This window comes from Aphidius gifuensis, linkage group LG6 (assembly GCF_014905175.1).
Source record: "Aphidius gifuensis isolate YNYX2018 linkage group LG6, ASM1490517v1, whole genome shotgun sequence".
NCBI lineage: Eukaryota > Metazoa > Arthropoda > Insecta > Hymenoptera > Braconidae > Aphidius > Aphidius gifuensis.
This window is the reverse complement of record NC_057793.1, coordinates 8,691,056-8,818,031: the sequence shown is the minus strand read 5'-3', so window position 1 is coordinate 8,818,031 and position 126,976 is coordinate 8,691,056. Positions and strand designations below refer to the sequence as shown.

General features: G+C 26.1%; 6 protein-coding genes across 11 annotated transcripts; 2 read left to right on the top strand and 4 right to left on the bottom strand.

Moving 5' to 3' along the window:
• The first annotated feature begins 50,515 nt into the window (after positions 1-50,515).
• LOC122859355 (transcription factor collier) lies at positions 50,516-103,077 on the top strand. 6 transcript variants are annotated; one of them, XR_006374341.1, is made up of 14 exons: positions 50,516-51,451; positions 57,146-57,299; positions 58,334-58,397; positions 60,491-60,546; positions 64,615-64,688; positions 65,896-65,964; positions 94,613-94,694; positions 96,240-96,372; positions 99,326-99,480; positions 99,558-99,684; positions 99,761-100,063; positions 100,398-100,634; positions 101,047-101,243; positions 102,035-102,140. XR_006374341.1 is itself a non-coding variant. In XM_044162847.1 (13 exons), the coding sequence occupies exons 1-13, from the start codon at positions 51,381-51,383 to the stop codon at positions 102,145-102,147; spliced, it is 1,638 nt and encodes a 545-aa protein (XP_044018782.1). In that variant the 5' UTR covers positions 50,531-51,380; the 3' UTR covers positions 102,148-103,077. The 6 variants fall into 6 exon arrangements, 4 of the variants coding, with proteins under 4 accessions (XP_044018782.1, XP_044018783.1, XP_044018784.1 ...); XR_006374340.1 differs by having other exon boundaries at positions 50,531-51,451; positions 102,021-102,111; XM_044162847.1 differs by lacking the exon at positions 101,047-101,243 and having other exon boundaries at positions 50,531-51,451; positions 102,035-103,077.
• Positions 103,078-107,060: 3,983 nt separating this feature from the next.
• Positions 107,061-109,204, bottom strand: LOC122859350 (ferrochelatase, mitochondrial). Its single transcript, XM_044162841.1, has 7 exons — positions 108,946-109,204; positions 108,595-108,799; positions 108,296-108,517; positions 108,119-108,220; positions 107,767-108,040; positions 107,482-107,646; positions 107,061-107,363 (listed from the first exon to the last, which is right to left on the bottom strand). The coding sequence occupies exons 1-7, from the start codon at positions 108,977-108,979 to the stop codon at positions 107,166-107,168; spliced, it is 1,200 nt and encodes a 399-aa protein (XP_044018776.1). The 5' UTR covers positions 108,980-109,204; the 3' UTR covers positions 107,061-107,165.
• Positions 109,205-109,307: 103 nt separating this feature from the next.
• LOC122859352 (EEF1A lysine methyltransferase 2) lies at positions 109,308-112,250 on the top strand. Its single transcript, XM_044162843.1, has 3 exons — positions 109,308-109,423; positions 109,494-109,592; positions 110,351-112,250. The coding sequence occupies exons 1-3, from the start codon at positions 109,362-109,364 to the stop codon at positions 110,871-110,873; spliced, it is 684 nt and encodes a 227-aa protein (XP_044018778.1). The 5' UTR covers positions 109,308-109,361; the 3' UTR covers positions 110,874-112,250.
• LOC122859353 lies at positions 110,913-114,804 on the bottom strand. The gene is made up of 4 exons (XM_044162844.1): positions 114,322-114,804; positions 113,019-113,168; positions 111,739-111,870; positions 110,913-111,564 (listed from the first exon to the last, which is right to left on the bottom strand). Exons 1-4 carry the CDS (start codon positions 114,455-114,457, stop codon positions 111,482-111,484), a joined length of 501 nt encoding a protein of 166 aa, XP_044018779.1. The 5' UTR covers positions 114,458-114,804; the 3' UTR covers positions 110,913-111,481.
• Positions 114,805-115,642: 838 nt separating this feature from the next.
• Positions 115,643-117,720, bottom strand: LOC122859354. Its single transcript, XM_044162845.1, has 3 exons — positions 117,645-117,720; positions 117,057-117,571; positions 115,643-116,998 (listed from the first exon to the last, which is right to left on the bottom strand). The coding sequence occupies exons 2-3, from the start codon at positions 117,088-117,090 to the stop codon at positions 116,691-116,693; spliced, it is 342 nt and encodes a 113-aa protein (XP_044018780.1). The 5' UTR covers positions 117,091-117,571; positions 117,645-117,720; the 3' UTR covers positions 115,643-116,690.
• Positions 117,721-121,014: 3,294 nt separating this feature from the next.
• Positions 121,015-122,349, bottom strand: LOC122859351. Its single transcript, XM_044162842.1, has 2 exons — positions 122,171-122,349; positions 121,015-122,112 (listed from the first exon to the last, which is right to left on the bottom strand). The coding sequence occupies exons 1-2, from the start codon at positions 122,202-122,204 to the stop codon at positions 121,187-121,189; spliced, it is 960 nt and encodes a 319-aa protein (XP_044018777.1). The 5' UTR covers positions 122,205-122,349; the 3' UTR covers positions 121,015-121,186.
• Positions 122,350-126,976: the final 4,627 nt, after the last annotated feature.

Sequence of the window (126,976 nt, the reverse complement as noted above, 5' to 3'; positions counted from 1 at the left end):
ATAAGTAAAAAATTTAATTTACTTTTGCTTGATCGAAAAATGTCTTGCAACAATATAATGGAATTTATTAAATTACACTTTGGTAATTATTTATTATTATTATACATCAACTTGGTTTTCAACATATTAAATATCGATCGAAAATCGATACTAAATATAATCATAATGATGAATTTTTATAAATAAATTTATCAATTATTTTTGTTCAAAGTAATCATGATTTATTACGAAAACGAAATAATTATTAATTTAATTTTTATTTCTATAATGCAAATTATTATAACGATGATTATATATTTTACATGTGTATAATTTTTTTTACTTAACTATCAAGAATCATTATATCATAAATTATGATGATGAAGAAAAAAAAATACAAACAAGTGTTTGATTTTTTTTAAAAGAAAATATGTAGGTATATATAAATAATTTACTGGAGAAATATCAACGTTGATTTGTAATTAGTTGCATTGCTTGGGTATTTTTAATAACGGAAGTGCTTTTGTCACCGTTTATGGGAGAAATTTACGGAAAGTGCAGAGAACATTATACGTAGGTTAAGAAAAAACTGACGGAGAAAATTCGATGGTTTTATAGCTACCATAGTGTATGTAAAATCCAAAAGTTTCTCCGTATTTTCTGTAAATTTCTCCGTATCAGTATATCTAATAACAATTTCATAAAGTTTATTGTTTATTTTTTAATTTCGTTATTCACAAATTCTGCATTTAATTTCTTTTAATTCTTTAAAATTACCATCTTTTTATTTTAAAGTTCATTAATTATTAACAAATTTTAATTTTTTTAAATGCAACATCTTTTTACTTTAAAGCAACTTTTATAAAAGTAGGGTGCTTTAATGAATGATGAATTTGGATTTGAAAAAGATGTAATATACACGTTGTTTGGCTCATATTGTTAATTTTTTAGATACATTTGAACAGTGATGATTTCATATTGTTACTCAAAGAAGTATTTAACTTATTTCTTATTAGATATGATAAATTGTTCTTTTATTGTATTTGAAATTTTTCAAGTATAATAAAATAATGTTTTAATTAAAAAAAATTATATTTCTGTCTCAATTATAAATTTCTAAATAAAAAAAAAGTTAATTGAAACAAAGAAATAATTTTTTTCAATTAAAAAATTATTTTATTATTTTAAAAAAGTATTTTTATATACAGCAAATCTTTTTTACTCAAGCAAATATGTTCAGAAAAAAAAAAAAATTTTTTTTCAGTAATTCATTTGAAGTTAAACTTTTTTTTATTTCCGTTGAATATTTTCTAAAATTTTCTACGGAAAAGCTCTATGCCTTAGAACGTCTAAATTCTACAAAAATGTATCTACCAATTCTAATAATAAAAAAATAACAATTTATTAATAATTAATAATAATAAATTAATAATAAATTATTAATTAAATTAAATTAATTTATTATTAAATTTCTTCTTTTCTTTTTCTTAAAAAAAACATATAATCAAATTGATTTTAATTATTTTCATAAAAATAAAAAAAAAAAATCATAAATAAATTTTTTCCCCAATGATTCACAATAAAATTATCTTTGCAATTTTAATTTGACATTTAAGCTATTGTTTATTAGTATCGCAGTGATTTTAACTTAACAAATCATTCACATTTAAATTCAAGAAATCTGGATAATTTAGGTTTTGTAAATATACATAATATACCAACTAAATTCAGAGCACTCTCATCAACAAGACCGACTGAAATTAAACATTTGGTTGATTAATGTCTATATGTTGGTTTCTGTATTTCAAACATCTCTCAAGGGATTTTTCTTCTACTAGACGTACAAATCGTTTAAATTCTCATGCTCATACTGAAGACATGACATTGACAGGACTTGCATTTACGATTAGTACATATATTGTAGATGCCAAGTATGCATTTAGTTGCATATATGTTGGTTTGTACAGGAAGGACGAATGAAGGAAGTAATAGTACGTATATATTCAACAAACATAAGTGACACATTGACAGGGGCTGACCACTGCTTGGCAGTACTGACCATTTCCCTGGGGTTACTAGTTACCGCATGATTGGCTCTCCATTACCATACTGTATCTATCCATGAAAAGCTTTACTCTCTCTCCCTCTCTGTCCTCTTCAGCTTCATTTTAATTTACCATGTTCCAAGTTTACCATATTCAGACGTGATAAAGACCGATCAAGAGATAGACAGAGAAAGAAAATCTTCATGTTCACCTGTATAGATAAATGCATATAGCGAACTTCACTCTGCGAAAGATGCTCAGGAGGGTCCATTCCCAAGAGAATGTCCAACTACACTGTCTCTCCATATCTTATAACATTTTAAACTAACTTTGTCGATAATCTTAAAATAATTTATCGATAAACACATGTAGATATTTATACGTAAACAAATAACAAAGTGTATTTTTTTTTTTTAAGTAAAAAATAAGGCACAATAGTTTTTATGTATAGTCGCTGTGAGCTTATCTTAGCCTCGAGGCAAACATTTATATATACACAAACCTGCCACGGTTAGATGGATAGACACCATACGAGTTTATGTAGACATGTGAGGGTGCAATCGCTTAATTACAACGTTAACCTCTTGGGAGATTTCCAGCGACCTTACCCCACCTTATATATTTTTTCTGTCTCTTTTTATATCTTTTCACTATCACCATTAACTTTTTTGACTATGCAACATAATAATAGCTATACAAGGTTTTTGGTAATCATCAATATACGCGAGCTTTTTTCCTTTGTTATATTTAAGCTCATGAATTTTTTCTTTCACTCATTATTAGTCATTTTTTAATGTTCAAAGTGGTACCGTCTGGCTTGAGACATATTCAATTTTATTTTTAAGATTTTGTTCAATATGTAAGGTATGTAGGATCCATTGGTTCCTCTGCAACTCTGTATGTCCCAATGGGAAAACATAGTGGTCCAAAGAATGCAACCAGAGAAGCCCTCTGCATCTCAGAAATCCTGGATAAAATGGACGAAGAGTATTGTATAATGGCAGCTCAAGTTTTATTTTTTATTTTTTTTCTACCTAAAGTACGTGATACGAAATTTAAACCAACTACTTGGATATCCAATCCAATGAATCGTATATATCGTAAAAAAAAAAATACGACAAATTATCGATTTTCATGGTTCAAATATGGTGGAGAAAATTGGAAATGACTTGGGTTTTTTTTTTTTCCTTATCAATATTTATATAATGTGACGAAATAAAGGTGTGAATTTATTATTAAAAAATTTTTTGATGTACTGAAAATTTAATTGGTAGTTATTGCAAATAAAAAATATATAAAAATCAAAATTTGTTGGTTCAAAAATTGACCTGAATGTTTGTTGATTATCTATTTTTTCTGTGGGGGGATGAGAGAGAGGGAAGTGAGAGTAGAGAGAGGAGAGAAAGGGGCATATCATGTTGTTGACGTGATCAATTAACATATGTTTTTTTTAATTTTTGTTTATACTGATGTATTTGATAAACATCTGTTTAAAAATATAGTTTTAATTCCATCTGTTTTTATGATAATATAAAAATAGTACTTATATATAAGTTAATTAATTTAAATAATTAAATGTAAACGTTTGGGTTGATCTTAAGGTCACGTAAGTTATTTACAAGTTATTTTTGTCATTGAACATTTGTCACAACGACGCCTGTTAACGCAACGTATCACCTACTAATCGCGTGCCTATAAATATAAGATAACAATTTTTCATCCTCAACAGCCCTCTTGAAAATAAATGAGAAAGAAAAAAAAAAATATACGATGGTTAGATGAAGGGTATGAAATGTTGGGGTGAGTACTCTGGTTAAGTTTGCAACCCTAGTTACGTTTTCGTATCGAATTCCAATTAGATGACGATCGCGTTTCCAGTGGTTAAAGCCAACGACTACTTCGACAACTTGCACAAGCATTTTTTTTATTTTTTTTATTTTTCTATTTATTTGAAATGTTCATACCTAAGGAAAATAAAAATGAATCCCAAGAGCCAATCAAATAAAAACTGATTCGCATTCATTTGGGATTTTATGTATCATTTCACGTGATTTTTCAACGATTATTTTTTTTTGTCATTTAAAATTATGCTGATTTATCATGATTTATTTATTAATTTAAAAATAAATTTCATGAGTTTTAGTGACAATGTAGTAATTAGTAATAAAACAACACTGATTTAAAAATAAATAGGGTGAAAAAAAAAGGTTTAAATTTGTCACGCAGGTCACGTTTGTACCTGTGGCTGCTGTTGTAGCTTCGGGGTATCAAGTCAATTGCCGAGGCGTAAAAGATAACCATCAAAAGCAGACTGCTTTTTTTTTCTTTTATACTTTACATTAATAAAAATAAACCCTTTGACTTTTGCTAGTAACTATTTCAAAAATAAACATGAAAAAGTTTGAAAAAAAACAAAAGAAAATTTATTTATAAAAATTGAAAATGCATCAAACTATGAGATGCATTTGAAAATTGTTTGACACTCAGTGAACTAGTATAACTCCATACAAAAATATGAAATTCAACAGAATTCTCATGAGACTGTAAGAGAGCTAGAAAAAAAATAAATAAAAAAAAAAAAAAGTGTACAGACAGTATTTCCAAAAGTCACGCTAGCATATTGTTGTATATATGCAACTCTGGGTATTGCTATAAAATACAACTTGCCTTCTTGAATTCTCAAAGTGTGCAGGATAAGATGTAACACATACAGAGTGTACAGAGTACATATACATTTGTATTTTTTTTTATGGATTATGTGGTATGGATGCACTTCAATAGGTCTCGCGACGACAAAGAGCTAAGATCAGTGTGACTCTCAGCTTTCCCTTGGGTTCAACACACTATACACCTACAACCTATGGATAATTCTTACCTTCTACTACTTCAAAGACAACCCAGCTTTCACGTGATATCCTTGAAAAATAACTGATAATGTGTAAAATTTTTATTTAAATTTTTTTCTCATTTTTTTATGTAAAAATTATACAAAATATGGTAATTAATTGAAAAAAAAGCTTTAAATTTTACTGTAATTTGTTTAATTAAATTGATAAATAAAAGCATCATTAAAAAAATTTAATTAATTGACAAAATAATGAGGAAAAAAAAATGTTAATTGAATTTTTAAAGAATTTATTTAAACAAATAAAATTTTTGTAGATATGAGTGTCAAATTTATAGTGACTAGTTTTGTTGTGGTGGATATGGTTTTTGAAAGCTGCACAAGTAAGTGCCTCTTGGCTTTTGACTTTAGCTAACACTGGTAACAAGAAGGGGGAGTGGAATATGGGCTGTGAGAGTTTACGTCGACAGCGCATAGTAAACCCCCGGAATTGTAGCTGCCCCTTGTGCCTCAAGAGAGTTGGGTATTGAAAATTACATCTTATTTCATGGTTATACTGTCTGTGTACAAGTTCTACTCATGATATTTTTTTCTTTCTAATATATTTTATTTTTATATTTTCTTTTGTCTTGCTGGGTATATGGTTGATCAAGAATTTCAAAGCTCAATCGATAAATCACAAAATTCACTGGTATAAAATTTTGAATAATTAAATTTGAAAATAAAAAAAAGTCAATGCTTCCGGATGGCACTTTTACAACTGACCAACTGTTTAAAAATCAATGCTATATTCAGCAGCCAACCGGATGCTGTTAGAACATCAATTAAATTAAGCTCTACTGTTTTTCTCTTTTAATAAAAGCAGGCTCAATTATTTTTGCAAAGCTTTTCTATCCCAAACATCAACAAAATCGTCCATAAGATTTAATTAAACATCTCTAAGATCATTTGAAAATCTGCCAAGAATTTTTACCTATGCCAATTAAAGCTCCATCAAATTTTTAACAATGAAAATTGTCAAATATAAAACCACTGCATCAAAAAAAAAAAAATATATATTTTCTATAAATTTTTATGGTAGTAATAACAAATAAATGTTAAAAAAAAAAAACAGCAATACAAAAATAAAATATAAAGCCAACAACAATAAAAAAATAAATAAAAATTAATTTTTGACAAAAAAGTTTAAAAGTTAAAACTTTCTTCCAACATTTTCTATACGACTACTTTGATATTTGTTAAATTCAACCCCTCGATATATATTTGATCGTTTTTTATTTTACTTTTTTTTTTTTTCATTTATTTATGTATTTATATATTTGTTTTTTTATTTTTTATTTTTTTACTTCCTTCAACATCACTTGAAAGTCGTCATCTCCTTTTATATTTTTATTTTTATACAGCATAAAGTCTTGACTATACGTGACACATTTATTTTATATGTGATTGCAAAATGGTATATGACAGCTTTCCAATAGTCCTAAGTGATTTTCGTGATCACATGTATCATACTTTTTATACTGTAAAATACGACACTCTACTTGAAAAACTAAAAATGAATTTTTTAATATAAAAAAACTATTTAAAAATATACTGATAAATTAAATGATAAAATTATATAAAATAAAATTAATTTAATTTGTTGAATATCCATGTCAACATCACACTCCCATTTATCAGGGCAAGGTTTTTTAGGTGTGTCATATAATTTTGCCTTAATCAAGTAATTTAGATTTGTAATGAAAATTTTATATTTAATTGTTATTAACCAAATATCATGATAACCTAAATATATAAATTCTGAATAAATATATAAAACAATGGTCAAGAATATGAAACTGGAGCAGCAGATTGAAGATAATATACAAGTTTTCAATAAAATAATAATCCCAAGTTATAACTCGAAGTCAGAAGGATGTAGAGTTAGTAATTGGCAATATGAGTGACTCGATTCTGCAGTTGGATGTCGGGTCAGTCGCGTACTCTTGGGAATATTTTCAAGCTTTCTCTCTCTCTCTCTCTGTATTTTTGTCTCTTACATTTCACCCTTTCCTGCTGTTTTAGCTACACAGCCCTTTCTCTGTCTCTTTCATTTCTATGGTGGTACAGTGTGGCTTCTACTGTTCAAGAATCAAATTAAGTTTCATATATACTTGCAAGCTTCAACCATCCCTCTAGCCACATGTTCATTTTGACTTTTACCAGTATTGTGACTCGATATAATTAAACCACATAGAAACTATATAAAATATAAAAATTTTGATTTAAAATATACATTTTTTATTATAAAAAAATTTTATAATCAAGTATACAATTAATAATTAAAATTCATTGAAGTTTATTTATAAGTTACTATATATATTTTAAGTTACTTATAGTTTAGTGAATATAGAAAGAGGGTTTGTATATATATGTGGGGTCTAGACCACAGATAATAGCAAGGCTAGCTTGGGTATCTCTGCTAATCACGTTAAGTCCAGCAGACCGCTTTGTGCTTTCGCGAACACAGTACCAACCACCATCCAAATGAATTTACCCAAGTCCTTCGGTATTCAAAATATATATCTATATTACATTGCAATACCCAATTTTAGTTGTGTGTATCGTTGAAACCATCATCGTATTACAAAACCTCTCATTGTCATGTTTATCATGTCTGGACCTTAATTTTTAAAATTTTATAATAAATTTAAAATTGATTTTAAATAATATTAGAAAATTTATATTTAATTTTCATGTTAATTTTATTAAATAATATATTTAAATTTTTTAAAATAAGTACATGTAGATTTTTCATAACGCCAGGGGAAATTTCATGAAATTTGAATTGGTGAATCTCATTAAAATCATTGGTGCGTAGATTTTCGCTTTATAGAGATATTCTTGTCATTACTTGCAACCGACATGAGTCCATTAAGATGACCACAACTCCGTGATATTGCTTAGACATTTCTCGTGTTCATGTAATCTTAGATTATGGTCCACTGAGACACTCTATATTCACCTTTTTTTTTCTTTTTATAATAATATCGTTGTTACCTCAAAAAAAAAAATATATATAAATATAAAAAATGTAAATTATTTTTCCTTTCTTTTTTCTCGTTCATTTCTTGGGTTTGTTTTTTTTTTTTTTTTTGAAAATGCAAAGCACTTTGACCAATGTGAGAAGAGAAAAGGCACTCAGTTCTCATCCACTTTGTTCACCTCGTTTATACATATAGAAGATTTTTTTTTTTTTATACGTGGCAAAGAAATTTGAATAATGTCTTTTATCGGGCTGTTTTTGAAACTCCCTTTTTTTTGTATTTTTTTTCTTACAAAAAGTTATATTCATGTGTCTTTCAATGTATGCACAGGTTCTCATATAAAAATGTATTCTATATATGTATAAACTCGTTGAGGCACACTCCTCAGGGAACTCGCGTATCGTCAACGTAGAAAACGTCGTTTCGAAGGGCGCATTTGGATTATCACAGACTCACTCTCTTATATACAAGTAACTTTTTTTTTTTTTTTTCATGAGAGTTATCAACATCATGATTATGAGTTACCAGAGAAAGTTAAATTTTATTTTATTTATTTATTTTATATATTTTTTAAAAACGATAGAAAAATATATAAAAAAAGTTTAGCGATATACGTAAGATAATAGATACTTGAATTTGTTGATAAAACAAATTTTAAGTATATAAAAAAAAAAGACTTTTTTTTATTTTTTAAATCTGCTATATAAGTGTATGAGTTAGTAAGTTTTATATTTATAAAAGTTGGTCCGATTAAACTCTTTTCTGGACGTTGAATTTTTATTTATTTTTTTTTTCGGATAAAATTTGTGTGAAAGGGGTAATTTGTAGAAGAAAAACCGACAAAAAGGGTTTTTCTATGGATAAAAAAATGTGGGATATAATGCGACCCTTGAGATGTTGCCGACCACCGAGTGATCTACGGTACATACTGTTCGCCAACCACTGTGTACTTATCCTGGACTCAATTCAAGAATAAAAAAATATATGAAAATAATGTTAAAATAAAAAAATAAATACAAAAAAATATATATTAAAGAACAAAAAATAAATAAATGATTTTAAATTAGTTTGTGGGTGTGTGTAAGCTCATGGTAAATTAATCCATCGTGAAAAATATGGTAATTCTTTAAGGGGTAGTGAGAGGACATTGGTACAAACAAGTGACCTTCACTAGACCGAAAACTCATTAACGAATGCAAACGAGCTAACGTTGTGGACAAATTTAATAAAATCATCCACACGCAATTACTTCTGTCAACTGTAAACAACAAATAAATTTGCGAATGATATGTGAATTTATATTTATTCAAATTTTTGTTATTTTTTTTTATTCAAATTTATTGGAAAACTTTTTTTTTTTTTTGTTCATTTATGTATTTATTTATTCATATTATTTATTCTTTGTATATATACTAAAAATATTCTTTTTTTATTTCAAAAAATAATAATAATAATGATAAAATATTGAAATATATTTTCAACGAATAAAATATTTTATTTGACGTTGATTTGGACAAAATTGTAAATCAAATTTTTGGATTGTGGTCAGTAGATTTGAATATTGTATTTGAATATCTTAGATTTTCTTTTGATAAAAAAAAACTAGATGACATATGATTTGTTGGAAAATTTAAATTTAAAAAAAAATGAAAGAAAATTGTCATCTTTCAAAAGAATGAAAATTTTTTGATGGACAAAATAAATAAAAATAAAAATTGGAAAGATTCATTTAATTATTAAAATTTAAATAATAACATTTAAAAAAGAAAAATTATTAAATTATATTTATACTTATTTTAGTTTATCAATTATTATTATTTTCCATTATTTTAAATTACAATTTTTCTATTAGGAAAGTTTGAAATGTTGAAAATATAATTCATAAATTTTTGAGACAAAAAAGGAAAATATAATATACGTTTTTCTCGACCACTTGTTCCATTGACTCTATGACCCTCACCTGATAATATAGAAACGTCTTTCCTAAATTGAATCTCCTTCGGCAACCCAGTACTTGATTATTTAGAGACTATGTTTTTCTTTCTCTAGTGGTTTTGCAAAATTATTGTTAGGGGATTGCGACCACGACAGCGCTTGGGAGCGCCGAATAAAAGAAACATCATTTATTCTCCCTTTTTTTTTTTTTTTCTTCAGCTATATACAAATCTACATCAAGAAAAAGCAAAAGAAACACAACAACCTACATATCGAATTGAAAAAATTAAAATAAACAAAGAAATAAAATTTTAATTTTTTATTGTTATAATAAATTAAATATTAAAACAGGAGGGTAAAAAGTTATTGATAAAGCAACAAAGTGATAATAAGTCCAGTTGATATATATCATACTGGATAGAGAAAAAAAAAAAATAGATATAATATATATCCTTTGTGATTGGCATCGTTGATCATGTATAAGAATAAAACATTGCTGGGTTGGCCCCACGAGACATTGGTGGATGATTTGTGAGTAGAAACAATAAACGGCCCTTGCAATATTCATCACAAGGTCCAACATGTAACCAGGCACATCTTGGCACGTTCCTGTTGATAAAAGGGGACAAAAAATAAGAGCCAAAAACTCAAAGCATGACCAAGAACAAGATGAAATTTCACCGAGCTTTATTTGAAAAATATGAAAGTCTCCAGTTGAAATTCTACGAAAGAAAAAAAAATATATATACAGAGGGGATAAAATATATAAAAGAAAAAAGTTGAATAAAAAATATTATAGAAAAATAGTAGTGGTTGTCCAGCTAAAAGTTTGATGGGTTACCAGATGCCCATGGGAGATGATGGTGTTGGTGTGTTGGCTTTGAAAATTGCTAGGCATCTCGCGTGTCCAATGTCTTGCTAAACCTGAAGGATTTCAGGATTCTATCAGACTGGACAATGTAATAATATATAGTTTCAAATTTTTTTTTTTTTTAATACAAAAAAATAAAAATAATATATAAAAAATTCAGCATGATTGAATAAGAAAACTGAGAATACACATGTGAAAAAAATTGGTAGCAATATGATTATTAGACTTCCCTGGAGACAACACTGGACTCCTGTCTTGGTTTTTAAAAAAATAAATAATATTAACGCATAATGCTTCTACTTTTTTCAAAAAAAAAAATAGATATATATATATTTTTTTTTTTTCATTGAATGATGGGATGGAAAAAGCTCGAGCTTTTTATTTCAGATTGAATCGATAATCACCACAAATGATTGAGGGAGAAAATGTGAAGATTCGTGTCATTATAAAAATAAGGAAAAAAATATATAAAAAGTAAAATGAGATAAGAATAAAATCAGGATCATGTAACCCATGGGGTTTTCTATATACTCGTTACACTTTTTGTTCTTCAATGTCATTTCAATTTTTTTTTTTATTCATCCTTCTATGTTAGCCTGAGCATACATGACTTTGTCTCTAAGATATATACCAAGACCATTTTAAATTGGCCATTATACTATTTAACTTAAGGGACTAAAGGTTTGAGAGTAAGCTTTTTTCTTCTCATGGTATTTCATACGTATATATACATCAGACACACGAGGGACAAAACGTAGAAACAGGATGAAATTTAACATGTGTGCTGGATGAATCTTGTACTCCATTCAAACAAGTGCAAATAGAGTTAACTGTATTTGACTATGATCCTTGCGGTGATCTAATGTCCATGATTCTTCAACTGGAAAATATATAAACCAACTTTCTAGATCTGATTGAAATACATATATAAATAAATTTCAACGAAATGAGAATTTTATATCAATGTGCAAATATCATCACTTGATTTCATTGCAATTTTATGCATGTATCCTTTTTCTATTTTTTCTCATATATTTTTATATTTATATATGAATATTGCAATATCTATATTGTATTTTGATTCCTGGTATTTTATTTTAAATCATACACTGATTGCTTATCGTCATATACATGCACACATATTTTTTTTTTCACGTTAAAGTGTAATATATTTGATGGAAAATAAATTTATTTATATAACTATTTGAATGTACAGACACACAAACAATAACTATTTGTTATCAGATGTATTTTTTATTGTTTTATTTTTTTATTTATTGGTATAGTTGTATTTATTTGTTTAACTATTTATTGTTTCATTCATTTGAGTGGATTATAATTATTTTTGTGACGTTTTGTTTTTTGGAATTATCGCATGCTTTGAAAATTAAGTACTTGTTTAAATCATCTCTTGGAATAATGAAAAATAAAAAAAATAAAACAATGAGTTAAATCAAACACACAATACCTTGTCTTCTCTGCAACAGAATTAATTTAAATTTTGCTGCACAGAAATAGCAGGTCTGTGATTTAAAATTAATGTGATTCTTGACAATGTTTCACCATTGTTACTCACATTTTGAATGTCTCTTGTACTTAGCCATGAGCATACACTGCAAATAAAAAAAAAAAATATATATAATAAAATAATTCTACAGAAGAAAAACAAAGAGTTCAATTTTTTTTTTTTTAATATATATGTGGCTAAAGAACTTTTGAAGTCAAGAAAGAGTTTGATTCCCTTGGCTCGTAAAAAAATTATACTTCATTCCCAAGTGATATTCACCAAGATTACAAAAAAATTAGTCAAAAGAAAAATTATATTTATTTTAATTTATAAACTATAGTTTAAAAAAAACTGGACGACAAACAAAAAAAAAAAAAAAAAAAAACAGTAATAAATTAAAAGACAAAAGAGCTGGAATTTATTTAATTTTTTTTTTTTGCCTCAAACATAAGTGGAAATAATAAAAAAGTAAAAAAAAAAAATGATTTTATTTTTTCAACCCCTGTATGAAGAACAGACAGACAATCATGTCCAGAATATACCCCATGTCAATATTCTGCACTTTAATTTTTACTCATGCAGTAGGGTAAAAACGACGTAGTTAAATAATCCATTGGATCACGTTGCAGCATTGCCCTTATACCTTTCATTCTATTACACATGAGGATCCTGCAGATAAACAAATTAGGCTGCAGTAAAAAAATAAAAAAAAAAAAACCCTCCATCTCTCTAGTGTGTGGTCCAAAGCACCGCGGGACATTTAAGCTCAAATATATATACACATAAAAAGCTCAACAATCGGACGCATTGACGTATGAACACCATTCTTGACCAATCGATTTGAGCTTCTACTGGCACTGAGAATAATGTTACTTTTCACGATTTATTTAAAGGACAATTTGATAAGTGTCTATTACATCAAAAAAATATTTGTCAATGACTGTTAAATATATTGTTGATGTTGTTGGAAAAATTTAAAAATATAATCCAGATAATTTTTAATTTTAAAATAGTTTATGTAGGCGTTACCGGAAGGTTTGTGTGTTAAACACAATTGAACTATTGATAGTAAAAAAAAAAAAAAATAGTCAGCACGAAATAGAAAAAAAGAAACCACTAGTATTCGCCTTTTCCGTGGTCCTCTTTTCCCGCGGGATGGGCCAGAACGATTAATCAGCTGTTGGCAAGACGTAGGAACCTGTCCCAAGGGTCATTCGTGCACAATGCCTTCAACTCCACCTTCAATTCGTATAGATCTTGTATATGTAAACAGAACCAAGAGGGGTAAGACGATATTTTTGGATCACGATGCGCGAAAATTTTCGATTATATTTATTTTTATTTTTTCATAGAAATATATACATAGAAAATAAATAAGAATATTTTTTTTCAAAGTTATATTTGCGTGTGGTGAGAATGACGATGCACGATATGTCCAAATATTGCATCCCAGCTTGCATTCCCAAGTGTATAACGGATTCGTTAGTTGATAGTTTAAATTTCAGGTACACATCAGTCTTCTTGAATATACTATTGATACTTTTTTTTTTTTATTAAAATTTAAATTTCCCACCCATCAACCACAATAATAGATGCGTATTCCTTTTTTTTGTAATTCTTTTTTCTTTTGCATTTATTTTTATTTATGTTTTTCAGGCCACATGTCTAAATATTATAAAGTTTTGTCGACTGATATAATACATATTTACAAACTAAAAAAATATATATTCAATAATAGAAAACTTTTTTTTTTTTTTATTATGTGTATGTGAAAAAAACAAGGCAACATTGGAGAAAGTATACAACTTTGAAGGTCCAATTTGAATATATGTTTTACTGTAAAAAAGTATATACATGATATTTTGAGTTGAGATTTACGTGGGTTTTTACGTAAAAGCGCATGTGAAAATACGATCCATCATTTAACCCTCATGTCCAACTCGGAAGTATCATTCCCAGTTGGAAATAATCCTATGGTGATTTTTGGGGCAACTAAAGTTTTGGACAAAACAACAGATTTGTTTTACTTTAATGTAAAAAAGCTTTTTTAATTTTTTTTTTTAAAAACTTTTACGATTTCTTATAGATTTTGTGTATGCTTAATTTTTTTTTCTATTTTTATATATTCATATTTTATTCTATCATGTTGGAGCTTGAATAAATTCTTCAATCTTCACTAAAAAAAAATTTAATTTGTATGTTTTTTATAGATCTTGTGATTGATTAATTTTATTTAATTTTTATATCTGATAATTATGTCGAATAAATGATGTTAAAATTGAAAAAAAAAATCTTGATTTACTGAATTTTTTAAAATAAAAAAAAAAGCCACATTTCAAGTACATCTATTTCTTTTCATTTTTGGTTAAAAAAAAAGCCACAAAATGAAAATAAAATGTGTCTAGAAAAAAAGTAAAATATTTCTCTGGTCCACGGATTATCATAGTAAATGAGATTGCTCTTGCATAATTGATAAGTTGTAACGCTTAGTCGACGCTAGCATATTCCTTTGGCAAGAATATAGTGTAGGTGATATAACAGCCAAAGAAAAAAATAAAAACACCCAATTTTTCATTTGTATATACTGTGAGAAAATTTTACAAGCATTTTTGTTTATTCTTAAAAAAATAAAGCCTGCCAAGTCCAGATATCATCAACAATTGTTCAAGCTACATAAATGTAAATGTATTTTTAAAATAAAAAAAACGCCTATCAATTTACAAATAGATTAATTACAATTAACATGTATGCATTGGTACTTGTACAAATACACATGCTAGATGGAATAAATTCAAGTTGATGTGATTAACAGTACGAGACATGCAATCTCGTTAAAAGCATTCAATTCAATATGATATTGATTACAAATACAAAGCTGATTTTTGATTATTGTCAATTGTACAAATATAACCATTGAGACTATACGAAAATCCATGACATTTAACCAACAAATCAAATTGCACATATATGATGTATGTTTATATACACGCCTCAATATTTTACCCCCATCAATTTGTTATTTATTTTTATTATTTTTCTCGATTTCATATTATGCATTTATATATTCTTGCATATATGTACTCACACGAGAACATACACCCTAAAATAATTGCGCGACGGGTCGACTTTTCTCAACCCCAACCGATTTCAGTCGAACAAATTGCAGTCAAATTCTCTTGGGATATTCGCCCAAGTTATGACCGGGACCAACAACTTTCCTGCTTCATAGTGTAATTATCTTTCTCTGGAATACTGCGCTCCAATGAAAACCACTGTAAACGAAAACGTCTTTCATATATGTAACCCCCCTCATTGATTTGATATATGAGATATTTGTCCCTATTTTTTTTTCCTTCTTTTTTTTTTTCATTTCCCCTTCAATAATTAATCTGAGAATTAAATTTTGTTAATTACAAACTGAATTTTAGCTTGGAAAATTTGTTGTTAGTACAGTTGAGATAAGTTGAGATATTTGTAATTCAAGGATTGGTCGATTTATAAGAAAAGAAAAAAAAACAAACAAAAAAGCTGCAGAAAAAAAAAATCGAGACCTGTGTGGTACCGTGTCTTTTCTACTAGACATAGGTGAATCTCGATGTAGAAAGACGCACAGTGGTTGCGCGGACAGCCACCAGGGGCGTGTCCGGTGCCGCCTTCATGAGAAAATCAACCCCCCTTAATAGCAAATGCCAAACCAACCACCAGTCCCTTACAGTGATACCACCACCATCAAATCCACTATAAAACCCCCTTCTTGGTCCCCTCTCCCCTTCCATATCAATCTCTCTCCCCCTGTCGATCCCCCCGTCTGTTATATCGTTCACCTGTGCTGCACCTTAACTCTTAATTTGTTGAGAAGCTGCCCTGGATGTTTAATTGAACATATCAACATTCAACTCCCACACATTTTCATTACTACTGTACAAACTTTATACTGTTAAAATTTTTCAATCGATTTATATATTTTATTGTTATTTAATTTTTAAACAAAATATTTATTTATCTTATTAGTGGTTTAATTACGTTAATTTTATTGTCAATATTTTTTTTAAAAAGTTTATTCAAGATTCGCTGGGCTAAGATAAAAAAATAAATAAAAAAAGTTAAATTTAAACTTGAGAGATTTATAATTTCTTTATAACTAATCAAGTCGTAATTCATACTCCTGTCTTCATGAGTCAAGTTTAAATTATAGACTATGGTTATTTTATTTTATTTTTTTTTCTTCACAAGATAATTCATATCTTCATATTATTTTGATATTGTTTAAATGAAGTTTTTAGCTTTTTATTTTTTTTTTATTTTTGCATCAAACTTTTAACTTTATGAAGAAAATTTTATATCAATTTTTTTTTTTTTTTTTTATTCTGCTTCTTATATGATAAAATTAATTAAAAATATGTATTGTACACTTGAGAATAAACAAAACCTGCAGTATAATATTTGAATATTTTTTTTATCAAATTTTTTTTTTTTTCAGTGACAATTTTTTATTCTATTGCTGTGAAAAGATGTTTTGTTTATTTATCAACGATAGAAAAATATAGCTCGTATATTATTTAAAGTTTCTTCTTGCTTTTTTCGATGTTGAATGTGTTGGTTTATCTTGCTCGCGGGCATTGGCATCACACATGCAGATCGTCTCAAGAGACATACCCCTAACGCGCGTCACTGACGCCTTCTTTCCATCTATCTATCTGCATATTTTTTGCAATATATATTCCAAGAATATATATTTTTTTTACAATTTTAAAATATAGAAAAAAGAGCACTCTGTCAACCAATCGAAACCATTTCAAAATCTCCATCATAAAATTGAGTGAAAAAAATAAAAATTTCACAAGAAAAATACATCGTTACAAATTTCCAATGAAAAAATAAAAAAAAAAAAAAACAATTGAAATTAATTTGTTTAATTAACTAATAAAAAAAAAAAGATAAAAAAAAATTCATAGAAAATAAATTTGTCCTTTTTTTATATATCTTCAATGATTTATTTTTTTTTTTTATATAGAATAAAGTTTGAAAGACTATGAGAAACTTGAGGACATTGTGAAAGTGGTTTGGTGTCTAGAATTAATAGGATTTCCAGACCAATCAAAGTCTGCCGGAAGTGCGAAGGTAAAGCGGTTAACCTCGCGTAATGGAGGTCAGCTCCTTCGGGGGCTTCTGGTCTCTTGGACTTGAAGAAAACACTGAGAGAGAACCACAGCCATCCCCCATGGCACTTCAGACTGTCTTTACTTGTTATCTGATATTTTTCTCATCCTCTATTTCATATATACACTTTATTTTCTCATTGTACCTTTAAGTCAATTGTTGTTTTGATTTTATAAACTATATTAAAAACAAAATTTCAAAAGTCAATCATCGAAATTCTTCAAAATAAAATATAAAAAAAAAAAGTTTTGTATATAAGCTAAGAAAAAAAATTATATATAAAAAGAAATTGACTTTTTCCCTTTTGTCTGGATGATGGTTTTTGGTAGTTGTTGTAGTCACTGCTGCCAACTCTATTTATCAAATGTACGTTTAATTTTTTTTCTGGTAGTATCATACATCATCCAGTTGAGGCGCGTGATCCAAGATCAGATAGGGTCGGTGTATACGTGGCAGGATTACTATCCAGGAAATTCACTGTTTGAAAATATGAAAACCCGAGTGTGCGGTGAATACATGTTGTTATTATTGTTTTTTATATTTTTTTTAACCAAAAACTGACAGAATGAAATTTTTACCTGATATATTGGCTATGGCAAAAATTCATCAGCATTTAGTATATTTTTTATTTTTATATTTCATTCATGACAGGTTAAATATATCCAATTTTACAGTGAAAGGAAAAATGATTTCTATTTTATAATAAATATTTTTTCTTTTTATTATCTTCAATGTATATCGAAGATTTAATAAAGTGATGGTGAAAATATGAAAGTATTGTGTATAAAATTTTATAGAAAATAACACTGGTGACGGTATTCAGCTACGAAAAATTATAGCTCTTGTCACGGTTGTTCATTTGTAGATGGAGTTTTTACTCCCTGAGGAGGCTGCCCCAATCACGAGCCGCGGAAATTGCAGCCCCGTCCATTCTCCGCATCGTACGTTTCCGCTTACCACCTTTTTTTTTTTCTTCATCATTTCTAGAAAAAACCTTTGTATCTTCAGCTATACTCCCTACCACCTTTCAATTTTTTTATTTTTCTCGAACAAAAATACTCAATTTTTTTAATGCACAATAATAAATTGATAAATATTTTTTCCAATTACATGATTAACATAAATTTAAAAATTAATTAATAATAATTTGTACATACATTATCAATAATTAATTTTTAAATAATTAAATACTTTTTTTTTTTTTTACTTATAAGTAGAAAAATAATTATAAAAAATTAATTTCAATAAGTGGTGTTTATTGAAATATTATTAATTCAAGCGAATGATATTTTTACATAAAAGTTTTCGAGGTAATAAGACAAAAAAGAAATGAAAAAAAAAAATTTACATATGAGTAAAAATTTGTAAAGATATATAATGAGTAAAAAAAAAAAGGCATGCAATGATGACATATTTTAATATCTTAAAACAAGCTGCCAGAGACACCTTATTCTCATTTTAAAATTTTTTTGTCATTTAGTTTTTTGTTTTTTCTGTCTATACTTTGTCATTTTTGCATGAAAAAAATAAAAACAAAGAATGCATCATGTATTATCTCACTGGTTTTTGTTACTTATTTGATCCAATCCTACTAAGAAAAATAATCATAAAAAAAGGATAAAAACAACGAGGGTAAAAATAACAGTATAGGTATGTTATGAACCACACATAGCTACTGGTAGATTCCCCAGGTGATGGCAGTGCGATGATTAAGCCAGCATTTTAATCAAAGCACTGAAGTGGAAAGTCTTGTAGCATCAACCAAGATGATAGGATTTACCCACTTGATAAATCAAATCGGCTCTTCACTATATGCCCAAGTAATATTACATTTTTTTTTTTTATATGAAACTTTTTTTCATTTACACACCCTATATTCAATCGTTCTCTAACTCGTTTTTTCCGGTACAGATTATTTTTTTTTTTTCCACCGAAAAATATAAGGGATAAAAAATTTTTTTTAACCTCTTAAATTTTCCATCATATTCGCAAAGACAACGACAAATCACTTGTAAAAAAAAAAAAACTTCAAAGATTTATTTTATAAATATACACAACTTGTCATTTTATTTTTACATGGTTTTTTTTTTGTCGTTATCACCTGTCGAAGACGTTTGAGTAAACTTGACAAATGAATTTATTGAGAATAATAATTTCTGATAGAGAGTTAGTTATTATTTTTTTTTTTTTGTTGAAATCCCACCGGACATCTTGAAGCAGAAGGATGAGCATTGAATGTAAGAAAGAAAAAATACAGTATAAGAAATTTCATAAGCTAAATTATTATAACGCGAGAGACATTGGAGCATAGAAGTGCGAGCTTTACGAGTCCCAGCCTCCTCGTATATACATTTTGCTGTTGACGAGGGTGGGATAAAATAAAAATACTTGACTTTTTTTTTTTTTTTTATTTATCTAAAGAGTATGTGTATCTTCTTCACCATAAAGTGAAAAAAAAAAAAGCGACCTCTGCACCATTTCTTCTTTGTATTATATGCATTATGTACCAACTAATGCTATTTTTATTCAACCTACTCACCCTTGTTTATTCTGTTTACAGCTCTAAAAAAATATAACCGACATTCTACACCCTCTGTTCAAAAGTATATTGCCAGTTTTATAGCGATATAATTTAATTTTTCAGATTTAAGGAGACATTCTCGTTGGTGTATTTTTGATATTCTGAATGTTAAGATTTACAAAAGGTCATGCAATATATTGTCCAGTTTATTGTTTAACTTTTAAATATATTCTTAGAATGTTTATTGTTATTGAAAATTAATTATTCATATTTGATATATTCTTGATGAAAAAAAAATAAAAAGTTTAAGAAAATTGTCTGACTAAAAACGACTTGTTCTACTTGTCAATTTATCATAACTTCATAATTAATAAACAATTAATTTTTATCAACAAATATTTAGTCAAATTGATTATATATTTTAATTATTTAATAATTTTTAATAAATTCCATATAAACTTTTAATTATTAACAACAATAAATAGTTAAAATAAAATTTATTCTAAATAATTTTTTTCTAAAATAAAAATATGTAACTATAAATATTATTATTTAGTTTCTATGATATTGTTATTGTTATTGAATATTTTTTTTGCTCAATCTAGGTCCATTATACGACTGGGACCGCTTTTATATCATTCTGTGTATATACCATCTTGTCGTGGTATTGACTTCATTTTCTTGTGGTAAGTAGTACCAGTAACATATGCCTTCTTCGAATACCTTGTTCTTTTTTTTTTTATATTTTTTTATTTTCCTCACCAGAGCTGATGGATTTCATGACTCCACTGGGTGCCTTCAATTCACATTCATCTCATCACCCTCACTATCTGCGGATAGCATCACCAAGTTGTTTGTCTATGGCCATCCAATGTGTTCCTAACATTTTTCTCTCCTCCCTTTCATTTATTCCGCAGACTATCTTCTTCTTCAAGCATTCTTTCATTAAGACAAGTTAAAAAAAAATACACTTATTTTTTACGTTTTCTCGGCAATGAAAGAAAAAGAAAAAAAATATATAAAACCCAGTGTGAATATGGTGAAATTATTTGAGATGAAAAATCAAAATCAAGTTGTGTGAAAGCTATCGAGAATGTCTTGAACGTGCAAAGTGGATAAGAATGGATGTTAAGAAAACTATGAGAGATAAAAAAAAAAAAAGATCGTGAATTCACTGACAACATAAAACCATCTTAGGTGACAAATCCATTGGTCGTAGACCTTCGTTGAATTTTCAATTATCTTACTAAATAAAATATGCTTGTATTACACCCTGGTGAATATGCTGAAAGTGTTAGATGTGAATATGACGTAAAGTCAAGGATCTTATAGCCTTTCTAACTGAATTGTAAATGTCTCAATGGGGCATCCTGACCTTTTCTCTCTGTTTTATTTTCTTTCAAGAATCATAAAATTACATAAACAACTTGCAAAAAAAAAAAACGAAACAAAAAAAATTTATATATACCATTAAATTCAACGTCTGCTGATTATTCTGCATTGTGTTTTTTTATTTTTTTTTTTTCTACTAAAAAAACTAACGTTGTTTCTGGAGTTAAAAGTTTTCAATATTTGTCGTAAACATCTGGTGAGAGACCTTTGGGACAAAGTTTGAATTAGCGGAGACATATTCATACGAGGAGTTTGCATCGAGGGTTTGTTCCTATGAGGGCACTCTGTCATCTCACTGCCTTCACCTCACAAGCCTGGTTTTGTTGGACACCCTCAGGGATCAGCTATGGTCATTAATTAAGTCTTTTTTACAAACTGACCCCTTACAAGTGGCTTGAAAACTGTCGTTTTACACACCTAGACCATCAACATCATCAAGAATAAACTTACAGTATAAAATTATTAAAAATTACTTCAAAATAAATTCAAATTTATCATATTTAAAATTTTAACATTATGAGTTATTAATAAAACATGAAATATCATTTAGTATTAATGATTTTTATCATATGGTAATTTTAAGACAAAATTAAATTACTCATATGTAGTCAGAGATATATTTTATAAGTTGATTTTCATAGTACATATATGTTCTGTCGAAAATAGGATCTCTTGAAATTTGCTACTTGTTCAACTTCTATGCATGTTAGTTGTAAATTGTTAAGGGACATGGGATACCTTGTTGCAACACACGTACATACACGATACAAGTACAAATTTTACCCAAGTGGAATTTTGGATACGTATGTGCTGATGTTTTTTCTTCATATATACACATATAGATTAGATATATATATGCGAATTGGCCTATGCAAATAAGTTTCTCGTAGTCGGTCAAGCGCGACATTCGAGAAATACTGTAGACGTCTCATGAGACATTCAAGATATATCCAGGGTAACATTTGAAATTAAAAATTAATCGTATTCACGAACAGACTTATTGCAAACATTTTAAATCCATTAAATCTTAAAGATAAATACAACAAAACTTAACTGACAAAGAGATTTTCTTATTATATCAATTGTTTTTTTTTTTGTTTGTGATGAAGTAGAACAAATATTATTGATCTACTTTGTTATTTTTTTTTTTTCAACAATAATAGATGTTGTTTTTTGTTGTCAGCATATATATATTTTCAACATGATGCTTGGAGTCCAGTTATTGCAAAGCCTTGCGAACGAAACAAACAATATGTTAGCAGCCCTCGACGATATTTCGAATTTGAATTTAAATAACTTGGCAGGATCGGCTCAGGGACTCTGGGATTACCATCACAAATATACTATCTACACAAATACATTCTAGTACTCTGTATATATTGAACCCTATCTCACTTCAACTCTCACACTTTTACTCCTAACCACACTACCAAAAAATATAAAAAATAAAAAATACCTTCCACTAACCAACCAACCAACCAACCAACACTATCACCAAGCTTCTCGCACGACTTGTAAAGTCATTTACTATGTTCACTTCACTCAAGTACAGCTCATAAAAAAACAGCTTTCTAGGTCTATTATATTTCTCTGAAAATTGAGGAAAAAATTGCATACAAATAAAATCATTTTTTGTAATTTTTAATTAATGTAATATTTATTTTGAAAAAAAAAAATTTCTTACAATAAAGCAAGTACAATCTCGGATACATAGATTTCCCATGGTGACCAAAGTCCTCCAACGAGCTGATGCAATATTATTGAAAAATATTGAGTCTACAGAGAAAAATGTTTGCACTTATTTTTTTTTTAACTCAATTTTTTTCTTCTTTCTATTCGTGATTCTACCTCAATTCACTATTCTTTTTGTTTTTTTTTTGTTCTCCTTTATTATTTTGTGCCCTGGTGACTGGAAGCTTGATTAAAGTTTGCTTCTCCATCCATTGACAAATACCCATTTCTACCTGAAAAGTATAATTCCATTTATTCACTAAAAAAAAAAAAGCTATTTTAATAAATTTATAAAAAATACAATTTAACAATCATATTTATTTATTTTTCACTTTCATTATTCTTATATTTAATTTACAAGACAACGAAGTTTGTCTGTTTTGCTGTATTTCGTTTCTTTTTTCTATGAGTAATTATTTATAGATTGATAATAATTTAATTAACATTCATCAATATTCTTTGATTTTGTTATTGAAGGTCAACGTATACAACATTTTTACTAAATATTTAAAAATATAATAAATATTTTTTACAATAGTTATTCATTAATGCAAAATTTTGTACATTTATTGACCTTATTAATTTTAATTTATTAATGCAACAAAAAATTGTTACTTAGCAACGGGTAAACAACATTAATAAGAAAATTAATTAATTAAACAAAAACAAATGAAACATCATCAATCATTGTTTAATGTGAGAACCAATCAAATGTCTCGAAGAGAGGCTTCATTTTCCTTTTTATTAGTAGGAGAAAGAATATATAAATCAAATGTAAAAAGCTCTGTATTTGACTGATTTTTTAATGCAAAAAATAGGATTTGTTTGTTGGTAAATATATTAATATGTATATGTGTTGACTTAAATATTTTAAAATCTAGTGATCGTATGTTTAATATGCAAGGGTTAATATGAAAAACCACCCCTAAGGTGTCGTTTAAGGTGGTGAACTCACGTACGGCTTTTAGTACTATATACAAACTGAGTAAATGTATTTTCAACACTCTCTTAACATAGTAGATATATATACAATGGTGAGATAAAACCCTTTAAAATTCAACCACCCACCTCATATGTGTTTTGGGTAACCTTCTACATTGTACAAAACATACACACTGCATATTTCATATTTATATTAACCTGATTAGTACCTATGTCGACCTGCTTAATTCAGATATGTGGAGTTTGTTTCTCAACTGGTATTCATTTTAATGGAATTTGTAATTAAATGAACTATGTCTCTAGAATTTTATTTTTCAACAAATTCTTTTATCGTTAAAACAAACGACAAACTTAAAAAACCAAATTTTTTTTTTTATTTATAATGGTTTTTTTGTATTTTTATTTTTTATATTTTTTAAATATATTTTTATTCTTATTTGAATTTTTAATTTAAAACTTTAGGGTTAAAAGTATACAGTTGTTTCGACGAGATTTAAATGAGTGTAATTTTTTAATGAAATCCAGAATAATATACAACCAGGTAATTTCATGAATATTGCATAACACACTGGGTTCAATGAGATACATAGTATATGATAGAATGGTTGAATGGGTAGTATTATTCGGTTACGAGGTGTGATTAGCGTCTCCGTCAACTCGCATCAAACTTTAGCGATTAATCAAGCGTCGTTACGCCCTACGATAGTCATTGCCAGTGCACGTTTTCACCCCGTTTTTGAGGGACTTTGGTGGTGGTGGTGACGATGCCACCGTAATGTAAACTAATTAAACTCGAGACCAAGCACTAATGTGTCCATTATGCTCAACCCTTTCGGACTTGTGACCCTATATATACTTGGATATCTTTAATAAAACAAAACCTCAAACTTCAAGAAATTATATTGTAAATGCATGTTTTATTATTGATATTAAATATTATTATTTTATATTTATTTTAAACATAATTTAATAATTATTTAAATTATTAATAGTATTGATTATTTTATCAACTAAATTATCATTTATTTTATTTTTTAAATATTTAAAATAAATTCAAATTCATTCAACAAAATAATTATTATAAAGTTCATTAAATTGTTCAAAAATTAACGATAAAATTATTGTTAATTGGAAATTTTTTCTTATGATTATTATAATTATTAAGATTAATTTATCATTAATTTTTTTTACCAGGATATTTTGTTTTTTTTAATTTTTTAAGTAGAAAAAACTATGTGTAGTCAGACATTATTCAAATTTAAACTAAAAATTTATTTTTCAAATGATATTTAATCAGTCCAACTGTTGTCGCAATTTTTTGTATTTTAAAACTCAAATTCAATAGACTTTTGAGTTGGAATTTAAATTTTTTACCATCATTTAAACGGTTCTTCAACAAATACACTGTTTCCCAAATTTTTTTGATATATATTTATAATTTTTCATCATACATCTGCACTTTATTCCCTACGTGTTATAATACAATTTTTTTTTTTCAAATAAAATCGTAAATACAATTCAATAAATTTATAGATAAATGGATACAGCAAATTTTGCTAGACAATGAATTGATGACTACGGTCTCTAGCTAGAAACAGCATCTCCATATATATCCACTTTGTCAGAAAGAAGATACATAAAAAAAAAAAAAAAAACTAAAGAGAAAAAAAAAAAAAGTGCAAGAGGGTCGGGGTCATATATACCCTAACCCTCAACCTCCCCATCGTCCAAGCCATCGACGATCGGGGGGCGCGACTATCAATTATTAACACTTCCATCTGTTGGTGTATACGTCTCTCTAGTTCCCTTCATTTGTATTGCACATGTATGTTATAAAATACAATCACACATTGAACATGTACAATATTTTACTACATCAAATTACACGCTGCACTGAGCCTTATGGCAATAGTAATCTTGTACCAACGAAAATCAACTCGATTGTCCAAAAAATTTTACTAGTTAAAGGGTGAATACTCAATTCATTTTCAAAACTATCAAGTGCACAATTGTTTTTTTTTTTTTTTATTCTTAGTAAAAGATACATTAAATTTATTAAAAACAAAAAAATATATATTTCTTTTTTTTATTGAAAAATATTTTATTATAATTGTCCAGCTGCATTTTACCTTCGAGGCATTAATAGGGTGTCTTTTAACAAATTGACACCCTTAAAATTTCCCTTTAGAAATAAAAAAAATCAATGGGATATGTTGTGCCACTTTAAATTATACCTATTGCTGATGGGACATTTGATATTTCAAAATAATAAATGGTGTGGTATTCAGTAAGCTAATTGTCTACTTGAGAAGTTATATAACAATCAGTTTTTTTTTATAAAATTAATTTGAATGAATATAAAAGTTCATAGATAATTGTTATAGATGAGTTATCATTAACATCATTGATTGTTGTTGTGTATTAAATCAAAGAAGACAATTACAAAAAAATAACTTTTATATATTTTTTTTTATAATAATGTAAAAAGGGGTTGTAAAAAAAAAAAATAGAAAAATAGATCATTAAGATTTTACGAGGCCAACTGTTCACAGCAGGTTGTGTGTTTATAGGCGTAAAACAATTTTCAGCATAGAAAATCACGTGTGTTATAGTTATGTATTATATGAGCACATAACGGTCGAGCTATTCACTTCGGGGTCTAGTGTGTGTTGTGCTGGGACATTCGTTACGCGCGTATTCATAAACCATCATAACTTTTCCAACCCACAATTTGACCTGTTATATTTATTTTTATATATACATACTATATCATGCAACTGAAAAAAGTAAATATCTATTTTTTTTTTTTATGGCTTTTATACACACTCAAAATCTATATTTCTGTTTATCAAATTAAATTTATTATTATTGCATATCTCATGGTTTCATTTGAAATTTAAATTACTACATAAAATAATTTTGGATAATTAATTGTTGATAGATATAAATAACCATTTAATTTAAACAATAATTTAAAGTTTATTTATTGTTAATTTATTTAAAAAGTGTAATCAAAAAATACAATGTTAATTTTAAGATTTTCTATTTAAAAATTATTTATAAATTTAATAAGTTTGACAATACATTTTATTTATTTTTCATAAATATTTTGTTTAAAAAATTTAACAGATTGTTAGTTAAAAAATAAAAAAAGTTTAATTAATAATTATTAATTAAAAAAAAAAAACTAAAAATGAAATTTAAATATAATTTTTCATTTTTTTTTTACAATTTTTAATTCAATTTTGAAAATTATCTCTATTCCTAAAAAAAATTTATATTTCTTTTTTTTTTATACATTTTTTAATGCTTTAAAAATATTAATTATTTTATAATAATTAATTTTATTATTTTCAATTTATAAATTTTATAAACTTGTTAAAAAATTTATATTAATTTATGAAATCCATTCATTTCAACAATCTATTTATTTTTTCAAGGTATTTTTTCATCTGTAATTTGATAATGACAATGAAAAAAATAAATAAGGTTCTTCATGATTCATGATCCCTAAAGGGCCAAATGAAATCCTTTTGACCTGATGGGATAACCCTCGAATATTTAACAAGTTTCACTGTTTTTATATTTTTATTATTTTTCATTCTTTGAATCCCTTGATGCTGGAAAACCTTTTGCAAAATATAATTCATAATCATCAGAGTTGTAATTTGATAAGTCAATTAATGGAATTTTAAGAGAGTTTATTCATTTGAATGTACTGGTTTCATATATTTAATTCTATAATTATTCAAAAAAACTTTACAGATCAATATATGTTTTACAATTTAATTTCAAATAAACAAATAAAAAGTTGAAAGTTTTATTAAAAAATAAAAAACACAATATACAATTTTTGTATATTTTTAAAACTTTCAAAAAATAAATTTATATGTTTATCTATAAATTTAAATATTTCAACTAGGATGTATGTAGACGTAGAGAGAAAATATATATTTATATTTATTGGCGTGTATGTATATGCATTTATATATAGCAAAGTTTTCAGTGAATTTTCAACAGATAGTTTGCCAGAGATACAGACGACTCCTGAAGGACTCGCAAACTGTACGGACTACCTTTCGGCACACCCCGGGGACACAACCATGGCACGGTCAACACCAAACTCTCTTCACTTTTCAGTGCAACGGTCAAAGCCAAACTACTATCAACAAAATTTCAACTGCAGTTATTGTGATAAGGATATTAATAAACTTTACTAAAATATACTTTGGTTTATTATTTCAAAATTAACACGTTAATATTTTCATTATTATTTACTTTTTTTATTAATCCCAAGTGAAAAAAATATACATTATTTTACATTTAAAAGTTTCATAAATTTTTCTAAATTTATTTATAAAAATATAGATTTTTTTATCGATTATTTATTTGTTTATATTAAAAAATAAAATATTAAAAATTCAAATAAATTATTTATAAACATTAACTTGTTGTAATAATAAAAACAAAAATAAAAAAAGATTTAAAAAATTATTTAAAAACTTTGTAAAGATTGGAAAGTTATAACAATGAAAAAATAAAAAAAATACATGTAACAAAAAAAATAAAAAATAGATAAAATAAAAAAAAAAAAAAATATTGAAAGAAAGTTTAAAGTTGAATATGTCATTGAGTTTGTATGGGTAAAATGGCGATGAGCTGGTTAAAGGTGTAGATGAAGAGAAGATGAAGATGGTCGACATGTCTTGGCAATTGAGATATACCAGTGTAAAACTACAATTTTCAGCAGACTTGACAACAGGAGTTTCTAAAGTGGCAAGAGCAGAAAGCAGATAGTTGCCCCCGAAGGAGCTGTGCATTGACTTTTGCCCTTATCTACCCTTAAGTCACACAGCATACAGTTATATATACCCACATCTGATGTACCATTTCAGACTACAGTATTAAATAATTTTGTTTTTAGATAAATTATTAATTTTCATTATTTTATTTATTAGCTATGTATATAAAATTGTCTTTGCTTTATTATTTATCCAGGTGTAGACAGTACTTTATTTCAAGTAGAAAAAATGTTTATTCAAATTTTATTTGAAATTAATATAAATTGTTTTTATATATGAATAAGAATAAATGTCGTGTTTGATCGATTTTTATGATCCACCTTTCTCTTGATTATATCTAGTTATTAATTTTTATTTTTTAGTTATTTTTGAGGTTTTAATTTGAAGTTACTTATGAGTATCCAATTATATTTTTTGCATATCTCGATTAATAGAATTGAAAGTTTTATTTTATTCTTCAAAAGTTAATAACTTTTGAAATTAAAAATATGATAAAAATTTCAATTCTATCAATCACGATGTACAAAATAAGGCCGTTCAATCTTTGTTCAACTCATGTATTCGTAATGAATACAATGGAACATTTCGCCGTAATAAATCAAAAAAAAATTAAATTCAAGATATAAAATTTCTAAATCTTGCACGTGGTACCATCTAAGAAGTGCAATGAAAGTTATCATGCCAAACAAAATTCTCTGTCACTTTTGTAAAACAGTTTTTATTAATATGAAGGATGTCCCTTTTTTATTGTCAGAAGATTTAAAAATTTTCACAAATCAAACAAAACAATTATATTTTTCTAGAAAGATTTCAAGGGGCTTTAATTTAATTCCATGTAAATTAAAATTACTAACATTAATTATAAATTGAAACATGATCAATTGCTTATCTTTAAACTTTTTTTTACGGTGGTGCTATTAACACCGTATATCAGAGAAAATTCACAGGAAGTACGGAGACATTTACAGACGTTACGGGAAAACTTATAGTAAACATGTGTTATACCCACATCTGATGTACCATTTCAGACTACAGTATTAAATAATTTTTGTTTTTAGATAAATTATTAATTTTCATTATTTTATTTATAAAATTGTATTTGCTTTATTATTTATCCAGTTGTAGACAGTACTTTATTTCAAGTCGAAAAAATGTTTATTCAAATTTTATTTGAAATTAATATAAATTGTTTTTATACATTGTACATATGAATAAGAATAAATGTCGTGTTTGATCGATTTTTATGATCCACATTTCTCTTAAATTATATATAGTTATATTAATTTTTATTTTTCAGTTATTTTTGGGGTTTTAATTTAAAATTACTTGAGTATCCAATTATTTTACATTTCTATTGATAAAATTGAAAGTTTTATTTTATTTCTTTTAAAAGTTATTAATTTTTGAAATTGAAAATTAGATAAAAATTTCAATTCTATCGATCGAGTCGCAAAATAATTCACAAAAAAAACTCACATAATTACTCATAATTTTCAAAAAAAATATATCAGAGAGAATTATTTCAAGCAAAACATGAATCTCATAGAATGGAGACTTTTTTGCTTCCATTAGATATCAATGACGTGCTGCACTTTTGTTAAACAGTTTTTAATATGCCCTTTTTTATTGCAAGAAGATTTAAAAATTTTCATAAATCAAGCAAAACATTGATATTTTTCTAGAAAGATTTCAAGGGGCTTTAATATAATTTCACGTAAAATAATATTGCTGACATTAATTATAAATTGAAAAATGATCAATTGCATATCTTTAAACTTTTTTTTACGGTGGTGCTATTAACACCGTATACCAGAGAAAATTCACAGGAAGTACGGAGACATTTACAAACGTTACGGAAAAACTTACGGTTAATATGCTTTATGAAGGACCAATTACGTTGTATTCCCCGTAAATTTTCCGATATCGTTGCAAATAACGATTTCGTATTTTTAAATCTCGAGTTATTTTTTTATCAACTCAATGTCCACGTCTTACTTCATTTTGAAATTTTATATACACTCAGTACGTTTACATCAAACTACACTTTTCTTTCTTCTTTACATTATCGTGAAAAAGTTTGTTTTATTGTTAAAAAAAAACAATCTCAAGGGAATAAACTGGAATCTGATATTGTCTCTTCCTTTTTTTCTTTTCTTTTCTTGAACTTTTCAAGTTTTTTAATTGCTCGAATATGCTAAACTCAAATAGTACTGAAGCTATACTTTATGTGAATGATTTTAATTGCAGAAATATGCTAAAGTCAGTAAAGAAAGAATGAAAAAAAAAATAAAAAAAAATTTGAATTAACAGAATATGAAATATAAAAAAAAAAGAAATAGACAAGAAACATGGATTACGTTTTAAAATTTATTGTATTTTTGTTGACAGTGTAATTCTTCCGTGAAAAATTAGTAGAGATGAAGGCGATTATCTTTTTAGTAAAAAATAGTTTTCTTGTTTTTCTTTTTTTTCTTTTTTTTTTGACGGTCAGTTTCACAAAGGCGGTGTATATATTTTGTAACCAGTGACCACAATATATACGCATATAACCAGATTGTCCTCGTAAAATTTACCACTGTTTCTACTATTATTTGAATTGGTAAAAGCGGCAGCTTACTTGGATGTTGATTTCGGCAAGCAAGCATTTTGCAAATGTCCTTTGGTGAGAGTCGTAAAGGTATTAGTCGTAGAGAAATGAAAATGCATTGTTCGTCCAACGTGACATTATAGGAATTTTAAAATGGGATAGACGTGATTTGATTTATGAACAATTCTAAAAACTCTCTAGAAGTCAAAAATAGTTAAAATATTTTTTTTTTTTCAAATCTTTTTATTATTATCAATTTTTTTCTTTGAAAATTTCTTGATAGTTTCTTGTATTAAAAATAAATTAAATTTCAAGAAAATAAAAGGCTAGTAATAAATTAGTTTAAATGAAAAAAAAAAATTAAAAATATCTGTAAATTATTAATTTTTAAAATTTATTTTAAATGAAAAATTTTATATTTAATTTTTGGAGTTTTTGGAGAATTGATAAGAATTGATTTAAAAATATAAAAAGCTGAATTGAAAAATAAATTTATCAAAGTATATGGATGATTGTAAAATGATTAAATTTATTTATTTGTTTATATTTATTTTTTAATTTTTATATTTTGATTTATTGATTCATAAATACCGTAGGAAAAATTATGTTGATGATTTTTTTAGTTGGTGAAGGATATGGTCAAAGGTAGCGACTGTTTTCGATGACTATATTTATGTTATTGAAATTCAAGCGAAATATTGATGCCTTAATCCACATTGAAAACTATGAATGTATATTTTTCAGTCACTTATTTAACACAAAATACTACAAACGTTATGCATAGTCATGATGGAATTAACCCCCGACAAGAAAAAAAGAAAAAAGAAAACTCTATTTGACTTTTAAAGAATAAACTCCATTTTCTTAGTATTTTATATACATATTGTATATGTTAGTCCATTTTTAAAAAAGGCGGTTCAAAGCGACAAGTATTTTTTTTTAAAACTCCCACTGTTTTTTAAACATTTCCGACACGGTCTATTCATTCGTAATTTTTTTCTTTGTCGAATAACCGAATTGAGTTGGCAAACAGTAACAAAGGGTAGATTTTTTTTTACATTAAAATTAATCCAATTATAAAAAAAAAAAAAAAAAAAAAAAAATTATAATTAAATATTAAACTTAATCATCTACAACTACCTGAAAATATTTTAATCTTGAAGAAATTTTTGAAGCTATATTTAAAAGTTGAAAAAAAAATCTGTATAGCAACCCTCGCGGGATATTAAACAGATCAGTAATAAAATTGCACATATGACCAGTTTCGTTATGGGTCGTTGGTTTATTTTATATATATTGTTATACAAGTAAAAGTATAAAATATCATGATGTATATATAATGGAGAAAGTATGCACTTGTCTAATCTGTGGTTGAAAATCGGAGCGTCATTTCACCCCACACAAAGTGGCTATAGAAAATGTATATATATATTTTTATCAAGTGAATTTGGAGGATACATATATCCATGTCTATCACATCTGTCAGTAAATACAAGTGGATCTTCATTTTTATATTCTTAAAATCAAAATTTATACCTACACAGATTTAGTAATTTTTTTTTCATTCGTTAAACTGTTTTAACATTTTCAAGTTTTTCTTTATGTCGAATTTTTATTTCAGTAATATGAAATTTTGGCAATCTATGTAATTTTTATTTTAATCTAGATAATTAGCTTTATTAATTTTATTTTTGTAATATTTTTTTAGCTGACAATTTTTTATTTTTTCATCAAATAAAATTATTAAAATGAGCTGGAAAAAAAATTCATATTTACTATAAAATTTTTTTAAATTTGTTTATTCAATTATGAGCTTTTTTGTCATTTAAAAATTATAAAAAAATCAATAAATAATTTAAATACACTTTTTCAATAATGTCTTAAGTGTAGATGAAAAAAAAAAAAAATTATTATTAGATTTATCTATTTTTAAATATAAAATATTTATTCTATTTTTACACAAAATTCAATTTAAAGATGGTTGATGTTCTGGGCTCCAGTATAAATACGATCTTAATAAAAAAAAATTCACGATAGTGTCAGAGAAATATTTATAATTTTTTAAAGAAAATTATTAAAATATTTATTGATTTATATTTATTAATAATGTAAATATAAAAAATATATGTTTAAAGTTTTTTGCAAATCCGAGAATATTCTATATTTAAAATAATGTTTTTTTCCATTTATTAAACTGTTCTATTCACATTATACTTTTTAAAATATATATTCCTAGTTTTGATAAGAAATTTTGAGTTTTAAATACTATCAAGTACGTCATTTGTAAATGGGGTGTTGGAAAATACAATAGCCTCAATTGTCATTGTCCACAAAATTACATAAACTGAAATAAACATTAGACTTTATGGATAAATACACATAGCGTTTCAATATAATTTCGCCAAAAAAACAAACAACTGTTATCATACTCTAAGGTGTATTTTGGGATCAAAACCTATTGTTATTTTCATATCTGAACGACCTTATCCAACAATGAATCTCATTGTTTCACGACAATTTCTTAATACCTGATGCCATTCTCAATTCTACTGGGATATAACATCAAGTTTTACGTAATTGAAAAAAATATGAATAACAAAAATAATAATAATAAAAAGAATGTTTTATACAGAGTTGGAATATAATATGGATGCTTTCTTTTGTGTCATAAAAAAAAAAAAAAAAAAAAAAAAAACAGGCGGGACAGTAGGATTGCGACGCCTCGTTGGTCACCAAAGGACAATGTCTATATTCTTCTCTTCAATCTTCTCCACCAATCTGTCATAGCGGTCGTGAGCGGTTGATGGCTCTTTCGCATCCCCTATATACATAATATTTTATTATATACACAGCATCCTCACTTGTTTATAGACAACCAAGTATTCCAAAGTCCATAATCTAAACAGAGGGTGCATTATACACCATACGCACTTACCGTAACCATTCACCATGTGTTCTTACTTGCATTATCTTCCATTATTTAAAAAAAAAAAAAAAAAGCTCTATTATTATTGTTATTATATAATTATAATAAACTTGCGGAAAAGAAAAACGAAAAGCATGAATTAGAAATGACGTAACAGAGATTTTACTTTGTAGAAAAAAAAAATGAAAATAATCCAAGCTCAGTGATAATTAGGAAGGTATAGACGAATAACCACAAATGGGCTGGACAGGGTTCATCATATTCTGACATAAATCCCTCCCTTGGTAAATTGTCTCAAGTTACAAGATGAAAATATGATTCATTTTGTGTTTGTTAGCTTTACTTGAATTTTGATTTATCACTAGATTCAAATATAGATTGAACATAAATCCTTCATATATTTTTTGGCAATGCAAGATGACCTTCACGATGAAATACAAAGGGTGTAAAGTAACACAATTATATATAAGGGTGTAAAATATGTCAAAAAGAAAGAAATAAAAAATTAAAAAATATAAGGGGGTAAATAAAAAATATCAAGTTGATATTGAACCATGTGGCTGAAGCATCTGTACAAGACTATTCAAAAAATGATATGATTTTTTTTTATATGTATTTCTCTTCTGAAAATAAATACACCCTTATTTTTTTATTTCAATAGCCACCAGTGATACCCTGGGCATATAGGCACCGCCTTGCTAATTCGAACTCGGTGACATCTCATTGCCTTCGTAACAAGTACCATTGTTTGAAATCATTGATCTGGGTCTATTATTTATGGACAAGGGAGAAATGACAAAAACTTGAAATGATGTGGATCGATCACATTGATAACACATGGTTGACAAAAATATAAATAAAAAGTGCACACTCATTGAGCAATTTAACAATTTAAATTCAGTGTGGTAAACCAATTGGCATTCATATTTTGTTTTCACAACACAATCATCATTCGATTAAATTCATTTTATACACAAGTGAATTCTAGACAAATATAATATTTTTTTTTTTTACTCTCAATGTCAACTTGAATGTTTTTTTTTAAATTGTCAATTTTTTGAATGACGTTTTATACTTTGAATTGATTGATGGATAACTAATTCAATAAACAGAGTAAACAATGATGAATATTCAAACAATTGTTGGATCTTTTTAGATGGATAAATAAATTATTTATGAATTTTTTTATATTTCTATAAAAAAGACAAAGTTAATTCAGTTTATATTTTGGTATTCAATAATGAACTTTTATCTACTTGCAGAATTTAAAACAGGTGTTCATTATTGATCAATTAAACCTCCTGCTTATTGCATTTATTAACTCACCTGATCATAAACAAGTAGCTCAAAATTATGTTAACATTTATCTAAAATTAGTAACTACATTTGTAATTATAAAAAAAATATTAATTAAATTATAACTTGATGAGAAATAATTACAAAGTATAAATTAAACTGAACGAATATAATCAAGTATAATATATGTGAGGTGTTGGTGATTTATGGCTTTGTTATTTTTTTTTTTTGTCTTAAAGAAAGACGATGAAAAAAGTAAACCTTTATTGCGTGACGGAATTATGATTATCCACTGTCCAACCACACACTGACCAACCACATCAACTTTCTCTTTCTACAAAAAAAATAAAATAAAATAAAAAAAACTCCCTTAGATGCTTTTTGACGCTTCCCTTGTTTCTACTATCACGTATAATTGCTACTAGCTCCGAGATTGTGTGTCGTTATATTATTGTGTTTTTGCTCTATAACTGCTCAAACAATTCAACAAATTGTGAAATTCTTTGAGCTTATTTTATTTTATATATATTTTTATTGTTACTTTCATTGTTATTGTCGATTTTTCTCTATTTTTTTTAATATAAATTTGTAATTTTATATTTTTAGTTAAAAGTGAGATATTCGACAAGGTTTTTATTATTGAATTTGTGTAATGAATTTGTCGTGAATAAATAGAATATATATGTGTTTGTTTTTGTAACTGGGGGATGATACTACTGGTAAATTAAGCCAGGCGTATGAAACAAACAAAGGATATTGCACGCAATGTGTCGCAGTGAGCTAGACGAGTTGGTCCTGTACAAATATACTAATGTGAGAAATACACACATCTATATACTAAAACGATACTAATATTAGACAATCAGCAGTAACATGCTGACTTTACACATTAGCCATCATTCTCACTCTCATCGTTATTCGTAATATTTCATTGTTTTTTTTTTTTTTTATTTTTATCTTTGTACTATGTGTTTTGTCATAAATTACATTGCTTCTGTTTACCTATTACATGGTTTTTATGTAAACATGTTTACTGTGCTATATACATAATCATTACACACGGTGATGTCAGTGATGAATCAATTTATAAAAACAAAATTGACATGTGATTTTATTTTTAAATTAACATTTTTCTTTATGGCGAACTTTCATTTTATTAATATGAATTTTTGGCAATCTATGTAATTTTTATTTTAATCTAGATAATTAGCTTTATTAATTTTATTTTTGTAATATTTTTTTTAGCTGACAATTTTTTATTTTTTCATCAAATAAAATTATTAAAATGAGCTGGAAAAAAAATTCATATTTACTATAAAATTTTTTTTAATTTGTTTATTTTATTATGAGCTTTTTTGTCATTTAAAAATTATAAAAAAATCAACAAATAATTTAAATACAGTTTTTCAATAATGTCTTAAGTGTAGATGAAAAAAAAAAAAAAATTATTATTAGATTTATCTATTTTTAAATATAAAATATTTATTCTATTTTTACACAAAATTCAATTTAAAGATGGTTGATGTTCTGGGTTCCAGTATAAATACGATCTTAATAAAAAAAAATTCACGATAGTGTCAGAGAAATATTTATAATTTTTTAAAGAAAATTATTAAAATATTTATTGATTTATATTTATTAATAATGTAAATATAAAAAATATATGTTTAAAGTTTTTTGCAAATCCGAGAAAAATCTATACTTATAATAATACATATTTTTTTACCTTGAATTGTCCACGTGTACATATTTAAAATATTTTTTACATATTGATTTTTTTTTTTCCTTATTTTGATGAATTTTCCTATTAACTTTTCCATCGTTTCAATTTCTGGCATGAGAGACTGCAATATGCAATGGACCAAATAAAATTGACAGAAGTTTTGGACTGTATAAATGTTTATACAATTACACAATATTATTCTACATAAACAATACATACAACTGTTTCAATAAATACATAATCTCATAATATACTATTGATTATCAATTTATTTACCATTTTGTAAATTTACATTTATTGTTTACTCACATACATATAGCTTGCAAACATAATTTTTCTATTTCCATCATTAATTAACATCGTATTTATAACATCTAAAAAATAAAAAATAACAATGATAAATATAATTTATATATACCCAAAAATTAAAATTACATAGTCGACTAATATTAATTTACAAAAACAATATTAAACTTACCGTGAAATTTTATAATTCATATAAATTGTCATAAAATACATGAAAATTCATTGAAATAATCATTCATATTTGTTAATTAAAATTAGTAACAATATTTAATTAAAATATCAATAGAATTTCCATTATTTATAATGGAAAATATAATTAGAATATTTGTGTTCAAATATATCAAATTAATTTTTTAATTTTTCATCAAAAGCTTTTGCATTTTTGTATTTTAAAAATATGAAAAAATAAAATATTGATGGTATTGATATAGTAATAGTGTGACATTGTTTTATGTATAAGTTTATGCAAACATGGAATATCAACTCCGGGGGTTGATGTTGCAAAGAGAAAACATGGTACATTGTCGAAGCTATATGTAGTATAACACAAGATGGTGGATGTCCTTGGGGAATTTGATAAACGAGGCCGCAATCCGTGGATACATGTCTCCTCGTCAACGACGATGATGTTACGTTGTTCACGTCATCATCGTCGTTCTTGTTCTCATCATCCTTTGCATCAACCACCTTGTTGTCACATTGACATGCATATGCAGCTTGAATTGGGCAGTTTAATTGAAGATGGACTTGTAGAAATATATTCGTAATCAATATACATATACTACATGTAAATTTAAACATTATTTTAAATGGCATTTAACAGTTGTCATATATACCTGCCAAAATTGTAAACTGAAATGATTTTTTTTTTACATTGAGAGTGGACATTTACTCTATGCAAAGATTGAGCTTTTAAGACATTAAAATATTAAAGTTAAAATCTTAAATATATAATTGATCATAATTTGTTTCTATTTTTAATATAATTTAAATTAAAAAATATGATCATAGCTTCTAAACTATATCTAAAATTAAAATTAAAATTAAAGATAAAAATACTTTAAAATATTAAAATTATTTGAAGCCAAAAATGTGACATCAATAATTGTTACTACAATTAATTGTTAATAAAAATAGATAATGTTAAAATTTTTTAACAGAAATTATGTTAGAAAAATTGAAGATACATGGAAGGGATTTTTCAGATTAATAATTTTAAAATAACAAAATTTTTGAGGGCTGTAACTTTTTTTTTATTCTTGCTAAAAGTTCGTTAATTTATGAAAAAATAGAAAACGTTTTTATAAACCTCTTATAGCTGCTTAAAAATTAGTTTCGTTATATATTTTAAAATCTTATTTATCTAAATCTTGAGAGTCGAGGCTCTGCTTGAAAATTATTTACCAAACAATTTTTAATCTCGAATAAATTGTTAATGACAAAAGATATTATTAAATACTTTTTATGTAATACACGTCATTGATTTATTTTCAAATCAAACATGATTAATTTCAACACAAAAAAAAAAAAACAATAATGCAGATTTTTCTATATATATTATATGTCATATGATAATACCTCCTGATCCACCGAAAAAAAAAAAAATTGGTGATCGAGAATTTGGGAGAGTGACCTTTGAAGAGATGTGATTCCCCAAATTCTCACCACATAACGAATTGGGCATGTCCTTAACTATTTGCCAAAATATATTAAAGTACTGCTAACAAGTGTCTGAGGAATTAATGTAGATTACCTATTAACCACTTTGGCTACAATCATTCCTTATAGAAATTAATAGGTAATCCACATTAATTTCTTAGACATTCATCTACTCAAGATTGAAGAAGTTGTAAATTCTCTATAAATTGATGCTATATATATATTTATAATAATAAGAATTCAGGAAAGACGCAATCTAATTGAAAATGAATCCTTTATGCAAATACAAAGTTTGATAAATGATATCTGCTTTGTTGAGTTGAAAATATTTGAAAAATTATAACCGTGGATTCCCAATTGATCTACATTCTACATATTTTAAATCGATACTATTATTATTAATGAACGCTAGACTCAAACACGCTGAAATACTTGAAATTTCTCATACAATTGCACAAACAGCTATTGATTAACACCTGTTAATTTTAAACATTATATTAAAATATCAATAATAATTACTCTGGTGAAAATCATTTCTCCGATTTTCTCCGGTTTTTTTCTGAATTCAAAAAATCGGAACAAATAACTTTTTGTTTTAACTCCGATTTTTCATCCGAAGAATATACTTCAGCGGAGAAAATCAGAGGAAAATAGAAAGTTATCGGAGAAAAAATCTTGTGCATATTTTTTTGTTTAATATTTTTTTTTTTCAGTCTAATTGTTAAGCAAAATAAATAATAACAATAATACAAAATTAACTAATAAAAAGTTTTGAAAATTTTCAATGTTCAATAAAAAAGAAAATTCGTAACTAATTTTAATTTTTCCAATTGAAATAAATAATAAATTATCGCATGACGACATAGAATCACGCAATGGAATAGCAAAATACATGAATGTATCATTAAAATGGTGTAAATGATATTGAGAGTGATAAAGCAAGATAAAAAAAAAAAAAGAGATAAATAGATTAAAGGTATAGAGATCGTCGCTTGTCTACAGATATTACCTTTTCAAGTTGCACTAATCCATTTAATTCATTAGATCAACAGAAAACCTCTTGACATATACCTCAATATACACGAAGCAAAACACTGTATATACACGCGTGCACGCTTGTCTAGGATTAAATAATCCAGGCACCTGATAAATCCCTCGTGACTCTGTCCTCTGATGGAAACAAAACGTGTGTAAATGTATGGGTGTCTGTGTATTTATATATAACATATACCAAGAAATTTTGATATTATATTCTACTTCTATCACTGAGAATATCGCATCAAACCCTCAGCCTATATTCTATAAATATATATAAGTATATACTTTGAATTCTTGTGTGTGACGACAACGACGATGCACTATCATCACATGAATATCGATTTATTCCCAGTGGGAATCTCTGCGTACTAAAATATATAATGCACTCTAAATGAAAAGGGCTTCAAATTGATTTTTATTTTTCAAAAAAATTTGTTTTAAATAAATAATGAAAATATTTTATTTTTAGAAACAAAAAATATATACAATATGTTATGTAAAATTTGTTGGAAAAAAATAATTTACTGTTATATTTAATGGAACAAATAATAATACAGTTGTGAGAAAATATTTTTGGATTATTTGTTTTTTAAATATAGTGAAAAAAAAAAAATATCATGAAATAAGAAAAAAATAAAAAGAAATAATGGAGCTTACGAGGTAAACCAACGCAATAAGTTACATTTTCGGTAGGGCCATTTTCATGTGCGTGCATGAGTCTAAGTTGTGCTCTATCTACAGCCCTCTTGGGTGCTTTACCAGGAAGGTTTTTTGTCCCAACCACGAAAGTCCAACTAGGCTTTTTTTTTTTCTTCTTTCGGAAAATATCACCTTCAATGAATGTGTTACGAAGAAGTCTCTGTGTATCCTCTTTTCTTTTTTTCTCTTTTTTTTTTTTTTGTATTTTCCCTTCATTTTCCGGCTTTTCATTGGACTATTGGACTCACAAAGGGACCGATATTTTCGACCTCGATGCCTCGTTACACTTTGGCTAACTGACCCCTAAAATTTCTTATATCCATTTTATTCACCCTCAAAATGATCTACTAACGAGCGGACGCACGCACTCAGAGTCAACGTTACAAGAATTTTTGATAAAATAAATAGTGGATGTATAAATATATTTATACTCTTAAATGTTTGAAAGAACTTTTATTTTGTCAACAATCAAGGGGAAAAATTTGATAGTCAATAACAAAATATATTAACAAGAAAATAAAATTTGAAAATAAATTTTTTGTGAAATTTAAATTCACTCAATAGTCAGTTGAACTATTTTTTCCACTTTGATTATTTTTGTTGAAGTAAAATAAATATAAATCAAGTATATTAAAAAATACTTTTTGTTTTATAATTAACAAGTTAATTGTATAGTAAAAAAAAAATAATAAATTGATGAGCATTGTCATTCAAACCTTTTATTTAATTCGTCTGATCAAATCAAGGTTTTACTACTTAAAATTTTATAAATACTAGTTTCTACTCGTAGCCTGAATTTCAAATTTTTTTTGTACTCTAATTTAGAAAAAAAAACTGGTTTTAGGATTTTTAGATACGTTGGGTTAAATAAGGCTTACTTTTCTATTGACCCGTGATGGCATATATTTTTAAAAGTTCAATAAAAAAAAATTTAATAGATTGGAATTTTAAAAAACCTTGACTTGGCAATGACATGATGAATAATTTAAATTTAAGTTGAATTTTTTTTTTAAATCAATAATGAAGAATAATTATTTCTCTTTAGTCATCGAGTGAGCTGATTGTTAAGTCGGCAAGAGCCCTGCCTACAGTGCTTGTGGTCTCGAGTTCAGATCCCATCAGAACATGATTTCATTGAAGAACAAGATATAATCATTCCAATAGTTAGCTTGTCTTAGATTTGTCTTCTGGTGTTTGGGGCAAATATGATCTAGCATAGACCATGTGAACTACGCACTTGGTCTACGCCAGAATATATCTGCCTCAAACACCGGAAACCTCTTTTTATTTTTTTTGAAAAACAGATAATGTAACACATGATCTATCTATACCTCTGTCTCACAATCATTTATGACAACTGTCCTTTTCATAATAGGAGGATAAAATCGAAATTTTTGCTGTTATTTTAAAGCCCAAGTAGTAAAAATTTGTTTTGATCAGACGAGCTTAATTAACAAATCAAAAATAACACCTAAATTCATATCGCAAGCTTTTTTATTTAGCAATTATTATGTAACAATGGATCAATTTATTCAAATTTTAAATGTAAATATGAATTTCATTTTGAGGTGAAATTAAATTCTCTAACCATAGGCGAATAAATATAAGAAGCTTCGATTATACAATTCAAAAAAAATATATATATTTCAAGTTATAAATATATTCTAAAATAATTATATTAGATAAAGGGGAATATAAATTTTATTCACCAATAAAAACACCAAAATCTGCTTGCTGAATTTCAAACAAATATTATAGAAACTGGACATTTGAATTCCATTAATCAAAGAATAAAGAAAAAAAAAATTAATTCAAAATTCAGCTGCAACAAAAATATATATTTATACATTAAATTAATTTATTTGTGACCAACAGGGATTGAAATTTCATAGCTCTCAAGGAAACCTTAACGTAAAAAAAAAAATGACGTAAAATAAATCTTAAAAAATTAAAATAATGTAACGTTAATCCTGAATAAAATTGCTGTATTTTTTTTATTGTCTTATAGAGTATCGTTTTCAAATCGATATCATTATTTAAATATTAAGATCAAGATATTTTTAATAACTACAAAAAAATACCCAAAATATCGCTGATGAAAAATTCATATTAAAAAAAACCTTTCTTATCATTTAAACGAGAAGTACTGAGTGCGCTTTGCATGCCTGTTTTTTAATATTCACAATAATGAAACAGTTCCTCAAAAAACACGATAATACTCACTCATGTTATCTTTTTTTTTGTAAAAATAGTAATTATCTATGATTTTTTAATTATTTTTTATCAAGGTTTATCGATAATTTTCATAAAACATCAACAATATTTTTTCACTCAAATAACAATTTGTTAGTAAATCAAATTTTAAAATAAAAAAAAACAAATTTATATTTTAGTTGTAAAATATCTAATTATCATATACAGGCTCAATGAAATATCATTCGATTTCAGCATAAATTTGATATATATTTTTTTTTCAAATTAATTATTAAGTTTATAATTTTTTTTTCAAGTTTATCGAGAGAGCTGATGGTTAAGTCGGCAAGAGCCCTGCCTACAGTGCTTGTGGTCTCGAGTTCGCAAACTATACAATATTTTATATATATTGAAGTGATCAGGTTACATAATTAATAGGGCTACCTGACGAAAAAAATGACGACAAAAAAACAATTGAATTTCGTTCGTACTGTTTGGGGCAAATATAATCTAACATAGACCATGTGAACTACGCACTTGGTCTATGCCAGGAAATATCTGCCTCAAACACCTCATTTTATTTTTTTAAATAATAACGTAATAATGTAACGCTAATCCTGAATTGAATTGCTGTATTTTTTTTACTCTTATAGAATATTGTTTTTAAATCGGTATCATTGTTTAATCATTAAGATCAGGATATTGTTAATAACCACAAAAAAATACCCAAAATATCTCTAACAAAAAAATTTATATTAAAAAAAATCTTTCTTATCAATTAAACGAGAAGTACTGAGCGCGCTTTGCATGCATGTTCTTTAATATTCACAATAGTCAAACAGTTCTTTAAAAATTACCATGACACTCACTCATGTTGTTTTTTTTTTTTTTTGTAACAATCGTAATAATCATTGATTTTTTAATTATCTTTTATTAAGGTTTTTTCCATTATCCATAATTTTCATAAACCATCAACAATATTTTTTCACTCAAATAACAGACAATTTTTTAGTAAATCAAATTTTAAAATCGAAAAAATCCAATTTATATTTTAGCTGTAAAATATCTAATTATCGATTAAATAATCTTTAAATTAAAATACATGCTTCAATGAAATATTATTCGATTTTAGCATAAATTTGATATATAATTTTTTTTCCAAGTTTATGGAGAGAGATGATGGTTAAGTTGGCAAGAGCTCTGCCTACAGTGCTTGTGGTCTCGAGTTCGAACCCCAGTGCATCATTATTTTCTATGGGTAAATGTTATATACTTCGATGGGTTTAATGTGTCTTAGATGTGTCTTTGAGAGCTTGGTGCAAATATAATCTAGCATAGATCTTGTGAACTACGCACTTGGTCTACGCCAGAAAATATCTGCCTCAAACACCGGAAACCTCTTTTTATTTTTTTTGAAAAACAGATTATGTAACACATGATCTATCTACCTCTGTCTCACAATCATTTATGACAACTGTCCCTTTTTTAATAGGAGGATAAAATCGAAATTTTTGCTGTTATTTTAAAGCTCAAATACTCAAATAGTAAAAATTTGTTTTGATCAGACGAGCTTAATAAACAAATAAAAAATAACACCTACATTTATTTCGCAAGCTTTTTTATTTAGCAATTATTATGTAACAATGGATCAATTTATTCAAATTTTAAATGTAAATATGAATTTCATTTTGAGGTGAAATTAAATTCTCTAACCATAGGCGAATAAATATAAAAAGCTTCGATTATACAATTCAAAAAAAATATATATATTTCAAGTTATAAATATATTCTAGAATAATTATATTAAATGAAGGGGAATATAAATTTTATTCAACAATAAAAACACCAAAATCTGCTTGCTGAATTTCAAACAAATATTATAGAAACTGGACATTTGAATTCCATTAATCAAAGAATAAAAAGAAAAAAAAATTAATTCAAAATTCAGCTGCAACAAAAATATATATTTATACATTAAATTAATATATTTGTGACCAACAGGGATTGAAATTTCAAAGCTCTCAAGGAAACCTTAACGTAAAAAAAAAAAATGACGTAAAATAAATCTTCGTTTTGTCGAAATGAAATCGAAGTCTTTCCAAATTCCTAGTCGCTTACATATGTCATAAAAGGGGAATAAAAGATGGTTTCACATATCCACATGGGTCACTATGCGGATAAAAATTTTTTTATATTTTTTTTCGAAACTAGTGACCCGTCCTTTTGTGGCTTATCATTAATTCAAGTGAACGCAGATCCTTTGGATATAAAAATAATTTAGTTTATGGACACAGAAGCGACAAAACATAAGGGATGAAAAAAAAAATTTGTGCGTTCTTTCAAGATCGAAGAAAGTAGAAAAAAAAATAAATAAAATAATATAAAATAATAACAATATTGTGTCTAAAAAACTAGACAATAGTAACGAGGAAAAAAAACTGATAAAAAAAATTTATAATGAATGAAACCTGTTGTAAAGACTCTTATGTATGAAATATTTTTTATATATAAATTTTTTATTTTTCTTTTTCATTCTGTCAAAATGGGGCACGAGCCATAAAATTTGATAAATAGATCCTGTCCAGTAGCGCATCTGTGTGTAGCCCAGGGGTACCTTTGCCACGTAAAAATTAAATTCACCCTACTTGGGATAAACTATCGCGCCCCTTTGTGACTAAAGAGGATGTCCATTATCATTATAATCGTGCATCGATGCGCTGATCAGCTGGTATTGTCCTGCCAAATGCTTGGTGGTAAGAACGAAGAGACCATGTAACAATGAATTGTGTATATTTGTAGTATGTAGTTTGTATATATGTATCTGTTCATGTACAGATTGAGGGTATAAAATGCTTAAGGCACCTGATGATGTATCCATACAAATAGACACAGATTTTGACCCTACCTTCGTAATAAAAATTCTATTCTAAGACAATTTAGCATCAATTGAATTATTAATTGACAGATATTAATCTAATAAAATAAATAAATAAATGTACAAAAATAAAATTATAAATAAATAATTTTTTTATATTTTATAATGTATTTTAAAATAAAAATTCAAATTGATTTAATTGATGTAAATTGATATAAAAATATTAAGGTAAATTTTAATTTTAATTAATTAAAATAGTCAATTTAATTTGTCTGTTAAAAATAAATTTTTCTCTATAAAAAAAATAAAAACATTGGATAATTTTTTTGTAAAAATATTGCAATTACTTTTTTTATTTAGTACAATTTATATAGAGCATAAAATCAAACAAACATACACTGATACTTGAAGTGAATAGGACGATAAAAGTAACAAACTTATTCATAAAAATTATATTCTATATAAAAGCTTGTGATATCAAACACACATGTTCTATATTCTTGGGTATATTTTGGGGATGATGCGTGCTATAAACCCCCTCAAGCATCACATATGCCATGTACCCTTCAGAATAAAATACACACACATATTTATAATTTTGACATTTTAAAATGATGCACTTCTACCATCAAGCAAAGTGATAATATAACAGTATATACAAGTGCAGAAACACGCCTGCCTAGTTTGGCCTTTTTTTCTTTAGACAATAAATTTTTTACTATTATATATACTCAACCAAAAAAAAAAAAAAAATCACCCTAACAAATATATCCTACAAAAGGTACTGTCACGCTGAATATAAAAATATTAATTGTCAAACTCAATTGTATATATTTTAAATAGAAAAAAAATTATAAATTATACAAATTACATAATTTAATTTACGCAATAAAATAAATTTCATATTTTTTTTTTTTCATAGGAATAATAAACATTTAAAATAATTTCTTTAACTTATTGTTAAATCATATTGTTTAATTTTATTCTAGAAAATATATAAACAAGTATTAGAAATAATTTTATATTTATAAATATAATGAGCTTACAGCTGAGGCAATTTATTTTATTTAGAACTTAGAAGCCATAAGGTATGTATACGTTAAATATTTATATGTAGGTGAAATACACCCTTAAACCATGCATGTGATTGGATTTTGGTTGGTCACTGACGATGTTCATTTGACATCGGGGTATTTATCACCCCTTAAATATATACGACATGTATATGTATGTATTTTCGATTGGATTATCCAAGTTATTTGAGCAAAGTTAAATGACAACTTGATGCTGATCCAGTGTACTCAATAGTACATAGTTACTATAAATTAATAAAGACGTATATGGATTTTCAAAAAATCAATATAGTAAGACAATTTTTTATAATGTTTATATTAATTTTAAAAAAATGTATAATAATTATTTTAATATCACAATTTTGTTTCGAAAAAATAGAAAAAAAAAAAGACTAGAAATGAAATATAAACAATTTTTTAATTAACAAAATGATTAGAAGAAAATTTGTAATATTTTCGTATTTTTTATTTAAACGAGCACATTGGCGCGCTACGCGCGCCTGTATCTATACCTTCTATAAGGTTCATTGTTCATTGATTTTATAAACACAAGTATTATCATAAAAAAAAAAGAATGAATAAATTGACGAAAAATTTTTTTAATTTATTTATTTACACATAAATCACACATAATTCACACGTAATTTTTAGTCTAATAACATCAAGATTGAATGTTTACTGAAAAAGTTGTGCTACCTTAATATGTCAATTTTAAAAAAAAATATAAAAAATATTTTAAAAAATTTTGTTTTTGAATTAATTCTTCACACATAAAAAACACATAATTCGCAAAAAATTTTAAGCCCAATTGCATCGAGATCCGATGATTATTGAGAAAGTTGTGCTAGCTTAATATTTGAATTTTTTAAAAAAATGTAAAAAATGAAAAAAAAATTTTCTTTCAAATTTATTTCTTCACACATAAAAAACACATAATTCGCACAAAATTTCAAGCCCAATTGCATCGAGATCCGATAATTATTGAGAAAGTTGTGCTAGCTTAATATTTGAATTTTTTAAAAAAATGTAAAAAATAAAAAAAAAATTTTCTTTCAAATTTATTTCTTCACACATAAAAAACACATAATTCGCACAAAATTTCAAGACCAATTATTGCATCAAGATCTGATGAAAAAACATATAAAAAATATCAAAAAAAATTTTGTTTACTCGCTTTTTTTTGTTGTTTTTTCGTTGCTAACGAAATAAATAAAAAAATAATAGAAAAAGGCAAACAGAAAGAAATTTGTATGAGAGTAAGTAAGAAAAAAACAATGACCAATCAAATGTCCGGAAGACCGATGATGTTTGTCCTTTTTATATTAGGATTCAAGACTTAATTTTGTGATATTCATACAAATTTGTTTCAAAAAAAATATATAAACAATTGTTTTATTAATTTTGGTAATATATCTTTTAAATTTTTTTTATTTATTTTAAAATTGCCAATGCAAGTAGATGGATTGATTGGGCTGTCTCGAAGTGATGGCACTGCCATAAGGCGACAATGTTACAGGCCGTTGGGCAGTAGAAAGACATCCATGAATCACTCAGTTATATGTCCTATACATCAACAGAGACACACATATGCACATGTGCAAGTTAACCAGATAAACCAGGCTTGAAAATAAAATACAAAAAATAAATTAAAAAAACAATGAGAATGATACAAAACATTTGAAATGTCAACCTAGAAAACCGGTTTGGCACGCGTTCATTCGGAATGGGTGTTAATGAGTCAGGGTTTCATCAAACCAGATTATTTCTCTGATGTCAAATAAACACTAAAAAAAAAATCTAATTTGTAGATTATTACATTCTTTTTTTTATTATTATTTACCTTGAATGATTATCCATTTTTGAATGGGATATCTTGAAACTATACTTTATGTATACAGGGGAATTTAAAAAAAAAAAAAAAAGATCAAATTACCCGGCACAAAAGGCATTATCTTGACTTGATAGACTCTGGTTCTAATGCTTCTTCAATGGTCAGGGGTTCTCGGTAAACTTTTAACTGACATCTTATCCTTAACGTTTTTATTATAATTTTTTAATCTCTTTAAATTGTTGAGAATCACTGTTGGACGTTTTATATATTTTTTTTTTTTTCCCTCCTAAATTTGCAATTGCTACTCACAACCCCGACCATAAATTTATTCAAACAAATTCTATAATTACTTTTTCGTTGTACGATGTCTTGGAAAAAGATTTATTGCTATCATTTTATATATCCTCTTGCCTTTAGCATTTTTATTATATTTTTATTTCTTCATATATAACATCCAAACATTTTTCGAATTTCCGGCAAAAGAATACTTAAAGTGTTTCTAAAAATTAAACAAAAAACTGTATAAATATAAGATTGAAGATGATTTTTTTTCTTGAAAAAACTTGTATAATAATTTAGGAGAATATATTGGAAGAAGAGCATCGAGGTCACTTGAGAAAATAGACTACGTTTGCAAGTGACATTTACCATAAGAGACGCATTAGACATCGAGAAAAAGAGTTGACCATTGATTGTTCTATGCAGTATAAAAAAAAATCCTGAGGGACAAATCAGTGTAGATGTATTCTTGGTATACTTGATTGTTCAACAAAAACTGGGACAACTGCCAGACTGAATGTGGTGCTTTCCGATCCCATCAACATGTCATGATCTGACACGAGAGAATTAGTGACATGTTGACTGTTACCTCACGTGTTCCAATGTTCTAATAAGAAAAAAATACTCTGCACATACAAACATATCGATAAAACTAACATAAAAACAACTACCCTTCTAAAATGGTATAAATTTATAACCGGTAAAAATCATCATTGAAACTAGTGACAGTTATAAAAAACATTTCTCAATCCATCACAAAATCCATATATGATACTATCAAAACTTTCTGCAATTTTTTCTAGTTTATATTTTTTTTTTTAATCAACTACTGAACATAAATAAATTGTCAATTGAAAATCGTTACAATTTGAATGTTTAGCACAGAAAAAAAAATAATTATATTGTAAAAATTAGACAATGAAAATTTGAGACATCTTGCGAAAGGTTTGGAGATATGAAAATTCTACAACTGTATTTTAATTACAGAGTAACACGACATCCAGCTCTGAATACGGCAAAAGCCGGAGTGATAAGCCTCAACAATTTGCCGTTAATGCGCCACTGTCTGTGGCATACAAAAATGGGCGTATTAAAATGATAATAATGTTGATTCACGATTGGTAAACTGGTATAATTTTCATTGGTTCACCATCATATGGATGTGATCATTGTATGTAAAATGTTACTGCGCAGACATGTTTATAAACCACGCCTTTAGTTTTCCCGACCCCACGGGACTCCTGTGCAAGTCGTTCTCACTGTCCACTGACACATTCGACAAGCGGCGCCGTAACGGGAAGCAACGCGCGGCTGGGGACTTTCAAATGAGACATAAGTCTCTCTTTTATCATACCAAAAATTGATCGGTTAAAAACTAAATTAATCAACATCGTTACACCTGTCTTGGCGGTAAACTTTAAAAGAATAATTTAACAATACAAAAAAAAATAATAATAATAATTAAATTTACTAACAAGTGTTATTGAAAATTTACTGGAAAACTGTAGTCAGCTGGTGCTGACGGCAGTTGGAAAGTCAGTCGGAAAAACAACGTTAAACTAAAAGGACGAAACGTAAAAAAAAAAAATACTGTGCGTGAGTGAAATAAAATAAAAATCAAAAATTCGTGTTAATAATTTTTAGCTTAAATAAATAATCAGTGCCGAGAACAAAAATATTAGTGTTCGAGTGATTTAAAAATTAGTAAATTGATTAAAAATTTGGATCTTTAATTAGAACTTAAAAATAAAATACAAAAAGTGATTTTTTGATAAAAAAATAAATTGAGTTTTAATAAGAAAAATAATTAGTGAATTGAAAAAAAAAAATACTATGATTTAGATATTGTTGTAAATTAATTTTTGTTTAGTGAGATATATATAGTTTTAATTGAGTTTAATAAACGGCTTCATCACGAGGTCCGACGAGTGGAGCAGTCTCCTGCCCAGCTCCACAATTGTGGGTGCTGGTGGGACAACATGGTTAGGACTGGGTGCCGGTGGTGGCGCCGGTGCAACAACTGGCAGTGGAAGTCCCGTTGAACTAGATGGACATTGGGGTAGAAAGTTATATGGTGCTAGTGGTGCACCACCACCTCATCATCATCCAAGAACACCACTTGTATTTGCACCACAAGACATGAGACAAATACTTAAAGAGGAACCTATAACACGTGCTTGGCCACAACCAGCTCTTGCTGACACAGCAACGTAAGTTTAATTTTCAATTGACAAAAAAAAAAATTGCTCCATATTCATGAGACAAAATTATAAATAAAATATTACTTTATGGTTATTTAAAAATGTCGATTTTCATTCAAAATAATAATTTCTAAACTTAATAATTTTTTATTTTAAATTTCAATATTTCGAAATTATTTTTATTTGCCGTCGGAAGATGTCAAGTCAATTTTCATTTTTCTCATCAAAAAGCTCTTTAAAAAACTAGATGACAATTTTTTAAAATCCTAATTTTTTTCATACTTCGATTAAAGAAATTATAAAAATTTATTTTTTTAAACTGTAAATAATATCGTTTTTTTTATCGAGTATTGAATTTTCTTTTTAAAGTATCAAATTAAAAAGTTACAAAGCGATATGAAGAGAAGGAGAAAAAAAAAAAAAGTAAAGAGAAAATGAAGTAGCAGAGGGTTATATAAGACTGGAGGGCGAAAGCACACCATGATATTGTTATAGATTTTTATGCGACGCTTTTAAACGCCTCGTCGTTCATTGTCAAGTAGAAAATGAAAATAAATGTACTTTTTAGTTTCTCTATATCTTTTTCATGGTTTATCTTTTTTTTTTTTTCTTGTATTTCATTTGTAGTTTTTTGCTTGTATTATTTGCAATGACATTTTGTATGTTTGTTTTTTTTTTATTAAATAATACGTTTGTCAAAAAAAAATAAACTGCACTTTGTTGCATACTACTTGCTTAAGGTATTTGTATACAATGGACTAGCGAGTTGGTCGAGCTGGTCTTTGAAGAATATTGTAAACCGATAGTAAAAAAAAAAAATATACAAAAATCAGAAGTAACAACACGGGGTTCTTGCTAATACAATACACATTATTGCTTTTTAATGAAAATGCAAAGTCATTTTATCGGCTTATGCACCAAACAACGGGGTATTCATAAAAATTCAAAATTTAAAGAAAAAAAAAATTTCAACAATATGCTTGTCAAGATCATTATTCATTTCTTAAAATTTATTTACTTGAAATATTTTTCGACATATTTTTTTTTCTTTTTTTTTTCACAACTACAATAACATGAATATTTTGTGATTATATTGTTAACTATTGAAATGTCAAATATATTTACACGCCTTAATTTTTATTTTTATTTTTTTTGTATTTAAATTCACCGTGACGATATTTTTTGAATTTTCTTTTTCCGTGATTTTTGTATTTATAAAATATTGAATTTTTTTTTTATCGAGAGAAAATTATTAATATTTATTTGTATGTTTTATTGAGAAATTTATGACAAAATGCCACAGTAGCAGGGATTCTCAACTTAATATTTTTATCGATTTTTGTATGCCTAATATTTAACTCGGTTATTTTTGACTCAAAATAAAAATGAAATTTTATCACTGATTAATTTTAATATTTAAAATTATATTTATGATATTTATTATTTATTTTTCTGGTCAAATAAAATCTCAGATATTTGAAAAATTATATTTGTCAAGTTTAAGTTGCTAAAATTTATAAAATATATTCAAATTTCTGTTTAAACAATAATTTATAGTGTTATTTTTACGAAATCGTTATGATACGGAGACATTTACGGGCTTCACACACAATGCAATCACTCCTCCACACAAAATTGTGTCTATGTTTACCGTAAGTTTCCCCGTAACCTGTATAATTGTCCCCGTACATTCCTCCGTTTACTTTGTCAATAGCGCTACCGATATTTTTGATAAAAAATAAAAAAAACCAACAAACTTTTGTAATAACAAAATCGATTTAATAATAGTTTATCATATTCATTTCATAATTAATTTATTATTTATTATTTATTTTTTTTAAAAAAACAATTTTAAAATATTTTTCATTTTCATTTTTATTCATTGGTCATTATTGATAACATCTCTATAAGGAAATTTAAGAAATTTTCAGTGAATATTTTTTTGACTCTACAATTGCGAATTTAACGATTTATTTAATATTTTATTTTAATTGTGCGTACTTTGTTAATTTTTAATATATATCATTTCGTGTTTATACTCATCGTATGCTGAAAAATAATTCAAAAACAAATAAAAATTCCAAGTTTTCAGTCATTAATTTCGAAATATTTTTCATAACAATTTTTTGTTAATATTAATTACTTTATTATTAATAAATATTGTAATGAAAAATATTTCAAAATTATTTACTGAACATGATTAATATAAAAAAATATGGTAATTAATGTCCCGAAAGTCAAATTTAAAAGACACAAAAAAAAATAAATAAATAAATAAAATTATATTCAGATATATTACACATTGCTCATTATCTTTGGATGCATTATAAATAGTGAATTTTGTGTGTTGCGGTTATTGCAGGTAGGGTGTAAATTGAAGTATAGCAGTTTTCCAGTTAACGTATATAATAACTATGATGGCACATGGGTTTTTGAGTACATATAATGTACATATATATTTCTATGTATTGCATAACATTCATGCAATGCATTTTACGCGAATTTATCGTAATATTACCCCAGCGATTGTTTAGCCCTAACTCATTTTCGAAAACTACATTCACGTAAATATACACGCGTAAAACACTGTTTGTAAATTTCATAAAATTTATATAATATTAAATTTATTTAAAACAATTGTTTTATTTATTATTAATATACAATAAATAAATAAATTTAAAATAACAAAAAAGCCAAATTTAAAATAGTTTTATATCTGTTAAAAAAAATTAAAAAAAATAAAAATAAAATTATTTGATCAATTTCTGATTATCCAAAATAATTTACACAATAATTTTTGTTATCAGTGAGGCAAAACGATCAAGAGAATATTACACGCGCACATTTAAATTTTAAACCATGTGCTTTCGTTGCCTGAAGCGTGTTATCGCGTTCTGGTCAGTTAGATCGTAGTGATTTTTTTCCGCGGATTGTGGCACTTCATTTATATGGTTTTTAGGGGTTTAAAAAAAAGAGACAAAAAAATTAAAATTTCAAAATAAAAACAAGAGAGAGGGTCAAGAGGTAAAACCACGGAAATCGATAAGCCCGCGAATTGACCACAAGGGCAAATATACGTTTTCGAATTGGATTGTATATTAAACCAAATGACATTGGAAATATCGTTATCAGTTCACACTCAAAATTCTCATCAAATATTAGTATTTTTCTCTCAATTTATTTATCATTATTAAGCTTTATTGTGGATCGATAAATACCGCGATATTTTATCCAAAATTATCAACAAAAAATTGAGTATTTGTCTACTTTATTTGTCATACAATTAACAGGTTTTTATTCTTGCTATTAAAATCAATTAAGAGGATAATTATTATTAATTATTTTGACTGTTGTTGGCTATTTTAACTTTGCAAAAATTCAGATAATAATATTCAAAAAAAAGTATTAATACAAATGTTAATATAAAAAATTTCTGCAGTATATAAATATTTTATTTTTCATATATTTATTTAAGCACTTGCTTTTACTTTTGAGATTGTTAGAGTGTACATATCATAGGTTAAACAGGTGTGAATAAAACGATAACCATAATCCTACTTGAATATACACAACACACACAACTAAAAACATAAATATACCTTTGAAGTTTGTGGTGTAAAATAACATTAAAATTTGCCTCTTATTATTATCATTTTAAAAATACTTAAACAAGCTGCAAAATTATCTAAAAACATGTTAGTATATATATCCTTTAAACATTTAAATATTATATATACATACTCTGGTGTTTTGAATTTTAATTTCTCTTGTAAAATTTATAGTGAAAAAAAAATAATAAAAACAATGCTACAAAATGCTACAAAAGCTTAAACAAATTTGTGACAAAATATAGTGAAAAAAAATGATATTGAATGATGAACACCTGGTACAATGTGTTTGGCGATTGTGATAGGAGGCTCGTGTATATTATATATAGGAATTAAACAGAGGGTCATATACACGGGACAAAATAATCGGACGTACCGGTGAGTTATGGGGCGCGAACCGGCGACCGGTTAATCAGCCACCGATAATTATCGACACGGGTAGTACATCACCCCCATCCATTGACAATACTTGCTCATCCTTTACAATGCTACTATTCGTTGTCCGCACACGTTCAGCAGCCCCCGGGTGATCCTGACTCTCTACTACCACTAATATTATACACCAAATTCGCATATATAAATCCAACACCCTTCTACAATATACATACACATATACGCAAACAGTTCTGCCGTGACAAACGCATCGCCGATACCATCATTTATTTTGCAAATGTGCTGCAAAACTGCTGCTATTCATTTTCGAGGTAGTCGATTCAGTTTTTCGTTTGGGAGGTCTGGATAGGTCGCGAGAATCTCGTTTGCCTGTGGCTTTGGTTTATCGTTTGCATATATTGTCAAATTTTTTTTTTCCCTCTTTTATTTACCTCCCTTAATCCCACCCGCTAAAATGAACACTTATATATTAATCAATTTATTCATCAAATAATTTTATTTTTTTATACACGCATCAATTTAATTATTATTTTTTTTTTATTTTTTTGAATCAATACAAAGTGGAGATAAATTTGTGAAAAAAAATATTTTTATTATTTTTTCCTTCTCATATTTTCACAGCTGTAATTTACAGTGAAAGTCAATTTTTTTTTTTTTTTTTTTTTTTCTTTCTTTTTAAAGTTACAAATAACTTGGATCATTTATTTTATTTTTTTTTTTATATATAAAAAAGTTGTTGTTTTGACATTTGATAAAAAGAAAATTTAACGATAGTTTTGTGTATTTATTTATTTTTATTTTTTGAAATATATTTCACCAGTTTCCCTGGTAATATATAAAATATGTACAGTTGTTATATTCTATGAAAAGTAGCATTGTAAAAAAAAAAAAAAAAAAAATGTATATAAAAATTTCACTGACCAAAGTCTTCCCAAGAGACAACTTTTTTTTTTCTAGTTTTTTATTTTGACAGGTTGAAAAATTGTCACCAAATTGTTTCGTTGTTATGAAGGTCTATTTTATTTATCTATATACTTACCTATGCTACATTTTTTAGTTTTTTTGGCCTGTTGAATTTCGTGACATACGACTGGTTGTTGTTATTTATTTTATTTTTTAATATTCTTTGAAAAAAATGACAAGAAAGGCCCCAGATATTTGAAAAACTTTTAAGATCAAATATCCCAAGAGATTTCGAAGAATCTTAAACTCCAAGGTTTGTTTCTTTTTTTTACATGGAGTTCCAATAAATTTACTACTTTTCTTTGAGAATATTTTACATCTATTTTATTATTTGTCAATGAAAAATAACAGGAATCTATTTGTGTAACAAATTGAAGCAACAAAATATAGATATATAGAATCTTGGATAGACAAGAATGTTTTTTTCATTCATTTTTTTTTTGTTTGAAAGGGTGAAATTTGTAGGGGTCTAGAGTGGACTGTGCCATTACTCAAAGATGGCAGTGTAGAGTCCAACATCCCTAATCTCAGCACATGAGGCTTTAATGGGATTTTAAGGCGTTGTAGCCACCTGAGCGCCATCGTAGCGCTTCGACCTCGTTTGTCTTCCTTTTCATTCCTTCCATCTTTACATAGAGACATGCTTATCCTAAACGTGATTTTTTTTTTTATTCTTATTGACCAAAAGATTCACTGTAATCATCTATCTAATAAATACTTTGTATTGTTTTTATTTCAGAGTTGGTATTGGAAGAGCAAATTTTGAAAAACAACCACCTAGTAATCTACGAAAAAGCAATTTTTTTCATTTTGTTATTGCTCTTTATGATCGTGGTGGTCAACCAATAGAAATTTCAAATACATCGTTCATTGGATTTGTTGAAAAAGATCAGGTAAGTTTTGTTTTTCATACTTATCCAACATTTAATTATAGCATACAGACTATCATCAAACCATTTCTCGGCACTTTGTCATCAAAATCAACGAAAAATAAATTCAAAAATTGATGACTATCAACTTTTTTATTTAATAAAAACAAACACTAAACACAAGTATTAAAAATTTTAAGTTAATTGCCACTATTTAAAATTGAATAAGCCAATATTTCACAACACTTTTTCAATCAAGCCGGATTCTTATCACCACCAAAACATTTTTTAGATTGTTGAAGCGTGCGCTCTTAATAAATACAGCATTGTGAGGAACTTCCATTAATGTTTTCAGTAAAGATAAGCAAGGATATCTATAGCTATCTTCTTTTGAGGTCCTAGATAATATATATATCAAGTGCAATAAATTATAACTGACGTTACAAACCCACCTAATCACTGTCGGTAACTTTTTAACAAGATAGATTTAGTACTAATGCGTTCAAGTCAAATCTTTATACATAAAAAAACTTAATAATTTATCAAAAAAATTGCATATTATTCATTTTTTAAAAATATTATAAACGCTATGTTAAAAAATAAAGCATAAAAAATTATTAAAATCATATTTGTTTTACAAAAGATGCTATTTTATTTTTCAAAGTGATCACTATGTAAAATACTAAAATTTTATTATGAAACGTAAAAAAATGAATTATTATTATTGAGTAAAGCAGGTTAGATAGAAGGGATAACTATTTTTAAAATTACATTATTTTCCATATGGTTGACTATGCACGCACAGCTCGTCAACACAAGAGAAACAGATAATTATGCATTGCACGCTAAACCACGATAATGACGTTGCTCTTACATGCACATCATAGAAATTAATAATTAAGGATTGAGATAAGCATACCTTATGTTATTACCTGACTATTTAATTAAATGAAAAATATTTCAATTTTATTTTAAATCATCTTTTTATTTTATTAATAAAATTTATGAGTTTATTAAAATAAAAAAATTGATGGAATAATTTGGTTATTGTATTGCAGGAAACTGATGGACAAAAGACAAATAATGGAATTCAATACAGGCTTCGGTTGACTTATGCCAATGGTAAGTTAATTTAAGTTGTCGTGTTTATGTTTTTTTTAAAAAGTTTTATAATTGAGTACCTTGAAATTCGTAAAATACTTGAAGAATGAAAAAATTTTTTTATTGATTCATATGGCAAATACCATATAATAGCCAGTCAACTTGCTAAGCGACAATGAAGTGTCATCGACATTCTTTGTGAACACTTATTTCATTTTGCAGGTGATAGTAAAAAAAATTTTAAAATGACTCGTGTGGCACGCGGTGCCGATCACCCAAACAAAGACATATTTTATACGTTGATGGATGTTTGCCGCTTTGATAAAAAGTTCAATCTTTCTTTATGTATCACGGTGATGATGGACTCTAAAAGTATTTCTTGATAGATCGATTTCATTAAAAATTATTTGCACAATGCCGACAGAAGAATTCCAAAATATTTAAGATAAAATATTATAAGAAATTTTTTTTTTTTTAGTCTAGAAGGTTGTGTTGATTTTCTTTCGCGAATTATTTATATATTTATCAAAGCTTTTACCACGAAATTAGAAAAAGCTTGATGCAAAAAAAAATTGATATTTTTGTTTTAGCTTTACTGTAAATTTTCTGAAAAATATTTAGGGGTTTATTTATAAATTTTTGTAACTATTAAATTACAAATTCAATTGATAATTTAGTAATGAATTTAAAAACCCAATTTCATTTGGAATTGTTGAATGATTGTCTAATATTTGATGGAAAATAAAATATCAATGAATATTTCGTTTGAACATGATACTGTGTATAGTATCAATATTATACGAACATTTTAAGAAGCTTTGAGTCTTTTTTACTTCGATGGAAAGCCAGCCTCCATGATTCCCTCAATCTTTTTCTTGAATTTTATTTTTTTTTTAATCTTATATTTTACTTTTTTCTTCATTTTTTTATATTTTTTTTTTTCTACCATTTTTCCGTCTCACTGATACTCCCATTCCACAAGCAATTTTTATTTTTTTTTCTTTGTATTTTTTATTCTCTTCTACCAGTCAATTCTATTTTTTTTTTTTGGCTTTTTTTTATTTCAACGCTTTTTATTTAATTTAAATTTACCATCATTTAATCAGTATAAGATTTTTATTTTAACAGTTTATCGTGATCGTTGAACGCGTTGACATGTTTGACGACTTTATGAACATTATAACTCTGTGAAAAATACAAATTTATATATTATTTTTGGAATCTTCATAAAGCAATAAGAGTCATTCAAATATTTTTATTCTTCTCTATTGAAAAAAGATATTAAACACTTAACCTTTTTTTCTATAATTAAATAATAAATTCTAAAAAAACAAATCATCGAAATGTTTCGCCATGACAAGTATATCTTTTTATTTTTTGTGTCTGTCACCGGGTTTACTCTTTCATTCATCACGTTTCTCCATCATCAATTCAAGCAAAAATAAAAAAATACATTATTACAGAGACGAATAAGCTGAAAGCTTTGTCTGTTGTTTGCGGAAAAATTACAAGTATCTTGAGTAAATTGACATTAAAATAAAAATAAGCCTCTTTTAAAGATCGATAATTTTAATATTATTGCAATATTAATATTAAAACTAAATTCTTTGTATAAAATTGTCTAGTGTCTCAATTTCTTTTTTAAAAAGCAGAACAATAGTAGATATTTTTAGAAAAGTAAAATGAATAGTTCTTGTCTGTAAAGGTAACTTTCAGTAAGCCATGATGGTTTCTTGAGGTAATTTGTGGGCCAGTTTCGATCGGGATATCGTAATCCAATGGTAACGTTATGTGGTGAGCTCATATATACACAGTAGTAGTGATCGTGTGTGAGTAAGGATAAAAATACCCGGAAGGTCTTATTTTAGGATTACATGGCTTACGCGTTTAGGCGAACCGAAAGCCACCAAAGAGGTAACTCCATCAGCGAACATAGGTCTATACCCTAGATTACTCTTTTCATAAATATTATTAAAAAATAAAAAAAAAACAAAAATAAGCAAATAAATAAATCAATTAATTTACAATGAATATTATTCAAAAATTAATAATAAATTTAATCAATTTCATAATTAAAATGAATTAAATGATTGAGTATATAATTTTTTTTGCAGGACACATTCAAGAACAGGATATTTTTGTGAGGCTCATTGATTCTGCAACAAAACAGGTAATGTATATTTAATATTTGCAATAAAAATAATTTATTTAAAATCATTTCAGTTGTAAAATGAAGATTCTATTATTCTCATTGGCTATTGAGACACGCAAGTGTTTTTTCATGAAACATTATTACTCTAAAAATAGGAGAACTTAATTTTTCAAAAGGGTGAATTTAGTCCCTTATTTTTCTCTCATCTATTTTATATTTATTTTTTACTTAATATGTATACTCAATGAATCAGGATTTATTTATTTTTTTCATACAAGCAACCATCGTGTTATCTTTGACACGTGGCTGATAGTAGATACACTTAATCCCTTTTGATTATCCACGTGTTACCAAAAATATCTTGACAACTTTATGGTGTTTTTAAACAACAAAAAAATGAACCTTAATGTGTTGAAAAATAATCGGTTGATAAAATAAAATTATATAATTCTTTGATTTATATTTTTTTTTGTATATATAGTGTGGACAGTTTCAATATTTAAATATAAAATTGTCTTCAAGTTACTTTCTTAAATTATTCTTGTGGTCGATGTACCGTGAAACTTCTATAGTCAAGACATTTTAGTAGATTAAATCATCTTGGGGGTCGTCGTGTCTATCGTTTACGTTGTCTGGGGTCTGACAAAGGAAGCGTAAAAGATTTGGAAAAGGATGATGAGGGGGCTAAAGAGAGATACGGAATACTGATGTTAGTTTTAGCTGATTAAATTACTATGTTCTTATTGCAAATTCACTTTCCGAATCATTTTAAGATTTATAATTGTTAATAGTATTATTTAATAAATTTAATTATTAATTTTCAATTTAATATAAATATTATTTATTGTTTCGTAATAATAAAAACATTTCTCTTATTATTTTTTCAATTTTACATTAGCAATATTTTTAATAATAATAAATATAATTTTTAAATTGAAAAATAAACATACAAAATTAACATTGAAGCTGTAATGGTTATAAATCTGAGATAATTGGCTACGGTTCAGTTAAAATCAAAATAAAAAAGTAAAATTTTTTCTATTTTTTTTCATACATCTGTTGAAATCATAAATTCACCAAAACTATATATCATCTAACAAAAAATTTACTACTATATTATTAAAAAACTTCTCAGTATTTTGCATCAAAATTTCATACATATATAAAGATAAAAAAAAATAATTTTCCCATATCACAGCGAGAAAAAAATATGTGAGAAATTTTCATATGTTAAAATCATTGTTTATTGATCGTCAAAAATTTTCTCCATCGAATATTACAGATATAATACTGTTCCCCATATTAATACTGAAATATTAGTGTTTAATCATATAGATCAGAGAAATAATAATTTAATCTTTCATAGATAAGAAAAAAAAAAAAATGAGCCGATTGGGGTTTTCCTTGCTGGTGTTCACTCGATGCCAAAACAAAAAAAAATATATATATACATGGGGTTAAGGGTGCAGAGGGGTAAAGAAAAAAAAGGCAAGAAGGGGAGGGAAGGGGGGAGTGTGTGTTGTATTTTGGCGGGGTGTATATTTTGAGGGGTTACTCTCAACTGACACAACAGATTCCCATGGGATCTGAAATCGATTCGCGATGGAAATCATTACTGGTGATTTGAATGACTATCTCATGAATTGATCTTCAATCTCTCCACCTACGTCTTTAAAAACTTGCATATATCTCTACTATATCTACACATTTATTTACTTTTTTTTTTCTCCCCCTGCAAAACCAGTTATCATTTTCATCTATTTCAAATATGGGATGAGATTATTTCATTTTTTTTTTTTTTTTTTTCTTTTAAAAACAACATAGACATTACTCTCAAACTTTATGTTTATATATATTTTTTTTTTTAAAGAGTCTTTTGATTTCTTTTTATGGAATAAAATAGTATTTTAAAAATTTCATAATATAAAATTTAGATTTATTTTATGTCAATCAATCAGAGCCAGGAAAAACACTGTTATATTTTTATTTTTTTTTTTTCATTATCATTATTGTGTATATATATATTTTTTGATTCATCAGCAATTTAAGAAACCGGTTTATCCAATTAATTTTTAAAGTATCATTGAGAATGTCATAAACCCATCCACGGTGTGCATTAATTGGAAATAAAATCAATTGAACATATAATCTAATAGTATCATTATATTTACTTGTATATCACTGAATGATTTTTTATTTTTTTCTTGATATATTTATTGTATTCTTCATTTCCGGTATTATAAAGCAAAAAAAAAAATAAATAAATAAATATGGAGTCTTAAAGACATTGATGTCAATCGTGTAATGAGACTTGAGCACCGGTTCAAGTCGAGCCATTATTAATCCACGGTTAGTAATTCCCGTGGGAATTAAGTGGTGATGGGGACCGTAGTGTACCTTATGGGACTTGATAAGATAAGTGTGCCATCGAAAGAGGGCCCCCGTGGGGCAGTTGCTGACTGGTTGCACCCTTAGGACATTTTTATTTTTTGTCATAGCATCTTATACTTGTTAGCTTCATCATCATGTTTCTGACCTATCTTTAAAAATACACTTTGAGAGTTACTCATGATCCACATGGATTTTGTGGTTGTGATTTTTCCCCTTGGGTAAAAACTATATAGACTTCAACTATAGAGACTTTTCCTTTGAGACTAACAACCCAATATCACGTTGTGATATCCGTCGGGGAACAAATATAAGAAAACTATGTATTCATACTGTTTTTAGAATGAGGTACCCCTTGGTATTCACACTTATGGGAATTATTACTGACAGAAAAATTAAGCACAATATTCTTATGGGATTTTATATTATATTCAAGACAAAAATGGTAACTTTGTTAATTTATTTATCTCAATTATTTAGCTAAAACCACGACTTAAATGGGAATTTATTCTAGACAGTAAAAATAAATTTGATTCAATTTATGATACATCATTTAAAGACATAATTGTAAATAGAAAAAAGTAGTAATGAAATAATAAATTAACCAGGAAAAAAATTCTAAACATGGCTAGACTGGGTGATCATTTATCCGCAAGTCGTAAAAATATATATAATTACATTTGTACTGTTTAAATTTATCTCAAAAAATTACCAAACATGTGTTGAATTAGTTGAAAGCTTGAAAAATAATTTAATGGTATAATTTCAAAATTTTATAATTGAATTTTAAAGATTATTTTTGAATGTGAAATGAGATTTGTAATTATTTATATGAAAAATATTATGTTAACGTAATTGTAAATGGGAAAAAAAAAAAAATGACTGATAAAGTTTATGTAAAAATATCCATTACGTCCAAGCAATTTTGAGCTTTCCCTTATTTTTTTCTCACCCCAATTTATCATCCTCTTGATTTCCATGAAACTTTGAGGCCTTTTGAAATTTTTATAACCTTTGTTTTACTCATTTCAAAATAAAAAATGGTTCGTTTACTCAGCCCAATTCAGTTACTTTATTTTCATAAATATTTTATGTACTTTCAACAAATTCACAATACTCAATTACCAAGCTTTTTGTTTTTTTTTTTATGCATCGTTGGGTAGAGACGTAAAATTTGAAAAAAAAAAAAGTATATGTAATCAACCATAATTGTCACGATTCATAAACCAAAAAACATTTGATTTTACATAATTGTTAAAAGGGTCTAAATAATAAAAATTCATCAACAAAAATAAAATTGTTTTTGTTGTTGTTGTTGTTTACAATTGAATACAACAAGATCAAAGTCACATTAATGTTTTCCCTTGAGTTTTTATTCTAACCTTGATAATCCATAAACATCTTTAGGTTTTCATTTGGTTTCAACAAAAAAAAATATATATTCACCCTCTATTTATAAATACATGAATACAAGTATCTACAACGTGTTGTCATTAAATAAAAATCAATCAGAAGGCTTCGAAAGAAGCTTAACGGATTTGCTTGCAACACCCAAAGCTTTAAAGGGAATCTGCCAATTTGATCATGCATTCATTTATCTTATTTTTATACATTCAATTTTTATAATTATTAAAAAACAATTAATTATTATTATTTACTAATTTTAATATTGATTTTTTTATTTTTTTATAATTACAGGCAATTATGTATGAAGGCCAGGATAAAAATCCCGAGATGTGTCGAGTATTGTTGACCCATGAAGTCATGTGCAGGTAAGATTTAAAAAAAAAAAAAAATTATAATTATTTATAAATGATTTATTTGTTCAATTAACAAAATATACGATCAGAGTATTTTTAGAAAATTGAAGACGCGTGTCAGGGTACATATTATATATAAATTTGAATTTTCCGCTTTTTTTTTTTATTAGATAGTAAACTATAAACGTAACAAGGCATATATATATGTATATGGGGTGCAGGCACACCAAAACTCGACGTACAAGGTTCAAATATAGCTGAGTCATTTTAGCCCAAGGGACTTTATATGCATGGGGGGTAAAGCGGAACACATTCCCTTGGGTTCTTGGGGTTGTTTTTTTTTTCTTGACTATACTGGCCTCAAAATGAACTTCTGACATTTATTTCTGTTGTAGAATGCTTCTGTTTTGTTTTTAAACTAGTTCAATCTTTTTTTTTAAATTGTTTATATATTATTTTAAATAAATACCATTAAAAATTTCATAAAATTATTTTCAAAACACTCTCCATTATTATGGACAATTTTTTTTATAATAAGATATAAATTTAATTTGAAAAAAATCATATATAACGAAAATTAAAATTTTCAATACTCCGGTGGGTTATGTGCAATTATTAGTTAGTGTAATTTTTTTTTTTTCAAATAAAATGTCATATTGTTTAGTCACAATACTACGAAATTTTATCATAAACATTTGTTCATCTGTGTGAGTGAGCAGGGCTGCCAACACTACACGTCGAATCTCCACAAAACATGATTTTGTTGGGTTCCAATGTAAAACGGGAAAAAAACAGCCACATCAAATTTTTCTATTAGAATTCTAATAACTCCGTGAGTTTTAAAGATATCGTTTTCAAAATAACGGCGATTTAAAGATCAAAATAAAAGGAAACTTTTAATTAGTCGGTGCAAATTGATCACGCTTACAGATAAAAAGTTATTTAATATTTAAAAAAAAAAAGAAAAAAAGGTTTTTAACATTTTTGGCTCTGGCAACTTTAATAATTATTTGAGAAAAAATCGAAAATATACAAATTAAAAAGATTGAAAATACGCTTCTTTTGGTTCTAACACGAAGTGTCTCTGACAATTACTTAAGAAATGAGAGCGTTTTTTAATTTTCGGTAGACTAATCCAATACGTAGGTGACGCGAAGCGTCCCACCTACGTAATATGAACTTATTAGATAATTATTTGTATGTTTTTTAATTTTTTCAGTCGTTGCTGTGATAAAAAAAGTTGTGGAAATAGAAATGAAACACCAAGTGATCCAGTTGTAATCGACCGGTGAGTTTTTTCTAAACTATTATTCAAAATTTCATTTAAATTTATATCGAGTGTTGTGATTATTAATAGGATATTTACATAGAGTTAAATACCAGGTGTGTTGTTGTTGAAGAAGATCAACAGTCGAGTCTACAAATACATACGTATATCTAAGACGAAAACAGTATGATGTATACACGTCACACGTGATAGCATAAAATAGCACTAAAAGTGCAAGAGAGCCAGAGAAACTATCTTAAATTTTCTTTGTAGTATCCTTAAACTTCATTTAGTATATACAGAGTACATCCATACTGCTTGGTATCTGAATAGAGTAGAAGAGATAGGACATAACGAACGAATGAAGAAGTCCCCCATGGGACATTCAAGACTCAGATAGTTTTCATATATTGTATATATAGTTAAACTCAACTTTTTAACACACATGATAATGTAAAAAGCAAATGTCCACTAGTGTCTATTATTAACAAATATTATCTTGTTAATTTTACAAAATTAAGTTGACTTTTTTTTTCTGATCAAACTAAAAGCTCGAGGTAAAAATTGATACTCTTATAATTTTTTTTTTTTGTCTCCATCAATTTATGAATTAATAACAAAAAAAAAAATAAAAAAAATATTAATCACTCAGCTGTCTGATGATAAAGCACGCACACCCAAAGTATATGTAACATTTAGCTAACTAGGGCTATGATGCAATATTGCAACTGTAGGTCGCGTGTCAACTAAAACATTTATTCCCCTTAATATTTTTTTTTTGTATTGACGACACACACACGAGGCCTTACTGATTATTTTTGTATATATATTTTACTCTCCCTCCTCTTCCCTGACTATATACCGCTTATCAATCGACCATATTAATTTTTTTGTAGATTATTTTTTTTATTTTTTGTCGTATTGTCTTTTGAATTGGCTTTTGTATTGAAGCTAAAAATGGTTGAGAGGCTAATTTATTTTTGGTCTACCACACAATAAATTGGGGGGCGTTTTAACTGAAAGTAAATGAAGGATATCAATGGCACTTTGATTGAGACAACTCTCAATGATTGTGACGTGTTCACTCAGCTGAATCAAATATAAACAATAACACTGCACCTTAAGGTGAAACAATAAACATTGTTCACCCCTTTTTTTTTGCTGCTATTTTTTAACATTCACTTTTATTTTTGATTGAGATTTTAATATTCATGCTTGGCATTTGTTCTTTGATGATTACAACATATATTGATATTTTATTTACCAAAATATACAGCTTAAAAATATTTTCAATAAATATTAAGTTGATCTTTTTGTTTGAACAAGTTAACAAAATAATGATTAATTGTTTTTTTTGTATTTCTTGCTCAATGATATAACTCGTGAAACAATTAGCATGTATAATTATAAAATGACATTTTACTGAACATATTGAGGGAGGTTTTTTGAAGTTGGTCCACTAGCATGAGCATCACTCGGCTGTAAAGGACCCATGAGAATACTAGTACTCCATAATCACGAATATTTTGTCTCTATTTTGTGTTCAATACAAATGGTAACACGACACACATATTCACCATGTACTTGCTGTCTCGTGATTCAACAAAATAAAAAACATTTAAAATAGAAAATGAAAAGAGAGATAGAAAAATAAATAATAAAAAAAAAAAAAAAAACGTGACGAGCAATACACCGATGAAATGACGGCCAATATAATCACGCAGAAACGGGTTGAACGATTCACCCTGATTGGTTAACTTTGTTTCAACTGGTACTGTCGAAACCCCTTAATTTTAACATCGATCACAACCCACTATGTACTCCCACAATATATATTTTGTCACGAGAGTAAAATTGTATTCATTTGCCTCGTTGATTCACGCATACCCATAAATAACTTTTTTTCTATTTTATTTTTTTTTCGTTAATTTTTATTTTTCTTCTTGTTCGATAAATGATTTTCCATAAATTTTTATTCAATACCAATTTATTGTTAAGCTGGTGATTTTATTAATGATAATTTATTCACAAAATAGTCGTTTTTATATTTTGCATAAATAAAATAAATAAAATGAATCTCGTCGTTTTTGATTTTGATTTGTTTTTTTTTTTCGATTTTTGATAAATCATGATTTTACATTCATCGGAATTTTATCGACACAACAATCAATCGTTGAATTCACAATTACAAATTTTTTTTTTTCTGTTATCTTTATTGTTTATTTATTTATTTATATTTTTATGAAGGGTTCCAATTGATAATACTTTTTTCACAATGACGAATGAATTGACAATCAGTCGTCACTTGTCGCGTTGATAAATGCAAATTTGTGTATATTGTTGATTATTGTTGTGCATTGTCAGCATCTATAGTCAAAACATAACCATCGATTTGGCTATATCACCCATGTAACATGACCCTGCAATTCCTCCACCAAAAAATATCAATAATTATCATCAACATAATTACTTTTTCATCAATTACAAAAATTTTTTCCTTTAAAAATTTATAACAATTTTATTTTATTGTTAAATAATTTAAAAAATACCATTTCTAAATTTATTTTTAAATTATTTTTAACGTGTTATTATTGTTTATTTAAATTGACAAAATTACTTGAAAATATTTCAACAAAAACTAGTCAAAAAATAAAATGATTAACATGAAAAATCAATTGTTAAATTTCGTCAAAATTAGCTATCAATATTTTTAATATTTTTATATATCGTTATGTATTTATTATTTAATTTTTCCCTATTAAATAAAATATAAAAAATAAAAAAATTATGGCAATAGGAAATATGCTATTTCCTGATGCGTCTATTAGTGAAATCAAAACATACTTGGGCCCTTTTTGAGTGAAGTCTATATACCATAGAGCATATGGGGTTCACTCGACAGGGTGTCACACCCTTCTTTGAAATACTCCCTTATAATAAATTTACGAGGGTACATCGTAGTTATTTTTTTTTCCTACTATTTTACTCTTCAAATTTCCTACCCTTATACACACTCGAGCTGGTGTTTGTGTTATACCCCAAAATCAGCGGGGAAAGAAGGTACATTAGGTGGCTTTATGAAACGACTGGTTATTGATGCGAAAAATCGATAGATAAATAATCAAGAGTATATATTTGTCCTATTAATTATTTTTTTAAATTTCTTAATAAAACAATTGGGTCAATGTAAACAATCCACGTACCACAACATATGCGATTAATCATCAAAAATATTTTTATATATATTTTTTTTTTTTTTAACTTGTATAATAAAAATAAATGAAAAAAAACTTGTATGACGAAATGAATTTAAAAGCATCGGATGGGTTTCAACTCACTAATCAAATTCCGTATTTTTTTGCTTGTCTGAATTTTGATGAATCTCACTGATCAATTGTATAATTTATTGTCCCGTTGTTTTTTTTTTTTCCTTTTTTTTCCATCAAAATTTTAGAAATTCTGAGTAGTTCCGGTGATTCACATGATACTTTTGCCAATAAATAAATAAAATACTTTATCATATTAGCCAAAAATGGTGAATTAATTTAAATTTGAAAATTTATAAATTCTACCAATTAGTTGAGACATACTTGTATGTTTTTTTTTACAAAACAAAAAAATACAAAGGAATGTATATTAAATATTATATCGATTTCTTAAATCTATATTCTGTTTGCTAATGGAAAATTTATGCCAACTAATAAATAAAATAAAATAACTGATGCATTATGTATTGGTTATTATTCTATCCATGTGCTATTAAAAAAAAAACCTGCAATAGTGTTTTTTCATTTGTATTCGTGTAAAAACAAAAAGAGTTTTTCTTTAAGTTAAAAATGCATTTAAATAAAATCACAGTAATTCAGATGAAAGGACAAAAGACTCAAAGTATCTATATCTCTGGGGTCCCAGCAGATTTTCAAGAACACCCGAGAGTCTAATAGAAACATAGAAGAAGGTATCTTAGAGTACAGTTGGCAATTCGCTTACGGATTTTTCTTACAAAGAATTTTCCAACGATATCGTAGTTTTTATATTTTTTTTTACCTTTACTATTATTATATTTTATATAGATATAAATTTTATCAACTTTATATATGTATTTAAAATCTGCAGCTTTGATTTTTAGTGCAATTTATAATTTTCAAGTTACAAAAGAAAATTGACAAAAAAAAAAAATCTTTTACTTTCAATGGATCGACTTTTTTTTGTTTATTTTTTTGTCAATTTTCGTTTTGTCTTCGTCTTCTTGATCTATACCTTGACTTTAGGAGAGTACTCGTGCTTTTTTTTTCTAAAAAAAAATAGAGTAAAAAATATCCAATATAAAAAGAACCGATTAGCTTAATGCATATTGATGCGACTCGCTGGTTAAGTGAGTGAAAAATCACTATTGATCTACTCTTTGTCTTTCATCAAAACTTTGAAAAATTTGTTTTTCATCTACCTCACTGATAAAACTATAAAATTACTATTTAAATTTTAACATAAATAGTAATTCTAAGGGTCAATAAATTTTTTTACTTGTTAATAAATCAAATCAATTGAGTTAACTCAACAAATGCTTTCAAAATTGTTTAATTTATTTTTCTACAAACTTCAATAAAACACATAAAAAAAAGTCGCTTAATTTTTTCATCATTTTAGTAATAGTTTTTTCGTTAACTTGAGTCATGAAAAAACTCTCAAGTTGTTTAGCTGAGGGTTGATGTTTTACATTGAACAGATGCCAAGCGTCACGGCTCAACGATGACTAGAAGGGTAGTTTTCAGATTGAGACACGCTAGATGACTCTAAATAGAAATTTTTATTTATTTTTATTTCATCCCTCATACTTGGCAAACTCCATAAAATCGATCTACCACGATTAAAAACCCTACACCTCAAAATTACACGGACAAAGGTTAAGAAAATTAATAAAATGAATTTAAAAAAATATAAACTACAAAGATTTATAGTCAATAAAATATTTAACCCTCTTTATTAATAATAGCATTTAAAAAAAAAATAAAAATAATAATAAACTTAGTATATTTAAACAAAGAAAGTATGTAAATATTTGTATATGTGTCTGTTTATTTTGATGAGGGTGAAAGACAAATAAATGTTAAAAATAAAAATCTATACTATCATTGATAAAATACATATAATGTCCTGTGGCTATATCAACCGTATGTCAATTTAAAAATCATGATGCATTACAGTAAGATTTAAAAAAAAATCTCACATATGTGTATTTATTTTCAAGTAGACATTAGTACACAGTGAGCTGTTTGGTTTTATGTGTTGCATTGGAAACAGGTGGTTACCAGACTTGATATAGAAGTGTGTACCAAGCAAGTGTGCCAAAGGGGGTAAACGGGGGGGAGAGAAAGCCGCACTTGAAGAGTCGCGTGGCCAACTCAATTACTTTCAAGGGTTCCTCTTACCATTATCTCGTATTATATATCAGCTAAAATAAAACGTGTCTCATTCAATTGTTAAACTTGCTATATCCACTTAAATTTTTATCAATAAGCTTAAAAATAATATTTTTATTGATTTTATTGTTATATAATTTTCTAAATATTTTTTGATATGTTTAATTTGTATTATATTTGTAAAAATATCAAGTCACTTGTCCATTTAAATTTCATACAAATGTATTACGTCAAATGATAAATACACCACATCGAGTTATAGCAAGAAAGCATGAAGCGAGAGCAAAAAAAAAAACTGGCATAGCTTTGGTGCCTCATGGCTGTCCATCAGACAGACCTGTAACACATGGCCTCTTTTTCCTTTTTTATATTAAACGCACTTGTTTTTATTTTTTTATATATATATTTACCAGGAATTAAAATACCATCACTGAGGGGGTTTAGGAAAAACGGAAAGTCTTTGCGAGTCTGTCAATCAGAACTGTCCAGGTTTTGTTGCAAACCAAGTTAATGATGATCCACTGCTTTATCTTCACCTGAACGACATTTTTATTCTTTTTATTTTAAAAATTTTTTTATATAAATAAATATATTTAAATATTTATTTGTAAATAATTTTTTTATAGACAAATAAAATGTCTCGATCGATTGGTGGTTGTAAATTTATGCGATTGATTAGAGTAGGATGAAGTGACAGTACAAGAAAGCGCTTTTAGTCGTTGCTAGTCTAACCAATCTCCATTGGGGATGAAGCTTTTTCCCTTCACTTATACCATTATACTTGTATCTCACTCTGTTTTGTTATTGTCGTGTGACACACGCCGCTCTGTCCAAGAGATATCTCTATAAATTTGCATGTAGAATACGCATGGGATATTCAACGAAAAAAAAAATATATAAACTTTTAGAGAAAATGTTTTTACAATATACTTTTACAATACTCCATTCAATATGTTTTTCAATAATATATTAAAAACATCTGTTGACGCAAAAGAAAAATAGTAAATTTTTTTTTAACATTTTAAAAGTGACCAAAAATAAATTTATAAATATATTATCTGTTGAGTGGTATACACAAAAAAAAAAAAATATAAAATAACAAGTTGGGGTTTTTCAAATAGACTCGATGTGTTGTATTATTTTTTCTACGTTTTTTTTTTCACGAGTATTGGTAGCGCATAATTTATAGACTAACGCGAATCTAGACGATCGGTCTTGGAATTCAGATGGTACTACGTGTGAAGAGGAAACGAGTCAATTGGAATGGTCCATACAATTGTTTACTTGTAATCAATAACAAGAAACTCCAATAAAAATAAATAAAATAGTAGGATGAAAAAAGGAAAAGAAAGAGACTTGAGAAATTGATGAAAAGTAGAAAATTTTTAAACAGAAGATTGAAAATGTAAATGAGGTCAAATAGGTCAGCCATCTACAAAGAAAAGTCACCACAATTTTTTTTATTTTTCATTTTGTTTCTATTATTTCATCTTGATGATATTTCTATCCATTTTTTTTATATGTTTTTTGGCATAACAACCCCCTAGACTAGTTGCGGGATCACCATGCTCTTCATTGGGTCGTCAGAGGGCTTTGGGTTTTTACTGTAGGGTTCGATAGCATTGGCCTTCAACACACAGACACTTCAGGCCCTATGTCTACTCACTAAAGAGGGTGGACAAGCACCCAGTTGACCGGTAACCATAGCAACTATATGGATTGATCCGAGTAAATATCATCTCCGAAGATACCCGAAAGAATTGCTTGATTTTTTTTTTTTTTTTAGAGAATACTTTTTATTCTATCTCTTTTTTACATTCATCTATATGTCACATACAATACCATCTCGTTTTAGCTCCTTAGATGTTGCGCCGGACTTGAATTTCTTAAAGATGGAAAAAGGAATATGCGTCCACTACATGTGATCCGGTTTTATAACCTTCTCTTTTTGCCTTCTACATACCTCGAATAATTTTGTATTTTATATAGGAAACTCTATAGACTATTATTTTCCTTTGATGCAATTAACAATTTAGAAAAAAAAAACATTCCAATAATTTAAAAGCTAATTTGAGTTAATAGAATTTGATTGATTGGAATGTTTGTTGACGTTTTTTTCTTATAACTTTTATTTCAACACTTTGACTTATGAAAAAAAATTTAGGTGATAAGTATAATCATTTAAATTTGTTTTGACATTTTTTTTTATATGTTTAATGGGTATTTGTCTTTGGACGAATTGCAACATTGAATGACAATTCACACAGTGACAGTTAATAACATGAAAATGTTTCGGACATTAGATTGGCAAGGTTGAAAGAAGGCTGATGGAGCGATGAGTGATTCAGTGCGCGTCTTCTTGACTTTCCAGAATAAAAGTAAAAAAAAATATATATATAAATAAAAAAAAACTGCGGTAAAGAGAAGAAGAGAGAGAAGTAAAAATATATGGGACAAGTTGGCAAACAGAGTTTCTCAACTTGTAGATTGGATCTTTGGTGTAGTAAATGACATCTTGAACGACACAGACCACCCACAGTGTAAATCCATATAAAGCAACTCATCGTATTTATATTGAATTGATTTAATTTTTGATGCGTTCTCTTTTTTTTTTTTTTTATTGGTATTATTTTGTTTATGACAATCGAGATATTGTATATTTGGTAAAAAATAAAGCTACAGATGATTTTAAAACTGACAAGTTTATGTTTAAGAGTTAATTCAAATACGTATTTAAGTACATATAGAAAAGTGAACAGTGTACACAAAAGTTTACGCCATATACCAAAGTACCAATGAGGCGTGTAATGCCATTAAAGGAAATCTTATTACTAGAGTTTTGACTCTCGTGCATCGTCAGTCACCGCAACAAGTATCAACTAAACTTAATTAAGTACTGATTAATTAACAGCTTATTTTCATTGACAAACCATGCATAATATTATTAGTTATTATAATAAAAATATAATAATAATAATAACATCATTATTAAAGTTCAAATTAATTTAGTTTTTGAGTAAATTTATTAGTAAAATTTGTCAATAATTATTGTAAAGTACCAACAATTTGTCATGGCAGTATCAAAGTTGAATACATTTCTTCTATTTTCATAAAGTCCTTTAACTAAATCAGCATTGAATTTAAGTTGTCCAATTAAATTTCAAAAATATAAAACAGTTCAAATTTTCACGTGAAATTATTTGAAACACGTTATTTTAAATTGAAAAAATAAAAAAAGTTGGCAGTCAAAGTTTACTTGTAATTATAAATTGAATTATTAAAAAGAGCTTTTTTCAGTTTTCGGTAGACAAATTCAATACGTATAGGTGACGCGAAGCGAAGCGTCCCACCTACGTAAAAATTTCAAGATATATTTACGAAAATAAAAATATACATGACAAAGAAATGATAAATAAATTAAATCGTGGATAATAAACTGTAAATCAAAATGAAAAATTGAATTATCTGTTTGTTATTTTAGTAGAGTCAAAAATTTTTTCTATTATTAGGTTTTTTTTAAAGGTATAAATTTGATTGTGAAAAATTAAAATAAATCAAATTTTATCTGTTGCTTTGGCTGCTTGTAAAGTACTTACTACTTGGTGGTTTTTGATCTGCTTTTTTTTGACATTTATATATGTGAGTACACGTGGATGTGTATGTGAATGAGAAACTAAACAACGAAGATAAATTACGAGCTGGAATTTTGTTGGTGTTCATATAGATATTATACTCTGGTTATCTGTCATTTCTGTCTCGGATATTATTAAATATATCGGCCTTCTGCCCTCGTGGCTCTATTTAAACGCGTATCGTCGACAAAAAAAAATGAAAGAAAAAAATATACTGCAAAATAAAAAAAATAATAACTGATTACATAAATATTTTAATCATGATAATTTGAGTCAAGCCAGACTCATGCTGATGCCTTAAAAAAATTCAAAAAAAATAAAATCTAGCATCTTAGATTTTCAAAAGTAAATAATCAAAAATAATATCCTACAAATTTTGTTTCTCCCTTTTTTTCATACCACGATTCTTTTAAATAATTTAATCTATCCATTTTTCGGGGGCTTTTTTTTGAATTTGGAATAAACCTGCTCAATTTTACTGCAAATAAAAATGGTTACTGACCAAAAAATAAGTTGGCGCATGTCTCATCCAAGACTCCTTTGAGCTGTATCAAAAACCAGGCTAGTAAATTCTCTTTACAGCCACCATCTGTGTTCATAATATTATTAAATTTTATTAGTCATACATTGTTGAATTAAAAATCAAAAAAATATCCAAGAATAACTCAATGATTATAAATTAATTTTAAACCTCAAAGAAAAAAAATGTAAATAATATAAAATTAAAAAAAACAATTGTACTTTTTTTTTTCCAATTAAATGGCAAACCACCTTATTTTCAATGCAAGTCAGATTTTTTTATACACATTGGCATCAAGTACTGGACTAATTAATCGTACGTCTCATGAGATATCGATCAGTCCCACGCGTTAGTATTGTCAAGTAGGAATTAATGTTGAATTTTGTTGATCAATTCAATAAGATAGCTGAATATCAATGATAATTTTAACTTCAAGGTAATACTTTTTATGGTGTTTCAATACATTGTTAATAATGAAACTTGATTAAATGAATATATTTATTATTCTTAACCAAGTATAACTAATTTACAAATATTTTTTAACATTATTTTTATGTGATTGTTGCTGGTAATTAAGTGCATTCAAGGGGCGTATACACCAGTAGATATTAAATTTCAATATCTAAAATTATATATAGTCACACTTTAATTCAACATGAGTTATATAAAAATTTACAGATAAATATAGATAATTTAGTTCTTCACGTGCGCATGTAATTAAAAAAATATTATAAATTAATATTTTTTGAATATTAATAAGTCTTTTTATCTTGAGAATTGAGTTAAATTCATCTCCAGTATGTCCAATGTGATTTCCCCCTTTTTTTATTTTATTATGGGGTAAGTTAAAAAAAAAAAAAAAATTTATATTGTCGGCCACCCCATCAGTCGAATTTTATCGATAATAAGAATCTAGGTAACTTGATAAAGATATAATGCAAATTTAGTTAATTGTTCCTCCTGTTGAACAGACAAGCTGAGGTTGCATTGCTCTTTTGTGCATCATCGTATCAACTAAATGCGGGGGAATAGAATAAAAAAAAAAAAAAGACCAACAAGGATTGGGTTTCTCACTACAACTGTCACGACAGATGGAGCTTTTATATATATATTTTTTTTTTCTGTTTTTATTTAGCTATATAATAAATTTATCAAATATATATTCACTGATATTTGTAAAATGTCTTTTAGAAAAATACTAAATCTACTCATGAAATCTATAGGATATATATTTTTTTTTTACTGACAATATTCAGAATGTGAATAAATAGAAACCAGATATAAAATACGATTTTATTTGCTGGAGATTATTCGATTTTGTATCGTGTTAGCTACTGTGCAAATTCAATAAAGTATTCGTTGCTGTGTTGTATTAAATGTTACAGTGCTTGATAGGAAAAAAAAAATATGTTGAAAAACTATTGTCATTTTTGATTGACTAATCCACCCTAATCTAATCATGCTATTTGACACCCAACTTTATATATATTACATCAATTTTTACTGTGATTAAATTACAAGTAAAATATCAAAAAAAAAAAACTAACAAAATGTTTTATTTGTTTTTTGTAATAAAATAAATCCATGTATCAGTAATTATTTACTAAAAATATCAAAAATAAATATTGAAAAATGCTTTGTTCAATTTGAAATATATTTTTGAATTTATATATTTATTTTCTTTGGAACTATCAACATGAGGATTTGAGGGAGCTGATGCTGGGTTTATTGAACCGAGTGTAGTTGGAATATAGACGTTCTGACACACCCCTAAATGGCCAAGACATATATGTATATTTATATATATAGATTCAATGTTGAAGCAGTAAAATGAAGGGTGCATACATTGTACAACCCTCTGTTCTCCATACACCAGCATCACCAACACCCAGCTTCAAGGGCCAATAATCCTACTGTCTTGCTAGGCTTCCAAAACCATACTCACACACTACTTATTATTTTTCTACGGATCATCGAGCCCACTATGTCACTATCAATTACCAGATATTTCCCCTTCCAATTGCATTATTTCACAATTTTTTTTTTTTTTTACTATAATGCACATGTGGTTTGATAAATCATTAAAAAATTATTTTTTTAAATAATCATTATGTTTATTTATAATAAATTGGAAAAAAAATTTTTTTTTATTTCATTGATTATGTCATTTATCTTGCTTTTAAATTTAAATATAAAATTGACATTATATCTTGAAATATAATTTTAACAAAAAATAATATATATAAAAATATTAGTTAGAGTGGGAAAATTTTAGACATATGGCAATGTTACCTTCTCTTCTATTCACCATCTGTTTATTTTACTACCATCTGACTCGTCAAAATTCTCTGAATACAAAATTGACTAATTTAGTTGGTTTTTTTTTTTTTGCTGAACGTGAACGATAATTAATTAAAGTTTTATAAAAAATGAAAAAATAATTTTTACTTGGTTTATTTTTTTTGTTCAATCATGTGTTTGTGTGTGGGCTTTCTCAATATGTGTATCGAAATATTGGAAGGTGAGCTTGTGGCGAAGTTGTCACTCAAACTCTGCAATTTTTTTTTTCTGTTAAACACATTTTTTTTTTCATGCTGGGTTTATAACTCACCGAAGAAATGATTAAAAAATAAGAAAAAAAATAAAACTAATGACAAAATAATGGAAGATGAGAATAAAAGTAAGTCAAAAGTTCTTGATGATATGTTGAAAAGAAGGTGAATTTGATGTTAAGAGAAATAAATAAATGAATAATATAAAAAAAGGAAGGAGGTTCGTCAAGACTGCATGGATTTCCAGTTTTTATATATTACACAAACACACAAACATATAAATAAAATTACATACATCTTTTAAATCTAATAGCAATCATTCCGTCTTTTATTTTTTTTTTTCTTTGCGATGCCCGGTTTTTCTTTATCTTTATTTTTTGAAATATTTTACTCACTCACTTGCACGATGATTCGTCATTTAATTCCGTTGATAAAAAAAAAGTTAAAATAAAATCCAATGATAAATAAAAAAATAATAAATATATATATATAGAGTAAAGTACCGAGTTTGGAGAAAAATACGCTTCGAGGCAAAAGCTGAAAGCAAGTGCAGACACGAAGCTAGACTGTGGATCGACCTAATGAGGATAATTCTTGCATTGATTGCCGAGGAAATACTTGGAGACTAAAATCCTGAGACTGACAAACTGGTACTTGTTAAAATATATGTATTAAATATACGACAGTAAATCATACCTAATTAAACGATAGATATTTAATTAAAATTGTGAATAGTCCCGGTTAACTATAGAGGACACTGAACTTGTGATATATGTTTTATAAAATATATTTTAATATATATTTATGATCAACATTTAAAAGAACATACTTGATATAATTTTAATTTAAAAAAAAAAAAAAAAAAACAACAGCCATCTGGTAAAGTTGAAGAAAAAAAATAGATAAAATATTATGAGAAAATGAAATAGATACAAATTTGATAATTTGTAGTTAATGATTTTAAAGGACAGGATACATAAAATATTTAACGCCTCAATTTTTTTTAAAAAACGTACATATTTCTATGGTAGTTTTTTTTTTTTTTATTTTCAATGGTGTGATAAGTATTTTGACACCCACTGACAGATGACCCAAATGATTTTTTAAACGCCGTGGCGCTTCTGTTTTACTTTTAACATGATTCTTTATATTCGGTCTTTTTGAGGATACATTTTTTTTTTTTTTTTTATTGACACATGACACTTCCTCTGAAACTCATCCGGTTTAAAATTTTTTGGATAGATATTTACAACGTAGATATATATTTTAAAATGTCATCTTTTTTTTATTTCTTAATCTTTAATGTGACATGTTACATGTTTTTGTTAATAATTATTTTTAGTTTGAAGATTGTTAAAATATTTTAAAAAACAAGATATATAATTTATTGTTTTAGGAAATATAATACGGATAAAATTAGTCAAAAATTAGAAACTCATAGAAATAAAATAGAACTTTAAAAAAAGAGAATGAAAACTTTTTTTCTTTTTCATTTTAATAATTTAAAATTTGTGTGTTGCTTTAGATAAATTTACCCTTAACATTAAACAATATATATTTTTTATTTTCTGTATCAATTTAATTTATTTTTTTATGGATTGGAAAAAAAGAAAAAAACTTTTATATATATTGATCGATGTAATACTGTACTGGCTTGAACATTCAATTAACTAGTGTGGGTTTTACGACTGGTTGTAAATAGGTGTCTCTGCGTGTTTCAAGTTTGACTTTTGCAACTATAAATAAAACTCGAAATACTGACCGTACACTGCTAAACCACTCAAGGGTGGCGAGAAAAAAAAAAGAAGCTGGTGATAGAACATTGTACTCGATTTTCATGGAGGGCTTAAAACCAGTGTACTTATTGTATTTTTTTTTTATTTTAATCTTGCATATATTAATATAATAATACGTAATTATTGTCTCAATAATTAATCTATAATTAAATTTTAATAGTAAAGAAAATTACTGTTCTTTTCCTCCAGCAATAATTAATTTTTTTATCTAATTTTTAGTCATTATTTTAGGGACAATCGTAATCTAACTTTGGTGTTTTTTTTTTTTCTCCTATTATAAAAAGAACAGTTGTCATTGATAATTATGAGAGAGATAGATAAAATCTGTGACTTGTGAGAGTATGTTAAAATTTCATTTGTAATTATCATTTTAAAAAAATAAAAATAGGTATCAGGAATTTGAGGCATATAGAATCCGGCACAGATCAAGTGCGTTAGTTCACGTGGTCTATGCTAGATTATATTTGCCCCCAACGCCAGTAGATAATTTCACACATCACAACAAGAATAAAACCACGGTGGAATATATCGGGACACAGACGCAGTATTTGAACTCGAGACCACAAGCACTATAGGCAAGGCTCTTTCTGACGTAGCCAACAAGCTTACTCGATGAACTAAAGAAAAAAATTGTACTTAAGGTTGCTTCCAAGTCCCATCGCCGTACCAATATTTATGCCACGAAGGGCACGTATATTAATAACGCTATTTTTTATTCCCGTGTCCTGAAATTTTTGTGGCGCCGCTGATGAAAAAACCAAGTTCTTTAGTAGTATGTGTGTGCGCGGCAACACACTAGCAAACAAAGTTTACGTCGTACGCCAAAACCATGCTTGTGTTCATGTCAGTGTGCCGCGGATCTAGCAAAATTTAGAAGTTTAAAAGTTAAATATTTATTAAAAGAAAAAGAAGAAAAAATTGAAATAATTATCAAAATTTTGTCTTGTCCAGGGCTACAATCTGATAGTAAATGTACAGTTTTGAATCAACACAAAAAAAAGTTATTTGTAAAAACATGAGGTAACGCGTATACCTTGTGTGTTAAAGTTGTCAACTTTGACAGTAAATATCTCGAAAAAAGCAAACAAGAAAAAATTCAAAAAAATTCACAATATAGATAATTATTTCATTTAGAAAATAAGCCAAAAAAATCGAAAGTCTATCAATAATTCAGATATTCGGAATCAACCTTAATCAATATTGATGTGAAAAAAAATTCAACTTCAATTTTAATTATTATATGCCATTGCATTTATCCTCTTGTATTAAATAAACAGAAGTCTTGTAAATTTTTTTTAAAAGTTCAATATATTTACTAATACTTACCTGGATAATTTTTTTAAATTTAACGTGCTATTTCGAAAAAAAAATTGACTTCATTTTTGAGAAAATAAAAATTTCTTAATATTGTATTTAATTTAGTAAATGATAAATTTTTTTAAAACATTTTTTACACAGTTTAAACAGTAGAAAAATTATATAAATTTATTATTTTATTTTTAAATTTAATTTTCAAATTATCAAAATAAATAAAAAGTTATTTTAAAAAAATCTAGACTTGTATTGTGAGACAAATATAAATATCGAAAAAATAAAGTCAAAATTTCATCATAAAATTGAATAAAAAAAAAAGTAATACAAAAACGTTAAATATAAATAAAGATAAATGTTATTTTACAACGTTATTACATTTATTTAATATTATATATGAACGGCAATTTTTACGATGCCAATGATATCTATATACGTATAGTCGATCCAATATTAAATATAACATCGTAACCCGGGAAAATGTAGAGGGTGTTTGGTGGGTTATTGAGAAGTAGTGGATAAATATATAGAAAACGAAAAATAAGCACAGTGCCAATAAATATACGGCAAACGGTGTTTTTCACGATATAGACACGCGTATTTTTCGTATATGTATTTCATTTTATTTTCTGAGAATATAGGCACGTGGGTGAAGAATAAAAAAAAAAAAACATCAAAAAAGTGGCGAGAGTGAAAGAGGAAAAAGAGGCAAAAGATTCTGGGGAAAAAAAATAATAAAAAAGCAGGGAGAAAAAGTGGATATATACGCCAACGAAACGATATCTATTCCAGCAAATTTTCGATGTGAAGAAAAACCTATCGACAACCAACATTTCCCTTTTATATACACACAAAAATTCAGCCATCTTCAAATACATCCCTTCGTCAAATTGAGGGAGAAGTGACAATTTTTTATATTATCGTAATTTTTATTTAATTTTTTTTTTTTTGCTATTATTACTAATATGATTTATTAGTTGAAAAAATTATTTTCTAAAAATATATATATATATTTTATTTAATTTTTAAGGGATGAATATTTTTTTGATTAAAAGTAAATCAATTTATTTTGATTTAATTTATTTTTGGAATTTAAATTGTAGAATTTTTGAATGAAAAATTTAAAAAAAAAAATAGATAAATCTTGTAGATTTTTAAAGTAAAATGTAAATTCAATAATTTAAATTGTATAAAGAGATTTCAATTTGAATTGAGAGCTAGCTGTGAAGACACCGAAAGAACAAAGTCAAATGGCTAAATAGAAAACGCAAACGACAACAGAGTTTATGGCCACTTGTTTCATTCATTTCGTCTTGAATTTTTTTTTTTTTATTTCTCTAAACTTTGAGCTTTTATATGTGTGTATATAAATTATTGTTTCATATATGGCTGATATATTTATTTTGAATTTATGACAAGCCAAAATATAAATTACAAAATTAAAATAATTTTTTTTACATAAAAAAATTAATATAATTGAATTTATATCAAATAAACTAAAAGAAAAATTAATTTTTTCATCAAAAATATTAATATACATTTTTTAAATTCAATTTAATGATTTTTTTTTTATTTTTGATCAGTGATCATGACCATATATTTCAGCCTTATGTATCTTCGACTTTTGGGTCATGTTTTTTTCGTACGTATGTATGTAAGTTTGTGTCAACTTGTTTTCTGACTTTTTACTGCCTTCTCAACAGTTTTATTCTACACAGTTATTTGTTTTCAAAAGTATTTTTTTATGCCAAGTTCAACTACTAAAGTTTTTTCATAGCAAACGGCTGCTTGAGTAGTTATAACCCAAAATATACAACTTGTCAAATTTAACGTGCTCATAAAAATTTTCAATTAATATTAAAACAATTTATTCTTTACAAAATACATATGAAAATTAATATTATAGATAATTTTTTAAAAAAGTAAAGTAAAAAATTAGCTTGTAGAAATAATCTACTAAAATAAATTGTTTAGTTTAGCTAGGAAAGAAAAGAAAATAAAAAAAACTAATACGAATAAAATAAAAAGAATTAAAGATATTTGCATGAATTTGTTTTTTTCGTAATAGCCTCGACCTTGATAAAAGTTTTGAAATAAGAAAAAGGTAAAAGTTGTATTCCTAAGAGAGAGTTTCACCTCGATTTCCCTCTTAAGATCCTCAAGACTTTTTCAATTTCTTAATTCAGGATAATCTAGGGTGGCTAATTCCCACTTTATACCTGCCAACAAAGTTCACCCAGAAACCTTCATTGACAAATTTTAATTTACTTTTTTTTTTTTTTCTCATAAAAATTACTTGGCTTTTTTTTTTATCGTTTTATTTTTTTATTCATTGAAAATTCATGAATTCATTTATTGTACTTGAGGGAAAAAAAATTAAACCACATATATATATATTTTTGATTTTTTTTTTTATTTATTTTTTCGTAACTCTTTATAGCGCTAAAGAAATGAAAGTTGGTCGAACACACGGTATACATTGCGGGAGGGGTTGGTGTGTTGGATGACGGGCGTCGGCCATGTTGTCTTGACATTTCCCCTCGGGGGTTGTATAGAAGTATAGGGGGGTATTGAAGGGAGGTTGAGGGTGGATATATTTAGCCTGCCGCCTCCAGGGAACTTTGATATCCCAAACCATTCTTAACTTATGGTGCTGTTGTCTGACCGACAAAAAAAAAAAATCACTTTCTTTTCGTATGTTTCTCTAGTTTTTCATTTTTTTTTTTAAATTTAAAAATCATATATTAATAATACCCAAAACAAAAGACAGTAGAAGCTTTTTTTTTTTATTAAAAATTTATCATTATTTGAAAAGTAATAAATAATTGTTAGCAATTTTTTTTCTGTATATCTTATTGGCAGTTTTGAAATATAAATAAGAAAAAAAAAAATTTTGAGCTTTTATATTATCAAAACTTTGAAATTCATAGAGTCAAAAAATATATATATTTTTTTTATCAATTTGTTGCAAAGTCTCATTTCATAATAATAATAAATAAAAAGAATAAGAAAAGATCTTTGTAGAATTCACAGTTCTCATACACTCACCTTCCGGATTTTCTGTCTTTATCTAGAGCTTTTTCTATCATTTCGTCTTTTTTTTTTCTACTCTTTTGCTGTATGTTTATCTCTCTCTTTCTTTCTTTTGCCCTATACATACTCGACCGAAGAAAGGAGTCATCAATATCTCGTGCGGCTTTTGCTTTTGGCCATTCGTGTGTGCGGTTCTGGGGAAGACCCCGCAAGAGAGATCGTCTGTATATCACGACAAAACTTTTGCCGTAGATGGGCGGAGTCACGCCTAATCCCGAGAGTCAAAATGGAAGTCTCCAGAGACTTTGCCCACCCTCACCCACTCCTCCCTCACCTACCCCCTACATTTTTTTTTCACCCTTCAGCTTCTCAGAGCTTGCAAGATATAGGAAAAAAAAAAACGAAAGATTTGTTCGGTTGAAATAAAAAATTTGTTGTCCAAATACATATTTTGCTCATGATGCCCACGAATCAAGCTTTTTCGAAAAATAAAATATTTTATTGATATTTAAAGAATTGTTTTTTAAAAAAATAATTTGATATCAATTTTTGTAAATATACGCACTTGTGTGTGTCAGGGTTAGATACGATTTTTTTTTCAAATATTCAAAATGTAGTTTTCGTTTAAACGACCATAAGAATCTCGAAAAAAAAAAGCCCTGAAGGTAAAAAAAAAAGTCAATAATATTCTTCGACTATTTACAAATAAAAAAAAAATGATAATACTCATCTAAATACTATTTAAAAATAAAAATACTTTTAACAAATATAAAATACAATTAATTTTATAAAATTGAATAATTTATAATCAATTTGACGTATCGATAATGTAGATTTCTAAATTAATTTTATTTCAAAAGTAGATAAGAATATTTTGTTCTAATTAAAAAACAAAAAAATAATTAGTATATTCAAGAAATATTTATAGATAAACTGAAATTGCATGTAAATGTCATCGAAAGGTCTTTTGACAATTATTATTATTATTTTTTCCATCTAGTGCAAAAGTCTTTTAAAGATCTTATCTCGTATCAAACACACTGTGTGTGTATGTGTACGTACTTTCACAACTGATGTTTGCAATTCACAGACAATGATAATTCATTGAGTGTATGTGTATCTCAAGCCACGTGTCCAAGTGCATACTTTACTATTTTTTTTCATCTTACGACTTGTATGAATATGGTACAGACCTACTCAATTATTTAAAACGTCGCGCCGCGGTAGATTACCTAACATGCGCGTGCACTGAATAACATTTTCAAGATTCACTTTCATTTTTCATTTTCTTCAGCTAAAAAAAAAAAAATTCATATAAAACTATATAAATAAAAATAAAACATTATTTATTATTTTTATTGTTAATTATTTTTATTTTCTTTTGTATTTTCATGGACAATTTCATCACGTATATATTTTATCTGTTTTTATATTTATTTATTTATATGAATTTTTGAAAGTCGACTTGGTTGCGTTTTGGGGGCGACGCATGGATACCAAACGAAATAAGAGAGAGATAAAAACATTGAAGGCAAGACGAAGAAAGTGGAGATCAGTGAGGTAGATTTTTGAATGAGTTGAAAAGAGAAGATGAATCCCGCGGGACTATCGACTGCCAGGTCCCGTGGGGCAAGTCGATACTCCAGAAACGCAATATATATAGATATTTTACCTTTGACTATACAGTCAAAACTCGTCTCTTCCTACTTGCCCTTGCTCTCCTTTAGCCTCATCACATCTTTCTCACAAAGTCAGAATTCAACTTCTAAATATCATGCGCACGCGCCATATTTCCTATTTTCATCCCTTTCTATATGATTTTTTTATATTTTCTTTATCTTTTTTGCGTGTTACAAAACGTATGAAAGTGTTTTACGATCGTTGTCAAGTGATTTGTTTGTTTGTTAAATTTTTATTAACGTAATTTTAGATATCTCATTATTTTACAGTATTACAAATTAATTTTTATTATATTTTTAATCAAAAATTTAATTCCAATATCAGCTATACATTATAAAAAATAAAAAAACACATTTAGTAAAATTTTACGATGAAATTAATTTGGAATAATTTAATTATGAACATGCTAGTTTTGAAAATTCGATGGAGAAACAATTGTCAATTGAAATTAACTGAAATTTGATTCAAATAATAGTAATTTTAAACAACTTGTAATAAAAATTTATTTTAAAATGATTCGATAAAATTTGTAATAACAAAAGTGCAAAATTTTTATGAGGTGGTAAAGAAACTAAAGTGTTTTATATAAAGAAGCCAACTTAAATATACGCCTATACCACTTTTGTAAATTTACACGAGGTAAAAGCTTACTTTTTCTCGAAACTTTACTTTTTTTTTTTATTATTAATATAACAACAAAAAAGTTTTAAAACATCATTTGATCTTTGTTAAACATCATAAAATCTTTTAAAAAATTTTCATATTATCGTCATACTAGTATTTATTCAGGTGTTTAAATTTCATAACAAACTTGTCATTAAAAAACTTAAAATTAAATATAAAAACAAAATGAAAAATATATTATTAATACGTAAATATAAATTGTAGTTTTAAAAATTCATTCTCAATATATTGTATAAATATTTGATGATATACTTAAGAAGGATGAAACCTTTTACAGAAGAGTGAGACGAAATAACATGTGGTTGAACTACTCGACATTGCCAATTTACTATTAACATTTGAAGCCCAAGTAGTTGCCAATTGCCATGGCTTGTGTGGTTTAATTTAAACGACACTTTGGGACACTCACTCCAATTTATACCTCAACAATAAATACTAATTCTCTTATCTTTCGCATGAACATTTTGACATGTACATACATCAAATCTTTCTATATTCATTTGACGAAAAAAGTCATATAAAAATTGTCAAATAAAAGATGAAAAAAAAAATAAAACAATGAACATTTATGAAGACAATAAAAATATATATCTATAAAAAAATTTCAAGAGTTAGTTTTGTATGCTTTTCTTAACGTCATAAATGCTCGACAAAGTGTTTTCATGTTCTTCTGCACAAATACACTTTTGTATATTTGGAGGAAAAAAAAAAAAAAAAACATTTTTCCACGCTTCGTATTTTATTGCTGGGGTTTCTGATATCGCAACGCGAGCGAATGGTGTTTCTAGTAGTAGTTTTATATATGTATAACATTGGTAGAAAAGCAGGCAAGTATTATCATCCGTTGAGGGTTGAAGGGCGAATGCCCTCCCCATATAAAATCACCATGGCAACCCCTGTACACAGGCCCACAAAACAGTATTCTGTCCTGCTAGAATGGCGACTACTATAACCTTCCAAACTCCTCAGGCAACGATAATAATCATAATCCATAGATAGGTCATAGTCTTCAAAGAGGAAAGAACAAAAAAAAAATACTCATTTCTTTATTATACATATAGAATAGCAAAATATTAAGTAGAAGTAACAAAAAAAGTCAAAAAAAAAAAAAATTAGAAATTGTGGTTACTAGGTCGAACTTGTTCGATCCCTCGGGTAAATTGAAAGAATTAACGTCCATCTCAATGTTGAAGTAGAGGACAGTCAATTGGAAAAAGTTGAGAGAAATATTTAAGATCGAAAAAATTTTAAACTTTGTCTCACTGTGTTTACAACTAAATATATTTTCTTTGACTTGTCGAAAACCTTTGAATTTTTCTATACTCTCTCTCGAAAAATTGTTGGATTTTTTTGTTTTTTTTTTTTTAAATAAATAAATTACTTACGTGAACAGCTTGCTTGTACGTTTCTTGACTTATTTTTTTCGTTTTTTATTTAACAATTGAATTTAGAAAATCAAATTTAGCAAATAAAATGAAATAAAATTTTTTAAAAAGACAGTGGATGTTTATTTGTACATTTGATTCGTTATTAATTTAAAATAATTTTACTCATTTTTTTTCATGTTAAGTGATTTGAAAAATATAGATATAAACAATCGTGGTATCTTTAAAATATCAACAGCTGCTTGTTGATTTAAAAATAAAAAAAAATCATCAACACAATATGTTAAAAAATAGTAGCAAGTATTGACTACTGACTGGAAGTGTAATGAGTTATTAATGACTCTCCACAATATCCACTTGTTACCATAAAAATAAATTTAAATAAATTCAAAAAAAATAAAAAATTTAAATCTATTTCAAGCCTATAATTTTCCTAAATAAAAGTTCTTAATAAAAATAATTTGCTTAACATGATAAATAGCACCGAACAAGTTCATATATTTTCCAAATTTTTAAACAAAATAATCATTTCACAGCCCTTGTTATAACCAACAGGCAGATACATGTGCACATTTCTATATTAAATTGGTTAGTAAATCCCGAGAGCGTTACCCTCAAAGGATCCACGAAATATTAAAATCACATTTTATAATAAATATATACCTCTACACAGCCTGTCAACTGATCTTGACACAAACTCAACATCGTCACAAGCAAATTAGGTTATAGCTGTGGGATTAAGTGAAGCCTCCATCAACGAACTGTTAACTTATTACCTACTCACTTCTCCCTCATATATACCAAAGGTAGATTGACTAAAACTTGAATATAATTTAATGCACTTATCAATTTATCAAACAATTTATACTTGAGATAAAGAAAAATATTTTCATATTAATTTAATTTATATAATATTATGCGTGAGTATAAAATAATCCATATGTTGATGTGTATTGTCATTTTTTTTTTTTATATTATTTTTACTGGTTTCTAGAAAGGGTGTATAAACCGTGCCTCAAGGGTTCCCATGGGTCCACGTATCTAAATGAAGACATTAATAAATCGTTGGTGATATGCCATGTAGTCTCTGAGATTTATATTATTGCTATAATATGATTAAACCAATAAAACTACATCAATTTTTTTTTTTATTTTTGATTTAATTTTTCGAATAGTTGCATTTATGCAAATATACATCTAAAAATTTCAATGGATAGTATTCAGAATACCCCAAAGGCATATGACCATAATTATACGAACAATTTTACTATGCTTTAAATATCACATAACCAGTTGAATAAATATTTAATCTCATCACTGTATATGTATAAACAATTGTACATGATAAAAATAAAAAAAGTTTCATAACTTTTCAACTAACATCACACAGTATCAAAAGACTTTATATTGCAGTTGGGTATTACTTTTAACTTCTCTTGAATTTCACGAGAGAATTTCTTGATCGTTTTTTTTTTTTATAAATTTAATAGCAACCTCTAACTGTTATTGCTTCTAAAAAAAAGTAGATAAATAAATATTCAAAATAAAAAAACTTTAAATAAAATTTTTATCTTTGTTAATTAATAATAAATAAAATTTTACAAATGAATTCGATTTATCAAAAGGATGATTTAAAAATATACAAGGTAATTCTAATATTTTTAGGGATTGAAATTGATAAGTAGGATAATTTTATGTGGGGTAAGGCCAGCCAGTTAATAATATTTGAATAACAAAGTGGTGGCAATATAATGTAGTAAATCTTGGAGTACAGTTGCATCATATATGCGCTGTAGACCAAAATCTAGTTATCTATATAGATGATCATCTCTCGTCTTGAAGTTAATGTGATAGACTGCCATTAAGGTATCGACTAGTTAGGGGATGAGCCAGTTCCAACACACTTAAGACATGGCTTACATATATACAGATGAGAACACAAATACTCCGACAAATATATAGGCCATACATACCATGGCTATATGTATGTTCACTGGACGGGAAGACGTATTACTCGGGCATGAATTAGTTAGACTACCTTCGTGAATAGCCACAGAGTAACTCATCTGTTACATATATATATATATATGACTTATGTTATGCATACTGATAATGTCTTTCAAAGTAATAAACACAAGCTCTTTCGAAACAGATCTCAATTGAAAAAATCATATATAACGAAAATTAAAATTTTCAATACTCCGGTGGGTTATGTGCAATTATAAGTTAGTGTAATTTTTTTTTTTTCAAATAAGATATCATATTGTTTAGTCACAACACTACGAAATTTTATCATAAACATATGTTCATCTATGTGAGTGAGCAGGGCTGCCAGCACTGCGCGTTGAATCTCCACAAAACATGATTTTGTTGGGTTCCAATGTAAATCGGGAAAAAAACAGCCACATCAAATTTTTCTATTAGAATTCCAATAACTCCGTGAGTTTTAAAGATATCGTTTTCAAAATAGCGGCGATTTAAAGATCAAAATAAAAGGAAACTTTTAATTAGTCGGTGCAAATCGATCACGCTTACAGATAAAAAGTTATTTAATATTTAAAAAAAAAAAAAAAAAAAAGGTTTTTAACATTTTTGGCTCTGGCAACTTTAATAAATATTTGAGAAAAAATCAAAAATATACAAATTTAAGAGATTGAAAATACGCTGCTTTTGGTTCTAACACGAAGTGTTTCCGAAAATTTCTTTAGAAATGAAAGCGTTTTTTAATTTTCGGTAGACAAATCTACGCGAAGCGTCCCACCTCCGTAAAAAAAATTATATATAGCTTTTAAATAACTTGCTAATGTATTATCATATTTTTTTTTTTATTTTAATTTTCAATTAACAAAATATTAGAAGCTATTATAGCTTAGAGCAAGATCTTAGAGAATTTTAGGTGAATTTTTATACTTATATATATCCGTAGCACTTTCCGGCAAGGATCTTTATGAAAACGAGGAATAACGGATGCTAGATTGTGCGACGACCGTTACACAAGAAAAGCAAGAAGGCCATAATGGAAACTAGTTAAACATTGATACCCCTTACTAACCCTATGTACTAGGCCTCTTTATCCTACCCCACAATACAAACTTATATTATGTATATACTTTATATATATTAGGAAATCAACAAGATGCAAGTTTATATATTTATATATATGTAACAAGTATGTGTCTATGTATGCATGAAGTTAATATCTAATTTAAGAGAACTAGTATAACAACAAGCCAACATTTCTGCGATACCTTATAGACCTTTGTATACATTCTTATTAATTGACGTCTTGTAAAATCTACATTATGCATTTGACTTTATTCCCTTGGTGCTTTACTGTTGCTTTTGCATATTCAAACATTATATTGCTATTGGATAATCAGTTGTCGAAGGCAAACGTGCATAACCACGTAAATTTTCAAAGCAAGTTTACTGGGAATTTTTGATTTATTTAGGGATTGAGAAATGTGTTTAAGACCTTGCACAAGTTTTGGTATTTGTGATTGTCAAGTTCAATAAATTAACTAACATAGAATAAGATAGCATTGAACAATTGAGATGTTATTATATGCTCAAAGTTTTAACGACATTTGGTTTGATTTATTTGATGTTTGTATATCATTTTAAATAAAAATTCTATTGGGTATTTAGAGAAGCAAGATACTAATCAATAAATAATTTAAAAAAATTATTTAGATGATTATAATTTATTGAATTTTAACTTGAAAACAAAGCAACAAATTTTTATCTTTAAAAGTCACAGTATTTTTGTTTGAAATAAATGGAAGATCAAGCTACTGAATTTGGATTTTCTATATTTTCAAAGCATCAACAACCAGGTTCTTTACTCTAAAGCTGCAAAATATCCATCTCTATATTTTTCAGAGCTTATTTTTTTTTTTAGCTTTGATAAAATCTTTAATAAAAAATTTTAACTTATGACTTTTATATACATTTTTGTGTAGTGTTTATTATTATTTTTTTTTTGTTTTTTTTTATTTCCATTTACAGATCGAAAGGATAATATTGAAAACATGATTGGTGATTGGATATATTGAATAAAAAACGAACAAGAAATGAATGAAAAAATTCAGTAGACCGAAAAAACATGGAACAGTTATAACTACTTGGTTTCATGTTAATAACCAGTAACTTTACGTCTAAATAAAATGAAAAAAAAAGCTCATAAATAAAAGCTAGTATGTAGCGTTAAATATCGACAAGAGTTTGGATATATTTACCAATAGCAAACAATTCAGTCAAACAAATTCAATCAAACCTTGCAATAAAAAACATGCACCAATTTTATTTGTCTACCTTGTGTACTAATTAACAACTGCGACATACATCTCCAACTTTTTTATTTTAATTCTCTATTTCATCTATTTTATTTACTATAAAATTTCAATTTTATTTAAAGTACATTGAACATCTGGCATTCTCAAATGTTTTTTAAAGAAAGCTTGCGTCATAGGGTATCAAATACATCATTGCCTAAAAGTGTCTAGAACAAAAAATAGCTTATCCATATAGTGTCAAGAACAGAGGTGCTAGAAACAGAGAAAAAAAAAAATCTAATAGACGTACAGAATCGAATTTCGTGTATATATTTATTCCCCAATTTTATTGTAGAATTGTAGCCAAATTTATATAGTCCATAGATAAATGTATTCCATGCCCTTTTAAATATAAAAGAATAAAATCCAGTTCGCATTTGAATCAGCCTTGTAACGCAATCCATTAGATCCCCCAACAGCCAATACTTTTGAGCAAGTAGAATAAAATGAGATGACTGTAAAAATTGCTTTTTTGTGCCTGGGGGTTGTCGTCAATCATTAGTGTACATAATACTACTTCACGTGTACAAAAATTTAGGGCATATTTGTGTTTTTTTTTTTTCTATTTTATTTGCCACCCTTAACCCCCCCCCCCCTTATTTCAAGTCCATCAGTTTAAAATCTCATTCATCTGATGATGATAAAATTGGACTTTAATAGGCTGATATTTTAAATTTATTTCGACAGTTAGCTGAGCCAATAATTTGGCGTCAAAAAATTATCTTATTGTCAAAGACACTGCTGTATATCTTATCAATTTAATATCCATCTGGAAAATATAAACTGGCTCATGAAAATTAGCATTAAAATATTCACAAACATATTTTTTACATTTACGATATTTTTTTCTGTCAAGTTTGTATTTGTTTGATAAATCAATCTTCATTAACACCCAGTGTATATATAAATAATCTTTAAAAATAAAAAAAAAATTGATTCACCAAGCTGTTGCATTAAGATAAATGATAGTATCGATTTTTATTATCATTGAATGAAAATAAAATAAAATGCTAAACTTGCATTCACGACTTACATCATGCTAAAGTTAAAAACCATTTTTAACTTTATATTGTAGCTTTTTCATGAATAGCTTGTTAAAGTGAAGATATAACGTATTTGAAATAAGACGTGAAGAAGGTTAGATGAAAAAGAGTAAAGATTTAAAAATAAAAAAAAAAATATAAAACATAGTACAACTAGTAAGTACCCTAGTGATCATCAACATTGATAAGAAAGTGTATACAATGCTTTTGAATATCAACCCAATGTTGGATAAAATCTTCAATAATATATACTGAAGTAAATTAAATTCTTGAGCTGGTGAATAGTGTTGTAAACAATGATTTTTCTTCTTTATTAAAAAAAAAAAAAATAAACTTGTATAAGAAAACAAAAATTGAAAGAAAAAAAAAAATTTAAAGGCATGCGTTTGATTTTTTTTATTGAAACGTACGAATCTACTTCATGAAGAGATGACAATAGGTATCCCTTGGGTATGAAAAATTTTACCCCTCAAACCCCTTACGTATATTTATTCCTCTCATTTTGCAACCCTTGAATATACAAACTGACTCGTTGTTGCTCGTCGCGGTATATCCACCTTTTCTCTCCCCGCACATTCTGATTGTTTTCTGTGTTCTCTACTTTTCGATCTTCACAATATATACAGCCAATGGATTTTGAATCATCCTACCGTTATTTTGCATCTACTAGCAACACCCTATACACCGTGAAAATTTACTAAATTCAATACACCCCAAGATATTTTATATATAATTCATGGAAAATTTTGCTTGAAAAAATTTATGTTTATTTGTTTCATTTTTTATTTATGTATAAAAAAAAATAAATAGAATAAATGCTTGAGGGGTAATTGAAAATATTTATGATCATTTGTTAAAGTTTTTTTTTTTTTATTATAAAAAATTATGTAATGAAAAAATGAGAGAGAATTTAGTGTTTAATTGTAAAACTGATTGAACAAAACAAAGTCACAATTCACAAAGTACATATATAGTTTTTTAAGAGTATAAAAAAGTAAATATATACTCAAAATTTTATCTATCAAGTTTGTCCACACAAAAGTCAATATACAACACAATAGCCTGGGGTTTAATCTAGAGAAATACTAAATAATACAAACGGATGTAGTAGATAGAAAAGTTTCGATTGGTTTATACAGTATTCAAATGTAACTTGAATATTTAACATCTACGTTGTCCTCTGATTAAGCTTTACTATTTTTTTTTTCATAAAAAGAAATACAATAAATTTTATCTTGTTATTTTTGACTAATTGTTTTTTTTATGTTTTTTGTTTTAGATTCTTTCTTAAATTTTTTCTAAAATGCAATCAAAATTGTCTGAAGAATGCGGGCAATCCACGTGACATGCGGCGATTTCAGGTAAGAAAAATTTACAAATACAAAAGTTAAATTTTGACAAAGTGACAATTAATGAAGCTTTTTTTTTTTAAGCTTTTTAAATGTAAAAATTAATTAGAATAATCATATATAACGAAAATTAAAATTTTCAATACTCCGGTGGGTTATGTGCAATTATTAGTTAGTGTAATTTTTTTTTTTTCAAATAAAATGTCATATTGTTTAGTCACAATACTACGAAATTTTATCATAAACATTTGTTCATCTGTATGAGTGAGCAGGGCTGCCAACACTGCGCGTCGAATCTCCACAAAACATGATTTTGTTGGGTTCCAATGTAAATCGGGAAAAAAACAGCCACATCAAATTTTTCTATTAGAATTCTAATAACTCCGTGAGTTTTAAAGATATCGTTTTCAAAATAGCCGCGATTTAAAGATCAAAATAAAAGGAAACTTTTAATTAGTCGGTGCAAATCGATCACGCTTACAGATAAAAAGTTATTTAATATTTAAAAAAAAAAAGAAAAAAAGGTTTTTAACATTTCTGGCTCTGGCAACTTTAATAATTATTTGAGAAAAAATCGGAAATATACAAATTAAAGAGATTGAAAATACGCTGCTTTTGGTTCTAAACTCACTTAAGAAATGAAAGCGTTTTTTAATTTTCGGTAAACAAATCCAATACGTAGGTGACGCGAAGCGTCCCACCTACGTAAAATCATCCTTGTTTTATTAAATAAATAATATAGATAATTATTAAAATTTTCCATTTTACATTTTTATTATTAAATTAAAAATAAATAAATAAATATTTACGAATCATAAAGTGTATAGTCAAGAGTTGAGAGCCTTATGTAACAATCAACTTATAATCCTTGCTGGCTAGCAATTAGCCGAAGCACAAGCATCACTTCCTTTACCCGCTTGGATTCATCTCTTATCCACCATAACTACCCCTACCAACATTACTATATATATCTACAAGTCTCATCCACTGTACCCATACAAAAAGACAAAATTAAAAAATAAATTAACACAACAAAAAAATTTAAAAAAAAAAATAAACATAATTCCATGAAATACACGATGGAAACAGAATAAGAAAAAAAAAAAAAAAATTACAAGGTAGTTGTAGTTGGCTTCACGTGTGAGAGTCCGTCGACGTGGTAATTTTATATTTTTTTTTTATACTTTCATTAGAACTCTATTGCACGTGGCTTGAAAAAAACCGCGGGGTTGAAAATTAAAATATTTATCGTACTTCCGAATCTCTTCCGGAATTGCTTATTGCCAAAAGTTGCGAATTAAAATTTTACTTCCCCCGGCTTTTACCAGTTCAAGCTAGAATGTTATACATATATATTCTCAGTCCTTTCCGCAATATCTGCACGTTAAAAAAAAATATAAAAAAATGATAAACTTTGTACCCCTTAATTCATTTATTTTACAACATCAGTCGTTGAGTTTTAAAATAAAAAAATTGAATATAAATAAAAAATAATATAATATCTTGGCTATAAAGTTTGTAAAAATATTATTTTAAATTATTTAAAATATTCAACAGGTTATTATTTCAACTCAAGTTGGAGTTGATGGACCACTTTTGGCAATTTCCGACAACATGTTTGTACACAATAATAGTAAACATGGACGCAGAGCGAAACGACTAGATCCTGGTGATCATGGTGAATACAACAGTAAGTTTAAAAATTAATATAACAAAAGCTAATTTTAATTTTTATATTCACAGTTTATTATATAACACGATATAAATACCCAAACAATTCCAAAATGAATATATAAATTCGAAATGATATTTTGAAAAAATAAAAATATCCGTTTAAACTTGTTTACCATTCCAATTAATCTCGTTGTGTTCGCAGAATTGATTTACTGCACTGCAGACGGAATGATGCATTATCGAGGTGATTATTTATTTAAATAAATGATAAACAAGTTTAATCGGAATTTTAATTGCAAAAAAAAAAAACAACAAAATCGTTTAAATAATCACTGAAAATTACATTTTTAAAAAATACAAAAAATAAATTTTTTAAAAATCATTTCTAATTAATATTTAACAAAAAAAAAATTATATAAATATTTATAAATATTACACACGAATATAATGAAAAAAAATAAATTTAAAAAATAAAAAAAAAATTGTGTAAAACGTGCGTCTCGTTGCGATTACAAAATTTTATAGAACAAAGAAAACTCATCGAAATGAGAAATAAAAAAAGAAAAAAGAAAATTCAAAAAAAGGTTTTACAAACTTGATATACATATACACACATATATAAACTAAAAAAAAAGCTTGAGTAAGAGATCACGGAAGAAAACTTGAATATATATACGAAAACGTAAAATGGAAAATATAGGGAGTCATAGAGTAATTCAGCAAAGTTTGGCGTCGACCGCGCATACAAACGGCTGATATCGCTCGTCTCTAACTTTTTTTTTTATTTATTTTTTTCCATTTTATTTTTAAAACTGTTTCTGGTCCTTTTCCGTTACCATCACCGTTCCTTCAACCATCTCACGCAAGACAAGATGTAAATCAATGGAAAAAGAAAAATAAAAAGGATCCAACCATTCCATTTTCTATATAGGCAAGATTTCCAAGGCTTTCTACTTTTCTACCCTCCAAGCGAGCACTCGAATTCGTTTTTTTTTTTTTCTATTTTTTTTTTCTTCCTTCATCCTCCCACAAGCTATTCCAACCACCCCATGATTCTTTTTCTTTTTTATTATTATTATTATACTTTTTTTTTTTTCGCCTACGCGTTCGCCCTTTTGTCTGGTTTTTCTACCGTACAGAAAAAAAAAACGCAAGTGGAATTGGCTATCCCTTTCTACCCTCCCTTACTCTTTTTGTACGAGCTTTTTTTTTTTTTTTTCTTTCTCTTATTTTAACCTCCTATTTGCCACTCTCTTTTTATCAACCCCCTCGGAAAACCAACTCTCGTTTCTACATGAATTTCTGTGTGCGCGTTGGTTTGTGAATGCTAAGTTTAAGCTATCTAAGGGGTTGTGAATATACATGTATATAAAAGAGAGGTTTCGATGACGCGGAAGAGTAGAAATTTTGAGAGTAGAAAACCACTGAAATTGTACATGTATGCGGTGTTACAACGTGCGCCATCATGCTCTCTTGGAACCCTCGAAATTTCGAAGCGGGCATACCAATGAGACAACTGTAAGTCTCATCACAATTGACAAAAATTTTTTTAAATAAAAATACAAAAAAAATACTTTAAAAGTTTATTTATCACATGACTTTTTACATTTTTCATAATTTTTTTTGATATATTTACATATTCTATTTTGTGATGTTCAATTTTTTCGATAGAAATTTATATATACTAAATCAAAAATATTATTTTATTTTCAAATAAAATACTTGTTTTATTTTTCTTTGTTTCATTCTTTTTTTTTTTTTATCAAATAAGTCATTGAGGGATGGAAAAAAAATTTGAAAATCAATTTTAATATTTTTTTTTGATGGAAGAGTTCAATAGTAAATTTAAATATTGTATTTTGTTTTATTTTTTTTACTTAGATATATTTTAAAGTTGATTAAAAAAAATTATTAAAATATATATTGAAAATATGTATTTGAAATTTATCGAAACATAAATGGTTTGTTGTATTTTGAAATTTTCTTGTACAAGGGTTAGTTATACAGAGGTTTACACCAATAAATACCAATGGTCCCAATGGAGAAAACAAATTACTAGGTTAACCGAGAATGTAGAAAATCTAATTATCTAAATTACCTGAAAATTAGAATTTTTTTATATTAACTATCCTTTCTAATAACTTTATAATAACATCAAAATAATTTCGTCTCATATAATAAATTACAATTAATAATAATCTCTAAAATAAAATAAAAAAAATCTATCAAACTTGTCATCAAAATTAAAGCGGTAAATTTAAATTCAAAAAAATAGATACAAAAATCAATTTAAAAAAAAATAAAAACAATAATATTTTGAATGCATAAAATTTGTCCATGTGTACAAAAGACAAATGGTTAAATTCGTAGTTTCGTTAAGCGACTTTGATTTATATAACACAGTATATATATTATCTGTACAAAAGAGGAAAAGTGTTTGAGCATCACTGAAGGCAATATACCATGATGTCAGCTACTCTGGTAGTACCTCTAACCCTTACCAACCCAGAGTTGGATATACCCAGTTACAACAGAATGGGGCTTTGCCAGGAAACAAAATGATATCATTGGGTTATAAATTTTCAAGCAGAGACACTACCTTGTACACCCCCTATTGCCTCTTTCCGCCTATACTCATTCTCATTCCCTTCGACAATCACAAGTATATTTTCCCTTTACCCCGAATTTCTCGCCTCTATTTCTTGTTATATTATACAACCCCTTCTCACAATAGCTGTGAGAGTATATATACACACTTGTCTCTCCCATAACTATATATATATATTTTGACTTTACTCTTGTTCTATTTCTTTCTCCCTTTTAAACTTTATTCTCACCACAATTTTAACTCAAAAATATATATATTTATATCAACCACTTTAACAAAATAAACAGAATATTCTCATAATTTATAACGTTAAAATCATCGCCATTTATTTTTTTATTTTTATACTTTATTTTATTTACAGGTTTATATCCAGCTTTGCCACTTCAAACACCTTGTATCAAAGCAATATCACCAAGTGAAGGATGGACTACTGGTGGATCAACTGTGATAATTGTTGGTGAACATTTTTTTGATGGTTTACAAGTTGTTTTTGGTTCTATGCTTGTTTGGAGTGAGGTAAATTAGCTCATTTATTTTTTATTAATTAAAAGTTTTATTTTTTAAATTAATTTATATTTTTTTTTTTTTTTTAGTTAATTACGGATCATGCTATTAGAGTACAAACACCACCACGACAAATACCAGGTGTTGTTGAAATAACGTTGTCATATAAAAGTAAACAATTTTGTAAAGGTTCACCAGGAAGATTTGTTTATGTTTGTAAGTAAAATTAAAACAATAAAATTTATGTATATTTGTTTAATGATAATAATTAATTATTGATTTTTATGTTTAGCATTGAATGAACCAACAATTGATTATGGTTTTCAAAGATTACAAAAAGTACTTCCTCGACATCCTGGTGATCCAGATAAATTACCAAAAGAAATATTATTAAAAAGAGCTGCTGATGTAGCTGAGGCAGTATGTACAATGCAAAGAACACATACAACTCCAGCAATGTCAGGTGCACCAAGAAGTCCATCAAATCATCCATCAGCACCACCAACATCTACATCAAATACAGCATTTAATTCTTACACAGGACAATTGGCTGTTTCAGTGCAAGAAAATGGTAGTGCATCAAAGTGGACAGACGGTAATTTAAATATTTTTATTATAGATCATTCGTCGTTTATTGTTCGTTTAGAATTATCAAAAAAAAAATAATTAACATTTTTATCAAAAAAGCTTCTAATAATTATTGTAGAATATTTTTTTTATTTTTTTCATTTATTTTTTATTGTAAATTAATCATGATTAAATTCAAGTAGCAGATATTTTACAAGAAAAAAAAAAGTAAAAAAAATGTTAAAAATAAAAAATTTATAGCATGATAAATGTGGTCATGAATGTTAGTGATGATTTTATTGACACGAACGATAAGATACTGACGATTTCTCGTTTCTGAACGGACAGGTTTCTATTTTTAGACGGTGGCTCAGTGAGCAGGAGTACTGGGTGTGGTGGAGGTGGTGGTGGATCAAGTGTAGGTGGAAGTACAACAGATACATATAGACAAAGCAGTAGTGCAAGTCCACGTGGTATTGTTAGTAGTGGTGGTGGTGGTTATTGTGGAAGTTCAGCAAGTACACCACATAGTCACAGTACCAGCGGAAGTTATTCTGTTCCTAATCCATATACTGGTAGTCCAACACTATACACTTCACGTATGTATATTAATTATTTATTAAATATTTTCATCTATATTTTAATATTATCTTATTATTTGCAATTTATTTATGTGCTTTAAGCTTTTTTTTTTTTAGTAAAGATAATATATTAAATTTAAAAAAAAATTAGAGGATTCATAGAAAATATTATTCATCAAATTAAAATAACAAATTTATTTGTCAAAATTACCATCATATATTTGATGGTAACTTTTAAATAATGCCTCTAATTTTTTTTATATATATTATTTTATTTTTGCTTGAATATATTTTAATTTATTTGTCACTGCAAAAAAAAAATTGAAAAAAATATATAAAATAGTAAATTTTATTTTATTTATAATTAAATATATTTTGCAGTGATTTTATAATTTTATTTTGCTATTTTTTTTATTTTTTTCAATTTTAGCACATGATCAATATGGCATTTTCTATTCATCCAGTGACATGAGTGCATTCGCCCCTGTTGTCCGACCACCGACTACCTCAGTCCCACCGCATTGGTCCATACAGCATCACCTTGCAACAGCTGCCCAGTAAAACCGCTAACCATTCACTATATCATCATATACCCATGCTTGATACACTGATTTAAAAAATATATACGTAGGTATTTTCATATATAAACACATCCCAAAAAACATCTCAAATAAATCTCTTCATAATTTTCATTTTTCAAATGATAAAAGCTCAAAAATTTATGCTTAATATTTAATCGAAATAATCATTTTTTTTCATATTAATTTTCGTAGAAATTATATACGTTGCATGCTAAAATATTACTGAAAAATAAAACTGTCATTACATTGGGAAAATAAAAAAAAAAAATCGTGTGAACCTAATACAGTAATTCTTGCGTTAATTCAATTGCATCGATCGCGATCTTGATCAAGATCCCAAAAATCGAAATAAGTCCAAAGATGAAAGAAAAAAAAAAAAAAATGAAATCACAAATGTCGTCAATGCTTCAACAAGCTTAATAAATATAAAAAGTTTCTTGTTAAGGTACTGTCGTATGATTCTTGTATAAAACGAGAATTATTTTATCGATTTATGACCGTAAATCTTGTTTTCCTGTCGTCAAGCAGTTAGTAACTACGCCGGCACGTGTCTGTTGTGCACTTGAGTATACAGAATTTAACAACGATGCTGTTTGTAAAAAGCAATGGGTGCCAGTTATGGCATTTAACTCTCAGTTGTAATACCACATGTGGTTATCCATAATATACACCAATGTAATGGCAGTTGTATTTTATTTTATTTTTTATTCATTCTCTATAATTCAATTTAACATGATGATTGAAATAAACAAATAAAATTATATTAAAATAATATATATGTAATTTAATAAAAAAAAAGTCAACTAACTTATAATCATAATAGTGACTATGTTGCAGGGCTAGGAGATGTGGTTGGATCACCATTTAACATGAACCCATTTATGCTGCCAACATGTAGTCAAGGATACACGAGTATATCAAGTCCATTGCTTACAACAAATAGTAAATAGTACGAGGAAGCATCGAGTATTGATGGTGATGGAAGTCACTGAGATATTCTCAGGTACTAAATCAACTCAACATGATCGAGACCACCCAGTTTAAAGTTTTAAAAAATCCATAAATAAATATCATCGATCATCATAAATTTAATCATGATAATCGTGAGAACTTTAAAAAAATTTCAAATAATATTTATATAAAATAAAACAACATATTGTGTATTATAATTTTTTTTTTATTTTTCAATTTTTATTGAACACTTTTAATAGTGACATAGTGATAAAGTGAAAAATAAAATTTGTAATTAAATTATTATAAAAATATTAATATTCAATTTTTAAAAAATGAATAAAGTTTAACTTTTTATTCTTAAAAATTCAAAAAAAGCTAAAAATAATTTATCAATATTGTGTTAGAAAGATGAAATAATAATTCAATTCAATTGGAAAATAGAAAATACAAAAAAAAATATATATATAAAAAGAAAATTAAGTGATGAATTGTATACATATCGACAAAATGATAAAAAAAAAAAAAACAGTATTTAGGAAAGGACAGATAGTAGATATTATTATTTTTTTTTTGGTGGACCTTCATCTTTGTGTGACGTATTTCCTTGATGTATGCTTGGCTATTCCCTCACGTCCACTCTGAGTTTATGAAAATGCCAGACATTTTCTTAAAAGCGTTACGGTGTACGTCTGTATACTGTGTTTTTTTAAGAAAAAAAAAAAGTAATAATAATAATTTTCTGTCTTGGTATATAAAAGTGCGCCTTCAATCCAATGTTGAAAGGACCTTGAAGGTGAACTTTCAATATTTTATAACACCATACACCCCATCCCTTATTCACTATAGATCGAAGGTCAAAAAAAAAACGAGAGTTTTAAAAATTCAAACGTATAAAAATATTATTTTTTTCTTTTTTAATTACAAGACCATTAGATAGACATATCGATAGTATAAGATAATTTTTTTTAGATAAAGAAAATTCAATTGTAGATTGATTTATAATTATTTTTTTTTTTTTATGATTATTTAAAAAATTTAACTAAAAAGAAGATATAAATATTCGTAAATTAATAAAATTATTACTATCATTTGTATAATAGTTGTATATATTGTTGCAATGTATAATAAGAAAAAAAAAAATACTAAAAACGTAATTTTAAATCAATTTGTGAATGAAAAATTACCTGGGGAAAATTAACAGGTAATTTTAATGGAAAAAAAAATAATTTAGTAAATGAATGAATAACAATATCATTATTAATAAAAAAAATTGTAAATAATTTTAGAACGATCATAGAATTAATTTCTTAAATAATAAAAAAACTAAAATAAACACAAAAAAATAGCTGAATTGTTTAAAATATTATCAATAAATCACGAAAGTATACGATGAACAAATTAAAATAAATACCAATGAAAAATTAATAAGCGTTCTTTTAAATGCCACGACAACAATTGTTGATAATTGTTTAAATTTTTTGTCATTCATTAATCATTATTACTAAATTTATTTCTTATTATTTTTGTATATATAAAATTTAATAATCAATTGTTGGAATTAAATCTGACTATGTAATTTTTCTTTCTTATGATTCATTTATGTTTGGATCATAATGATTTTGTTGTATAATAAAAATTGATCTACGAAAAAAAAAAAAAAGATAATGAAAACCAAATGTATATTAATATGAATTAAAATGACAATTTCAAAAATTATTTTATGATGTATAATTTAATAATAACTTCCAAATAATTTCACTATTATTTTCTCCATAATTTTTTTTTAAAAAGCTTAGAAAATGTGTTTAAATTTTTGATGTTTATCTGGATAATAAACTGGGTCATACATGAACTTCAGTCACGATAAATTTTAAAAATAATTATTACTTGATAAATTTATCTTTATCTACGTATTTTTTTTCAAACAGAAAATTAATATTAATAAAATATATATCAATAGAAAACATGAAAAATAAATTTATCATTAGTTTAACAACCTATCAATCTAAAAATCAAAATAAACTTAAATTTAAAAACACAATTGATTAGATTATTCATGAAATTAAAAAAATGAATAAATAAATTTTTCATTATCCAATACAACAGAATAATAAATTGAAACACTATAGCTAAAAATATAAAAGGGTAGTTTTTTTTTATCAACGAAAAAAAGAAGCAAGATGTATCAGCTGAAGGACCATACCACTTGGAGACGATTAGTTCACATGGTGTCGTATTACTTGGCAACAAAACGTTATTTTCATATGATGCACATCATTGTGATGCTGTTTGTGTTATTAGATTTAGATTGGCTGGCACGTGGCCAAAAAATGGGCGGTTAAACAAGTAAAATGCGCGGGCGCAAATTTACCCTACTAAAATTTCATTGCCACGTGCTCTACAGTAGATGCAAAATATACAAAAATATAATAAAATATATAGGGAGACAAATATACTATAATAAAAGCTCAATATAAAAAACATGTATAAACAAATATTAAAAAAAAAAAAAAAACGATACAAAATAATAGACGAGGGTTTTATTTTCTTGCGTGTTTGGTTCATTGCCACAAGTAAATTTATGTTTAGCCTCGGGTGACCACTCGTGGCTTCTATTATATCGCTAATAATACAATGCCAATTTAGTAAATCGATCTACTAGAAAAAAATAAATAAAAAAAAAAAAAAATTTACCCACAAGTCATAGCCAATTATATATAATATTTTTTTATTATTTTTTATTTCGTCAATTAAATTTTTAGCTGAGAAAAAATTGATGAAATTTGAATTGAGCTTCTTGTAAAAAAAAATAAAAGGGAGAAGAGTTTGATGGAGGAAAAAAAAACATCATGTGGCAGTGGCTTGATATGAGCAATGAAAATTGCTCATATGAAAGAAAATTGACAGAATGATTCTCCCTGTTTTTTTGTCAGTTAGACATGATAAAATCTTAGTTATCCACATCAACTATTCTCTCTTCTGTAAGTTTTTATTTTTATCAATGTATTGGGCATCACCCCTTCAATGCTTTATATTCATTTTGTATTGTATTGCTATGCAGTATGGGGATGAATGATATTAGATATTGCCTATTACCATCTGCTTAATATATACGTAATCTTTTTTTTTTTTTTTTTATTTCAAATGGGTGTTGTATTATCTGTATGATGATGATGGTTTTTAAGATAATACAATGAGTGTTGAGTATCGTTTTGAAATAAATTTTGACACTTGTTATTGAGAGTTGTTTGGTGGCTGATATATTGTTATCATTTTGGCTATTTTTATTTATTTTTTTATAAGGCTTTGGCCTTCGAGTTCAGAGTTTTTTTTTGTAAATATAGCTGAAATAAACAAATATAATTTTCATTGGTAAAATAGAGTAGGAAAAATATATTTGTTGTTAATTTTTTAGATCAATTCTGCTTGTGCAAATAATAAAAATCAATTATTTTATGCCGACTAAAAATGGTACGTTCAGTCGATCATCAAGAAACTCGTAAAGTAGATTCGAGAGACGAGACAAAAAAGATTTTCCTTACACGAGGATGAATTAAGACGGGATATGATATTTTTCTCATGGATCAAAAAAGGGTGAGACGGAAAAATGCTTTGATTAAGACGAGACGAGAGAGGGCAGTTTTTTGTTTCGTCTTGCAGCATCATTATATATAAGCTATAGCTGTTCTAAAGGGTGGTCATGCGAGAATCGTTATTTTCGCGATCTTGTTGGCTATTCCAGCTATCTAGAATGCTAAATTTGCCTATGCTGAATAGCTAGAATGGCTAGCAGAATTGCTAAAATAATGATTCTCGCATGACCAACGACCAAGCACCTTACGTGAAAAAAAAAAGAATAAATAAGAGCGTTGTTTTATAGGCTTTCACATTGCCTTACATCAAGACAATAATAATAACGTCAATAAAAAAAAGATAAACTTGGTGCCTTCCAGTAAATATGCTTATTATTAAAAATAACGTGCTTATTATTAAAAACCTTCGAACATAAATTAACACCTCATTAACATAAATTTGTTAGTGAAGATGAAAAAAAAAACACTTTAATAATTGTTCACCCAAGTATATAAAATTTTGGTATACGTACAACATTTACAAAAGCAGTAATTGATCTATTTAAAGCTGGTTTTTAACACAATAATATTTCATGAAAATATTTTTGGGTCTTTTTTCGAGCTTTCTCCGTCGTTTCTCCACTTTTCCAAAAATGCTATATGGTTGGAGAATATTTTCCGCTATTTCTCCAACTTTTTTCTACCGGAAATATATTCCAATTTTTTTGTCCGCTTTTTTATACTATTTCTGTAATTTGCTTTGACCAGAAATTTACAACTGTCATTTTACCAATTTTTTTCAATAATTTATGATTAATAAAAAAAAATAAATAAATAAATAAATATTTATGACAAGATAATAATTAGTAGAAAAAGTGTACTGTATTCATACATAGTTTAAAATCAATAATATTTATTTTTTTAATTCAGCAATAGCACCATCCATCTGTATATGAACATCTTCGAGTAAATATTTTTTTTTGTAGTTATTTTTGAGATACAATTCGTACAAATTATTATAAACCTTCAGTAATTTTTTTTCATGATCCTAAGTTAATTAGATAAAAAAAAATTACTTGTAACCCTTTATTCACCCTTTAATTTTGAGGTACAAATTAAAATACCGAGTAAGCAATCGAAAAAAATAGTTTCTTATTAACCGACACCCTAGTGGCTTTTCAGATACCTTCCTACTCGATACTGCTCAATGCTAACTGTAAATGTCTGGCAGCTTTAATTAAATTGAATTAAATTAAATTGTGGAAACAAATAAATTCATCAAATACTCGTTTTGAATTACCATATGGAAAAAGAGTTAACATAATTAACATTAATTTATCATCATTATTATTTATTATAAAATACACAACACCTGATAGTAATAATTTTAATGCCCTAGTTACATATGCCTTGATATGTTTGTTTAAAAAATTAAACTATTCTTACATATTGCACGTTTTCGTAAACCAAGTTTTACTAAGATGACAATTTTCATTAACACAATGAGGACATCTATTAATAAATTTTGGAGAAATTGGTTGTTTTGATTTTAAATGAGTTGCAACAATATCAGTAAGTGCATCAATAAACAGTGGATGATCATTTGGTGCTGCTGCTCTTCTCATTTTATCAATTCCCAACTAAAAAAAAAGAAACAAATAAAAATATTAATAATTATTTATTTGTTGTTGAAGTTAAATCATACAACCACAATATAAATAAATGACTTTTAGCTTTGATAAACATTGAATGATTTACCTTTTCAGCAAGTTCATCACAGTATTCAATATCCATTTCGTGTAAAGTTTCAATATGCTCATTGACAAATGCAATTGGTACAAGAATAAAATGTTTTTTTCCTTGTTTAACATATGCTTCTATTGATGCATCAGTAAATGGACCCAGCCAAGGTAAAGGACCAACCTGTAAATCAAAAAAACAATTACATTTGGCTACATCTTGGCTATAAATTTAAGTGATGAAATGATTGAGACACAATGAGGTCTAGCTTATTTATTAAACAGTTGTTCTTTTTATTCTTACCTTTGATTGCCAGACAAGATGATAAGGATTGCAATATTTTAATTCATTCATAACTGCATGAACTGTTGCAGCAATTTCACTTGGATATGAATCACCACGATTAACTGCTTTAAGTGGTAACGAATGAGCTGAAAATAATATTTGTACTTTACTTCTAATGTCATCAGGAAAATGTGACAATTCAGTTAGAATTCTATCAGCAAATACTTTTGCCAATAGTGGATGAGTTGGCCATCTATCAATAATACTCAATTTCATGTTTTTTGGAAAATTTCTATAAACAAAAAAGAAACAAAATTTATCATTTCAAATGATTCACATATTTATTATTGATATATTTTGTTTTTATTACCTCGTTTTGTAGTAATTGTAAATAGCATTAAAACTAGAACCAGATGTTGCACAACTGTACTGAGGATATTGAGAAAATATTACAGTTTGTTCAATTCCATCTCTAAAAAATATGTAAAACAATTATTATAAAAACACACTAATTTGTTTAAAAAATATATATAATTTTAATAATTACTCTTCAATTTTTTGAAGTGTTTCGTTTGTCAATGGATCAACATAACGAAAAGCAACATAATGTTTATGTGGTGCTGTTTCTGGTGATACTTTATCTAATTGTTTACAAAGTAATTCACCCTGTAAATTTGTCCACTTTAATATTGGTGATCCACCACCAATTTCTGCATACTTTTTTTGTACCTCTGGTGTTCTTCTTTTAGCAATCCATGGTCCTAATTTGCTATTAGAATAATAATAAATATGTCATTGTTGTTTTTTTTTATGATTTAAACATATAATAATTTTTAAAATTATTACCTTTGAATTGGAAGCTGCATCATGTCTCTGTCAGTCATAATTCTCAATAAATATTCACCAACTTGATCTGTATGAGTTGGACCACCCATGTTCAACATTAGAATTGCAGTTTTAGGTTTCGTTTTTTCATTTTGTTGAACTTTAGCTTGTGCAGCTATTGATAAATTCCTCATCATTGGAGCAAGTGTCTTGATTCCTTGGTTGCCTGTAAATAAATCAACAAAACATCAACAAAAAATAACTCAAATGATAACTATTTAAACTTTTATAGCAAGCATTAAATTAGTAGATTAAATTATTATTTATAACAATTAAATTAATAAATAAATTATATCAGCTATCTAGACTTACCCAGGATGACATTTGACATTTTTGTTATACTCATTTCGAAGCTTGTTACTTTCTTGTCTAGAAAATAACACTTGTTAATATTTCTCTTGAAAAATATTCAAAAACTTTATTGTGTTTTGTAACAGTCAACAATGACACGATGATTTTATGTAATTAAGCTTTATGTAAGTGTAATTATTCAAGAAAAATGCTGGACAGTGTTGAATTTTTAGTTGTACCAGTTGTTGTTATTATTGCTTTGCTCCAAGCAGCCAAGTGTCATGTCATGAAGGTTAGGTTGGCATTATATTTATCAGCTGTTTGCAGCCATTAAAACACCAAAAGTATTGTCCAACTTTGACAATAAAATAACAAGCCGCTTTGTTTATTACTTAACAACAATAAAAAATAAAAATTTATAATTTTATTGTTTAATCATGGAAGACGAATTAAACCAAGACGAGGAATTGCATCCATCAGAGCTAGGAACATTACAATAGTAAATATAACAATATATAATTCAACAATGTTTAATTGTTGTTAATAATATTTATTAATTAATGTTTCAGCTGGGAAAAAATATATGAAGAAGAAATTAATAATTTCGAAGATCATGGTGATGTTGGTGAAGTCTGGTTTGGTAAACGAACAACTGAAAATATTGTCAAGTAAGTTAAATAAAATAATAGAAACAATATTTTATATTAACAACAATATGATAATCAAACTGACTTGTATTAATTATTTTATACAACGTGAATATTTTTGTCTCCATTATTATTTTTTTCTTTTTTGTTACAAGAAATAACATATCGATAGTATGATGTTTTTTGAAAGAAAATTAATTGTATTGATTTTATAATTTTATTTTTTATGATTATTAAAAATTTAACTAAAAGAAGATATAAATATTCGTAATTAATAAATTATTACTGTCATTTGTATAATAGTTGTATATAATATTGTTGCAATGTATAATAAGAAAAAAAAAAAAATACTAAAACGTATTTTAAATCAATTTGTGAATGAAAAATTACCTGGAAAATTAACAGGTAATTTTAATGGAAAAAAAATATTTATTATTGAATGAATAACAATATCATTATTAATAAAAATTTGTCATAATTTTAGAACGATCATAGAATTAATTTCTTAAATAACAAAAAATAAAATAACACAAAAAATAGTTTGTTTAAAATATTATCAATAAATCACGAAAGTATACGATGAACAAATTAAAATAAATACCAATGAAAAATTAATAAGCGTTCTTTTAAATGCCACGACAACAATTGTTGATAATTGTTTAAATTTTTTGTTAAATCCATACCCACAAAATAAAAAGACAAAAAAAGTTTAATTAAATTTCGTTTGTTTATTTTTTTTCAAGCTTTTGAATAATGTATTTCGTTTTTTTTTTTTACAGGTCAATCAACGATAAACTAGATATATCAAAATCCGATAAAATTGTTGATGTAGGATGCGGAAATGGTTGGACACTTGTACAACTTGCAAAAAAAGGTTTTACAAATTTAATTGGTGTTGATTATTCATCAAAAGCACTGGATTTAGCAAAAGCAGTATTGATTGAAAATAAAATTGACAAATCAATTGTTAAATTAATGGTATGTGATATTCTTGTTACTGATAAATCGAAAAATCCACTTGATAATAATTTTAAATTAGTACATGATAAAGGTACTTATGATGCAATTAGTTTAAATTTTGATAATTCAAAATTAATGCGTGAAAATTATATTAAAAATATTCATAGTATATTATTACCAGATGGTTATTTAACAATATCATCATGTAATTGGACAAAAGATGAATTAATTAAACATTTTAATTCACATTTTGATGAATTTTATACAATACATACTCCAGCTATGACATTTGGTGGTAAAACTGGCTCATCAGTAACCAGTGTGTTTTTTAAAAAAAAATAATTAATATTATTTGATTACTTTATTTTTTTGGTGCATTAAATATTGTATGTTTTTTTTCTTATTTTTTTTTTTCATTTATTTTGTACATTAAATAATAAAATTAAAATAAAATTTGATGTACATCAAGTGCATGACTTAGCGTTACATTTTTAACATACAAATATTAGAAAATACAGTGATTATTATTATGATATAAATGAAATATTTTTTTACGATAACAATATTATTATCACAAAGCATAAAAAGATAAAAATTAAAATTTATAAATTATATTTTATTACATGTAAATTAAATATTATTTTTATTCTAATATTTTTTATTCATAGACTTTTTTTTGTATTTTGAAAATTCAATTTTGGAAGTTTTATTTATTACTGATGGAAATAATTATACACATGCTTTTAAAGCTAATTTTTTATCTTTCGATATAATTTTAAAATTAATATTACAATTAAATTTTGAAAGGTTTATATATATTATTTTATTTTTTATTGTTTTTCTTGGTGATTTTTAATTTATCCATGAATCTTCTCACTTGATATTATCCTCGGTTATTAATTAATTATTATTATTACTATTTTAATATTAATAATTAAATTATATTTTGTTTAAGAATAGCTCAGAGTTTTTAATACAACTAAAGCAAAAATTAAAATAATAGTCGGTTGATTCCTGAGCATAGAAAAACTCCCTGTAATTTGAAGAAAGAAAAAAGCATTTATATATAATTTCGTTGATTAAAAATACGAGTTTAATTATGCAGTCAAATATTTAAAAAAAAATGACAATAAAATAATTTAAATTTAAAAGTTTAATAAACTTGTTAATTAAATTATTTTTAAAATTTTATAAAATTTATCATTACCATTGCATCTTAAATTTTCTTCGTAATATCCCTCAAGACAGGCGCATTTTTTTCCTGAAGATGTGTTGTTACCCTGAATACAGTGAGCACCTTCACCACATTCAGCATGATCTTTACACGGTGCTCGAACAGCTATAAATAAATTATTATATGAATAATTCATAGACTATAATAAAATCAATGTTTATAATGATAAAGATATTCAAACAAACATGATCAGATTTATTTTAAATGCTATTAAAATTTTCACAAATTGCAGTACGTCACGCAAATTTAACAAGATCAATGTACACCTGTATTTTTGTTAAAATCAATTCATCAACAATCAACAAAAACCCCTTTTTTTTTTTCATTTTTATATATTCTCTTGTACATTTGCCAAAGTACAATATATGTTGCTATCTTTTAACATAATACTTACAAAGGTTTAAAATAAAAAATAAACTTGCTAAAAATTTACATAGATAATAATAGAGTCAAGTTTACTTGGCATATTACATTTACGCACGTGATTTTATGCAAATTAAAATAAATGAAAAAAAATAAATAATAAATAAGTTTAAACATAAACAAGGTTTTTATTCAATTATATATTTGTTAAGTTAACTTTTGACCTTTTGATTAGATTTTAAATATGACCATGAACGTAATAATAATTCATCAACATTTATTTCAAGATTAGGATATTGTTTAATCTTAAATTACACATTTGAATTATATTATTAAAATTATGCATATATTTTTTTATCAATCAATAGATAAACTATAACAAAAAAACTTAACTATTTTTTCTTTTTTTAAATGAAAAAATCAATGAATCAAGTAATTTATTTTTTCTCTTAATTTATGAAAATATATCAGACATTTTTTTTTTAGTTTTTATTATAAAAAAATATATATGAAATTATTATTAACACTCAAGTCAAGTTTAATAATATAAAATAATTCAAATTAGATGTAATAATTCATTCGTCAAAAGTTTATTTAAAAAACATGCAACAAAAAAATGTAATTATACCAATTATTTTTGTGAAAAAAATATAATGAAATATTTGATTTTATAAAACTTTTAAAAAAGCTTGAAACAAGCAAAAAAAAAAAATTTATATATTCACATAAATAAAAATAAATATGAGGGAAAAATATGGACAAAAACCAAAAAAAAAAGCTAGAAATTTACGATTGTTTTGATGTAGTTGTTGCAAATATATGAAGTAAAGTTTTGAACTTTGAATAGACATAATAGAGATATAGTGATATTTTGGATAATTGTGATTTACCCTTCCATTTGTTGGTACAAAGGCCATTAACTGGTGGTGAATAATCACCACAGAGACATTTTGTCTTTCCATCCCCTGGGTCAGCAATACAACTTGTATTTTGAATAGCACCACAATCATTCTCTGTTCTGCACTCATGAGCTTTACCAACTGTAAATTAATACAAATTATTTTAAATATAATTGAATATTATATGTTTTTATATTAATTTACATTTTCATTTAGACATATTAATAATATAACATTTAACAAAAGAAAATACACATCAAAGAGGCAAAACATTCGGTGAATATGCTGTGCTATTACAATTAAAATATATAATTTTATTTTTTACACAAATAAATAAGCTTAAAAAATACATCAAAGTATGAAGAAAATTATCTGAAATTTTAAAAATAATATACCATAAAAAAACCAAGTGCTTTTTATGCTTGATTTTTAGTTGTAAAATAATATTAAATATATTTTTTTTTTTTTCTTATGCTTAGATTTGAATCAATAATTAAAATTTAAGGTAAATAAGAACAAAGAAAAAATGTATTACGTTCGTTAAGATTCTTTTTATTTTCACGACTTTATTTTTTTTTTTATAATCCTCCAGTGTTTCTTGGTAAATCCCCTTTTTTGTTGTAATCGCTTTTTCATCTCATATTAATATTAAAGCTCATACACGTGGTATAATATCACGCAACGTCATTGAAACTTTTTAACATCACAATGACTTAATGAATGTAAAATTAACGTAATAATATTAAAAATATTCACAGGTAAAAAAATTAGTTTATATTATAAAAAAAAAATTAACACAACAAAAAACAACAACACACACAAAAATATTGTTTTTTTTTTTACAATTAACACAAAAAAAATTATATTAAAAAAATGTTAATTTACAAGCATACATAACGTGCAAATATATTTTTTTTCTGTATGAAATTTTTTGGTATTTTTTTTTTTTGTTAAATTTCGTTACATTGTGCATATCTATTTACAGCTATATCCTACGTGACCACCTTTGGTGCCGGTTCGCCCGCCACCACTTCTTCCCATGCTAGTTAAACGACCAAATTCTAATGTTGTTTTATTCACACTCTCGTAGTATTCTAGAACTAGAGAACAATAATCTACTAATTTCCATGTAATAACAATGGATTTTGAAATATAAAAAAAAAATATAAAAATGTAGGTAACTATCAAATCAATCAACAGCATCAACTAATATCAAAAAACAAAAATAGATAGATAGAATAAAAAATTTAAATGTAAATGTATAAAAAAAAAATTAGATAATTAAATTACTTACCAGGTGTTGGTGGTGGTGATTGATTTTGATTTTGTGAACTGGTTTTTCCAAATGTTGTTAATGCATTGGTGAATATTGGTAGAATAATAATCACACTGATTGGAAAAATAATTCTGATAATATTGACACTCTTCATTTTGATATCACTTAAACTTAAATTAAAAAAAAATAAATCCAGTAGTTTTTTGATTTATTCTCTTTGATGTTTTTTGAAAAAAAAATTAATTTTTTTTTTTTATGATTGAATGTTTATTTAATAAATACTTGTTTATTATTTGACAATGTTTTACCACTGACTGCATGTTGAGGTAACATGCCGAGTCCTTTTAAACCCTCGTGCCTCACCTACCCCCACTTGTTTGTCAATTTAAACTCCCAACTTTTCAACTTGTATACTTGGAGTTGGCGCAAAACCATCTACTACTATTTACTTGACTATCCCACCCTCTTAAATTGAAAATAAAAAATTAAAATAAATATATATAAATATAAAATAAAGTACTTTTCTTTTTTTTTTTTTTTGCTATTCAACATCAAAGGTTAATTAAATTCATCCAACTTAATTAAATATTTATATTGTAATTCTAAAACTACATTGCAGATATTTGTATTTTAAAATCTAATCAAAAATTAATTATTAATTAATTTTGTATTTATTTTTTTTATACTACTTATTTTTCTTTAAAATTTATATCAAGATTTTTGAATAATAATAATTCACATTAATTTTCAATTTTAATGTTAAAAAAAATAATCTTTTTTTAATACCAAGTTATTATTGTAACCATTGAATCAAATTACTACAAAAGAAAAAAAAAATTTCTTATTTTAATACGTAATTTTCAATTGAAAAAGAAAATTAAGTTTTTTAAATTTTAATAACTTTAAATATCCATTTTTTTTCTGTTTATAATATTATTTAAAAATAAAAAAAATTAAAATTAAATCATTCTCAATTATTACTTAATTAAACATCCATAAAAATTATAAATTAAATTTCAACTTTACCGAAGCTCAAAAAATTATAAAAACAACAAACAAAAAAAAAATATTTTATATTTTTTTTAACCCTCAAAGAGTCATCAAATAAATAATCCAAAAAAAAAAAGAGAAACAAATCGAAAAACAAAAAAACAAGATAATAATTATATAAAAAAAAAAATAAAAATGAAGGTCTCTCCTTTGTCAAGACACACGAAAGCACCTGAAAATTTATTGCATTTGTTTCAACCCCATTTTATATAGCCAAACCTCAACGTGAAATATATATAATAGTGTCTTCCTGCACGCCATGTGTATAATCGTGTCTTACTTTGTATTACTTGACTGACTAAAAATCTAAAACCCTTCCCATTTTTTTTTTTTTTTCATTTTTCTTTCTTTTTTTTTTGATAAATAACTGATATTGATGGAGTGTTGGTACGAATTAAAACACCATGAACCACACCTATTATACGATTTATTCATTTTCTACATTTTGCTTATTCTTCATATTCTTATCATTTAATTTTTTTTCTCTTTGTTTTTATTCATAAATTTTTTTTTTAATTATTATCCTGATACTCCAGTGCGTTTGCATGGTAACAGACATATTGACAATGTATTTCCATAGTTCGTGTTTTATTTAAATCGATATTGAATAGGACAATTTAATCAATATAATTTTACTATTCAATTGTATAATTATTTAACTATCAACATTTTGGTGTTGTATTGTTATAATTGGTGAGAGAAAGATGAGTTGAATGAGGTCTTTCATTAAATATTCAAAGTGTTTATAAATTTCAGGAAGTCATTAGGGGTATGTCCAATCTTGTGTGTATTTTATAAAACTCTATAACATGACTTTATCAAAATCGATATTGTTTAAATTATAAATTAACAATACGTTAATAATTTATAATAAGAAAATTTAAATTTAAAAAATATAAAACAAATCTTATTTATCAAATGACATTGTTATTTTTTGTTATGATTTTTTGTACTTTTTCATTATTATTATTGGAAAAATATAATGACGCTCTTAATATGTAAAATTTTTTATTAAAAAAATATATATTTATATACAATAAGATTATTATTTTTCTTTGATGGAATCTCGATAACTGGTGAACAATTTATTTTGTTTTGATAGATTCATGTTTGACAAAGTTTATAAAATTCTATGAATAAATTATTTTTAAGTCTTTCTTTTTACATTATCCTGGTAACTTTGACAACGAGAAATTTCTTGGATCAATAGATAAAAAAATATTTGTATTCAATTCAGTGTGTTGTTGTTGTTTATCAATGCATTTTTTTTTAAATGAAAAAAAAACACTTTGAACTGTATATTATTTACAAAAACAAATATATATTTTTAATTATTACTACAGCAATGTATCAATCTCAACAGGCATAATTGTATCCAACATTAAATTGTCGTTTAATAAATTGTTCGAAATATTTTCTAATAATTTTTCATCAATATGATCATTGACAGTCATCGATTCAAGTTTAACATCTTCAATTTTTTCATTTTTAAAATTTATCAAAGTTGGCATCACATATACAATTGCAATAATTAATTGTAAAAATAGTACAATTTTAATTGAACCAATAAAACGTGAATAATTATTTTTATCTTTTTTCAAAACAACATTTATTGGTTGTCCTTCTTCAATTGATATATATTTATCTATAATGAAAATTTAATATTTAATTTAACTATAAAATTTATTAAATTTTAAACTTACCATTTAAAATTTTTTCTTCAATTATTGGAGTCATTTTACTGTTCAACTTTATCGATTGAATGATACTTTACAATTGCTATAATTTTATTATTTTATGCTTATTTAATACTCCCATTATCTGTTGTATAAAAAAAAACATTTTATATCATCTAGGGTCATATTGATACAACGTGACGATTGAGATAATAATTGATATATATTTAATATTTATCTATAACTATATTATTTACAAAAATCAATATATATTTTTAATTATTACAATGTATTGTTATTGTTATTTAATATTTTTTCAGTTATATTTTCAATTTCACTTAAATCGTCGTTAAGGTTTGTTGGATAAGGCCGATGTAATTCCCATATGACGCCTTCAATAAAAAAGAATCCAAATATACCAATGAATATTATTAATTCAATGTAGAGTATAACACGTACACAATTTGTAAAACTATTGCAATTAATATTACTTTTACGTTCAACTGAATTGTATGGATCACCTTCTTCAAGTGTTGAAAAATCTAATCGAAAAAAAAACAATGAATTTATTATAATTTATATGTATATTGTTTAAAATTAAATAAACAAACTCACTAAATGTTCCACTGGATGACATGGTTGTATTTAGCATGTAAACTTTCAAGTTTATCAACTGAATATTTGAATGTTGCAACACTCATTTATACGTCGTATAGATGATCTTATTGAACTTTTCTTGATGATAAGAAAATACGTAGAAATATTATTTTTAATATATGCGTATTTAATTTTGTACAACTTTAATTTATTTCTAGGAATTTTATTGATATTTTCAAGTCATTAGGTCATTATTTTTATAGTTTAAAAAAATATATTTATTTATGTTTTGAAGGAATTTAACAAGGATGTTTTCATCCGATAATTTTGTTGTCAATATATTTGCTTTTTTTACTACGATGTTTTGCTTCTGGAGTTCTGGCTTGGAGCTTTGTTCATTCAATTTTAATTAAAGTACCTGGTTAATTAATTTTATTATTGTTTTTTTTTATTTAAAGAAATTATTTTGTTCATTTATTTATTTCTTGTTCATGAGCATTGACAAATGTTGATTAGAAAATTTTAAGTTTGTATATAGATTTGTCGGAAAATTAAATTTGGAAATAAATTTATTCAAAAATAGAGTAAATATATTATTTAGCACACAGTCTAAATATAATCATAAATTTAATGATTCCAAAATTAATTATTGATAAAAGTTTCATTAGTTTTTTAGTTCATTTTTCATTTAATTTAAATACATATGAGTTTTATGGATTATTTAATTATCCCTTAGACAGCTGAATATCATTTAAATTATTTATTTGATTACCAAATCGATAAAACTTTTTAGATACATTATAATTAATCCTGTATTATACCATTCTTTCACGAACCCTTTTTATTTTTTTTCCAACTTTTTAACTAATAAGTAATAAACTATAAAACCATCTGGATGAAATGTTGGTTTTTTTTTTTTTTTTTTTTTTGTTTTTACATTTTTGTTATGAAAGTTTATTTTTTTCGTCGTTTTACGTTATGACTGATTATTAGTATAATAGATTATATCAACGACTACAAAGATAAAAGGAAAAAAAAAAAATAAAACCAATTCATGAATAGCTTGGGGGCCAATTCTCATGTCACTGATGGTTTGTCTGGTAAAAGCACCCACATCAAATATTTTATAATGTCATAAACAGCAATGAATAATCTAATGTCTATAATTATTCAGTAAAAGACTAAATTAGTTGTCTAGAAATATTAAAAATTTAAATTATTATAAATTGTTCGTTTAACAAAAAAATTTATAGCCCAATAAATTTGATTGAAAAATTAACACAGTAGTTATTAATTTTTCGAAAAAAAAATTTTACGTAGGTGGGACGCTTCGCGTCACCTACGTATTGGATTTGTCTACCGAAAATTAAAAAACGCTCTCATTTCTTAAGTAATTGTCAGAGACAATTCGTGTTAGAACCAAAAGAATCGTATTTTCAATCTCTTTAATTTGTATATTTTCGATTTTTTCTCAAATAATTATTAAAGTTGCCAGAGCCAAAAATGTTAAAAACCTTTTTTTCTTTTTTTTTTTTAAATATTAAATAATTTTTTATCTGTAAGCGTGATCGATTTGCACCGACTAATTAAAAGTTTCCTTTTATTTTGATCTTTGAATCGCCGCTATTTTGAAAACGATATCTTTAAAACTCACGGAGTTATTAGAATTCTAATAGAAAAATTTGATGTGGCTGTTTTTTTCCCGATTTACATTGGAACCCAATAAAATCATGTTTTGTGGAGATTCGACGCGCAGTGCTGGAAGCCCTGCTCACTCACACAGATGAACATATGTTTATGATAAAATTTCGTAGTGTTGTGACTAAACAATATGACATTTTATTTGAAAAAAAAAAAAAATTACACTAACTAATAATTGCACATAACCCACCGGAGTATTGAAAATTTTAATTTTCGTTATATATGATTCTTTTATTTTTAGTTTTTCTAAATATACAAGACTAATTGATTGATTTGCATCGAAAAACAAATTTAATGCTTTTAATTTAGAGCCGAGTTGTAAGCTATATAGAAATTTATTTTTAAAAAATCAGTAGGTTAAACACCTACAAATTAACTGAGATATTTTTGTTTAAAATTACTCGAAATCATTTTTAAATGACGTGGTAATATTTAAAATAATTTCGAAATCATTTATTCATTTTAATTTAAATTAATTTATTGATCTTTACAAAAATAGTTGGATATTAATTTGAAATTTTAATAATAATGTTAATTAATTTTGAAATCTATTTATTGAATCTTATTTTGTTATTAAATTAATAGAATTATTTATTAAGAAAACTTTTTTATATATTGATAAAATTATTCAATTTTTAGTATCATTTTTATTCGAGAAATTTATTTTTATTATTGTAGTTTATAAATGTCTTGATATATTCATTGAATATATTGTTCGGCCTCATTTCTCGTTCCAATAATGGCACTTAAATATCTAATGAATTGAACCCACCTTTCGAATACGATACTCTTAATTTAATATTTAATAAAAGATATTTCTTCAGCGATTTTAAATTTCATTGGATTTTTGGAATCTATTCATTGCTTGTTTTATATTCATCATTATTCATCGGTTATAATTTATTAACATTATAATCGTATGTTACATTTACTTTTTAATTTTCTTGACTTGCCATGAAGTTGTCGAATTAAATATGCACTTATAAATGATGAAATATATCGTACAGAATTTTCTTTTTACATTATAATGCAAATTTTCAAAAATGATATATTTAGAAAATTTTTATTATGGAAAATTGATGTAGCAAAGTATTTTTGTTTTTATTTGTCTGTGGACAGCCAACAAAAATGTGAAAAATATTTTGATCCGATAGTGGGAAATAAATCTGTAAAATATTGTTTGAAATATTTCAACTGGTTTACCACATTGTTCGTCATGATGGTCTCATTTTTTTAAATTTTCATCGTCAAATAAATTTAAGTTTTAACAAAAATAAACATGTAAATATTATCAGTAATTTTGGCTGATTTTGTAATTTTAAAATTTCATTAATAAATAGTAATTTATTTACTGATATTTTTATATAATTTTTTTTTAATTTAAAAACAAGAAAGATCTCACATCTCTATGCTCTACTAAATCTAAAATTAAACACAACAAATTATTGATGAATATACTCGATAGGCTAATTTTAAATTCAATCTAGTTATTTTATATCTCATTGGTTGTGTGTCTTCTCATCTGTTTGACCTATTAAACAATTCATTTTGATGATAATTATTATAGCATCAACAAGCAAATGATTTCTCTCAAAATAAAATTCAAAATGTCCAGGAAAAATAATAAAACTTGGTAAATATTATTGACTGAAAAATAAATATATAATCAAAATTACAAAGCATCAAATTACTCATAATAAAATAATTTATTTTTAAACAAATAACAAACAAATTTAATTACACAACAAAATAAATATTCTCATATTATTATTATCAATTTAAAAAAAAAACACTTTTATCAATAAGACAATAATTAATTTAAGAAACATTTAAATACAAATTGTCGGCGGTAATTATTATTATTTAAAATCAGTCCATTTTTCCTCGCTCGTATTTGTTCCATCATCATAAAAAAAATTTATAATATTTCCACTGTTATTAAGTACACAAACATATGGAAATGAATAATAATTATCCGAAGCATCCCATAGAGTGTCAGTTATTTTTGTTAAAACACCATTATTATTTTCACAATATTGTTTTAATTGTTCATGTTGATCTGTTGTTGTGTCAATAGTTTCTAATAAACCATCTGGAATATCTAAATTTCCAGAAACATTTTCATTATTAATTTTGTCATTTTGTTGTTCAATTGATTTCGATTCTTTTTCATTTTCTAATGCATCATTAAATGCTGCCAAAAGTGTCGAGCCAATATCAAAAATTTCTTCAACCTTATCATTCATATGATCAATTATTTTTTCCATTGATGTGCTTTCTTTTTTATCATCAACAATATCAGAAGTTGTACAAATTGCTAATTTATCATTATCAATATTCGTTTGATAATCATAATTTTGTTTCTCTGGTTCGTTAGTTTCAAAATACTCTTCATTTGAATCTACTTGTTGTGATGATTCAATAATATCTTTGCTGATAATCCGTGGGTCATTTGAAGTGCCTGGGGTCGTTGACGGTATTAGCAATGTATCAATCTCAACAGGCATAATTGTATCCAACATTAAATTGTCGTTTAATAAATTGTTCGAAATATTTTCTAATAATTTTTCATCAATATGATCATTGACAGTCATCGATTCAAGTTTAACATCTTCAATTTTTTCATTTTTAAAATTTATCAAAGTTGGCATCACATATACAATTGCAATAATTAATTGTAAAAATAGTACAATTTTAATTGAACCAATAAAACGTGAATAATTATTTTTATCTTTTTTCATAACAACATTTATTGGTTGTCCTTCTTCAATTGATATATATTTATCTATAATAAAAATTTAATATTTAATTTAACTATAAAATTTATTAAATTTTAAACTTACCATTTAAAATTTTTTCTTCAATTATTGGAGTCATTTTACTGTTCAACTTTATCGATTGAATGATACTTTACAATTGCTATAATTTTATTATTTTATGCTTATTTAATACTCTCATTATCTGTTGTATAAAAAAAAACATTTTATATCATCTAGGGTCATATTGATACAACGTGACGATTGAGATAATAAATATGCTGATTTAATTGATCAATCAATGTTTATCAAATTGATTGTGTAATAATAATAATATTATTATTTAAATTTTTTTATAATTTAGTAAATTTAAGTCTACTAATTTTTAATATATATTTTATTTTTTTTTTTTATATATGGGTTTAATTTCACCCTCAAAATAAGTATACATGAAAACTATATAGATGTAGATTATTTTGTAGTCACGAAAGTATAAAAAAAAAATCGACCAGTTTACTTGGCTTATTTTACAGCAAGTTTAACCTGTTCGCAGGGTAATTGAGCTTAGTGCTTACAAAATTCAACTATTCAAATCGTAAAAATGTTAGAGGATATCCGTTATAAATTAATTGTTATTGTTATATTAATCAGGAAAATATATATCGTGATAAAACAATATTGACCAATAAAACTATTATCATTTTATAAATAGTATTTATTTTTTTCTTTCAACTAGAACAATCACTAGATAAATAATAAACTATACACTGGTGATTGAATTTTTGGAAATATTTTAGTTGATTCAACATCTAAGCTGGTAAAGATTGTAGAATTGGTCCAAATGCAGGTTTGACCCAAAAATAGTTGGTAATATTCAATAATTCATCAAAATAATAATAAAAATAATAATTAAAAATATTTGTTATTGTGTAAGTGTGTAATAATTTAAGCCATTATTTATCAATTATTATTTTTTAATTAGGAAAAAAAAAAAATAGGAATAGGATAATAAATATCATTTACAAACAAATTAAATTGTTTATATTTTAAAGTTGTTATTGATTGACCTATTGTTATTTTAATAATTTTTTAAATTTTATTTTTTTAGTGCATGTTTTTGACTCGATAATTTAAAATAATTTAATTTGAGGATATACATGCCCCGTGAAATTATTCTGTAACACGCATTTGACTTTTAAACGTTGTTGAGGAATCTAATGCTGCCTTTTCTCCGTCTTTTCTCTCCGAGTTTTGCTTTAGCGTATAAAAGGCAGAAAAAGTCGGAGAAAGTCGGAGAAATATTTCTTCAAAGGTAGTGCTTATACAAAATTCAATTGTTTAAATCGTAAAAATGTTGAAGGATATTTATTCCAGTATATTGTATTTTTATTTAATCTAAACTTTTTTATTAATAGTCGTGTATTTAAACATTTTTTTTACTTCAAGTTTTACCACAGTGATATCAATTATGCGTTAGTTACTGATGATGTCCGGCTTGTTGGAGCTTCACACACTTGCTTCTTATGAATAAAGTTCAGATAAAGATATTATAAGTGATCGAATTAATTATCTGCATGTCCAATATATAATGTAGGTAATGATGCGCTGTTGTCTGTTTAAAAAAAAACAAATTATCATCGATAAAATATCATATGATATTTTATAGATAATAATTTGTTTTTTTTTTTTGGCTGACTAACAGCGAAAGAAGTAGTATCTTTCTACTAAAAAAGCCAATCATCAAAAAATTCAGTTTTAATTAAACTTCAATTAATAAGTCAAAAATGAAGGTAACTCGTAAGTCGTTACCTTGGAAAATTTTTGAAAAAAACCTGCGCATATTTGGGATTATTTTCGTTTTCCGGATGAATAAAATAATTCAGTTAGTGGGTCTTTTTAAAAATCTCAGAATAATTATTTTTTTTTACGTTTTTTTTTCTTCTGGTTAATTCAAATAAATCATTTAGCATTTTTTAATTCCTAAAGCTGCTGCTATAAAAAAAAAAACAAAAATTTAGTTATCGTTTATTTTTTAAAATTTTATATTTACTTATTGATTGACCTATTGTTATTTTAATCATTTTTATAAATTTTGTTTTTGTTTTTTAAATTCATGTTTTTGTCCACAATCTAAAATTTAATTTGAGGATACATGCCCCGTGAAATTATTCTGTAACACGCATTTGACTTCTTAACGTTGTTGTTGCCCGGTGCTATATTGTGTTCTTGGCAATAAATCTTGACCTGCGAACCCTCGATATATATTTTTTTTTTTTCGCTATAATATACACACAGCATATGGTGTGTAATGACGATACCGATCAGTATGCACCGTAACTTTCTTGTCACGAACAACACGCGACCTGTCAATTTTCTTCGAGAACCATTTTTTTCTTTGTGTTATTTTTTATATTAACATCAAATTTTTGAAATATATATATCGTCTAGAACGATGGTATATAAAAATAAAAATATTTATCTTAATTCAACATACCGAACTTTATCTTACATTATAATTTAATTAAAAAATTTATAATCTCACGGAATTTTCGTTCGAAATTTAATTATTTTTACGTTTGACACAGGAAGTGAAGCTTAAATTTAAAATTTTATTACTGTTATAAACTCATTTTTAAATTACAATAATATAACATTATTATATTTAGGTCAAATTGGAAGAAATTATTTATTTTTTTATTTTTATCTATGTCATTGAAAAGTCACAGGAAACACCTTTTTCATTTAGATGCTTTTTAAATAGAAATTTCAAGAAAATATTGATTTTTTCATTGAATTATAATCAAATAAATATATTCTATAAGTTACATTGTTTAAAATAATTTTATTTTTTTAATTTTTATATACTCTCTACGAGAAGGTACTCTTTTGCTGGGCAACCTTAATATTTTTTAAATACCTTTTAAAATGAAAAATTGATCCGCGAAAAAATTTCTATTTTTCTATAAATTATTTAAAGAAAAAAAGACAATTTGTTTTTCAATTTTTTTTACATCTAAACCTTCTCCTTTTTGTAGTTATTTCAATATCAAAAAAAAAAGCTAATCAATTTAAAAAAATGATAATGGATAAGTGAAATTTGGAGTATACATCAAAATATTGTTGTCTACACGTAAATAATAATTTTTTTCTAATTTGACAGGTGCGTGATAAGTGATAAGTAAAAAAAACTCTTTAAATAGACTTTAATGGAAATTACATATCGATCCATTGAATATAAACTTGCTAAATTTACATTTGAAGTTTCATTCAAAGATATCTGATATTGATGAAAATAAAAAAGTACTTTAATTATCTGATAATTAAATTCCACCGTATGATATACATGGACGATAAAATACATTCAGTATAATAAAAAAAAATAATAATAATAAAAAAGTATATCTAAAATAAACCCTTTTAATGAAAAATAAAAAAATCATTTCAAAGTTATTTTGATAACACTAATTTCCTTCTTTTTTTCTCAGTGTATTTTAGAAAAAGAATTTCGATTTTACATTAAACTCATCTGTTAATAAATACAAACAAAAATAACAAAAATAAAAAATACAACAAAGTAAGTTTATAGTGAAAAATAAATTAGAGTATTTTTAAAAGTTGATAATAAAGTTAAAAGTTCAATAGTTTTAATTATGATTGACGACAAATTGAATTGGCATGTCGATAAAATCTATTCTATTTTATTTTTCTCTGTATTATTTCTCTCTCATTCAACTAAATTTATTTTAGCTTTAATGTATTTTATTTTTGTTGATTAATCACGAGATATTACTTCACCAACTGTGACGTAAATTGAAGGAGTGAAATGACGAAACTTTAACCTATCAATATTTTTTTCTTCACAAATTTCATAATTTAACAGTTATTTTATTTTTGGCAGATAGAATGTTTGATAAAAATTAATATTTAATTAATGATATTTTCATTATTTAAATAATAGAAAATTTTAAAACTTTACAATTTTTTAGACTTTTTAAATTTATAATGAGTGATTTTTTTTTTTTGATAAATTTTTTCAATTCATTCAGTCAATGAGATAAAAAAATAGGAATGTTTTTAAAATACAAAATTCAAGTAAATAATTTATCGAGAAAATGAAAATAGAAAATTTTTTGGTTCAAATTTACTCTGAAATTATTTAGTAAGTTTACAAATCTAGTCTGGTAAGAATAAAAAAAAAAATTATATATTAGTAGTCGATTTCAATTTACAGAATAACTTTACCATAAAAAAAAAATCTATTTTTTTTGTTTTTGATTAATTTCAAATTGTCACACAGTTTAATGTAAAAAATAAAAATCAAAATTCATTCTCAATTAAATTTAAATTCATTCAGTTAAAAAAATTTTTAAAATAAAAAGTTCCAAGTAATTAATTACAGTAAACTTTAGACGTCTGCTCTGGTAAATATAAAAATCTAATTTAAAAAAAAAACCCAATATTTATCAATAATATTAATTCACAGAATAACTTTAAAAAAAAAAAAAAAATTATTTACAGATTGTTTGGTCAAGTTTTAAATAATCTTGATAGAATGAAATTGATTTGTCTTAATAATGGCTATAATAAACGACCTAATAAATTCATCAATATAAAATTCAATTAAATAAAAAGGGTAAATATAAATAATAAAATTGAATCCTGATTAAATAGCAATTATAATTCTCATTGAAATTGATTGATTTGATCGATATTATTGGAATTAGATATGGCCTATATCTTGAGTCATCATGAGAATTTTTAAAAGCTCGAATGAAATTGATTTTTCAAGACATAAATACCAGCCATCAATTAATTTATATGTAATTGTATTTGAAATTATATATAACACATCCACCTAGCTTTCTAGATAAATATATATCATGAAATTTTAAA

Bases quoted from the DNA above. Each gene is read 5' to 3' on its own strand.
- LOC122859354 (XM_044162845.1), bottom strand. From the start codon at position 117,090: ATGACTCCAATAATTGAAGAAAAAATTTTAAATG. The intron at 116,999-117,056 runs GTAAGTTTAAAA...TTTTCATTATAG, and splicing joins TGAAGAAAAAATTTTAAATG to ATAAATATATATCAATTGAA.
- LOC122859351 (XM_044162842.1), bottom strand. From the start codon at position 122,204: ATGACTCCAATAATTGAAGAAAAAATTTTAAATG. The intron at 122,113-122,170 runs GTAAGTTTAAAA...TTTTTATTATAG, and splicing joins TGAAGAAAAAATTTTAAATG to ATAAATATATATCAATTGAA.
- LOC122859352 (XM_044162843.1), top strand. From the start codon at position 109,362: ATGGAAGACGAATTAAACCAAGACGAGGAATTGCATCCATCAGAGCTA. The intron at 109,424-109,493 runs GTAAATATAACA...TTAATGTTTCAG, and splicing joins GAGCTAGGAACATTACAATA to CTGGGAAAAAATATATGAAG. The intron at 109,593-110,350 runs GTAAGTTAAATA...TTTTTTTTACAG, and splicing joins ACAACTGAAAATATTGTCAA to GTCAATCAACGATAAACTAG.
- LOC122859350 (XM_044162841.1), bottom strand. From the start codon at position 108,979: ATGAGTATAACAAAAATGTCAAATGTCATCCTGG. The intron at 108,221-108,295 runs GTAATTATTAAA...CATATTTTTTAG, and splicing joins ACACTTCAAAAAATTGAAGA to AGATGGAATTGAACAAACTG. The intron at 107,364-107,481 runs GTAAATCATTCA...CTTTTTTTTTAG, and splicing joins GTGATGAACTTGCTGAAAAG to TTGGGAATTGATAAAATGAG.
- LOC122859353 (XM_044162844.1), bottom strand. From the start codon at position 114,457: ATGAAGAGTGTCAATATTATCAGAATTATTTTTCCAATCAGTGTGATT. The intron at 113,169-114,321 runs GTAAGTAATTTA...ATTAATTTACAG, and splicing joins ATCACCACCACCAACACCTG to TTGGTAAAGCTCATGAGTGC. The intron at 111,871-113,018 runs GTAAATCACAAT...ATTTATTTATAG, and splicing joins TTGTACCAACAAATGGAAGG to CTGTTCGAGCACCGTGTAAA.
- LOC122859355 (XM_044162847.1), top strand. From the start codon at position 51,381: ATGAGACAAATACTTAAAGAGGAACCTATAACACGTGCTTGGCCACAA. The intron at 94,695-96,239 runs GTAAGAAAAATT...AATATTCAACAG, and splicing joins GTGACATGCGGCGATTTCAG to GTTATTATTTCAACTCAAGT. The intron at 100,064-100,397 runs GTAATTTAAATA...TTCTATTTTTAG, and splicing joins TGCATCAAAGTGGACAGACG to ACGGTGGCTCAGTGAGCAGG.